Source organism: Eumetopias jubatus, unplaced genomic scaffold (assembly GCF_037043125.1).
Source record: "Eumetopias jubatus isolate StellerSeaLion01/CBP00866 unplaced genomic scaffold, mEumJub1_p1.0 scaffold_2, whole genome shotgun sequence".
Classification (NCBI taxonomy): Eukaryota; Metazoa; Chordata; class Mammalia; order Carnivora; family Otariidae; genus Eumetopias; species Eumetopias jubatus.
The window spans coordinates 96,516,061-96,660,239 of NW_028274808.1; the positions used below are offsets into that span (position 1 = coordinate 96,516,061).

A 144,179-nucleotide genomic window follows, 5' to 3' on the forward strand; every position below is an offset into this window, starting at 1 on the left:
TCACTCATCATCAGGGAAACACAAATCAAAACCATGATGAGATACCACCTCACACCTGTCAGAACGGCTAAAATTAATGACCCAAACAACAGGTGTTGGAGGGTGCAGAGAAAGGCGAACCCTCTTACACTGTTGGTGGGAATGCAAACTGGTGCAGCCACTCTGGAAAACAGTGTGGAGTTTCCTCAAAATGTTACAAATAAAACTACCCTCTGATTAGCAATTGCACTCCTAGGGATTTACCCATAGGATACAAAGATACTGATTTGAAGAGGTACATGCACCCTGATGTTTACAGTGGCATTATCAACAATAGCCAAACTGGAAAAAGCTCAAATGTCCATCAGCTGATGAATGGATAAAGAAGATGTGGTATGTATATACAATGGAATATTACTCAGTTATAAAAAAAATGAAATCTTGCCAATTTCAACAACATGGATGGAGCTAGAGCGTATTATGCTAAGTGAAATAAGTCAATCAGAGAAAGACAAATGCCATATGATTTCACTCATATGGGGAATTTAAGAAACAAAATAAATGAACATATGGGGGGGGCGGAGAGAGAGGGAAATAAACCATAAGAGACTCCTAATGATAGAGAACACACTAAGGGTTACTGGAGGGAGATGGTTGGGGGATGGGCTAGATGGGTGATGGGTATTAAGGACTGCACTTATTATGATGAGCTCTGGGTGTTGTATGTAAGTGATGAACCACTGAATTCTACTCCGGAAACCAATATTGCACTATATTTTTAACTAACTAGAATTTAAATAAAAATTTGGGGGAAAAAATTAGAAGAGAAGAATTTTCAAATACACAAGCTTCAAAACCTCCTATTACTCCCTTCTCAGGAAGCTACCAGAGGATGTGCTGCTTCTAAACTACGAAGAAAACCAAGAAAAAGGAAATCAGAGAAACCAGAAAACGGGAGATTCAACACAAGAGAAGAACTACTAGTACTAGAGGAAAGAAGGCTGGAGAGAATTGGGAGGGGTAGGTCACCAGGGTTAAAAGTGGAACTCATATGTTATTTGAAAATCCGGCAAAATCATTCTTACATTGCTTGGCTGATATCTTTACAGAATTTGGAAAAAAGTAAAGTTTTAAGTGCATAGGTAAACAAGCAAAGCAATTAACTACAGGAAAACAAAGTAGAATTGTAATAAAATATGCTTAGCTCAGCAGTGAACAGTATTTACTTAGTCATAGTCAAATATTATATATTCATTTAACCAAAAATTATGATATAATTTCATTCTGAAGGAAAAACTGCCATTTGTAGCTTACAAGGAATATATTCTCAAATACAGTAACAATATCAGTGTCTGCAACTGATGTCAAATGTAAGCACATTATTTAGAATTATGGAGGTAAATAGAAGAATCAGCTAAAATTATAGAAAGGCTCCATTTAATGAGGACTGGGAATAGGGACAGATGGTAAGGTAGAAGGAGCCTTATGGGACTTTTGATTAAAAAAAGTGAGTATGGCCCAGTGGGTGAGAGCATAGCCTGTGGAACTAGACTGCCTAGCTTTAAGCCCCCTTTAAAATTGTTTCTACCCCATAGGGATGGTTATGAAGAATAAATGTATAATGTTAAAAGTGTGCTGGATGCATGGCATGTTCTATATGTGGGCTAGTAGTTGTAGTAATAATAATTATTTAAATGTTGTGCAGATATTACATTATTAATTTTTTTTGTTTAAGTAGGCCCCATGCCCAGCGTGGAGCCCAATGCTTGACGCAAACTCATGACCGTGAGATCAAGACCTGAGCGGAGATCAAGAGTCAGACACCTAACTGATTGAGCCACCCAGGCGCCCCTTACATTGTTAACTTTTAAAAAATTGTTTTTGTAAAGGATATTGAAGTCACTCTGAGAAAAGATAACGAAATCCTGAACTAAGACTGTGGTAGTGGGTTTTGAAAGGAGCAGATTATTGACATATTTGGGAAATAATAAGACTGGGTCATTATGAGAGGAGAGTGTAAGGGTCAAGGATGTTCTTTTTGTTTGTTTAACTGGATAGATGGTGGCTACCAAAAACCAAAATTATGAATAACAAAGAATGGAGTGGGGGAAGCTTGGGAAATTCCTGGGTGACAGGGATAATGAGTTTGATTTTGGGCATTTTGAGTTTTCAGATACCTCTAAGTTGACTTTAGAGGTTATTGAATTAAGATATTGATGGAAGTTAAGTCAGCAAAGTTAACCTTAGAAGAAGATAAAGCGTAGCTCTCTGGTGTGCATCTCTGTTCTAAAAGTTGTAGTTAATGAGTGTTGAAGAAATTGAAGAATTTATTTAGTGATAGCAAATGTTAGGACTGACATGAATTCCAATAAAAGTTGGGATGAAGAACACATTGGGATGCTTAAAACACATGGGGGCATTGTGTCCGGTGGTAGAACTGAGAACAGTAACACTTTTCCATCAATTTCAAAGAACTGTTTAAAAATCAGTTTATGGGGGCACCTGGGTGGCTCAATTGGTTAAGCATCTGCCTTGGGCTCATGTCATGATCCCAGGGTCCTGGGATCGAGCCCTGCATCGGGCTCCTTGCTCAGCAGGGAGTCTGCTTCTCCCCCTGCTTATGCTCTCTTTCTGTCAAATAAATAAATAAAAATCTTTAAAAAATAAAAAATAAAAAAATAAAAATCAGTTTATGTAGGGGATGCCTGGGTGGCTCAGTTGGTTGAGTGTCCGACTCTTGATCTTGACTTAGGTCTTGATCTCAAGGTTGTGAGTTCAAGTCCCAAGTTTGGCTCTGTGCTAGGTGCAGAGGCTATTTAAAAAAAAAAAAAAAATCAGGGGCACCTGGGTGGCTCAGTTGGTGGCTCACTCAGTTAAGCGTCTGCCTTCAGCTCAGGTCATGATCCCAGAGTGCCAGGATCAAGCCCATCAGCCTCCCTGCTCAGTGGGGAGTCTGCTTCTCCCTCTGCCCCTCACCCTGCCTGTACTCTGCCTCTCTTCTTTCTCAAATAAATAAATAAAATCTTAAAAAAAAAATCAGTTTATGTAGGGTGTTAAAAAGTTTGAGAAATAGTGATGATGGTTGCACAACATTGTGAATGTGATGCCTCTGATTTGCTCATTTAAAAGTGGTTAAAATTGCAAGTTTTATGTTTTATAGTTTTACCACAATTTAAAAAATTAATAATGTAATATACCCAAAACTCTATCATATACTTTTTTTTTTTAAAGATTTTATTTATTTGACAGAGAGAGACACAGCGAGAGAGGGAACACAAGCAGGGGTAGTGGGAGAGAGGGAGAAGCAGGCTTCCCGCTGAACAGGGAGCCCAATGGGGGGCTCGATTCCAGGACCCTGGGATCATGACCTGAGCCGGAGGCAGACGCCTAATGACTGAGCCACCCAGGCGCCCCTAATATCATATGCTTTAAATCAATGAATTGTATGATGTCTAAATTATATTTTAATAAAGCTCTTAAAAAATCAATCTATGTATAGAGCTAAGCCAGAAATTTCTGTAGAAGTCAAGTTAAAGGGAACTGGTCTAGTCCCTTGAAAACTGTCTTAAGTATCCTATTGGACTGCTTTGTCTCTGGCACTCGGTAAATATTTTTTAAGTGAATCAATAAACAAATGAACAAATAAGTGGACTTAAATGCAATATATGTAAATCTGTCTATCTCTGGTGTCTGGCTACGAGGTTGCAAGTTTGGGTTTGCAAATGTGATAATCATTGTCGTCCCTGTCCTCTTAAAATAGAGTCATAACTCTCATATACGGTTCTTTGTTTTACAAATACTCTTAAAAAGAAATGTGCATTTGGTGAATCTTTTCCTTGTCTATTCTGATGAATTCAGTCCTAGGAGAGATGTGATTGCCTACCTTCTGATATGAAAACCTGAAGACCTGGTAGGTGTTACAACACAAAGAAAATTACTAGACTAGCCCCTAGAATCTCCATTCATTTTGGAGATACAAAAGAGTGAATTAAAGACATGACCCTAAAGCAGAAATAAAAGCAAACCCCAGAGAGTCCTGATGATCCAGTTCTGCAAGCGACAGCAAACCTCTCTCTTCTCAAGGTAGATTTAATTACTTATAAGGGCTTCCCATTACAGCTCTCAAATTACCAATTTATTTTCTCCTACTTTATAATCTAAGACAACATTGGTATAAAATGACATTTAGAAAGAAGCCAGTGAGGTAATATGTACAAACATATTTATAGTTCTAAGTAAAAAATAAATTTGCATTGCATATTATCACTGCCTATCAATTGGCCAATTGTTTTTTGAGGAGTTGTTGATGTGGGAAACAAAGGCAGAAAAAAAATTAGTAAATTTCCTTACTATCTACAGCCCCAATTGACAAGTTCTTAAAGCAGGCAGAGTGACATTCCTGTAGGGAATGGTTGAAGAAAATACAGGGAAGAGGTTAGCATTTCTTTGCTCATACTTGTCTCTGCTTTGGTTTGCCAAGATGAGTTAACGTTTAAGATTTAAAGAAGCTCCGCTGCACGTAAGTGCCCAAATCCACCCCCAGCTCATCCTACTCTTTCTAACACATGTGGACCCATAACGAAAGAGCAGAAGCAGAAGGAACACAGGCCCTCTTGGCTACCTGAATACTTCTGAGGTGCTGGTAACACCCAGAATATCAGGAATTCCTTTCCAAAATCTACGTTGATTTACCAACTTTACATCCATTCTTTCCTTCAACAGCTAGTCTTCTTCTCTTGAGTCCTTCAAAGTACGTTGAGTTGAGTTCTTAAACCTGGCTGCACAGTAGAATCGCCTACGGAGCTTTAAAAATACCAACTGCAAGCCAATTGAATCTGAATGTCTAGGGTAAGAGATTCAGCATAGGTAAGAACAGCCACTTACCTAGCTAAAACTCCTCAGGTGATTCTCATGTTCCAGGCCTGAGATCTGATTAGAGCCATGGCTCTTTGGGGTTCTTTAAGTATAACCCCTGGACAGAGAGCAAGAGCATCCTCTGAAACTTTTAGAAATACAAATTCACGAGCCCTGCCCCACTTAGTGAATCAGAAACTCAAGGTAGTGGGGTCTAGAAATCTGTGTTGTAACAAAATTCCAGGTGATTTCAATGCAAGTTAAAATATGAGTACCACTGATTCTAAATGGGTGTTTTTGAAAATTTAATGTGTAGCTGAATCATCTTATTCAAATGCAAATTATGACTCAGTAAGGTTGATGGTGCTTGAGATTCTAAATTTCTAACAAGATCTCAAGAGGATGCTGCCAGTCTGCTGACCACACTTTGAATAGCAAAGTGCTAGGATACAACTTTATTTCTATGGAATTATCCAGTACATTATATAGGAAAACAGTTACACCTCAGTTAGTCACCAGTTTGTATAAAGTAATAGACTTTTCATGGTAAGTTTACCTTTCTTTTTAAATTAACACAATCTGGTGAATCTGCACATTAGCTCCTTTGGTCCTGAGGAAAATCCTTCTGGGTTTTGGTCCAAAATTTTCTAAAATGTTTTCAAAGTTCTTCATGAAATCATTGGCTTCCTAGGATTCTGCCTATAAGAATATTCCTAGAATTAAGTTATTCTACTCCTGCAAAAACAGTCCAAATGTACCTCTATTCCCTTTGTCTCACTTGCCAAAATCTTTCATTTCCAAACCCAGTTTCTATAGTGGCCTCTATCCAGCATCCCCATTCTCAGTCCTAAAGTTATCTCTAGATTTTAATTGCTTATAACATTTACTAGCATAAATCTAATTATATCCAAGAATTATATCTAATTATACAACATTCAGATAAGTATGGTCTGTCAGAATGCTAGTTTCCCTGGGATCACACATATTTGGGGGAGAAATCTGGCTCTTCTTGCAGATACTGAATACTATTCTGCTAAAGCCTCCCTTCTTTCTGCCTACTTTGGTTTATAATAGAACTAAGGAAGAACACACACTCAATTCAAGTTTGGATACATTAATCAAATGTGACACATGTATTCTGTATTCAGAATAAATCTTCTTGAATATATGAAATAATTAACTTTTTATATAGACTTTTATTAAGTATAAAATATCTGGAAATGATTTAAAAACTTTTCAGTTACAGTGTTAATTCAGTAATCTTTACGAGAGAAAGCACCACATTAAAAAATTACATTCATAACAATCTAAAATTCATTCATATGTTAAAATAATTAATAATAATTATAACATTAGCAAATCATGAAATTCAGAAACTTTTGTAACCACAGATCTAAATCAGGGGTCTCAAACTCAGATGTGTTCAAGGCTAAGAAGGAAACACAAAGTAGTGAAGTAGCCTGATAAAAAAGGGAGTCTAGCAGACTGTGGCAAACTAGGGAATGCATGCCCAGTCAAAAGACTTTTCAAATTCAAACAATTTTGAAATATTATGCACACTGAATAAACAGCTGTGGGCCAAGCTGGCCTGTATTAACTGCCAGTTTGCACCTCTGGCCTAAATGAATTTTTAGCAGTTTATGTACACAATTCTCAAAATGGCAGACAGCACTTTTTAAAATACATATGTTGCCCCTTTATATATATAACTATTATATATATATAACACTTATATATATAACTATTAGTGTTATATATATAACGTATATACCTTACACATTATATATATATATATACATAACATTATATATATGTGTATATATACATATATATATAGAAAGTGTGAGTCACTATTTTGGGATAAGTGGATATAAAAACTTTAAGAAAAGGTATTTTGCACCTTGAATTAATCAATTTAGGAAGTTGCGTGGATAATATTCTTAAAAACATCTGGTTAAGAGATGAAATTTTTAAAATACTTCCTTTCACATTTGGAAAAAATGAGTTATGACTAAAAGTTAATTAAAATGAAATGAAATTTCATTCTTTTACCAACAGAAAGTCATACACCACAGTACATTATTGCTTAGTAAGAAATATTTAGGTAAAAAATAAATACTGGTTTTACTAAGGTATAATTCAGAAAACATTCAATCATATTGCCTCACTACATACTAAGAAAATACTTGTAATTCATTTGACAATAAATCTTACTTTATCTTTAAAGGGTATTTTGTTTAAGAATTTTAGTACATTTTATACTTTCAGTTAAAAGTAAAGTTCTAGTCTAAAGATATAAAATTGCTATAGGCCAAATGGCTGTAACCAAATAGGTATGGTTTGCTATGCCAAAGCAGTTTTACAGAATTTACAATTTTGTATACCATCAATGATTTCACATTAGTGACTTTGAAATAATTTTTAAAAAGTTAAAGTGATGGAGACATTAGAGTGATAAATAAAATCTTTTAAAAAGCTATGAAGGCACATAATTCAAATATCCTTGCTAGATCAGGAATACATATTTTTAAAATAATCCATAGACAACACAGATTTCAAACAAATAAAACTCAAATACATTTATTCCAAACCTTGATACAATTCCCAAAAATATTTTCTACTTTTTTCAAACATTTTAGATCTTAGCTTGAGAAGTTTAACATAAAAAGCACCAAATCTAACCATATAATCTTCCATTTAAAAAAGTTAGTAGTTATTATATCTTTTCTGTAAAATGAAGTTATATGGAACAAATCAATTTCATATTTAATTTCTGAAATTAAAAAGCCAAAGCTATTAAGTATATCTAACTAAAGTTAGATGTTTAGCAAACCCAGAGTAGGTATATAAGGAAATGTTAAGACACAGTATCAAGTAATGTAATAGGTCTTTCATTATTTCCATATTTCATGAATTGAAACTTCTTAAGTAGGGGAAATATGTTTGGCATCATTTTCTAACCTCGTATTTGGCAAAGTTTTAAAGTTCAGCCAAGTCATATGCATCTTATCTGCATTCCCACATTTGTTTTAATTATTAAAGCTACTTAAGTAGGAAGCAATCAGGATATTTTTAGAATTCAAACTTAACACTGATCTTACACATCATTAAGTACTGCCATGGCAGGGGCACCTGGGTGGCTCAGTCGTTAAGCGCCTGCCTTTGGCTCAGGTCATGATCCCAGGGTCCTGCGATCAAGCCCCACATCGGGCTCCCTGCTCAGCAGGAAGCCTCTCCCACTCCCCCTGCTCGTGTTCCCTCTCTCGCTGTGTCTCTCTCTGTCAAATAAATAAAATCTTAAAAAAAAAAAAGTATTGCCTTTGCAGAAATTCAAGTTGAAGATAAGAAAGAAACATGTTCTCAAATCAAGTCAATAGTAAAACTATCATACAAGGGTATACAATACATGCTGATGTATTACAAACTTAGCTTGATTTAGCAGTTCTTTAAAAACCAATAAGGTTTCTATGAATAAATGTATTTTAATTAATAAATTATTCACGATTAAAAATTTAGTTTTCATAAATAGTAACAACAGACTGGATATTGTGTATATGGGATTCCCACAAAACAATAACAAAATACTTCAACATTATTTCATCCAAATATTGGTTTAAAATTATTCACATGTATTTAAAGATCATTGTTGACTGATCATAACAATGAATTCCAGACTAAATTGATAGCAGTTAGTTATATATATAGTGCTGTCTGCTTGTTCTTCTTATCATCAAAGGATGAAAAACTCCTTTTGTAAGAAACATGATGGCCATACTGGTTACATACAGTGATCCAATTAGTTAGCGTATTTATGGAGGAAGCGTTCAAATGCATCATAGATGGCTTGTCTAAAATTAAAGATGAAAGAAGAACTGTAAGTAATGAGCAAAAAAGGAAGACAGTACTTTTATTATAAGTTACTTCCAAAGTTACCTGTGGCTTGCAACCTGACTTCTTCTTCAAAATAGCTTTCAAAGAGGCAGGTACCTGAGGGTGGGTGTTTGGATCCGTGTAACTTCACCACAGCTGCAGAAAACCTCAAATGTGCTTTCAACTGATGATGAATTCAGAAGTACCATCCTTTTCTGTGACGCACTTTTTTTGTGCCTTAGAACTTACATAATATATGCATTTATATAATATATATATGCAATATAAAATATATATGTATGTGACTTGTTGAAAATTAATTGGCTGTATAACTTTTCATAATGTAGTATTCAACCTATTTCATAAATTATGATAAGGATGCTCTTTGTCCAGAAGAACACATGTTCCTAGCAACTGAACTAAAAGCAAAAGCCTTAGTTTCCAATATTACCTTCACAGAGTGTTTTACTATATTAGTATTTAATATTAATATGTGTTTTAATATATTTATATTATTTAATATATATTTAATATATTAGTATTTAATATTTTAATTAGACGCTTAAAGGTGACATCTAAAAATTGGTTATTTAACTAAATGAACTAAATGAGTGATAATGTACAAAGAATTATTTCTTGGATTAAAAAGAGCTAAAACATGTGAGACATATAATACACACAATTCTTCTGTTATACAGAGATACAGCTGGCAGTTTTGAGACACATCATGCCCAGGGCACTGATCTAAGCACTTCATGTGAACGAATTTATTTAACCATTAATGATAAATATATCCCAATGACAGCTTTTGTCATCAAATTTGAAGAGGAAGTAGAAGTAATATAGGCTATCAAAAAACTAGAGTTATAGAATAAAGGTTTTTATAACTTCTAATAAGTACTGAAGTCATATAAGGTTATTAACATCCAATATTTCACTTCTCATTTAAGGTTCAGTATTCACTTGCTACTGAAAAACAGTGCTGGACTATTCCATAGATGCTCATGCCATCTGAGAGAAGACAGGAGTGAAAAAGCAAGTTTTACAAACCCTGGTATTCCTCCCTATACTCTAAAATACCTGGCTATTAATATTTGAAGAGGGTAAAAACACACAATAAAATGTGCCTATATATGCTACTTCCCTAGTTCTTTAAAAAAAAACAGAAGAGGATGGGATAGGAAAAAGTACCACAATGTGAGAATTGATGGAGGCAGGGAGGAAAAAAGAAGACTAAAACATAAAATAAAAATACCCTATCTTCTCTATTTTTTTGAGGCAAAAATATTCCAAAAAACAAGCAAGTAAATAGATACCTGTTTAGACCAATCATCTTACCTGAAGAGTCCTTGTTTAAAAAGATAAGCACTAATATGACCCCCTTCTAGATAACGGATTTCACAACCAGGCCAAATTTCTTGTAAACTTCGAACTCCTGTTCGTGGAATATAAGCATCTTCTTTGGCTTGAACCACTATAATGAGACTTGGGTCAACTGGAACTAGGGAAAGAATTTTAAAAGATACAACATATACACCTTTAAAAAAGCTCTAAGATTTTTATATAAATACTATTAATCGTATTAGAAAATAAAATACATTTGACAGTACATTAAGTGAAACATCTGTCAAAACTTTTTTTAAAAAAGATTTATTTATTTATTTATTTCAGAGAAAGACAGAGAGCACGGACTAGCAAGGAGCAGGGGGTGGCGGGGGGAGATGGGAGAGGGAGAAGCACACCCTCTGCTGAGCAGGGAGCCCGACCTGGGGCTCGATCCCAGGACCCTGAGATCATGACCTGAGCTGAAGGCAGCTGCTTAACCGACTGTGTCACCCAGGTGCCCCTAAAACTTTATGATTAAGTTAAAAATCAACAATAATATAGCATAATATCATAATATTCATCTCTAATACAATGAGATGAACATTCTAAAGAAGATACAAAATCCAATATATATTTTTAAATTTAAATTCAACTAATTAACATATAATGTATTATTTGTTTCAGGGGTACAGGTCTGTGCTTCACCAATCTTATATAATACTCAGTGCTTATTACAACACATGCCCTCCAAATGTCCATCACCCCGTTACCGCATCCCCCTGCCCCAAACAAAATCCAATATAGTTTTAACTAACTAATAAGATGGTTTTAGGTTTTCATGGATAAAATATGATACATTTATTTATTTATTTTTTAAGATTTTATTTATTTTTGACAGAGAGAGAGCACACGCAAGGGGAACAGCAGAGAGAGAGGGAGAAGCAGACTCCCCGCTGAGCAGAGAGCCTGATGCAGGACTCGATCCCAGGACCCTGAGATCATGACCTGAGCCAAAGACAGATGCTTAACTGTCTAAGCCACACAGGCGCCCCAATATGATACATTTAAATAACCAACTTATCCCGGAAAATACATTCTGGAGCAAACAATAAACATATTCTTGAAAATATGAAATTATTTTGTAAAGCATCTTTAAAAATATTTCACAAATATTTACACATCAGCAAACATTATTAATTTCACATAAAAATTGGTACCTGAGAAATTTGCCACATGAGTACATTCATCCATGACTCCTTTCATGAATATTAAAGACTCTTTCTGAAGATTGTTTCTTCTTTGTTCTTTACTGAGTAGGTGATATGACTGAGGATTGCAACTTGTATAATTACTTTTGTTGGTTGAAAGCGTTTGATTGAAACACTGCATCTTAGAGGTATCTTGCAACAACAGTCTTTCTGATGTGGCACTGATGGATGGTTTACTAGATTTATGGCACTCACTAGGTTTTTGGGATACAACTTGGCCTGTCATATCTAAATTTAAAGTTCTAGAAACCACATTAAGGTTAGTTAGCTTGTCTGCACTGATAGGGAAGCGTTTCACAAACTCTTGTCCCATTTTGAAAGAATCTGTCTGAGTATATAAAAGAAAACATCATTTAGTATAAAATACATTTTATTTAACAACCTTGTTAAAGACAAAACACAAACTCCATCAGTGAATAAACGAATAAATAAAATGTAGTACATACATACAATGGATTATCATTTAGTCTTAAAAGGGAATGAAATTCTGATACATACAACAGGGATGAACCCTGAAGACACTATGCTAAATGAATAAGCCAGACACAAACGGCAAATATTGTATGATTCCAACTTTTATGAGGTACCTAGAGTAGTCAGATTCATAGAGACAGACAATTGAGTGGGGATTGCCAGGTGCTGGAAGGAGGGGGAACGAAGAGTTACTGTTTAATGGGTACAGAGTTTTGGTTTAGTAAAATGAAAAAGTTCTGGAGATGGATGGTGGTGATGGACAGAGGTGACAGTTGCACAACAATGTGAATGCACTTAATAATACCATTGACCTGTACACCTAAACATGGCTGAAATAGTACATTTTATGTTGCATATATTTTACCACAACTTAAACAATAACGAAGAATAAAGAGATGTCAAAATTTATCTGAGGACTAAGATAAATAAAAGACTTATACTATATTGCTAAATGTCTCCTCTTAAATAGTAAAGGGTATCATTTAGTCTGCATCATGTTTTTATTGCCAAAGTTTTGAAATCATGATCTGCCTGAATCTTAGAACTTCCAAAAGCCTTATGAGTGTATCCTGGCAATAATACATCAGCCACCTCAAATCCCTTTCTCAGGTTGAACTAAGAAGAATGAAGAATTATCAAGGAAAAAATATTGCCTATTAAAATCTCAAAAGTATGTACTAAGTTTAAGGACTTGTAAGTACAATATAATTTAAGTAAAAATAAACTCTGTTAAATACTAAGGGTAGAGTGAAAAGAAAAAAAAATGACAGTCTGGGAAAATATATTTGTAACTTATATGACAAAGAGCTAATCCTTTAATTTATTAAGAGCTAGAAGTGAATACAAAGCCCAAAATGACAGTAGAAAAAGTGAGCAAAGGACATGCACATAAAGGTCACAATGAAACATATACAGCTCTTAAACTTAGAAATATATCCAATTTCACTTATAATTAAGTAAATTAAATAAAAACAATACCAATTTCACCATCAGGTTGACAAAAAACAAAGTAAAACCCTTAAGTTTGCTAAAACACTGAATTTGTGAAATTATTGGGAAACAGATACACATGTTCCTGCTGGTAGTATAAATCGACACAACTAGAATTAGACAAAATCTAATCACATTACAAATGCAACAACATTTCTAGGAATTTACACTTGTGAAATGACATATGTACAAATTTATTCATTGCAGCACTGTTTGTTACTAGGGAAAATGAGAAACAATATCAACAGGGTACTGGTACTGGTTAATAAATCATGGTACATCCACCCATATAGTCGATTATTATGCAGCAGTAAAAAAGAAAAAGAAACATTTGTGTATAGTCCATTAAAAAAGGTTAAGAAAAAAGTTCATATTTCTGTTGGTTTGAAAAATTCCTTGAAATATTAATAAATAGTGTGTTATTGAGGGAGAAAGGACTTAGGCAAATTGGGAATAAGGGTAGAACTTATTTCATTATGTGTCTTTTTATACTTCATGATGCTTGAACTATATGACCATACAATCTATTTAAGAAATTAAGGAAGGAAAAATTGGTTGAAGGCAAGGGTGAAAAAAAAAACAACAACCTGGCTAACAGAACAAATCACTGAAGTCATCCAGATCAAAGAAATATAAAAGGGAAAGGGAAAGGAAGTTTAGAAACATTGAGAAATGTAAGCTCAAGCACCCTAGAATTACTCAGAGTGGTACACCAACAACTTTAACTGCTTTTGATTGGAAAAAGTTTTTATAACAAAAAAGAAGGAAGCCATCTTGATATTGCTTGACTATGCATTACTACGAACTAGTTCTGAGACAAAAAAAACTTGTATATAACCGCCAAGAGTCAGAGGCACGAAGAAAGTGCTGGGTAAGATCACACTGCCATTTCAGACAACCAAAATTTTTGATTCTCCCTTCAAAAAATTTTCACATTGAGTTTTCTCATAAGCTCTCAAATATAGGCATCTTTTTGCTTATATGTACAGGGGAACACAAGGAACTAACTAGCAGGTAGAGGTATTTTGTAACAAAGTTCTTAGGCAAGTAATTATCCTTTAAGGTTATACAAGATAGACTTATTTTATAAGAGCGAGATTTTTAGTGGCATAATTATAAGAAGTCCTAATTGATAGCAGAGATTTTCATTTCCTTTCTGAGATTTCTTGAGATTCTCAGCAACTTCCAAACTCAATGTGTAAAATTAAAAATTCAGAAAAAGAAAAAAATTTATAAAAGGAACTGGTTACCTTAGGAGACTAAGAGGGAACCAATTTGTTATCCTGAAAACTGGTAGATTATGGTTGGTAAAGAATCAAGCATTTATCTTGCCTTTCCTGTATGAACTGAACTACTAGGTAACCAAATAATAGCTAGATAAGTGCCTTTTTATACAAGCATTCAAACAAATAAATAAAAAAGAAATGACAGAATTAGAATATCAGCGTTTTGCAGTCCTCCAACAATTAATAGACATAGGTATTAAACATCAGTGGAGGCTTACATCACAAAATAGAGACAACCAGACATTATGTGCTTCCTATACTCCTACCAAAGAAATAACAATTGAACTTAATTGAGACTCTAGACACAGCTGCCAACTTTCAGGCAATACAGAGCATGGGTGAACATGCTAAACTGTACCATGAGAATGCAATAAAAAAGTACCTACACTTGGGACGCCTAGGTGGCTCAAGCAGTTAAGCATCAGCCTTCAGCTCAGGTCATGATCCCAGGGTCCTGGGATCGAGTCCCACATCAGGCTCCTTGCTCGGTGGGGGGTCTGCTTCTCCCTCTCCCTCTGCCTGCTGCTCCCCCTGCTTGTGCTCTCTGACAAGTAAAAATCTTAAAAAAAAAATGGCTAGAATGTGAAAAATTCTACACAGAAATAGCCTAAGACTTCAATAAATTATAAAAAAAGGGAAAGGAATAGAAGAGAATTTACAGATTAAAAGATACTTAAAAGCACAAATAAAAGAATTGTGTCTAAGGATACACATTTGGACAATAAAATTATTTTAAAGAGAGAAGGAAGTAATTACTACAAAAATCAGGATAATGATTAATAGTGGGGGGAGAAGGGCTTTTTAATTAGGACACATGGAAGGGATTTCTGGGTTGGTTGGTCAATTTTTTGCTTTTCTTTTTAATTTCTTTACATTTTTAAAATTTTTCCTCTCTTCCCCTATGATCCTCTGTTTTGTTTCTTAAATTCCACGAGTGAGATCATATGATAACTGTCTTTCTCTGACCGACTTATTTCACTTAGCATGATACCCTCTAGTTCCATCTACATCGCTGCAAATGGCAAGACTTCATTTTTTTTGATGGCTGAGTAGTATTCCATTGTGTATATATACCACATCTTTATCCATTCATCTGTCGATGGACATCTGGGCTCTTTCCATAGTTTGGCTATTATGGACATTACTGCTATAAACACTAGGGTGCAGGTGCCCCTTCAGATTACTATATTTGTATCTTTGAGGTAAATACCCAGTACTGCAATTCCTGGATCTTAGGGTAGCTCTCTTTTTAACTTTTTGAGGAACCTCCATACTGTTTTCCAGAATGGCTGCACCAGCTTGCATTCCCACCAACAGTGCAGGAGGGTTCCCCTTTCTCCACATCCTCACCAACATCTGTCGTTTCCTGACTTGTTAATTTTAGCCATTCCGACTGATTTGGGGTGGTATCTCATTGTGGTTTTGATTTGGATTTGGATTTCCCTGCTGCCAAGCATTTTTTCATGTGTCTTGAAATGTCTTGGCCATTTGTATGTCTTCTTTGGAGAAATGTCTGTTCATGTCCTCTGCCCATTTCTTGACTGGATTATTCGTTCTTTGGTTGTTGAGCTTGATAAGTTCTTTATAAATTTTGGATACTAGCCCTTTATCTGATAAGACATTTGTAAATATCTTCTCCCATTCTGTCAGTTGTCTTTTGGTTTTGTGGACTGTTTCCTTTGCTGTGCAAAACCATTTTATCTTGATGAAGTCCCAGTAGTTCATTTTGGCCTTTTGTTTACCTTGCCTTTCGAGATATATCTAGCAAGATATATATATCTAGCAAGAAGTTGCTGCAGCCAAGGTCACAGAGGTAGCTGCCTGTGTTCTCTTCTAGGACTTTGATGGACTCCTGTCTCACATTTAGGTCTTTCATCCATTTTGAGTCTATTTTTGTGTATGGTGTAAGGAAATAGTCCAGTCTCACTCTTCTGCATGGGGCTGGCCAATTTTCCCAACACTATTTGTTGAAGAGACTTTTTCCCATTGGATATTCTTTCCTGCTTTGTCAAAGATTAGGTGACCACAGATTTGAAGGTCCATTTCTGAGTTTTCTATTCTGTTCCATTGATCTATGTGTCTGTTTTTGTACCAGTACCATACTGTCTTGATGATTATAGCTTTGTAATAGAGCTTGAAGTCTGGCATTGTGATGCCACCAGCTTTGGTTTTTTTTCAACATTCCTTTGGCTATTCGGGGTCTTTTCTGGTTCCATACAAGTTTTAGGATTATTGTTCCAGCTCCGTGAAAAAAGTTGACGGTATTTTGATAGGAACTGCACTGAATGTATAGATTGCTCTACGTAGCATAGACATTTTAACAATATTTGTTCTTCTAATCCACGAGCACGGAACGTTATTCCATTTCTTTGTGTCTTCCTCAATTTCTCTCATGAGTATTCTATAGTTTTCTGAGTACAAATCCTTTGCCTCTTTGGTTAGGTTTATTCCTAGGTATCTTATCGTTTTTGGTGCAATTGTAAATGGGATCAACTCCTTAATCTCTTTTTCTTCCATCTCATTTTTAGTGTATAGAAATGCAACTGATTTCTGTGCATTGATTTTATATCCTGCCACTTTCCTGAATTCCTGTATGAGTTCTAGCAATTTTGGGGTGAAGTCTTCTGGGTTTTCCACATACAGTATCACATCATCTGTGAAGAGTAAAAGTTTGACTTCTTCTTTGCCAATTCAGGTGCCTTTTATTTCTTTTTGTTGTCTGATTGCTGAGGCTAGGACTTCTAGTACTATGTTGAACAACAGTGGTGATAGGGGACATCCCTGTAGTTTTCCTGACCTTAGGAGAAAAGCTCTCAGTTCTTCCCCATTGAGAAGGATACTCACTGTGGGCTTTTCATAGATGACTTTTATGATATTGAGGTATGTTCCCTCTGTCCCTACATGGCAGAGAGTTTTTATCAAGAAAGAATGCTGTATTTTGCCAAATGCTTTTTCTACACTGAGAGGATCATATGGTTCATGTTCTTTCATTAATGTACTGTATCACATTGATTGATCTGCAGATGTTGAACCACACTTGCAGCCGAGGAATAAATCCCACTTGGTCATGGTGAATAATCCTTTTAATGTACTGCTGGACCCTACTGGCTAGTACCTTGGTGAGAATTTCTGCATCCATGTTCATTAGGGATATTGGTTTGTAATTCTTCCTTTTGATGGGGTCTTTGTCTGGTTTTGGGATCAAGGTAATGCTGGCCTCATAAAATGAGTTTGGAAGTTTTCCTTCCATTTCTATTTTCTGGAACAGTTTAAGAAGAATAGGTATTAATTCTTCTTTAAATGTTTGGTAGAATTCTCCTGGGAAGCCATCTGGCCCTGGGCTCTTGTTTGTTGAGAGATTTTTGATGACTGCTTCAATTTCCTTAGTGGTTATGGGTCTGTTCAGGTTTTCTATTTCTGCCTGGTTCAGTTTTGGTAGTTTAAAAGTCTCTAAGAATGCATCCATTTCTTCCAGATTGCCTAATCTTTTGGCATATAGTTGCTCATAATATGTTCTTATAATTGTTTCTATTTCTTTGGTGTTGGTTATGATCTCTCCCCTTTCATTCATGATTTTATTTATTTGGGTCCTTTCTCTTTTCTTTTTGATAAGTCTGGCCAGGGGTTTATGAATCTTATTAATTCTTTCAAAGAACCAGCTCCTAGTTTCATTGATCTGTTCTACTGTTCTTTTGGTTTCTAGTTCATTGATTTCTGCTCTAATCTTTATTCTCTTCTCCTGGTGTGTTTAGGCTTTATTTGCTGTTCTTTTTCCAGCTCCTTTAGGTATAAGGTTAGGTTGTATATTTAAGACCTTTCTTGTTTCTTGAGAAAGGCTTGTATTGCTATATACTTCCCTCTTAGGACTGCCTTTGCTGCATCCCAAAGGTTTTGAACAGATGTGTTTTCATTTTCATTTGTTTCCATGAATTTTTAAAATTCTTAATTTCCTGGTTGACCCATTCATTCTTACTAGGATGCTCTTTAGCCTTCATGTATTTGAGTTCTTTCCAAATTTCTTCTTATGAGTGAGTTCCAGTTTCAAAGCACTGTGGCCTGAAAATATGCAGGGAATGATCCCAATCTTTTGGTACCAGATGAGACCTGACTTGTGATACAGTATGTGATCTATTCTGGAGAATGTTCTATGTGCACTCGAGAAAAATATGTATTCTGTTGCTTTAGATGGAATGCTCTGAATGTATCTGTGAAGTCCATCCGGCCCAGTGTGTCATTCAAAGCCCTTGTTTCCTTGTTGAGTTTCTGTTTAGATGATCTGTCCATTGCAGTGAGTGGGGTGTTAAAAGTCCCCTACTATTATTGTAGTATTATTGATGTGTGTCTTTGATTTTGTTATTAATTGGCTTATGTAACAGGCTGTTCCCATGTTAGGGGCATAAATATTTACAATTGTTAGATCTTCCTGTTGGATAGACCCTTTAATTATGATACAGTGTCCTTCCTCATCTCTTATTACACTCTTTGGTTTAAAATCTAGTTTGTCTGAAAGAAGGATTGGCACCCCAGCTTTCCTTTGATGTCCATTAGCATGATAAATGGTTTTCCATCCCCTCACTTTAAATCTGGAGGTGTCTTTGGGTCTAAAATGAGTCTCTTGCAGACAGCGTATTGATGGGTCTTGCTTTTTTTAATCTAATCTGATACCTGTGTCTTTTGATTGGGGCATTTAGCCCATTTACATTCAGAGTAACTACTGAACGATATGAATTTAGTGCCATTGTTATACCTATAAAGCCACTGTTTCTATATATTGTCTTTGTTCCTTTCTGGTCTGTGTTACTTTTGGGCTCTTTTCATTTAAAGGATCCCTTTTAATATTTCTTGTAGGGCTGGTTTGGTGATCACCATTCTTTTAGTTTCTGTTTGTCCTGGAAGCTTTTTTACTCCTATTCTGAATGACATCCTAGCTGGATAAAGTATTCTTGGCTGCATATTTTCTCATTTAGCACCCTGAATACACCATGCCAGTCCTTTCTGGCCCGCCAGTTCTCTGTGGATAGGTCTTGCCTTTGTAGGTTACAGACCTCTTACTCTGAGCTGCTTTCAGGATTTTCTCTTTGTCTCTGAGATTTGCAAGTTTCACTATTATATGCTGGGGTGTTGAACTATTTTTATTGATAATAGGTGTTGACCTATTTTTATTGATTTTGAGGGGGTTCTCTCCGCCTCCTAGGTTTTGATGCCTGTTTCCTTCCCCAAATTGGGGAAGTTCTCCACTATAATTTGCTCCAATATATCTTCTGCACTCCCTCCTCTCTCTTTCCTCTTCTGGGATCCCAATTATTCTAAAATTGTTTCACTTTATGGTATCACTTATCTCTCAAATTCTCCCCTCATGATCCAGTAGTTTATCTTTTTCTCAGCTTCTATAGTCTCCATTGTTTGGTCTTATATGTCACTAATTCTCTCTTCTGCCTCATTTATCCTAGCAGTTAGAGCCTCCATTTTTTATTGCATCTCATTAACAGCCTTTTTTTATTTTGACTTGATTAGATTTTAGTTCTTTTAGTTCTCCAGAAAGGGATCCTTTAGTGTTTATTAAAGCCCAGCTAGTATCTTTATAATCAGTATTCTGTACTCTATTTCTGACATCTTACTTATATCTATTGATTAGGTCCCTGGCAGTCAGTACTGCCTCTTGTTCTCTTTTTGAGGTGAGTTTTTCCATTTTGTCATCCTTGCAGAAAGTGGTTGCTTTTCTATTTGTAGAATTGCAGCTATTCTTTTCTTAGATCACCAGTTGAGTTCACAGGTGTTCAAAACGATTTGATAGGTATCTAGCTGAATTCCTGGGACCAGACAAAACCAAGGTCTCCTATTCCCCTGCCATCCTGGACTATCTGGGTGGTCACTTTCTTTCTTTCTTTTTTTTAATCTTTTAAACATTTATTTATTTATTTTTTAATGGTTTTATTTATTTATTTGGTAGAGAGAAAGAGAGAGTGAGAGTGCACAAGCAGGGGGAGCGGCAGAGGCAGACGGAGAAGCAGGCTCCCTGATGAGCAGAGAGCCCGACACGGGGCTCAATCCCAGGACCCCGGGATCATGACCTGAGTCAAAGGCAGACACTTAACTGACTGAGCCATCCAGGTACCCCTAGGCGGTCAATTTCTGTTCAATTGGTATGAGCCATACATTTGCACTGCATGATTTTTTATACCTATGTTTTATTTTAAAATGAAGAATCTTAAAAACTAAAAAGTATGACTGCTTTTTAACAAATTTGTGATTCTTTTAAAAAATCTGAATCATTAAACACAATCAACTTTTCCCCCCAATGTTATGCAGAGATTAAAAATACTTACTCCACAGTATTCAAGCATGTGAATAATTTCTTCTTCATAAACTGTCTGTGTGTAATACTGCTTTTCTAGCTCCCTCCAATTAATCGATTTACTTAGCACACCCTGAAATAACAAACTATGTTAAGATCAAATCACTCCATAAAACATTTTGTCCAATAATTTTAATTATTAGTGTGCAGAAAAGAGTAAACATAGCAGGCTTGAAACTTCCTATCTTTGAAAGCCCTGCTTGCAATGTTGGCCCTTGATTAGAATCTGGGAACTTGACTAATAAACAGTTCCTAACCCCAATATACAATTTTCTAAATGACAAAGTGGGTCACTGCGCCCAAACTGCTTGTACAATGTAGTTTCTGCTGACTAGGTACTTTCCATCTGGAATTTTCGTACATGTGAGACAGAGGGTGCCTAAATGATTGACTCCTGATAAGCCTGGGCTGCCAGGCTCAACTGAGTTTCACTGATGGACATTTCACACATGCTATCACAACCCACTGCTGGACGAATTAAACACATCCTGTGAAATTCCAATGGAAGGTTGTGCCTGATTTCCTCTGGATTTTGCCCCATGTGCCTTTTCCCTTTGCTGATTCTGTATTGTATCCTTTTGATATCATAAGTCTTAGTCATGAATCAGACTATATGGTAAGTCCTGTGATACCTTCTAGAGAATCAGCAAACCTGGAGGTGGTTTTGGGAACCCCCAAAACAACTTTAATTATATATATATAGCTATCTAAAATTAATTGCAATTAAAATTACCGTAGTGAAGACCCCAGATGCTGTGGACCAAGACAGACATGGAATCAATGGCATGGGCTTAGGCCAGTTGGATACTGCTAAGGAAGCCATCTGCAATATGTTTAACAGTCAGTTAGAGAGCTTCTGTTTAAATTTCTATTCATTAAAATGAAAAGTATTTGATATTAAGAAGTAGTCTGGGTAGTAATTGGTGAGATAAGGTATGAACACAAAATCTCTAAATACTTGGGGTATCTGGCTGGCTCAGTCAGTAGAACACAGGACTCTTGACCTCGGGGTTGTAAGTTCGAGCCCCACGTTGGGTATAGAGATTACTTAAAAATAAAATCTTAAAAAAAAAAATCTCTAAATGCTCCTGAGAATGTCTAGCAACCTTCTGAAACTCCCCAAATCACAAATTCAACGACATATAACTTCCCCCTTAGAAAATAATTAAAGTACGTTGGAGAATTTTAAGTAATCTCAAGACCCTTCATAGAGAACTACTTTCTACTGGATAAATACAGAGCAAACAAGCTGAAATGTAGATGCTGGGCAGCAGGCTGATCATATTCATTACCTAAATGACTTGCTCAGGGACAGCAAAATCATAACTATAAAACCTCAGACCTTTGGGGCTGACTGAAAAATGCCAAGAATTTGGTGAACTACAAACAGATTATATAAGTGATATAAAGTAATGTAATATGTGTGTTTAGAAAAGGGAAAAGTTATTTTTGGTTAGAGGAATGAGAGAAGGCTTCATGAACTGGCTGTCTTTCAGGGGAAATGAAAGATGAGATCTTGTCTTCCATTTAAAGAAGACAGTATGATCAAAGGCAAGATGATGAAAAAGTGCAAAGGCAGGTAGGAAAACGGCCAATATACTTTAGTTTGTCTGGTCAATAGGGCATATGTAGCCAATGGGGTGGGAGAGATAGTTAGGTCTGGAAAGACTGGACAGTATCAGATTAGAGTTCCCTTTTGCTCTGTATATAATGGGGAATTAACAAAGCGGTCTGAGCAAAGGAGCAGCACTGTCAAAGAAGTAATTCAAGGAAGCTAAAATAATAGTTTATAGGACTGATCAGAAGCAGGTAAGACCTGCGGTGGGGAAACCAGTATAGGAAGTAATTCAGGTGAAAGTTATAAGACCCCGATCTAGGTCATAAAAATAGAAACACTAATAGGTAGGAAAAGAAATCCTTTCCACCCTTCAAGTTCACGGTGTAATAATTTTTTCGAATTTTAATCAGTTTTTGAACTTAATTTTACAATTCAAATGACTTACAAAAATCTTGTTTCTTTCGAAATGTCCTGAGTGGCTAATATGTCCAGGTAACAAACTAGAGCATATTTACGAGCCCTTACTGAACCAACTGCTTCATGGAGAGAACAAACTGCTAAACAAGTAATCACAGTGCAGTGAAATAAGCACTAATGAGAGATGAAGTACAGTCTGGGGTTAGGCTGGGAGTCAGGAAGAGCTCCTCATAGGAAGTAAGCTCTGGATTGGAACCAGGAGGGCAAACTGCTATTTTGGCTAGGAATGAGAGGGCCCGTGAGGGATGCTAGCACCTAGCATAGCTACAGCCCAGTGCAATAATAGCAAGCCTTTGGCAGGTTTTAAGTAGGAGAGAACACAGATGAGATTTAGGAAAAGCACTCTAGTTATGGTGTGGAGAAAAACTTAGAAGAAGATTAACTAGAGAAAAGATGAGACACAGAGAAACCAATTAGGAGGCTGTTTTAGTACACTCTAGAAGACAAAGTAAAATAGGTTGGGGACCCTGGCGATAGAGATAAGAGATAAATGAAAAGTATTTTCCAAATTCGTTATCTTTACCAATTTAACAGCATATTTATACTTGAGATATGAAAAGTTAAGTTTTATAAAAATCAACTTTTAATAAAATATTAAGTCTAATATCTGAGCTATACCTGTGAAATAAGTAGTACAATCAATGTCTACATAAATCATACCAAAAAAATCATTATAATTGGAATAAAAGTTTGAAACCTGTTTCTGCTTTTGCCAAAACTAAAATTCCATACCTAAAGTAAATTTTTAAAATAACTACATTCTCTAGATTTTATGAACATAATCACAATTAAATATCAGTTGAAATCAAAAGGCTTACATGTCCTCCCATGGATATTCCGGTCATTCCTAGAGGTCCATAACCCTCTCTCTCTAGCCAGTGCAAGAGAGCTGCAGATTCTAAAACAAGAGCTCCTCCCATCACAAAAAGGTCAGACACGTTTTTTAAGCTGGACCTTCTAGCCTCACAAGACAAAAGAGAAAATTATTTATGTATTTACATTTTAACATATGCAAATTTACAACAGGCAGCCAGACTTCATGTTTTTCTTTTAAAGGACGAGTTATCTAAGTAAAATAATGGAATAAATTGATGGAATTAGAGTGCTAACATTATTCTACAATTAATTAAAACTTATTTTTAAGAGCTACAAATGTTTATTGAATTTCAATTATTTAACTATTTTGAAGCCCAGGAAATAATATTTATTTGATAGCACTTAAAAAAACTGTTAAAGGGGCGCCTGGGTGGCTCAGTCGTTAAGCGTCTGCCTTCCACTCCAGTCATGGCCCCAGGGTTCTGGGACCGAGCCCCGCGTCAGGTTCCCTGTTTGGCGGGAAGCCTGCTTCTCCCTCTCCCACTCCCCCTGCTTGTGTTCCCTCTCTCGCTGTGCCTCTCTGTCAAATAAATAAATAAAAAATCTTAAAAAAAAAACTGTTAAAAAAAACAATTCATAGTTGTCCCTCCTATTATTACAATAGAACTTAAAGCATAAAAATTTTTAAAAAGCAATGTAAAAGAATTTAACCTAATACTCATGTATTTCCAAAATCTTAAATATGTTGCTTGTTTCCGCAAAATACACAATTTATGAATATAATCAACCAGAAAATTTTTTTTAAATTGTAGTATAATTAACATACATCATATTAGTTTCATACACACACACACTACTCAGTGCTCACCATGGTAATCGTAGTCACCATCTGTCACTATATAATGTTATTATAATATTCTTGACTATGTTCCCCATGTTGTACTTTTCATATCCATGACTTATTTATTTTATAATTAAAAGTTGGTTGGAAAAGTAATTTTTTATAAAAATACATGTTTTGATTAACTTAAAGACCAATTCAACTAGAATTTCCTGTCTTTAGAAATTAATTTTACATATAAATACATTTCCTTAGAAGTGTACTTAAATGATCTTTTTTTGGGGGGGTGCCTGGGTGGCTCAGTCGTTGGGTGTCTGCCTTCGGCTCAGGTCACGATCCCAGGGTCTTGGGATCAAGCCCCACATCAGGCTTCCTGCTCCGCGGGAAGCCTGCTTCTCCCTCCTCCACTCCCCCGCTTGTGTTCCCTCTCTTGCTGTGTCTCTGTCAAATAAATAAAAAATCTTAAAAAACAAACAAATAAATAATAGAAATCAAAAGCTAGAAGTGATCAAACTCAGTAAGGAAGGGATGTCAAAAACTGAGATAGGCCAAAAGCTAGGCCTCATGCAGCAAACAGTTAGCCAAGTTGTAAATGCAAAGGAAAAGTTCTTGAAGGAAATTAAAAGTACTACTCCAGTAAACCCACAAAATAGAAAGCAAAATAGTCTTCTTGCCGATGCAGAGAAAGTTTTACTGGTCTGGAGAGAAAATCGAAACAGCCATAACATTCCCTTAAGCCAAAGCCTATTCCAGAGGAAGGCCCTACCTCTCTTCAATTCTATGAAGGCTGAGGAGGAGGTGAGGAAGCTGCAGAACAGTTTGAAGCTAAAAGAGGTTGCTTCGGGTGCCTGCATGGCTCAGTTGGTTAAGCTGCTGCCTTGGGTTCAGGTCATGATCCCAGGGTCCTGGGATCAAGTCCTGCATCCGGGTCCCTGCTGCTCTGTGGGGAGTCTGCTTCTCCCTCTCCCTCTACCTATCACTCCCCCTGCCTGTGTGTGTTCTGTCAAATAAATAAATAAAATCTTAAAAAAAAAATAAGAGGTTGCTTCATGAGGTTTAAGAAAGGAAGGGATCAGAACACCTGGGTGGCTCCATTGGTTAAGCGACCAACTCTTGATTTCAGCTCAGGTCATGAATGCAGGGTCCCTAGATTAAGCCTCACTTCAGGCTCCACACTCAGCAGGGAGTCTACTTGAGATTCTCTCTCTCTCCCTCTGCTCCCTCCCCCACTCTCGCACACTCTCTATAAAATAAATCGTAAAAAAAAAAAAGAAAAGAAAGGAAGCCATCTCCATAACATAAAAGTGCAAGCTGAAGCAGTAAGTGCTGATGTGGAAGCTACAGCCAAGTTATCCAGAAGATCTAGCTAAGATAATTAATGAGGGGGGCTACACTTAAACAACAGATTTTATTTATTTATTTATTTATTTATCTATTTATTTATTTATTTAATTTGAGAGAGAGAGAGAGAGCAGGCAAGTGGAGGGAGGGGGAGAGGGAGGAGAGAATCCTTAAGCAGACTCCCCACAGCGTGCGGAGCCTGACGCAGGGCTCGATCCCATGACCCTGAGATCATGACCTGAGCCAAAATCAGAAGTCAGACGCTTAACCAATTGAGCCACCAAATCCAACAATAGATTTTTTCTTTTTTTTTAAGATTTTATTTATTCATTTGACAGAGAGAGAGAGAGGGAGGGAGATTGAGCACAAGCAGGGTGAGCAGCAGAGGGAGAGGGAGAAGCAGGCTCCCTGCTGAGCAGGGAGGCAGACGCGGGGCTCGATCCCAGGACCCTGGGAACATGACCCGAACAGAAGGCAGATACCCAACTGACCAAGCCACCAAGACGCCCCTCAACAACAGATTTTCAATATTGAAAAACAGCATTCTGTTGGAAGAAGATGCCATCTAGGGCTTTCATAGCTAGAGAGGAGATGTCAATGCCTGGCTTCAAAGCTTCAAAGGAGGGGCTGACTGTCTTGTTAGGGGCTAATGCAGCTGGTGTCTTTTAAGTTGAAGCCAGGACTCATTTACCATTTCAAAAATCCTAGAGCTCTTAAGAATTATGCTAAATCTACTATGCCTTCCTCTATAAATGGAACAAAGCTTAGATGACAGTGCATCTGTTGACAACATGGTAACAGAATATTTTAAGCCCACTGTTGAGATCTACTTGCTCAGAAAAAGACTCCTTCCAAAACATGACTGCACTGCACTGCACTGACTATGCACTTGGTCACCCAAGAGCTCTGATGGGATGTACAACAAGATTAATATTTTCAGGCCTGCTAACACAACATCCATTCTACAGTCCATGGGTAAAGGAATAATTTTTACTTTCAAGTCTTATTATTTAAGAACTGCATTTCATAAGGCTATAGCTACCATAGATAGTGACTCCTCTGATGGATCTGGACAAAGCCAATTGAAAATTTTCTGGAAAGGGGTCACCATTCTAGATACCAGTAAGATCACTTGTGATTCACAGGAAGAGGTCAAAATATCAACATTCACAGAAGTTTGGAAGAATTTGATTCCAACCCTCATGGATGACTTTGACTTTCAGTGGAGTAAGTAACAGCAGATGTGGTAGAAATAGCAAAGGAACTAGAATTAGAAGTAAAGCCTGAGGATGAGACTGAATTGTTGCAATCTCATGATAAACCTTTAATGGACGAGGAATTGCTTCTTACGGATGAGCAAAGAAAATGCTTTCTTGAGATGGAATCTAAACTTGGTGAAGATGCTGTGAAAATTGCTGAATGACAACAAAGGATTTAGAATATTACATAAACTTAGTTGATAAATCAGTGGCAGGGTTTGGGAGGATGGACTCCCAATTTTGGAAGTTCTATTGTGGGTAAAAATGCTATGAAACAGCATCACGTGCTTCAGAGAAATTGTGAAAGGAAGAGTAAATTGATGTGGCAAACTTCATTATTGTTTTAAGAAATTACCACAGCCACCCAACCTTCAGTAACCACCACCCTGATCAGTCAGCAGCCATAAACATTGAGGCAAGACCCTCCACCAGCAAAGATAATGCCTTGCTGAAAGCTCTGATAATGGTTAGCATTTTTTAGCAATAAAGCTTATTTTATTTTATTTTATTGAAGTATAGTTGATACACAATGTTACATTAGTTTCAGGTGTACAACATAGTGAGTTGACAAGCCCATATGTTATACTATGCACACAAGTGTAGCTACCATCTGTCACCATAGAGTGCTATTACAATACCACTGACTATATTCCCTATGCTGTACCTTTTATTCCTATGACTTATTCACTCCATAACTCGGAGTAATAAAATATATTTTTTTAAAGATCCATTTATTTATTTTACTGAGAGAGAGATGGGGGGCAGCAGGAGATGGAGAACGGCAGACTCCCTACTGAGCAGGGAGCCCAGATACAGGGCTTGATCCATGACCCTGAGATCATGACCCAAGCTGAAATCAAGAGTCGGATGCTCAACGACTGAGCCACCCAGGTGCCCCAGCAATAAAATATTTTTAAAGGTATGTACATTGGTTTTTTAGACATAATGCTATTGCACACTTAACAGACTACAGTATAGTGTAAACATAATTTTTATATGCACTGGAAACCAAAAAATTCATTTAAGTTGCTTTATTGCAATATTCCCTTTATTGTGGTGGTCTGCAACTGAACCCACAATATCTCCAAGGTATGCCTGTATAGTGATAAAAAATAATACTATCTTATTACTGAAGTGTCCAAATTAGAATCTATTTTCAAAATTTAGTTCATATAAAGACATACATGATTGGCTTCTGGATGAAACCTTGTCAAGGTTTTTCAACCTCAAAATTTCAAAATTTTCAACAAAAATTCATTTTATTAATGGTTGTTTATTATATGTATATGTAGAGTGATTATGCACAAACATCTAGGTGTCATAAGAATGCCAAGTTGCGAAAAACAGAATTCTGGCCCCCAAAGAGCTTATATCCACTGTTCTACCACATCCTCTCAGAGCTCTAAGTTCCATAAGGCAGAATTTATGGAAACTCTGTCAAAACAGATCATATATGTACTTCCTCATAAAAGAGCCCATGTATCCTTATATTTGTTTCTTATCATCATTCCAATTTTCTACTTATTATCACATAATTCCCCTGATTATTTATTTTGGCCTGGTATGGAAGTTTGAATTCTCAGGTACACCTCAGTTTGCTCTTTTATATAAAAGTTACTGATGTGGGGTTCTGGGACAGTAGTTATTTATAACAGTGGACCCAGTTTCAAAATGTTTAAGCACTGAAAATAGGCATAAGATGCCTTTTAAAAAGAGATAAAAAATAATTGTTCATTATTTAAATTGCAAGCCATTTCTTACAACGAATTATTTGAAAAAAATCAAATACTATATTTCTTGGATATATGATATGTGATAGAATATTTTATAAACATGATTCTCACATCAATTCTGTATGGAAGAAATTATATAGTATTTCCACTTCATAAATGAGGTAGGTAACAGATACTTAGACCAAGGTCATACAATTATTAAATGGCAAGTTACGATTGCAACCTATGTCTGTGTGACTCCAAAGTCAAAGACTTTCCATTAAACCCATGCTGCCTCTAACTACAACTCAATAAACTCTTTTGGGTTTTTAAGCACCAATAAACAGGGTAAAAATGACATACCTAGTTCTGAATTCAGAACTGGGTTCCAGGGTAAGAATTCTTTTTTTTTTTTTTTAAAGATTTTATTTACTTATTTGTGTGAGAGAGAGCACAAGCAGAGGGAGAAGCAGGCAGAGGGAGAAACAGGTTCCCTGCCAAGTAAGGAGCCTGATGTAGGACTTGATCCCAGGACCCTGGAATCACGACCTGAGCCAAAGGCAGACGCTTAACCAACTGAGCCACCCAGGCATCCCCAGAGTAAGAATTCTTTAACTATTTAGCTTGGACATTAATTTTCACATTTCACAAAGTTTATTCTTTTATATATGTATGTGTGTGTGTATAACTTATACATATATATGTATGCATATATATATATTTATTTATTAATTTATTTTTTAAGTAGGCTCCAAGCCCAGCATGGAGCCCAATGCAGGGCTTGAACTCAAACTCAGAACCCTGAGATCAAGACCTGAGCTGAGATCAGGATTCAGACACTTAACAGACTAAGCCACCCAGGTGCCCCTCACTAAGTTTATTCTAAACTATCCTTCATAGGATATAGGTTTGCTTCCAATGTACCCCACTTTCATCTATATCTCTTCCATGTCATAACCACATAGAACATGTGACTTCTAAATCTACCTCTCCAGAACTTTCCAACTCCCTACTTAACTTCACCTGCAGATCTAACAGACATCACTAATTTAACACATGCAAGTCAGAACTTTTGATTTCTTACCAACAATATTCATAATTTATCAACAAGTCTTATTTCAACTTCTAAATTATATCTCAAATCCATTAGAACTTCTTTCCATTTCCACTGCCACTATCTTAAAGTTGCTTTTTTTCCCCTGCATTATTGCAATAGCTTCCTATTTAATTTTTCTGCTGCTACTCTTGTCCCAGTAAGCCAAAATGAGCCTTTAAAAGCACAAATCAGATCATTCCTCTGCTTAAAGTCTTCCAAAGATTTCCAACTGCATTGACAGTAAAATTCAAAGCACATGGCTCTTCATAAATCTGGCCGTTGCCCTCATTTCTGCCCTCATCTTATAATACTCTCCCACCTCATGCTTATATCAGGCTTTTCATTTATTCGTCCTTCTCTGAGGCTTCCTCCAGGTCTTCACCTTGGTGGCTCCTTCCCAAGATGTCATGTCCTCATATCTAATACTTTTCCAACTCTGCACTTACCCTCTATTATTCTTTACTTGATTTCCCTGCTTTATTTTCTTCATGGCATTGGTAAATATCCAAAATCATCTTACTTATTTTTACCTATCTTCCATCCTAGAATATAAGCTCTATGACAGTAAGGACCTTGTCTTTTTGTTGCTATCTTCCCAGTGTCTTAGATCAGACATTTATTGAATGAATCAAAACCAAACACAATATATAGATTATGGAAATGCAAAAAAATCGCCTTCAAAGTTCATCATTTTGAAAGACCAAAAAGAGATTATCTTTAGATTACCCATACCATAAATTCTAAGAATAAAGAGTGGTGTTTAATTTTATGAAGTAAATGTACTTTAAGAAGGAAAATGTTTTAACATTTCTTCAGTTACTATTTTATAAATAAAACATATCTTCCATCAGTCTATTAAAAATTTCTTATTTATCTCTTTATCAAACATGTTAAGTGAAAAAGCTTAAAATAAAAATAAGTCAACATTCCTACTACAGTTTTATAACAGAATTTTTCCCCAAATAATATTTGCTTGTTAAATTTAGAAATGATTAACTGAAGACTAACAAAAATTTTAATTTAATTTGGTATAAAGACTACAAAAGTGAGGGTGATATATACTTACATTTGGTCCTTGGGCTTCCTGCAGCCATTTAAAAATGTGGGTCAAAGAGAAAGTTTTAAAATAATTAAATAATGTGTCTAAAAACACATGAACTTAAGCAAAATAGTTACATTTGAACACAATTTGATACTGAAATAACTATTTTCTAGTTATCTCAAATACGCTGTTGAGTCCTCAGGGTTTTCAACTTATTTTTTTTCTTTTTAAAAAACAGCTTTATTGATATCACATACCATACAATTCACCCATTTTAAGGGTACAGTTTAATATGTTTAGTATATCCAAAGGGTTGTGCAATCTTCAACTTAATTTTGTAAATGAAGTTTTTTTTTCATTTTTATATGTTGATTATAGAAAATCTAGAAAATACAGAAAAGCATATTAGAAGAAAAACTACTTCATCTACAGACAACCATATTAATATTTTGGTGTAGTTCCAGTATTTTTTCCTTATGCAGTTTTTTTTAATGGATTTTGTTTTTAGGTTTTTCTGTCATACCACAGAGTTTTGTTTCCTATTTTTGCACTGTACTTTTCATAAATTACTGTAAACCTAACCATTAAAATTTACCGAATGTTTGTTATTTACCAGGCACCATTCTAGACAGTATTAAGTACTTAATACTAGGAGTAACTTCAGAGATTATTCCCATTTACCAACAAAAAAATTGAAGTTTAAAGGTTAAGTAACACATCTGAGGTCATACAGATACTAAAGTGGTAGAGCCAAAAACATAACCAACTGCATAATATTCTAATATTATGAGCCACAATTTACTCAACTTTTTCTATTATTAGACATTTAAGCTATTCCTAATGTCTTACTATCATAAATAAAGCTATATAAATATCTTTTTTGTTTTCTATCACTTTCTCTTTTCTTAGTTTTCTTTTTTTTTTTAAGAGATGGGGGCAGGGGAGAGGGAGAGGGAGAGAGAGAATCTTAAGCAGGCTCCACGCCCAGCGCCTAAGCCCAATGCAGGACTCAACCTTACAACCGTGAGATCATGACCTAAGCCAAAATCCAGTCATCCACTTAACTGACTGAGCCACCCAGGCGCTGCTCTTTTCTTAGTATTTTATCCTTAGAATAAATTTCCAAGAATCAAAATCACTGTCAAGGGACATAAAATTTTTTAAGGCTCCTGTTACAGATGGTAAAAATGCTTTCCCAAAGGATTAAACTGGTTTTCACAGCCATTAATAATAAGAATGCCTATTTTTTTTTTTTTTTTACAATAGCCTCACAACTATTGTGTTTTATTTTTTAAATCTTTGGTAATGTTGCTTTAACTTTACATTTCTCTTATTACCAGCAACGCTGAACATTTCTTTATATCTGTGCATCACTTTCGTTTCTTCTTCTGGGAATAGTCTGACGTCATCTTGAAAGTTAAGTTAAGTACTGTTCTAAACCTCAACTGATGACTTAAATGTAAATGCATTTAAAACATGAGGGTTTCCTTAATAGCAAACATTTGACTTAATATTAAAATCCAGCATAAGTTTTATAAGAAAAAGATGTACAATTTATCTTTATTATACAGTAGAACCATAATCCCTATTGTTTTTTTAAAGGCATGAAACAATTTTTCACTCTTGCTTCTTAAATATTTTCTGAACTGACAACTAAATTTAACTGGTTTAGAAAAGCTGGTTACTATCATTCCTTTTGATGACTAAATCTATTAATCAATAAATGAAAGATTTCTAGGTATCACAAAAGGATATAATAAGGGTTTTCTAACAACAAAGAAGCCATTCGGGCTTCTTTAATCATAGGACGAGCCATTAGTGTTCGTCGTCTCCAGTAATGCTAAGGAAAGAAAAGATGGCATACTTAAAGAATATAATAACCACATCTGTGTTACACAATATGTTAACAAATTAGGGATTAAGGCATTATAATAAGAGTCTTACATGATCTCCTGTTCCAGCAAGATGAATGCATACAGGTTTATATTTGCTGTTCCATTCTTTAGGAACAATAAGTTGGAACCTATTTAAAATAAAACAGATCTGTGAAATTCTCTTTAAAAGGTTTTTTAACACAAACTTTCAAATTTGTAAAAGTTACATAATTAAATTATTTGGGAGAAAAGATCATTCAGAATTTTGACATAAAAATTATGATTAATTAATGTTTGCACAAAGGCAACTAAGATATAAATTTGCTTTGTGTTAGCATATTAAAACATTCAGTACAATATAAAACATAGAATTTATTGTAATCATTTTTACCTTGTTCAATACCACTTTATAAATGCATAATGAAGTATTCTTATTTTGCCGAGATATTAATATATATGAGTAAGTCTTAGAAAAAAACAACTCTTTAGATAGCTCTGCTTCTTCTCGTTGTAGGAATAATGCTTAGTTGTACAAGCTGTTAATGTATCAATAAAATAGTTTGTTATCAATTTTGTTTTTCAATTTGGAGTGTAAAAGCAATCCACGGCAGAAAAAAAGTTTTCTCTATTTGTCATCTTCGTACTATAGTATTTCGCCTTTCATTTAATATTTTTTTCCTATAGAACTTTTTAATTGTTATAAAATACATATAACAAAATTTTCCATTTTAACCTTTTTTAAGTTGTATGGTTCAGTGGCATTAAGTACATTTACGTTGTTGTGCAACAATCAACACCATTCATAACTTCATCATAAATGATAAAGTTCACCATTCAAGAACTTTATCTTCCCAAACTGACTTACTTGTCTTTTTAATTTCCTTAGCAGATGTTTTAGAATTATTATCATAGTATAATATTACACTTGGTCAGCTCAAAGTTTGACCTTAGGTAGCTGCATTCTCAGGCAACATAAACCTCAATTCTGAGCTTATTTTGCTTGGACAGGGGACAATATCCCTAGTTATCTGTTATCAATAAATTATTTAATACAGAACATAGACAAGTACATTTAGAAGGGTTCAATGGTTATTTCTGTTTTGTGCTCATGGCAACTAACTCTTAATTTTTATTCTCATAAAACTAGCAATGTTAACAACTCTGCTTTGTTTTGCATTCTCAGAACTATCCTGCTTCTTGATATTTTGGTGATTTGTGGGAAATGAAAACATTTAAAAATGTTTTCCATAGAATGCTGGATATCGCTGCTATTTTTTCTTCCTTCTGTCCCATAGCAGTGCATATAGAGGCTTCATTATGGAGAATAGCTTTAAATTAATAGAAATCTTTTATCACAGTAATAATGACCACTTGTTCAGCAGACGCTCATTAATTAGTCTGTCTGCTCTTATTATAGTATCTTCTCAGAGTATCTTCCAGTGCCCCATGATAAATGGGTATAGTTCATGTGAGCTTCTCTGCTAGAGTTGATTGGAAGCCTGGAGTAGGCCAAATTAGGGCAATAAGATTTGTTCTTTTGGTAATCTGGAAGTAAGACAGACTCTAGATTCTGTTGAGCTTTTGGACATGAAAGCTTTGCAGAGGTGTGGTAGCTATTTTTTGTCAGTTGCATGAGAAACAGAGAAAGCTAACCTACCCACAGAGAAATGACATGGGTCATAAAGCAGAGATAAGAGACCATGAAGCATGCAAGAAAAGGAAGTAGGTGAAGTATCTATATAGATCTTAATGGCTTCCCATTTTCAGCTTCTAAAATCTCTTTTTAAAAAATAACATAAACATATATTATTAGTTTAAGGTGTGTAACATAATGATTTGATATATGTATATATTGTGAAATGATCACAACAAGAAGTTTATTTAACATCCATCACCACACATAGTTACAAAATTCTTTTTATTTGTGATAACTTTTTTTAAGATCTTACTTTCATATGATCTCACTGATATGTGGAATTTAAGAAACAAGGCAGAGGATCATACGGGAAGAGAGGAAAAAATGAAACGAGACGAAACCAGAGAAGGAGACAAACCATAAGAGACTCTTATTAATCTTAGGAAACAGACGGTTGCTGGAGGGGACGGGGGTAGGGGGATGGGGTAGCAGGGTGATGGACACTGGGGAAGGTATGTGTTGTAATGAGCACTGGGTATTATATAAGATTGCTGAATCACAAACCTGTACTCCTGAAACAATACATTATATATTAATTAATTGAATTTAAATTAAAAAAAGAAAAAATATATATAAAATAAAATGAAATAAAAAAAGATCTACTCTCATAGCAATTTTCAAATATACAATATTTAGATTAACTATAGTCACCATGCTGTTATTACATCCTCAAGACTTATCTATTTTATAACTGGAAGTTTGTACCTTTTGACCACTTTCTCCCATTTCACCCACCACCCCCACCACCTCCAACTCTGGCAACTACCAGTCTGTTCTCTGTATCTATGAGTTCAAGGTTGTTGTTTTAGATTCTACATATAAGTGAGATCATATGGTATTCATCTTTCTCTGTCTGACTTATTTCACTTAGCATAATGGTCTCAAGGTCCATCCATGTAATTGCAAATGGGAGAATTTCCTTCTTTTTTTTGTCTGGATGATACTGCACTCTCTATATATATACCACTTCTTTATCCTTTTATCCACTGACGGACACTAAGGTTGTTTCCATGCTTTAGCTATTATAAATAATGCTGCAATGAACATAGGAGTACAGGTATCTTCCCAAGTTAACATTCTTATTTCCTTCAAATAAATATCCAGAAGTGGAATGGCTGGATCATATGGTAGTTCTACTTTAAATTTTGAGGAACTTCCATAGTGTTTCCCATAGTGGCTATAGCAATTTACATTCCCACCAACGGTACCCAAGGGTTCCCTTTTCTCCACATCCTCACCAATACTTGTTATCTCTTGTCTTTTAATAATAGCCATTCTAACAGGTGTGAGGTAATATCTCATTGTGGTTTTGCTTCTGGTATTTGGTATTTTGGGGTCTGTTTTTATGCCACACCATTTTCTTGATGGTTAGTGATGTTGAGCACCTTTTCAGGTATCTGTTGACCACATTTATGTCTTCTTTGGAAAATGTCTATTCAGTTCCTCTGCCCATTTTTTTTTAAAGATTCTATTTATTTATTTGACAGAGAGAGACACAGCAAGAGAGGGAACACAGCAGGGGGTGGGAGACGGAGAAGGAGGCTTTCCACTGAGCAGGGAGCCGGATGCGGCGCTCAATTCCAGGACCCCTGGATCATGACCTGAGGCGAAGGCAGACGCTTAATGACTGAGCCACCCAGGCACCCCCCTCTGCCCATTTTTTAATCATTTGTTTTTTGCTATTAAGTTGTATGAGTTTTTTTTAATTTTTTTATTTTTTTAAAGATTTTATTTATTTGACAGAGAGAGTGAGAGAGGGAACACAAGCAGGGGGAGTGGGAAAGGGAGAAGCAGGCCTCCTGCGGAGCAGGGAGCACGATGTGGGGATTGATCCCAGGATCCTGGGATCATGACCTGAGCCGAAGGCAGACACTTGACGACTGAGCCACCTAGGCGCCCCAAGTTGTATGAGTTTTTAAATATATTGGCTCATTTGGTCCTGGGATTGTCGGGCTCCCTGCTCAGTGGAGAGCCTGCTTCTCCCTCTCTCTCTGCCTGCTGCTCTGCCTACTTGTGCTTTCTCTGTGTGTCAAATAAATAAAGAAAAATCTTAAAAATATATATTTTAATATTAACCCCTTATCAGATAAAGGATTTGCCAATATTTTCTCCCATTTCACAGGCTGCCTTTTCATTTTGTTGATGGTCTCCTTCATTGTGCAGAAGCTTTTTAGTTTGATGTAGTTCCAAGTTGTTTATTTTTGCTTTTGTTGCCTTTGCTTTGGTGTCAGATCCATAAAATCAACTCCGAGACTGATGTCAAGGAGGTAACCACCCATATTTTCTTCTAGGAGTTTTATAGTTTCAACATTATGTTCAAGTCTTTACTCCATTTTGAGTTAATTTTCATTTGGTGCAAGATATTGGTCCAGTTTCATTCTTTTGCACGTGACTGTCCAGTCTTTCTAATACCATTTATTGAAGAGATTCTACCCATTGTACATTCTTGGTTCTTCTGTCATAAATTAATTGACCATATACGGTGGGTTTATTTCTGGGCTCTCCATTCTGTTTCATTGATCAATGTGTCTGTTTTTATGCCAATACCATATTCTTTTGACTACTATGGCTTTGTATTATAATAGTTTGAGGTCAGGAAGTGTGATGCCTCCAGATTTGTTCTTACTCAAGATTGCTTTGGCTAGTCAGGTTTTCTTGTGGTTCCATACAAAATTTAAGATCATTTCTTCTATTTCTTTGAAAAATACCATTGGAATTTTGATAGAGATAGCACTGCATCTGCAGATTGCAAACGTATGGACTTTGTAACAATATTAATTCTTCCAATCCATGAGCATGGAGTATCTTTCCATTTATTTGTGTCATCTTCAGTTTCTTTCATCAATGTCTTATAGTTTGCAGCGTACAGGTCCTTTCACCTCCTTGGTTAAACTTATTCTTAGGTATTTTATTCTTCTTCATGCAACTGTAAATAGGATTGTTTTCTAATTTTTCTGAAGGCTTATTAGTGTATAGAAATGCAACTGATTTTTGTATATTGCATTTGTATCTTACAACTTTAGTGAACTTGTTTATTAGTTCTAGCAGGTTTTTGGTGGAGCCTTCAGGCTTTTCTATACATAATATCATGTCATGTGTAAACAGAGTTTTATTTCTTCCTTTCTGATTTGGATGCCTTTCTTTTTCTTGCCTAATTGCTCTGGCTAGGACTTCCAATATTCTGTTGAATAAAAGTGGTAACAGTTTGCATAGTTGTCTTGTTCCTGATATTAGAGGAAAAGATTTTAATTTTTCGCCATTTAGTATGACATTAGCTATGAGCTTGTTAATACATAGCCTTTATTATATTGACATATGTTCCTTCTATAAAAGTTTGTTGAGAGTTTTTATCATAAATGGATGTTGAATTTTGTCAAATGCTTTTCCTATTTCCATTGAGATCAACATATGATTTTTATCCTTCATTTTGTCTATGTGGTATGCCACAGTGATTTGCAGATGTTGAACCATCTTTGTATCCCTGGGATAAATCCCACCTTTTTTTTTTTTTTAAGATTTTATTTATTTATTTGAGAGAGAGAATGAGAAAGAGAGAGCATGAGAGGGGGGAGGGTCAGAGGGAGAAGCAGACTCCCCCCTGAGCAGGGAGCCCAATGTGGGACTCGATTCCAGGACTCCAGGATCATGACCTGAGCCGAAGGCAGTTGCCCAACCAACTGAGCCATCCAGGTGCCCAAATCCCACTTAATCATAGTATATGATCCTTTTTGTGTATTGTTGAATTTGGATTGCTAGTATTTTGTTGGGGATTTTTACATCTATGTTCAGTAGGAATACTGGCTTGTAATTTTCTTTCCTTACGGCTTCCTTGTCTGGTTTTGGTAATAAAGTAATGTTGGCCTCGTAAAATGAATTTAGAAGGTTCCCTCCTCTTCAATTTTTTCAAAGAGTTTGAGAAGGATTATTATTAATTCTTCTTTAAATGTTTGGCAGAATTCACCAATGTAGTCATCTGGTCCTTGACTTGTCTTTTTTGGGAAATTTTTGATTACTGATTAAATCTCCTTATGGGTAATTGGTCTGTTCAGATTTTATATTTCTTCATGATTAAGTCTTGGTAGGTTGCACATTTCTAGGAATTTATCCATTTCTCCTAGGTTATCCAACTGATTGGTGTATAATTATTCACAGTAGTCTCATGATTTTTCCTATTTATGTGATATCAGCTGTAATGGCTCCTCTTTCATTTCTAATTTTACTTGAGACCTCTCTATTTCTTGGTAGCCTAGTTAAAAGTTTATTTTATCTTTTCAAAAACACAACTCTTAGTTTCATTGATCTTTTCTATTATCTTTAGAGTCACTATTTAATTTATTTCATCTCTGATCCATACTAATTCCTTCCTTCTACTAACTTTGGGCTTGGTTTGTTCTTTTTTTAGTTCCTGGTGTAACTCAGGTTGTTTATTTTTATAAAAGTTCTTTTTTTTTAATGTAGGTGTTTATCACTATGAACCTCCCTCTTAGAATTGCTTTTGCTGTACTCCATAAATTTGGGTATGTTGTACTTCCATTATCATTTATCCCAAGGTGTTTTTGATAGATTTTTTTTAATTTTATTTATTTGAGAGAATGAGAGAGAGAGAGAGAGCATGAGAGGGGGCTGGGTCAGAGGGAGAAGCAGACTCCCTGCCGAGCAGGGAGCCCGATGCGGGACTCAATCCTGGGACTCTAGGATCATGACTTGAGCCGAAGGCAGTTGCTTAACCAACTGAGCCACCCAGGCGCCCAATCCCAAGGTGTTTTTGATTTCTCTTTTGATTTCTTCTTTGACCCACTGGTGTTTCAATAGCATGCTGTTTAATCTACACGTATTTGTCAGTTTTCCAGTTTTCTTCTTGTTTCTAGTTTCATACCAATGTGGTTGGAAAAGATGCTAGATATGATTTCAATTTCTTAAATTTGGGGTGCCTGGGGGGCTCAGTCATTAAGCGTCTGCCTTCGGCTCAGGTCATGATCCCAGGGTCCCGTGATCGAGCCCTGCATCAGGCTCCCTGCTCCACAGGAGGCCTGCTTCTCCCTTTCCCACTCCCCCTGCTGTGCTCCCTCTCTTGCTGTCTCTCTCTCTGTCAAATAAATAAATAAAATCTTTAAAAAAATTCTTAAATTAAGATTTGTTTTGTGACTAATGTATGATCTATCCTGGTGAATGCTCCCTGTAAAAGATGCTGTTGGATACAATGTTTTGTGAATGTCTGTTAAGTCCATCTGGTCTAATGGATAGTTTGAGTTCAATGTTTTCTTACTGATTTTCTGTATGGATTAACTATCCATTGTTGCAAGTCAAGTATCAAAGCTTCCTATTGTTATTGTATTGCTGCCTTCAAGTTTGTTAATTTTTTTTTATGTATTTAGTTCCTATGTTGGGTGCATAAATATTTACAAATGTTATATCCTCTCATTAGATTGATCCCTTTATCATTATATAATGACCTTCCTTGTCCCTTACCAATCTTTCTCTTAAAGTCTATTTTGTATGGTATAATATAGCTACCTCTACTTTCTTTTGATTTTCATTTGCATGGAATATCTTTTCCATCCCTTCATTTTCAGTCTGTGTATGTCCTTACATCTGAAGTGAGTCTCTCTTTAGCAGAGAGAGAGAGTAAGCAAGCTCAGCGGGTTATATACTTACCTAAGTATTCTCTACACCCAACGTGGGGCTCAAACTCACGACCTTGAGATCAAGAGTCCCATACTCTTCCAACTGAGCCAGCGAGGTGCCCCTGAAGTGAATCTCTTATAGGCAGCATACAGTTGGGTCCTGTTTTTTAATCCATTCAGGCATTCTAAGTCTTTTGATTAGAGAATTTAGTTGATTTACATTTAAAGTGGTTATTGATAGATATGATTTACTATTGCCATTTTGTTTATTTTTTTCTGATTGTTTTATTATCCTTTTGTTCCTTCTTTTTGTCTCTGTGATTTCATGATTTTCTCTAAGGTACACCTAGATTTATTTCTTTTTTGTTTATCCAGTGGGTTTTAGCTTTGTGGTTCTATCAGGCTTATATAAATCATTTTATATTTATAAATCTATTTTAAGGTGATAACAACTTAAGTTTGAATACATACTATAAAGCTCTATATTTTTATTCTGCCCCAACCCACGTTTAATGGGAGTAATGCCAAATAATGATTGTAATTAATACTAGCAATTCAAAATAACATTGCATTGATTTTATTATAATTATAAATAAAAAAATAACTTACTTTAATTTTCTGATTAAAAATTCTTACCTTGCAATAACAGATTCAATTGGCATTATATCAGGCACATAGTGGGCCATGGGGGAAACAAAGTGCCCATCAAGGATCTTACAGTCTGATTGCTCTTCAATCTAAAAGAAAAGCAAAACCAAAATGTATACATGTAGACTAAGATATCTTGGTCTATCATACATGTTTTCCTATAAAAACAGTTCTATTCAATTAAAAACTTTTTTTCACTGATGACTACATATTCTTTTGTCCCAGTCAGCTTTCTTTCTTTCTTTCTTTAGGTTTATTTATTTTAGAGAGTAAGAGTGAGTAAGCTCAGCAGGTAGGGGCGGAGGGAGAGAGAGTCTCAAGCAGACTTCGTGTTGAGTGCAGAGTCCAACATGGGACTTCATCTCACGACCCTGGGATCATGACTGAGCCCAAACCAAGAGTCTGACACTTAACTGGCTGTGCCACCCAGGTGCCACCCCATTCCCAGTCAGCTTTTTAAAGACATGGCTTTTATACACATTTCCTTTCCTTTTACATCCTTTATTACAGGCCAGTTGGAAAAGTAAACTATAGGGTGCCTGAATGGCTCAGTCGGTTAAGCATCTGCCTTTGGCTCAGGTCATGATCCCAGGGGCCTGCTCTGCAAGGAGTCTGCTTTTCCCCTCTGCCCCTCCCCCCACTTGTTCTCTCTCTCTCAAATAAATAAAATTTAAAAAAAAAGGAAAAGTAGGGGCGCCTGGGTGGCTCAGTTGTTAAGCGTCTGCCTTTGGCTCAGGTCATGATCCCAGGGTCCTGAGATCGAGTCCTGCATCAGGCTCCCTGCTCTGCGGGAAGCCTGCTTCTCCCTCTCCCACTCCCCCTGCTTGTGTTCTCTCTCTCTCTCTGTCAAATAAATAAATAAAATCTTAAAAAAAAAAAGGAAAAGTAGACTATAAATAAACCTCATTTGTACAACAGCATGAAATAAGTCAAAATAAAATACTAGTTGGAAGAACTTAAAAATATAAAATAACCATAAGAACAATTTACAAAGAAACCGTAAAAATAATTTACCAAAATCAAATAAGAGTTGACTTGATGTTAAATATATTAGAATGGCTCATTTTAAGAAATCCATTGACACAATGAGTCATGTAAACACATTAAATAGGGAGAAATATATATTTACATACACAGCAAAGGCATTTGCTAATATTTAACACCTAAACTTTCCCCTCCTCAAATAGGTTTGTTCTTTTTTTAAAATTTATTTATTTATTTGAGAGAGAGAGAGAGCATGAGCATAAGGAGGAGCAGAGGGAAAGAATCTCAAATAGACTCCTGCTGAGCATGGAGCCTGACACAGGGCTTGATCCCACCACCCATGAAACCATGACCCAAGCCAAAACCAAGAGTCAGATGCTTAACTGACAGAGCCACCTAGGTGCCCCTCAAACAGTTATTTTTGTTTATATATTATTTTTAAAAAAGATTTTATTTATTTATTTTATTTATATGAGCAGGGGGAGGGGCAGAGGGAGAAGCAGACACCCTATTGAGCAGGGAGCCCTACACAGGGCTCAATTCCAGGACCCTGGGATCATGACCTGAGCCGAAGGTGGGAGCTTAACGACTGAGCCACCCAGGGGCCCCAGCCAAGTTATTATTATTTTTTTAAAGACTTTATTTATTTATTTGACAGAGAGAGAGATAGCAAGAGTGGGAACACAAACAGGGGGAGTGGGAGAGGGAGAAGCAGGATTCCCACAGAGCAGGGAGCCTGATGCGGGGCTCGATCCCAGGACCCTGGGATCATGACCTGAGCCGAAGGCAGACTTTTAATGACTGAACCACCCAGGCGCCCCACCAAATTATTATTTTTTAAATAAAAAATCTTTATCAGGTCAGTAGTCAAAATTAAATTAGCACCAAACACATTTTCATTAAAATTGGAAACAAAAAATTGTATCTGTAGATACTATATATATCCAGCTCATTTTAAAATACAAATTCTAATCAGTAGTGTCAGGATCTTACATTAAATAATCCACATTTTTTTAAAAGATTTTATTTATTTATTTGAGAGACAGAGAGAGAACACAAGCAGGGGGAGCTGCAGGCAGAGGGAGAGGGAGATGCAGGCTCCCCACCGAGCCCTAGGACCCTGAGATCATGACCTGAGCCAAACACAGACACTTAACCGACTGAACCAGTCAGGCGCCCCTCCACATTTTTTTTTTTTGCAAATGACTTAAATGCTACTTTATCATAAAGTAAGTTTTTTTTGTTTTTTGTTTTTAAAGATTTTATTTATTTATTTGACAGAGAGAGCATAAGCAGGCAGAGCAGCAGAGGGAGAGGGAGAAGCAGGCTCTCTGCTGAGCTGGGAGCCCATGCAGGGCTCAGTCCCAGGACCCTGGGATCATGACCTGAGCTGAAGGCAGATGCCTAATCAACTGAGCCACCCAGGCACCCCTGGCAAATTATTTTCAATTCTTTATTGGTTCTTATTAGCCTATCTTTTTTTCCCCCATTTTTTTTTTAAGTTTCCAAGTTTTAATTTAAATTCTAGCTGGTTAACATGCAGCGCAATACTAGTTTCAGATGTAGAATTTAGTGATTCATCATTTAACATACAACACCCAGTGCTTATCTCAGCAAGTGCCCTCCTTACTACCCATCACCTGTTTCACCCATTCCTCCATCTGCCTCCCCTCTGGTACCATCAACTTGTTCTCTATAGTTAAGAGTCTGTTTCTTTGCCTCCCTCTTTTTTCCCTTTGTTCATTTGTTTTGTTTCTTAAATTCCACATGAGTGAAATCATATGGTATTTGTCTTTCTCACTGACTTATTTTGCTTAGCATAATACCTTCTAGCTCCATCCATGTTGTTGCAAATGGCAAGACTTCATTCTTTTTTATGGTTGAGTAATATTCCATGATATATATATTCCATGATGTATATTTATATCCCCCACATCTTCTTTATCCATTCATCAGTCAATGGACACTTGGGCTGTTTCCACAATTTGGCCATTGTTTATAATGCTTATCAGCCTATCTTTTATTTGTACTAAATCTTGCTGTTTTGATCATGCTGCAGCTTAATAATACCTATTGGTAAATGACTGAACTAGGTTTTACTTAACACTCTTCTTTTTTAGGTATTCCTGATCTGTTCATACTCTCATGGTTCTTCCCAAAATACTTTTAGGATCCTTTTATAGACTTTAGTTCTAAACTGAATATTTTAACTAGGATTGCACTGCATTTTTTGAAAATGGTAAGGAGACCCAATGTGTATGATATGAAATTTCTAATCCAAGAAGTTTTTATATTTTAGTCTTTGTGCCTCCTAGTATGGTTTTAAAGTTTTCTTTTTGTATAATTTAGAAGAATAAATTATTTGATAAAGGAGGTAGCACAGATTAATGTGAAAGGGAGTAATAATTCAACAAATAATGTTGGGACAACTGGCAATTTGGTAAGAAAAAAAGGATATTTTAGAACCATAAGTAATACAGATTTAAAAATTAAGCTACAACTCAACAATAAAAAGATGAATAACCCAGTTAAAAATTAGGCAATGATTTGGGGCACCTGGGTGGCTCAGTCAGTTAAGTGTCCAACTCTTGATTTCAGCTCAGGTTATGATCTCAGGATGGCAAGATCAAGCCCCATGTTGGGTTCCACACTCGGTGGGGAGTGTGCTTGAAATTCTCTCCCTCCCCCTCCGTCCCTCTGTCCCCTGCCCTGTGCTCACTTGCTCTCTCTCTCTAAAATAAATAAATAAATCTTAAAAAAAAAAGGCAATGATTTCATAGGTATTTCTTCAAAGAAGATATGCAAATGGCCAATAAGCACATGAAAAGATGCTCAACATCACAGTCCTAAGGGAAAGGCATATCAAAAATCACAATAAAATACACTTCACACCCACTAGGATGGCTGTTTAATACAAATATTAGTGAGAATGTGGACAAACTGGAACCATTATACACTGCTGGTGGGAAAAGTAAAATGGCGCACTTTGGAAAACAGTTTTTAGTTTGTCAAAAAGTTAAACATAGAATTACCATATGACCCAGAAATTCCAGTCCTATATATATCTAAATAATTCAAAACACATATCCACAAAAACACTTACACATGAATGTTCATAGCATTGTTATTCATAATAGTCAAAAAGCAGAAACCTAAATGTCCATTAGCTGATAAATGGATAAACAAAATGTCACATATCTATACAATGGAATATTATTTAACAATAAAAAAGTGAGGTATTGTTAGATAACATGGATGAACCTTGAAAATTTGTTCAGTGAAATACACCAGACACAAAAGGCCTCATATTAAATGATTCCATTTATATGAAATGTCCAGAATCAGTGAATCCATACAGAATAGCAGACTAATGACTGCCAGCAGGGAGGAGGCTGTATGGAAGTAGGAAGTAACAGCTAATGGGTATATGGTTTCTTTTGGGGGAGATAAAAATATTCCAGAAGTAGGTAATGATAGTGGTGATGATTGCACATCTTGGGAATGTAGTAAAAAACAAAACACTGAACTGCACAGTTTAAAAGGGTGAATTCCATGGCAGGTGAATTATATCTTGGTTTTTAAAAACCAAGAGAGACGGTGATGGGGAGAATACCAGGAGAGGAAGGAACTCTGTAAGAATGCATTCCAAAATCTGAACAGTAACTCCTCCTTGGGAGAGAAATGGAATTAAGTGGTGGAAAGTGGCAGAAAGTTATAGAGTTTTGATTTTTTACTTGGTATAATTTTAATTTGTTTAAGCCTATGATTTTTAATAGAAAAAAACAGCGATAATAGAAATATTTAGCAAAATTTGAGGGAGAAGTGTTCTAAATCCAGAAGCTACGGAAAGAATAGCTATATGGTATAGAAAAGGGATTTCCAATTTATAAAATTTTGTTTTTAGCAGTGGAACTGTTTTGAAAAATGAAATCTCCTAAAGATATCCAATACATAAGAGATGAAAGTAGAGTTACTTCGGTTGAAGGACAATGAGGGATGTGAAGTCCATGCATTTGTACCCCCTCCCCAACAATACCTCAATTATCCAATTACATAAACCTAGAACTGCTTTACAGAAAAACATATGGTTGCTAAAAAACAAAGCTATTTCAAATATATTTTCTCATCATCTCTAATGTTACAGCATTTTCTTTCTACCCTTCTCCCATCAATTAACATAACATTTCCCTGATGTTATTTAGAAGCTGTTTTAATGGGGCGCCTGGGTGGCTCAGTCGGTTAAGCATCTGCCTTCAGTTCAAATCATGATCCCAGAGTCCTGGGATTGAGCCGCACATCTGGCTCCCTGCTCAGTGGGGAGTCTGCTTCTCCCTCTCCCTCTGCCCCTCCCCCTGCACTCTCTCTCTCTCTCTCAAATAAATAAATAAATAAATTAATTAATTAATTAAATTTAAGAAAAATAGAAGCTGTTTTGGCAACAACTTCTCATGTGCTGATTCTCCAACTAGAATACTTCCCCGTATTACTTATAGTTCTTCTGAGATGTTGAATAATTTATTTTAACCCTCCTGATCCTAAAGATACAAAACAAGTCTCAAAAAGATCGACACTTAAATATTTTCTTGTATTTAGGCAAGTACTAAATATATGCTCTCAAATATACATGAATGATAGTTATTATAATCATCCTCTTAGGACACATAGAGTATTTAATAATATTAAATGAAAAATCTATACTCATGTTTTAGTGTTTACTGTTATTATAGTCTAACATTCAACCTACTCTTTGTTTTTTTTTTTTTTTAAGATTTTTATTTATTCGATAGAGAGAGCCAGACAGCACAAGCTGGGGGGGGGGGTGCAGGGGGGGCAGCAACAGATGGAAGGGAGAAGCAGACTCCCTGCTGAGCAGGGAGCCTGATGTGGGACTCGATTCCAGGACCCTGAGATCATGCCCTGAGCCGAAGGCAGATGCTTAACCAACTGAACCACCCAGGCACTCTCAACCTACTCTTGACACATATTTATGTTAAACCAGAATTTCTGTAACTTCATTTCTTTTACTTAAATACCTTATCGATGTGTACTGGATAATCACTTGAAACCAGATTCTGACATCTTTCTCGATTTCCAATCATCTTTCTGAATTCAAAGAGTCTATTATGATAAGGGGGAAAAAGAAAAAATTCAGTATGCCCATTGTATTGAGAGTGTATAATGCTGAAAAATTTGCAAGTCCAATTTATAAGCTATGTCAAAATTTAATTTGAATCTTTAGAGAAAAAGATGAGGCTATTGGTTTTTATTCAAGCTGGACATTTTGTCTCATAAAATATGTGAGAAATATCATTGTTCAAAAAGCAGTTAACATATAGAAGACTCAAAATTAAAGGCATAAATCCTGAAAATTCATTTTCTTAAGTACAGATATTTCCATGAGCTACAGTATAGCTCAGCTTTATTGTCATTACAAATTCAAGTTACCCAAGGAAGTTCGGTCCCTGGAAACTCTAAGCAACTTAAAAATAATTAAAGTTAAAAATCTAGCTTGTATTTAAAGGCTCTTTATTTTTAACTTTAATTTTAAAATTACTTTTAAAATAGTTCACTTTATGATTATACGGTTTAAAACTTAAAAGAAATAATTAAAAAGACAAACGACAAAAGGAAATAATTACGTTTCACATACTTCAATGCTTAATTTGCCAGTCATTTGTATTTATAGTAAAGGATTTTTTCACTGAAAAAAAATTTTAAATGTTTACTAACAAATTTAGAATAAGCAAATTTGGAAAAAAAAATGTTTACCTTTTGAGATCTTCTGGCCTCCCCCATCCTCTGATAAAAAGTTTTGTGAGGAGAAGTCTCCGGTACAGAATATCTAACTTGCTCACACCCATTAGTAGCAAACAAACATCTATGAAACAAGATTTAAAATGACTTTAAAATATTTTATTTTAGATAGCAGGTCAATTTTCTAACCATCTCTTTAAATATCAGTTAAAAATTAAAGATTGATCTACTCTCTTTGCAACTTTCAAATATATAATATATATTTTTAACTATAGTTATCATGCTGTACATTACATCCCCAGAACTATTTATCTTATAGATCTTAGAAGTACTCATCACAAGAAAAAAATTTGTAATTCTGTTAGGTGATGGATGTTAAACTGATTGTGCTAATCATTTCACAATATATACATCTATCAAATCATTATGCTGTCAACTTTAAACTAATACAATGTTACATATTAACTATACGTCAATAACACTGGAGAAAAAATTAAAGACTGAGATTTAACTATGTACCTTGAATTTATTCTCCTGGATATAGATACAGAAAAAAAGAACTGGGATGAAAGTAGAGAAGATGAACTCTGTGTTCCTTTAGGGCAGGATCTTCCCATCCTCAGCACAGTGACTAACAGTAACACTCAGTATTTATTGGATAATAATTGTAGTGGCTATTATTTATGTAGTACTGTATTATCTGCCAAGCACCATTTTGTAAAACTACACACACTCTAACACACACACACACACTCTTGTTTAAAATTCCCAGCAACTTTATGAAAAAGGATCTATTACCCCAAGATGAGGAAACTAAGCCACAGAGAAAACAGGTGATTTATCTAAGGTCACACAGCTAGTGGTAGGCTGAGCTAGAACTGAATCCCTGGCATACAGCAAGATCTAACTACTATTCTACACTGCCTGTCTATCACACTAGAGTGCATGAAAAGTAATAATTAAGCAATGCTACTATGTTGTACCACTTTTCTATTTTTTCCAAATATTTCTAAATTTTTTTTTGTTTTTGATTTTTTTTTTTTTTTTAAATATCTGCCTCTGTCTTTTCAAATTGAATGGTGTAGTTCTGACTTGTGGGCAAAACCTGATTCAGTTTCAGGGTTTATTCTACTTAGAAAAATGGAAAATGGAAATGTTCATTTCCATTAGTGAGCTTTAGTAAGTACTTATCTATTATTTTGACTGTTCTCATGGAACCACCACTTATGTTTTATACTTTTGCTCTTTGATCTGTAACAAAATACAAATTTAACTTAATGCTCCTCTTTGTTTACATAGGTATACAATCTAACCCACCATCCAACTGGGCTGGTACTTTATTGTTTTTATGACTGGAGCAGCAAAACCAAATCCTTCATATTGCCTCTCACAACTCTCAGGACCAAGAACAAGCATTTACTAGATAAGGTACTTGTTAAGCAATATAATCTATAGTATTTAGTATTTTTTAATACCACCCAACTCTCTTTTTCCCAATTCCCATGTGTTACTCAATTTTTATTCTTGATAAAAGTTTGGTTTTGGCATAATCATGCTAAGGAAAATAACCCATAATGTATATCCAGCTTTCCTTAGACTACTTATATCACCATCATAAATAAACAAACTGGTATTCTGATTACTAGACGACAATGAATTATCATCAATTAGTTCCCCAAAGCTAAACCATTCTAGGATGGCCCAACACAAACTTAAGTTTCTGAACTTTTAAGAATATTTCTTTTTTTCATGTAAGCAAAAAGTATTTATTAAATGCTTACTATATGCCAAGAATTATTTTAGGCCCTGTGTTATAAGATGACCAAGGCACATTCTTCCTCTCACAGACCTTATATTTTAGTGGAGGAAAACAAATTACCAAAAAAAATTAAGCAAAGAATAGATAGATAATGACAACACTATAATGATAACAATAGAGTGTGATAAATACCAGAAGCCTCCTTTTTTTTTAATTTTTCTTAAAGATTTTATTTATTTATTTGACAGAGAAAGACACAGTGAGAGAGGGAACACAAGCAGGGAGAGTGGGAGAGGGACAAGTAGGCTTCCTGTGGAGCAGGGAGCCTGATACAGGCCTTGATCCCAGGACCCTGGGATCATGACCTGAGAGGAAGGCAGATGCTTAATGACTGAGCCACCCAGGCACTCCCAGAAGGCTCCTTTGATAGTTGAAAAAAGTCCCACTTAACCAAAGAGGTAACATTTAAGGCAAGACCTATATAACGCTGAGATGCTGGCCAACACTTTAAACTGTAAATCTCATTAAAATCTATACTTCCTGAAGTCTACTCATGGACAATGTTCCAATGAAATATGTAAAAACTATCTAGTCAATAGGTAAAGGTAAAGCACAGGAACAAATAATTAATGTAAGAGGAAATGCAAGAGAAAATGATCACATAAGTCTCTATTTGCTAATTCAAAGATGCTCACTGTAACATTTTAAAATTTAAACAATACAGAAGTAGGTATAGTAAAAAAGGGAAGAATAATCTTGTTTCCATTACCTCCAATTCTACTTTTCAGAGATATTTAGTACCAACAGTGTGGAATCTTTTCTTGTTGACATTATTTACTTACCTATACAAACTTTAAAAAAAACTTGCTAGTTACATTACACATTTTTGGCAGTATTTAACAACATAATAATATACAGTGTAGGAGCACCTGGGTGGTTCGGTTTGTTAAGCATCCAACTCTTGGTTTTAGCTCAGGTCATGATCTTGGGGTCGTGAGATTGAGCGCCACAACTGGATCCATGCTCAGCACACAGTCTGCTTAAGATTCTCTCTCTCCTTCTCCCCCTCCCCCCTGCTCCCACTCTTTCTCTTTCAAAAAAAAAAAATATATATATATACACAGTAAAGATGAGAAGTCTCTCTTCTTTACTTCTGCTAAGTTTCCTCTCTTTCTAAAAAGTAAACACTGTATTTAATGCTGTATACCTGTGACCTCTATATATTTATACATGTACACGTATTTTAGGAGTTTCTGATGTGTTTGTTTTTAAACACAAAAGAGACCAATTTCATTATTTGTCTTTTTCCAATGTTGTTCCATACCCTGCTGATTTATAGGACTGCCTTATTTTTTTCTATTAAGAGATGAGCTTAGGGGCACCTGGGTGGCTCAGTCATTTAGCGTCTGCCTTCGGCTCAGGTCATGATCCCGGGGTCCTGGGATCAAGCCCCGCATTGGGCTCCCCACTCTATGGGAAGCCTACTTCTCCCTCTCCCACTCCCCCTGCTTGTGTTCCCTCTCTCACTGTGTCTCTCTCTGTCAAATAAATAAATAAAATCTTTAAAAAAATAAAAAAGAGATGAGCTTAGCCCATTTATATTTACAACTATGGTATTTTTTGGGTTTAGTTCTTTTAGACTTTTGGTTTTGATTTTTCACTTTTAAAAAATTATTCACATTTAATTGTTTTACATTTTAGTGTATATAAATTTGAAAGAGATATATTTAAAGTTCAATATGTCATAATGGCTAAGAGCATACACTCTTCCCTGGGTTGAATCCTCTCCCATGTGACTTTGAGCAAGTCACTTATCCTTTCTGTGAGTCATCTGTAAAATGGGAATAATAACAGTACTTACCCCTTAGGATTGGTATGAGAAGTAAATGAGTTACCATTTATGAAGCATTTAAACAGTACTATGCAAATTTAAGTGCTATACCTATGACTAATAGCAACAATATTATTGATTATCCTTATTGTGGGGTCTCCCAATCAAATGGGGTGCCATCAAATGTGGGGTGATCCAATCAGGTAGAGGCTGGGGGTACAGGTGGTGAAAGAATTCACCCAAGGCAGAATAACAGAGATAAAAGTTTACAGAGTACACCACTAGGAAGTGGCCAGCAGGACAGCAAAGCGAAGACTGCCACAAGACAGTGGTGGGAGGCCACAGTTTGAGGGCAGAGGAGGGAGTACAGGGAAGTATGGAATTTTCCCTTTTTTTTTTTAAAGATTTTATTTATTTATTTGAGAGAGAGAGAATGAGAGATAGAGAGCACGAGAGGGAAGAGGGTCAGAGGGAGAAGCAGACTCCCCGCTGAGCAGGGAGCCCGATGCGGGACTTGATCCCGGGACTCCAGGATCATGACCTGAGCCGAAGGCAGTCGCTTAACGAACTGAGCCACCCAGGCACCCCTGGAATTTTCCCTTTTTTGGCAATCTTACTAAAGTAATCTTAGGTAATCAAGCGCGGGGTCTGGGGGAGCACGGTGGGCAGAGGGAGAGGAAGAGAGAGAATCTCAAGCAGACTCCCGCTGAGTGCAGAGCCCCAAGCAGGGCTTGATCCCAGGACCCTGAGATCATGACCTGAGCAGAAATCAAAAGTGGGATGCTCAACTGACTGGGCCACTCAGGCGCCCCAACTAATTCCTATTTTTTAAATCTAGAAATCTTTGGGGCACCTGGGTGGCTCAGTCGGTTAAGTGTCTGCCTTCGGCTCAGGTCATGATCTTTGGGTTTTGGGATGGGGCCCCACAGTCGGCTCCATGCTCAGCGGGGAGTTTGCTTCTCCCTCTCCCTCTGCGCCTACCCCCTGCTCGTGCACTCGCTCAAATAAATAAATAATCTTTAAAAAATCTAGAAATCTTCTATAAACTTAGATCTAGTTCTAAAACCTATATCCCATTTTTAAAACCCCTTTCAAGCAGCTCTTACAAGTGTTGTTTTAGTGTTTGAACGTCTATAATAAGTTTTCCATATACGTCCCATTTGTTTGTCATAACTTATAAAATATCCTTTTTGTAATGTAACCAATAGTATGTTCAATCCATATATTAACTTAGTAACACTGTTATTATTTTTTTAGTCTTTCCATCCAGAGTTTTATTTCCCCCATTAATATTTTATTCTACCCTTTAAGTATTTTTATGAAGCATGTTACATGACTAACAAAATATTTAGTATTTGTGATAACTACTATGAAAAGGAATCCTTTTTCCTTATACTTTCTCTTTAGATTAATAATACTATTTCCTAAGAAAACAGTTTATTCTAGATTTTTTCCTTTAATCCCACAACTTTTGTATTAGAATTGCATTCCAGGAATGAGTATATCAAATATTTAGGGGGAGATTTATTCCTCTGTGATGGGATATGCATCTCTCCACCATACCATGCTATTCCTCCAATTTCTTACAAGCTAAGCCATATCAGAAACCCAAGATCACAAGTTATAAAGCGAAAAAGTTCAATGCATGTTACGAACTTTCAGGATTACACTTCTTAATCTACTGTCCTAAGGATTTTTATAAGTCTGCCTTTAAAACAGATATCTGATTTTATCTGATTAATATTTTTCTAAGATATCTTTAATAATACACCTAGTTAGGAGAAAATAATGATTTGAAAATGAAAGAAAAAGCTAAAGAATATTTTTAAAAGGAATCTGTACTAACTATATCCAATTACAAAATGATACCTTGTAGAATTCTGCATGGAAAAATATTAAATAAATGACATAAACATAAAATCTTAGTGTCTGTTGTAACAAGTTTAAAAAATAGTATCTCAAAAGAACAATGTTATAAATAGAACAGAGGAGAGATCCTGCAAACTTTTCTATAAAAGGTTAGATAGTAAATATTATAAGTTTTGCAAGCCAAGAGGTGAAATCAAAGGTATTGTGTAGGTACATAAAAATCACAAAAAAAGAAAACTAATATTCACATAATTTTTGAGGAAATTCAAAATATAATAATAATAATAAGCAATCTTTCGTAATATAGGTCTAGAAATGAGAGGAGTAAAATTTTTTTCTTGGGATTTTGTGTAATGGGGGTTCAAAGTTAGTGCCCTTATCACCAAATTGAGTACTAATGTTCATGTGTAAAAACTGTTCTTAGTTTATGGCCCACACAAAAGCAGGCAGGTTGGCCCATAGGCCATAGTTTGCTGACCCGTGGGCTAGAAAAACCAAATGAATCATAGATATGTCACAAATGCCACAATAATGTCACAAATGCAAAAATACAACTATAAAACACTACATTAAAACGATAAATTATCCAATCCTATAAAATGGTATAGGTAAAATGTAAATATTGATTTTAAAAGAATTAAACATGTCACAAGGTAGACCTAAAATTAGTATTCTATCTAAAACAAACATTAGTTATTTAATTAGCTGTGTTTTGTCTGCCTTCTTAAAATTTGTAATTTGGTAGCTAAAAGGTGGAAAAAACTCACATGTCTGTCAATGGATGAATAGATAAGCAAAATGTGGAGTATACATACAATGGAATATTATTCAGCCTTAAAAAGGAATGAAATTCTAACATATGCTACAATGTGGAAGAACCTTGAGGACATTACACTAAGTGAAACAAGCCAGTCATAAAAAAACAAATATACGATTCTACTTATATGAGGTTCCTAGAGCAGCCAGATTCATAAACAGAAAGAAGAATGGTGGTTACCAGGGGCTGAGGGAACAGGAAAAGGGGTGGGTATTGTCTAATGTGTAGAGAGTTTTGGTTTTGCAAGATGAAGAGTTCTATAGATGAATGGTGGTTAATGTTTGCACAACAGTATGACTGAACTTAATACCACTGAACTGTACACTTAAAAATGGTTAAGATGGTAAATTTTATATGATGTGTATTTTACCACAATAAAAATAATGGAAAAATTTAGAAACTGGAGTTAATTTGATAGTCTCTCTACAAAACTCTTCAGAAGTTAATTGATACTTTCTTTCCCTCTTGGTAACTTTCTCAGTAAGTATAAGTAGTTCATTATCCTACTGATCTAAGAACAGAACTCAAAGCATGTATTATTCTCTTCAAAAAAATGCTACGGCATAATTTAAATACCTAAACACCTCACTAATGCCTTTAAATAGAAGAATTTGAAGAACAGATCTCTTTAATTGGTTTCCCCCATCTTCTCAATTCCCCTTTCTTGAGGATTAGTTTCCAAGAACCCAGCCTACATGGGTTTTCTGCTTTAGGGTCTCATCTAGCTTTAATCAAGGTGTCAGCTGGGCTGTATTCTCATCTGGAAGCTTGACTAGAGAAAAACTTGCTTACAAGCCCACTCAGCTTGTTAGCAGAATTCATTTCTTCACAGCTATAGGGCTGAGAGTTTCAATATTTTACTATTTGTCAGCCAGAGGCCAATCTGAGCTCTTAGGGGCTATCCATGGTTCCCTACCACGTGACTCTCTCCACATACGTTCACAAAAGGGCAGCTTACCTCTTCAAAGCCAACAGGAGAGTGAGACTGAGTGTTCTAGCAAGGCAGAGTCTAATATAACTTAATGTAACCATGGGAGTGTCATCCCATCAACTCTGCCACATAACATATCATCATGGGCCATTTATTTTCTCTATAGTGGCTGGAAAAGGATGGGGGTTAACGTCTTCCTTTGTAACATAAACAGCATCAATAGCAGATTCCATATTAGCATTAAAAAATCCCAAATTCTGGGGCACCTGGGTGGCTCAGTTGGTTAAGCCGCTGCCTTCGGCTCAGGTCAGGATCCCAAGGTCCTGGGATTGAGTCCTCCATTGGGCTCCTTGCTTAGCAGGGAGCCTGCTTCTCCCTCTCCCTCTGCCTGCTGCTCCCCCGCTTGTGCTCGCTCTGTGTCAAATATATAAATAAAATCTTTAAAATAAACAAATAACCCCAAAATTCCAACACTTGTATTTTACAGTAAGAAGAAAACTGTTCATGAAACATCCCATTTTTCTACCCAATATTCTTCTAAGATGGTAATCAAAGGCAAATATACAAAAGTAAAAAGTTCAAGAGAAGCAGGAAAGGACCTGAGAACAATGAACTCTTCGAATACTTTGTAAAGTAGCATTGTTTATTATATGTCTAAGTTGTTTAGTCATTTCTAATTTTCAACCCTATACCAGAAAAGCTTTCCAAATCACTTTAATTCCATATAATATGGGCCATAACAATCAACACCTCAAATCCAGAGCCAGCATATCCCTTGCTATATTTACCTGCAGTGAACCACTGACCAGTAAGTTATAGAATGTAAATCAAACACACACATAACCTGCTGTAAGTTTGGCTATAGAGTTGAGGATTACAAAGAACTTCTTAAATTCCATTTCAGTCCCAACAACAATATTAACGTCCAGGTTTTCTGGGACGTTCTAAACACATAAGTCTAGGTAGGGCTAACTGCTATCCCGTGCCACCATGAACAGATAATAATCCAAGTCCAGAGTAAAGATAACTCCAGTTCACCAAAAAGAGGCACTATTTAGAGCCACATCAGATACTTAAAGCACCTACATCAGGCTGGATTGACACCAGTGAGCTTCTGCAGAGACAGACCTATTTTTGAAGTATGTATCAAGCCAAACTGATAACTGTCATCTATCTATCTATCTATCTATCTATCTATATTTAAAGATTTTATTTATTTATTTGACAGAGAGAGACACAGCAAAAGAGGGACCACAAGCAGGGGGAGTGGGAGAGGGAGAAACAGGCTTCCCACCGAGCAGGGAGCCCAATGCGGGGCTTGATCCCAGGACCCTGGGATAATGACCTGAGCCGAAGGCAGACAATTAAGAGCTGAGCCACCCAGGCGCCCCTGTCATCTATATTTTTATATAGCCAATGCCAAATGAAAACTCAAAGTACTTCTACAAAAATAAGCTTCTACAAAAGGAGAAGTTCTATTACAGTGCCAAGGAATGAAGTCTTTCCTAGAAATGAGCTCTATTGCTGAAGTGGCACTCAGTGTCTGTATGCCATATAGTACTTTTATCTCCTATCACTCTAATACTTAAGCATTTACACAATGCAATCCTAATTTTTTTCTGGATTTTTATCCTCATAAAGTTGATACATAAATAGGAAGTTTATTTGTTCATTTGTTTTGAGGGGTGGACATCTATTCTAAGCAGTCATCTAAGGAAATTCAACAGGTGATTGTCTCATATCATCATGTGAAACATTCAGCAAATAATCTAATCTCTTTTCAAACTTAGTTCTTCTTTTCCATGGGCTTTAAAGAAAGTAATTATGATTTTTAAAAGATTTCTTAAATGTTTACTTTGTGTAGGTGCACTGTTCCTAAGAAATGATTTTTTTCTTTGTTTTTTTCCCTATGGTACAATACATAGAGCTTATTTAGATTTCACCGGTTTTACACACTCATTCCATGTACTTTCATGGTCTAAAGCCATCACTTGGAGGTAGCAATGGAAAATAGCAGTGTCAGAAGACCTGGGTTCCTTCACTAGCTATGTGACCTTGATGCCACCTTAATCTATAAAAGGCGAATAATAACCGGCCTATTATACACACAGTAGAAAATTATTCAATTTATATAAAAATTGATCACCTGTTTTAATATATTTTAAGAGATACAGGAAAAGATTCTTCTTAAAATTCTTTTCATAGTAAGGCTGCTGGTGAAAAAGCACTGGCTTTACATTCAGGAGTCCTGTGTTTCTTGGATTCTTGCTTTGCTACTTATTCGTGGTGTGACCCTAGGAAAATTATTCTCCATGCTTTCGCTTTCCTTGTATGCTTGACACAATCCCAGCTCAGAAGACTGTTGTAGGGATTAAGTGAGGCAAATGAATAAGCACTCACTCAACATATATTCATCTAGCAATTATTCTGCTTGGTGCAATCCCAGTTAAAAGTCCCTTTGTGAAATACACACACACACACACACACACACACACACACACACACAGGCACTCATGCTAGACTTCGGGGATTAGAAAAGAAGTCAATGACACATTAAAGCAACATTATGGCAAAAAAATAGATATTAATTTTTTTTTACCTATATACCTTCTAGGAACCAGTCATAGGAATCTGGTTAGTTTTTTGAGCTGTTACAAACAAATTTGCAAGACTGAATCCAAGCAGAAAATATCAGGTCTGGATTCAGAAAATAGTTCTGAACTAACAGAAAACACATTTCAAATTTAGCTGCTCACAAGTGGAATGTCCCTGACAGGATAAACACAAGAAGGTCACAAACAAGACAAAGGTTACAAGTGATGGCACATACTACACAACAAATAACTAATATAGGGTCTGGCATAGGTTAACTGCTTATAAATATTGGTTGAAAGAAGTGAATTGAGTCCCAACTCTGCCACTTTCAGTCCAAGTGACTCTGGGTAAGTTGTCAACTTCTCTGAATCTTAGTTCTCTATAAAATAGAAATGTGTCTGCTTTATCTAACTCATAGGAAAGTTGTAATCAAGTGAAATCACATGAGAATGTACTAGCACTAATAAAACAATGACACACATAATGACTACTGCTACCAACTACCTTACAAGCCTACTTGTAGAAAAGTAACATAATATGTAAGCACCAGGAAAGAGACAGCATCAAGATCTACTGAAACAAAACAAAACAAAACACAAGTTTTTTTCAAAAAATGGCATTTTCTTTATGATGAAAGGTGCTGGTCACTGCTAAATTGGTGCTGGGCCTTTTCTAAACCCTAGATTACAGCAGCAGGGTCTGCTAGTGGTATCTTGCAAGACTGAATCCCCCAGTAGGCGCAGGAGACAGTGAGAGGCCGATCTGAGGATCCCCAGATTAGAACAAGGCACTACAGGAAAGGTAGTTAGCCTTTGTAGTTAGCCGAGCGAGAAAACAACAGCGCCAAGACAGTTCCACTTTCCACAGGGATTAGAGACCGCCCGCCAGCCTAACTCACCCGGGTCGGCCAAAGCGCGCCCTAAAACCCCGCCTCGTCCAGCGCCCGGGACCTCCGCGTCTCCCGCCAAGCCCTGCGTCCCCTGTCCCTGCTTCCGGGCACGTACGCAGTGTGTCGAGAGGCTCGGGGAGCGCCACCTGGACCGGCTTCTTACTCACTGTCGGTTCTTAGGGCACCTGCTGTCCAGCCAGCCGAGCCTCCTGGCGCTGTCCTTCCCCTGGCTCCTAGGACTTGCCTTCCGTCGGAGCCACAAATGCAGTGACAGCAACCTCTCCAGGAACCCAAGAATTAGAGACCCAGACAGCCAAACCTAGGGAGAGGGACGAGCCCGGGGCGGGGCAGCCGTTTGGACACGCCCTGAACCCGCCCCGGTTGTCTCCCAAGCAGTCCCGGGTGGCCGAGAAACGCGGACCTGAGGAGGAGAGCCAGGACACAGGGCCCCACTCCTGATTTCTTCCCGCTCCACGCGGTCCGGACTCCCCCGTAACTCCCTCTCTGACCTCGGGGCGCTCCGCCCACTTCCAGCTGCCGGGCACGCACGCGCACTTGCTGACTTGCTTTGACAGCTTTGGCCAACTGGGATGGGAGGGAGCAGGAGGTGTCGCGAGAGTTGGCCTCACACCGCCTCGTTTGTGTAACTATGGCGAGCCTGGGAATCGAGGCAGAGCAGGAGCCACTCTTAGAGGACCGCACAGCCGGAAGCAGGTGAGCGGATGTTGGGGGAAGGCCCCCTCACCTTCCTGCACTATTGCCACTGGCCCCTTTCCCGGCGTCAGCCTCATGGGCCCGAACGTGGGATTCAGGGCGGCGGGAGGCTGTGGCCGGTCGCGCGAGACTGGATGATGTGCTCCTGCTGCTGAGGAAAGAAAATTCGTCGCGCGGCGCGATGAGCAGCGAGTTCTGGTGAAGGTGTTAGAGAAATTCACACTGCTCTTGGACCTTCACTCCCAACAGTGTCGCAGCCATTAAACCACCGCATTCTGCGTTCCTCTACGGAGCTCATCACTTACACGTTTCACAAAAGTTCCGAAATGATGGTTTTAATTGATACTTGAAGAAACCTCTCTTAGTATTGACTTAATTGCGTGATAACTTTTTGATACTTCGTTAGCAAGTAAAACCTGTACAAAACGAGCATACCTTTCTCCTATGCCAAACATGTAAAGACCAATTTCTTAGCGTTTAAGGATGAACTGTACTTCGACCCTTATATTTCTGGTTATTTTTGATCCTACTTTATGGACAGTAATTCAGAATTGTTCAGTTTGTCTCTTACTACTCAGTTAAGTAACTATTTTTGTCTTTAGGAAAACGGAATTAAATATTATTGTGTTTGAAACATAATTTATCAAGTAAATTAATACACAGTTAAGCTGTCAACGACCATGTTAATTTTTGTTAATTTTCGTTTGTCTCTCTTAAGCACCAGACTTTCATTTTAACCACTCTGTTTGAAACTCTTTGGGCAGTGTATTTCTCTGGTCCCCGCTTTACTACACGGATTATATGTATTGCAATTTTATCTACATTTTATCCTGAGATCAATACAATTATTATCAATTCCGAAATATTCCGTAATACAGGGTTGTACTCAGGGCCTATTGAGACATTTTGGACTATTTGCTTCTATACTAGTTTATTTTACACTTTTTTTTAAAGATTTTATTTATTTATTTGAGAGAGAGAGAGCATGAGCAGGGTGAAAGGCAGAGGGAGAAGCAGATTTCCCCAGTGAGCCCGGAGCCCATTCCTGGGATCATTACCTGAGCCTGAGGCAGATGCTTTAACCTACTGAGCCACCCAGGCGCCCTTTACTTTCTTTCACTTTCTTACTAATTTATTCTACACTGCTACACGCTTCATGTTTTATGTCTGCTTTTTAGCTTTTCTACCTAATCTGTTGCTGGCAGACTATTCCTCATCATGTTTTGTTATGTATTGACAATCCCTGTTTTTGTTGCTGTCAGCAGCCTCTCTTCTCCCAACTTTATTTTGAGATTTCTGGTTTGCTGCTGCTTTGAAAACCATTTCTAAACTTAATAGAATTATGTGCAGTTAGAACATGGAAGCTATGACTAAGGACTAACCATCTCTCTTAGGTGCATGTGCTTCAGTGCATAGACTTTGTGACATTTGGATTTCTCAAAGTTCATTTTGCTTCTACCTGTGTTCTTGACTATTTTTCAGATAAATTCAGGATCCTTGAGTTAATAGTTAGATGTGGTCTTACGGTATATATTGTGTCACCATGTCCAAATAAATCTACTTTAAATAAGCAATTCTTTTTCTTACTTTTTTTTTTTGAAGATTTTATTTATTTATTTACTAGAGAGAGAGACACAGCAAGAGAGGGAACACAAGAAGGGGGAGTGGGAGAGGGAGAAGCAGGCTTCCCACGGAGCAGGAAGCCGCATGCCGGGCTCGATCCCAGGACCCTGGAATCATGACCTAAGCCGAAGGCAGACGCCCAACAACAGCCACCCAGGCGCCCCTCTTTTTCTTACTTTTATGTACTCTTATGCTTCAGTTATGTCTGAGTGATTGTTTGAGGCTCATTAGGGTGCATCTAAATTCAGATGTTCTGTCCATAAACAATACTTGATTGAGGTTCTAGATTTAGCATTTTAAAAATAAAAGTGTATTTTTTAAATAAGGGTGCGCCTGGGTGCCTCAGTTGGTTAAGCGACTGCCTTCGGCTCAGGTCATGATCCTGGAGTCCTGGGATTGAGTCCCACATTGGGCTCTCTGCTCAGCGGGGAGTCTGCTTCTCCCTCTGACCCTCCCCCCTCTCATGCTCTCTCTTTGTCTCATTCTCTCTCTCTAATAAATAAATAAATAAAATCTTTAAATAAGGGTGTATTTTGGGGTGCCTGGTGGCTCAGCCGGTTAAGCATCTGCTTTCGGCTCAGGTCATGATCCCAGAATCCTGGGGTCGAGCCCCGCATCGGGCCCTCCCCCTCCCTCGCTGCTTGTGTTCCCTCTCTTGCTGTCAAATAAATAAATAAGATCTTAAAAAAATAAAAATAATAGGGTGTATTTTAAGAATAATACAATAAGCATACTGTGTTTTAAAACGTAGATTCCCGGGGTGCCTGGGTGCCTCAGATGGTTAAGTACCTGCCTTTGGCTCAGGTCATGATCTCTAGGTTCTAGGATTGAGTCCCACGTCAGGCTCCCTGCTCAGCAGGGAGTCTGCTTCTCCCTCTTCCTCTGCTTCTCCCCACTGCTCCTGCTCTCTCTGTATCTCTGTCTCAAATGAATAAATAAAAAAATTCTTTAGAAAAAAAACAGATTCCCTAGTAAAATGAACATATATCTAACTAATTGACAAGCTCTGTTTGCTTCGAGTAAATTGTAGAAACTACAGCCTAGTTCACCACCAACTTTTTCTCACTAAGGAGGTTAGTTTTAATTTACTGGTCTGGTGAGTCCTTAGTGGTCTCCACTGACCCCATCTGTAGTGTTTAAGAGAACAAAATATTGGCAAACTTTTTCTGTAAAGGCCCAAATGGTAAATATTTTAGGCTTTGCAGGACAAGAGGCAAAATCAAAGATATTATAGAGGTATTTAGATAACAAGAAAGAAAAATTCTCACAAAAAATTTTAGTAATGAAGTTTAAAATATAATAAATGAGTAAAATTTTTTGCAATACAAATCCATGAGAGGAATGGAATTTCTTTTTAGGAGTGGCATTTTTCTTAACTAGAGTTAAAAGTTGATGTTTTCTAACAAGTTGCTCACAAATATTCATCTGTAAAAACATTCTCCAGTAGAAACTAGTAATCTAGAAACAGGTGATAAGTTGGATTTGGACTAAAGACTATAGATTGCTGATCCCTCTTTTAGATTATCCTAAAATGTTAACAGGTACTTAAAATTTTCTTTGCAGCTCTAGTCCAATTTCTGTATTACAGATAATATCTGCAACTTCTGGTCTTATAGAGCATATCCTTATAGAACATTCTCAGTTTATTTTTGCCTTCTAAATTTTATACTGTATTACCATTACACTATTCTGTCAATGAGCACACACTTTTTTCTCTTATCTTCTTTGAATATGGGTTCTTTTTTGCTCTTCAGTAGTTCACAAATGCTCTCTCTGGTAAATAATAATTTTATTTTTCCCTCAGTAAATCCAGAGTCATTTTTTGCGTTTGTTTTTTTTTTAAATAAAGATTTTATTTATTTATTTTTCAGAGAGAGAGAGAACACAAGCAGGGGGAGCAGCAGGCAGAGAGAGAAGCAGGCTCCCCGCTGAGCAAGGAGCCCGATGCAGGACTCGATTCCAGGACCTTGGGATCATGACCTGAGCCGAAGGTAGATGCTTAACTGAGCCACCCAGCCATCTCCAGAGTCATTTTTTTAAAATAAAGTACTGCTGTTTACCCAAGGTCCTTGTATTAAATAATGATCTTTTGGACCTAAATTTGGCACTGTTTACTTATTTCTGTTACATTTTATTTAACTTATTTTGGTGATCAGTTCACTCCAGTATTTCATGTATTCTTCCCAGTTTTTAAGTTACAAGTTTGACAAATTGTCTTGGAAGTGCAGCATTCCTTCTTGTGCCTTTGTGATACAAGAAAGAAACCTTCAGATTACTTAATCTTAACCATGTGACATGGTTGATTGAATCATCACAATTAAGAAAATATAATAAGGGACGCCTGGGTGGCTCAGTTGGTTAAGTGTCTGCTTTTGGCTCAGGTCATGATTGGGATTGAGCCCAGCATCAGGCTCCCTGCTCAGTGAGGAACCTGCTTTTCCCTCTCGCTCTACTTGCTGTTCCTCCTGCTTGTGCTCTTTCTCTCTCTCTCACTCTCTCTCTCTCTCTCTCTGTAAAATAAAATATATATTTAAAAAGGGTGCCTGGGTGGCTCAGTTGTTTAAGTGACTGCTTTCCGCTCAGGTCATGATCCTGGAGTCCTGGGATCGAGTCCCATGTCGGGCTCCCGGCTCAGTGGGGAGCCTACTTTTCCCCCTGACCCTCTCCCCTCTTGTGCTCTTTCTCTCTTTTTCTCAAATAAATAAATAAAATCTTTAAGATATATATATATATAATAAAAATGGTAACGGGGCATCTGGGTGGCTGAGTCAGTTAGGCCTCCAACTCTTTTTTTAATTTTAATTTTATTTTAAAATTTAAATTTAGTTAATTAACATATACTGTATTATTAGTTTCAGAAGTAGAGGTCAGTGATTCATCAGTCTTATATAATACGCAGTGCTCATTCCATCACGTGCCCGCATTAATATCCATCACCCAGTTATCCCACCCCTCACCCCCTCCCCTCCAGCAACCCTCAGTTTGCTTCCTATGATTAAGAGTCTCTTATGGTTTGTCTCCCTCTGGTTTTGTCTTGTTTTATTTTTTCGCCTCTTCCCCTTTGATCCTCTGCTTTGTTTTCTTAAATTCCACATATGAATGAGATCATATAATAATTATCTTTCTCTGATTGACTTAGTTCACTTAGCATAACACCCTCTCTACTTCCATCCATGTCATTGCAAATGGCAAGATTTCACTTTTTTTTAAAGATTTTATTTATTCATTTGAGACACAGAGATAGAGAGAGCATGAGCAGGGGGAGAGGCAGAGGGAGAGGGAGAAGCAGGCTCCCCGCCGAGCCAGGAGCCCAATGTGGGGCTTGATCCCAGGACCCCGGGATCATGACCTGAGCCGAAGGCAGACGCCTAACCATCTGAGCCACCCAGGTGCCCCAGGATTTCATTTTTTTTGATGACTGAGTAATATTCCATTCTATATATGTATGCCACATCTTCTTTATCCATTCATTTGTTGATAGACATATGGGCTCTTTCTATAGTTTGGCTATTGTGGACATGACTGCTATAGACAGATCACTACAAGGACACCTGGGTGGCTCAGGTCATGATCCCAGGCTCCTTGCCCAGCAGGGAGCCAGCTTCTCCCTCTGCCTGCCATTCCCTCTGCTTGTGTGCACTCTCCTTCTCTTTCTGACAAATAAATAAATAAAATCTTTTGAAAAAAAATAAATCGATCACTACATTTGTATCTTTGGGGTAAATATCCAGTAGTGCAATTGCTGGTCCTAGGGTAGCTCTATTTTCAACTTTTTGAGGAACCTCCATACTGTTTTCCAGAGTGGCTGCACCAGCTTGCATTCCCACCAACAGTATAGTTCCCCCTTCTTTGCATCCTCGCCAGCGTCTGTCGTTTCCTGACTTGCTAATTTTAGCTATTCCAACCCATGTGAGGTGGTAACTTATTGTGGTTTTGATTTGTATTTCCTTGATGCCAAGTGATGTTGAGCATTTTTTCATGTGTCTGTTGGCCATTTGTATGTCTTTGGAGAAATATCTGTTCATGTCTTCTGCCTATTTTATGATTGGATTATTTGTCCTTTGGGTGTTGAGTTTGATAAGTTCTTTAAAGATTTTAGATACTAGCCCTTTATCTGATAAGACATTTGCAAATATCTTCTCCCATTCTGTGGTTGTCTTTTGGTTTTGTGGACTGTTTCCTTTGCTGAGCAAAAGCTTTTTATCTTGATGAAGTGCCAGTAGTTCATTTTAAGCCCCGACCCTTGATTTCAGTTCAGGTCATGATCTCAGAGTGGTGAGATCAAGCCCACCCGTCGGGTTCCATGCTCAGTGCAGAGTCTGCTTCTCTTTCTCTCTCCCTCTCCCTCAGCCACTCCCCCCACTCATGCGTTCTCTATTTCTAAAATAAATAAATCTTAAAAAAAAAAAAAGTGGTAACTTGTGTCACCGAATGGCTCCGTTGTTAAGCATCTGCCTTCAGCTCAGGTCATGATCCCAGAGTCCTGGGATTGAGCCCCACATCGGGTTGTCTGCTCGGCGGGAAGCCTGCTTCTCCCTCTCCTACTCCCCGTACTTGTGTTCCCTCTCTCACTCATTGTGTCTCTCTCTGTCAAATAAATAAATAAAATCTTTTAAAAAAAAATAATAAAATTTTAAAAATGGTAACTTGACTGAAGGACAGTTACATTCTCCTATGTTCCTACTCCCTCCAACAGAGTAGAAAGATGCACTTCTTCACCAAAATTATACTTTTGAATTAAAAAGAAGGAAGAAGTAAAATTCTTTATTTTGAAAAATTTCAAATCCAGAGAAAAGTTGAAAAAAGAGTACAATGAACACCTGTATACCCTGTCACTAACTATTAGCCTTTTCCACGCTGCTCGGATTTCTTTCTATATACCCACATACCCTTCTTTTGCTAAACTTCCCAAAAGCAGGTTGCAGATATCATGGTACTTTATCCCAGGTATTTCAGTCTGCAGCCTGCATCTTCTGTTTTTTCTTTTTTAAAGATTTATTTATTTATTTTTAGAGAGAAAGAGCACATGCATGCAATGGGAGGAGCAGAGGGAGAGGAAGAGAGAGAAGCACACTCTCCACTGAGTACAGAGCCTGACTTCACAACGCTGAGATCATGACCTGAGCCAAACCAAGAGTCGGCCACTTCACCAACTTAACCACCCACGTGCCCCTGCAGCCTGCATCTTCTCAAAACAAAAACATTCTTTTACACAACTACATCACTATTGGCATAGCTAAAAATACAATACTAATTCAAAATACCATGCAGTATACAGTCTATACTCAAGTTTTTTTCAGTTGTTCCAAAAATGTACTTTATGGCTATTAAAAACAACAACAACGGATCCAGGGGCACCTGGGTGGTCGGTTAAATGTCCAACTCTTGATTTTGGCTAAGATCATGATCTCAGGGTAATCAGCTCAGGTCATGATCTTGGGTGGTGGGATCGAGCCTCATGTCAGGCTCCATGCTCAGCGGGGAGTTGGCTCGAGATTCTCTCCCTTTCTTTCTGCCCCAACCCCCACTCATGCACTCGTGCTGTCTCCCCCTTTCAAATAAATCTTTAAAAAAGAAAAAAAACAGGATCCAGTTAATGGTCATGCATTGATTGTTGTATTTTTTTAGACTCTCTCAACTGATAACTGTCCCCTGATCTTTTCTCTCTGTTCTTTCCAACGTTGAATCTTTTGACAATTCTAGGTCTTTTTCTGTAGAACTTCTCACATTCTGGATTTTTGGCCTGTTTCTTTTTTAACAGATCCTGGTCAGTCATTTCTGGCAAGAACTTCCCATGGGTTATGTTGAGAATGTCCCAATATACTAATGTAAGGAGGCATCAGATGCCCAGCCATCCCACTATTGTGGTTGCCAAGCTTAACCACTTGGTTAAGAGGGTGACTGCTATATCTCTTGATTATAAAGCCTCATTTTCCATTTTGGGATTAGGAAGTAGCCAGTGGGCTGATACTTTGAGACCCTGTGACTATCCTGTCCTCAACAACTTTTCAACCAGTTGTTTTAGGATCCATCAATTATCCTTTCTCTCTTTTTTTTTTTTTTTTTAAGATTTTATTTATTTATCTGACAGAGAGAGCAAGAGAGTGCAAGCAGGGGGAGCTGCAGAGGGAGAGGCAGAAGCAGACTCCCCACTGAGCAAGGAGCCCTGGCTGGGGCTGGATCACAGCCCCAGGATCATGACCTGAGCCGAAGGAAGAAGCTTAACTGACTGAGCTACCCAGGCGCCCCTCAATTATCCTTTCTTTCATCCATTATTACATGGAGAGTGTTATTAAATAGGAATTTTCTAAATCTGTTATCCCTTCAATATTTAATAGCTGTCATTAAAAGAAGGAAATTTTTTTTAAAGATTTTATTTATTTATTTGACAGAGAGAGACACAGCGAGAGAGGGAACACAAGCAGGGGGAGTGGGAGAAGGAGAAGCAGGCTTCCCGGGGAGCAGGGAGCCCGATGTGGGGCTCCATCCCAGGACCCAGAGACCATGACCTGAGCTGAAGGCAGATGCTTAAAGACTGAGCCACCCAGGTGCCCCAATAATAAGATCTTTAAAAAAAAAAAAAAAGATCTGAGCCAAATAGTTACTTGAAATTTTCAGGCTTATTTTTTTTTTTCCCCAGTCAACTATGGTTTTATTGCTTCGTTTTCTTTTTTTTTTAATTTTTTATTGTTATGTTAATCACCATATATTACATAATTTGTTTTGGTGTAGTGTTCCATGATTCATTGTTTGTTCATAACACCCAGTGCTCCATGCAGAATGTGCCCTCCTCAATACCCATCACCAGGCTAACCCATCCCCCCACTCTCCTCCCCTCCAGAAACCTCAGTTTGTTTTTCAGAGTCCATCATCTCTCCTGGTTCGTCTCCCCCTCTGACTTACTCCCCTTCATTCTTCCTCTCCTGCTATCTTCTTCTTTTTCTTTTTTCTTAAAATATGTTGCGTTATTTGTTTCAGAAGTACAGATCTGTGATTCAACAGTCTTACTCAATTCACAGCTCTCACCGTAGCACATATCTTCCCCAATGTCTATCACCCAGCCACCCCATCCCTCCCACCCCCGACCACTCCAGCAACCCTCAGTTTGTTCCTGAGATTAAGAATTCCTCATATCAGTGAGGTCATATGATACATGTCTTTCTCTGATTGACTTATTTCACTCAGCATAACACCCTCCAGTTCCATCCACGTCGTTGCAAATGGCAAGATCTCATTCCTTTTGATGGCTGCATAATATTCCATTGTGTGTATATACCACATCTTCCTTATCCATTCATCTGTTGATGGACATCTTGGCTCTTTCCACAGTTTGGCTATTGTGGACATTGCTGCTATAAACATTGGGGTGCACGTACCCCTTCGGGTCCCTACATTTGTATCTTTGGGGTAAATACCCAGTAGTGCAATTGCTGGATCGAATGGTAGCTCTAATTTCAACTGTTTGAGGAACCTCCATACTGTTTTCCAGAGGGGTTGCACCAGTCAGGCTTATTTTAATGATAGTTCTTATTAGTGATGGTCATTTTAACTTCTTTTTTTTTAAAGATTTTATTTATTTATTTGACAGAGAGAGGGAACACAAGCAGGGGGAGTGGGAGAGGGAGAAGCAGACTCCCAGCTGAGCAGAGAGCCCAATGTGGGGCTTGATCCCAGGACCCCGAGATCATGACCTGAGTTGAAGGCAGACGCTTAACGACTGAGCCTCCCAGGTGCCCCGTCATTTTAATTTCTGATATCCAGGAAATAATAATGTGTTCATTGAAAATATAATACCCAATGCTGGAAAGTGATACCAGAATCCAGTGCTGTGGGAATGAATGGTGGATACCTTTTGCTGATCTGTAATTATCTGCATTATGTATTCCAAATTCCAGGACATTGATTTCCAAATAGATGGTCCCTGACTTATGATAGCTTAGCTTACGATTTTGCAACTATACAATGGTGCAAAAGTGATATGCTTTCAGTAGAAACCATACTCCAAATTTTGAATTTTGATCTTTTCCTGGCCTAGTGATACATGATAGGCTACTCTCTTGCAGTGCTAGACAGCGGCAGAGAGCCACTGTTCCCAGTCAGCCACTTGATCACCAGCATAACACACCCATGCACTTTCAACCATTCTGTACCCATACAGGCATTGTGTTTCTCACTTTTAGTACAGTATTTTATAAATTACATGAGATATTCAACACTTCGTTATAAAACAGGCTTTGTGTTAGATGATTTTTCTCAACCGTAGGCTAATGTCAGTGTTCTGAGCATGTTTAAGGTAGGCTGGGTTAAGCTATGGTGTTCAGTAGGTTAGGTATATTAAATGCATTTCCAACTTAATGTATTTCCAATTTACAATGGGTTTTTTGGGAGGTAACCCCATTGTAAGTCAAGAATGATCAATATGAGCATCTGGGGTTCTGGTTTTTAGACTGGGGAGAGGGCAGGAGGGGCAGAGGGAAAAGAAGAAAGAGAATCTTAAGCAGATTCCACACCCAGTGCAGAACCCAGTGAGGAGCCGCACATGAGGCTCAACCTCACAATCCTGACATCATGACCTGAGCTGAAATCAAGAGTTAGTTGCTTAACCAACTGAGCCACCCAGGTGCCCCTGGGGTTCTGCTATTTTTCAGGTATGCTACATTATGGTGAAAAGTCTATTTTTATGGAATGGCATATACAGTATTAAGAACTTCATATATATTATATCAGCAACTAATATACCTGGCACATAGTAAATCTAATTAATATTATCTGTCTTCCTTCACTCTACCACTCCCAATCACATCACTTTTGAAAAAAAAAAAAGTTTCTTTTTTGAAAAGTTTCTCTTTGAAGACAACTTTGACAGCTCTAAGGTCTATTTTAGAAAATAACTTTAGAACATAAGAAGGCATTTGGCTGTTATGTTTGTCTTAATTATTTTAAAACATAAAGCTCGTATTAAGATAAATTTGTTAACTCTTTCCATATGTGAATGTGAGAATGTAATGAAACCATACACACCCTCATGTATCACCTGACTGAAGTAAGATGTACACTTAATATACTTGCCTTTACTCCAGGTCATAGGCTTATATGAAAGATCAACCCAGTCTAGAAGGACCTTGGACTCTCTTTAGTCCACTGGTAGAACTTGTCTGGTAACCCATGTTGGAGCAAAGGCAAGTGTTCTAGAGGTCCCAGGCCTAGGAATGTCACATCAAACTTTTCTGGTGTCACTTCTATATTAATTTTGCTGAAAGTACCTAGCCAAAATAGCTTCCTGCAGCAAAGTCAATTTACTGTTATCAAATAGAACATGTCATAATGATGATAGTAATTATTTTTTAAAATACGTAATAGTTGTATATCCCATCCATAGGAGATCTAGTTGTTGTAGCTAGTTTGATTTATTTTGATAGCTTTATTTATTTTGTCAGTTTAACAAATTCCAACACTTGATTTGTAGCAGGTCAATGATAGCAAAATAATTAGTTGACAAAATGTTATGCCTTTTTAAGCTACCTGATGTCTCCCAAGTTTGTGTATAATGATGCATTAATATAACCTATTGAAATTCAAAGAAATAATGCTTATTCATAGATAATTAGCACAACAAGAACCAATATTAGTAAATTATACCTCTGTCATATCTTTTTAATTACTTTAAGAGAGAGAAAATAAAGTTGTACTTTAGGAGAGAGAAAATAAAATTGCACATAATGAGATAACATTATACTACTTTTTTCTTCTTTAATCCTAGAGAATGGGATATTACAGAAACTGAAGAACATTATAAGAGCCGATGGATATCTATTAGGATTCTATATCTTACCATGTTTCTCAGCAGTGTAGGTAAGTATTAGAAATTATATATAATTTCAAAAATTCGGAAAGTATCTTATTTTAATGTCACTTAATTTTTAAAAATTATTATTTTGGTAAAAATCACATAATACAAAATTTCCCATCTTAACTATTTCTAAGATCAGAAGTGTTACATTTGTCTACATGATTATGTAACCAATCTCCAGAGCTTTTTCATCTTGCTAAACTAAAATTCTGTACCCATTAAACAACTCCTCATTTCCCCCTACTCCTACGTCCTGGCAACCACCATTCTTTCTGTTTTCTATGAATTGGACTACTCTAGATACTTCATATAAATGGAATCATACAGTATTTTTCTTTTTGTGACTATTTTATTTAGCATAATGTTCTTAAGGTTCATCCATGTTATAATATGAGTCAGAATTTCCTTTTTTTTTTTAAGGCTCAATAATAGTCCATTGTATATGTGGTGGGGAGGAAAATCTTTTCCTCTACTTTCTTAGGTTCTATAGCTGGCCCCTGCAAATTAAAGCAATGGAAGACAGATCAACAGAATGAAATCTTGCCATTTGCAACTACAGGCTACATGGGTAGAGCTAGAGAATATGCTAAGCGAAATAAGTCAGGTAGAGAAAGACCAAAACCATATGATTTCATTCATATGTGGAATTTAAGAAACAACAAAAAGCAAAGGGTAAAAAAAAAGAGAGAGAGAGACAAACCAAGAAACAGACTCTTAACTAACTATAAAGAACAAACTGATGGCCAGTCAGAGGGGAGGAGGGAGGGGGGTGATGGGTGAAATAGGGGATTGGGGATTAAGGAGTGCACTTGTCATGATGAACACTGGGTAATATATGGAACTCTTGAATCAGTATATTGTACACCTAGAACTAATATAACACTGTATGTTTACTGGAATTAAAATAAAATACTTCTAATTTTTAGTAATTATCTAAAATTATAAGTAATAATTTTAATTTTAATAGCAAAAAAGAAAATTATTTTAACTTTAGATTTTAATTAGTATGTTAAACATTTTACCTGTTTGTAAGTTTCTTGATTGTGAAATTGTAACCTTGATTTCAAATATTAGTTTACTCTTCTAGTCCTCTTTTCCTCAAAATCAATATGTCAATTCAAAATACACTAAAATGAAACTAATAACTAAATTATTTATTTATTTATTTATTTATTTGTCAGAGAGAGAGAGCACAAGCAGGGGGAACAGCAGAGGGATAGGGAAAAGCCAGCTCCCCACTGAGAGGAAATTATTTTTTAAAATAGGCTTTCTAAAAAGAATGAAGTATTGGGTGCCTGGGTGGCTCAGTTGGTTAAGTGTCTGCCTTCAGCTCAGGTCATGATCCCGGGGTTCTGGGCTCAAGCCCCGCATCGGGCTCCCTACTCAGCGGGGAGCCTGCTGCTCCCGCTCTCCCTGTGTGCTCTCTCTGTCAGATTAATAAATAAAATCTTGAAATAAATAAATAAATAAGGTCCATGTTATAGTTCCAAAAATTCTATCTATAGTGATGAAATCATTTTAAGTATAAATAACACATTTTGCCTCTTTACAGGATTTTCTATTGTGATAATGTCAATATGGCCATATCTCCAAAAGGTTTGTACACTTTATTATTCTCTTAAGTACCTATAGTAATAATAACTCTTATATAGTTAAGAGTTTTCTTAAGAGTCTCTTTGGTATTTTATTGATTTAGTCCTTGCTAGAGTAACTTGAGATAATAATTCCTCAAAAGAGGCTTACAGGTAAGGTGATCAAATGCTTTATTGTGCAAACCAGAACACTCTTGAAGTGAAGGGAGTACTATATCAGGAAAACAAGATTATACCTGGACAGTCCCAGGCAAATGTAGATGTATGGTCACCTACTTATTAGCCACTTTCACATCCCATCAATACCCTCTCCCTGATAAAAAAGAAACTAAACTACACATAGTCTGAATTCCCAAAATGTACAAATGACATTTATATGGAATAATTTTGTGCTTTCTTATAGAATTAATTTGGGTTGTCAGGTGACCTGTAAAAAGAATAGATAATATATGTATTTTGATTCTTTGGTTACTAGATGGGAAGGAGAGGGTCAAGAAGATTCAAGTTTAGTGGGTACCCTGCCATCAGTTAATCATCAAGTCCTGCCAATTCTATCTTTAAAAAAAATTATATATATATATGTATATACATATTTGACATATAACATAATGTAGATATATGTCAATTCTATCTTAAATCTCCAGAAATGAACTTAATGAAAATCAGTATATAAGTTGCAGACATAATTCATCTATAACAGTATTTCATTTAAGGTTCTTGTTGGAGCTCCTCTGTACTCTCCAGCCTCCTGTTCACTCCTTAAACTGCTACAATCTGATTAACTCTGCTACCCTGAAACTGTTCTCCTTAAAGTCATCAGTGACTTAATTGCTGACCAAATAGATACTTTTCAGTCCTTTAGGTGATATTTGGGTAGCATTTGACATTGTCCTCTCCCTGCTTCTGAAAACCCTCTCTTAGCTTCTGTACATTTCTTTCTCCTGGCTTTGCTCTTTAAATATTTGTTCTTAAATTCTTTTGTGAGATTTATCAACTTGCTCCTTATATGTTGGCTTTCCCAGAGGTTGGGCCGTGTGTGTGTGTGTGTGTGTGTGTGTGTGTGTGTGTGTGTGTGTGTGTGTGTTGTAGCCTAAATCCTAAGCTTTGGTCCATGTTAGATCTTTTTTTTTTTAAATATTTATTTATTTTTTTTAAAAAAAGATTTTATTTATTTATTTGACAGAGAGAGGCACAGCAAGAGAAGGAACACAAGCAGGGGGAGTGGGAGAGGGAGAAGCAGGCCTCCTGCAGAGCGGGAAGCCCGATGTGGGGCTCGATCCCAGGACCCTGGGATCATGACCTGAGCCAAAGGCAGATGGTTAATGACTGAGCCACCCAGGCGCCCCTGGTCCATGTTAGATCTGTAGCCAACAATTTGTTAGATATATCTACTTGAATGAACCTAGCTTCCTAGAGTCTTCATACATTTTTTTCCCTTTTTTTCTGGAATGCTTTCCCTGCCTTCATCTCTCCTTTTCTCTGTCCTTCCCTTCCACCCTACTTTCCTGTTATCTTTTATTCATTCTTCAAGGCTTTGTTCCAATGTAACCTCCTCCAAAAAGCCTTCTCTGATTGTCCCCCAGCCCAGTTTGAGTTAAAAGGTTTTCCTATGTACCTCCATACCCGGTTATCATTAACACTTATCACTGAGTGCCATAACAGTGTGTTTACAGAGAATTAACTTCCCTACTAGATTGTTAAGATGGTCAGATAGCTTCAACAAAAATACTAGACATATTTGATGAATACTTAGAGATTAAAAATAATGCCTATGATACAAGAAGTTTATTGACATTTAATATTTCATTTTAGATTTTTTAGTTTTTATGAATTTTTAACTTTTTGAAAATGCTGACTCTTAAAATATCTGATATTTTAAAAGGAATATAAGGACAAATACAAATGTCATTTTTGTTGATTTGGCGCCACATTTTCATTGCTATTTTGGAATTTATTTGAAAATTAATCAAAAAATTATATTACATGCAATTGTTACCCATGACGCTAAAAATTCTTTCCTTACTGGCATAGTTACTGCGATTAAAGCAGAATATTTAACAATTCTAGAGCAGTTCTTTGCCAAAAATATATTTCCATGTGTCAAAACTCTTTTTATTTCTGTAATAATTTCTGTAAACCCAGTCCTTATACTCAGTCTGTTTAACCTCAAAATTATCAAAAGAAAGGTATTTACAATAATTAGATCTCTTTACAATATGTTGAATTTTGAGAAGGTACACTCCTTTCTCCAAATATTTGAAAGCCCTTCAAAGGTCAATTTTGTGAGTACATGAACTTGTAACTAATTATTTGGCAATACAACTATAACAGTTTCCCTAAAAAACTTATCAACTAATTTTCTCAACTTGTTTCATAACAATAATATGTGCTAGGTACACTGGTAAACCTTTCACCTTTCGATAATTCATAACAACCTGTGAAATGATTATTATCACTCCTGTTTGGCAGGTGGAAAAACTCACACTCAGAAAGTTAGGTAGCTTGCCCAAGGTCACACCGCTAGAAAATGGCAGAGCCAAAACCTATCTGAAACCAAAATCTGACTCTTAACCACAGTGCTGTGTTACCTACTATCTTAAACTTTTTAATTCTTAATTTAAGGCTACCATCTCTTTTATGATAATATGTTGACAAATATTAGCTTAAAAGCCATCTGTAAGAAAGATAAAAAGCTAGACCCCCCCCCCCAAAAAACCCAGAAAACAAAACAAAACAGTAAATTATTTGTCTGAAAGGAATTTGGCACTGGTGTGAACCTCTGAATTGTACTTCTTTCTGGCTCTGGCTGATAGATAGCCATCAGCCAAGTGATTCCTTGGGTTTTGTTGCCCAAAAGTGGGATAAATTTCCAGGAAGATTTATATTCTTAAACCTAGACTTTGAATTGGAAGAATAGGTTATTTTACAGGGCCAGGAAGATAGTGGGAATACTCATGCATGAATTATATTAAAATAATAAAATCGACATATTATATGTAAAACAAAGTACTAAGAAATGTTAGTTTTTATACAGTATAGGTAACATTCATTGAGTGCATATATATGCCGACATTGCCCTAAGCACTACACGGGTATTGGCTCAAATAATTCTTATGACAACTCTGTGAAGTTATCCTTATTTGACAGATAAGAAATTGAAACATGTGATTTCCACCCCCCACCCCCCCACCCCCCACCGCCAGCAACTCAAATACCAGAAAAGTAAAGCCTGGTTTGGAAACTCCTTGATGATGAAACCCGGTTTGGAAACTCTGTATTAACTCATCTTTCTATCCCTATTGCCTAGCACAGGTTTTGTCACAGAGAGGGACTAAGTGACTATTAATTGAATTAATAAGCAGTAATCTATACATAAAGAGGCTTGGAACACCCATATTCATGTCTTAATTCCTGCAGCAAAGCATGAAGATTTCTAGAACTTTGACTTTGTCAATGTAATTACATGTTTAGAGAATGATGTTTTAAAATTCAATACCATGTACTTTGGCGTTTGGGGAGGGTTTTGGTTAGAGAAGATATAGATCCAGCTTTCACTGAAGTGTACAAAACCAAACAAGTTAATTACAGATGATTACCGTATACTATACATCCATAAAAGTCTAAAAGTCTAAAAGTATGGGTATGGTGTGTCTGGCTGGCTCAGTTGGTTAAGTAACCGGCTCTTGATTTCATCTCAGGTCATGATCAGGGTCATGGGGTCAAGCCCTGTGTGGGGCTTTGTGCTCAGTGCGGAGTCACCTTGAGATTCTCTCTCTCCCTCTCCCTCTACTGCTCCCCCTGCTCTCTTGCTCTCTCTAAATAATAAATAAATAAAATCTTTTTTTAAAAAAGTATGGGTGTGTTTGTGAGAGAGAAGGAGGGAGAGAAAGGAGAGAGAGAGGCAGACAGACGTGGGCTGTTAGGGGGATGTTTCTAATCCAAACTTAAATTCTGGAAGACTTTCCAAAATCAGTTACACTGGAGCTGAGTTTCGAAGGTCTGCAGAGTTAGTTTCCTGAAGAAAAGGTGGGGGCCAGGGAGTTGGAGGTTGGGGAGGCATTGCTGGTAGAAGGGGGCAGTAAAAACCGGTGCAAAGGCCTGGAGGCAAAGAACTTGGCTCATTTTGGAAACTTCATACAGTTCTGTGTAGCTGGAAGTTAGAACTGGGGGAAGGGTACATGCAGAGAGAGGAGTTTAGAGAGGAGAGACAGTGGCCAACTTGTGAGCGAGTTTTTCATAATAAGCAGTTTGGATTTTATTTTGAAAACAGTATGATAGAGATCACCGGAGGTGGCCAGAGGACCAGAAATAAGATGCTGCTTTACTGTAAGAGAGAGAGCACAGATAACAGTTCAATTACTGAAGTGACACCTTCTGTTATAGTGTAGAACCTATATCTCCCAAACCATTTTATTTCCTGTTGAAATTCTAACAGAATTCTAGCAGATTCCAGTTTTCCAGTCACTGTAAATAGTAGCCAACTAAAATAAAAGTTTCCGGGCACCTGGGTGGCTCAGTCATTAAGTGTCTGCCTTCAGCTCAGGTCATGATCCTGGGGTCCTGGATCAAGCCCCACATCGGCTTCCTGCTTGGCAGAAAGACTGCTTCTCCCTCTCCCACTCTCCCTGCTTGTGTTCCCTCTCTCACTGTGTTGCTCTCTGTCAAATGAATAAATAAAATCTTTAAAAAATAAATAAATAAATAAAAGTTTCCATTGGTCTCAAGCAAATATTATTCATATTGTTAGAGCCATCCCCGAGAGTCAGCTTCTGTCCATGAGATGGATACTTGACTATAATCAGATGATATCCTGAGAAGACACTTGCATCCTTTTGCTTTCAAACCACATTTATCATTAAATTGAGTTTTTATTGCTTTTTTGAAAATTAATTTAAATTTTTTTATGACATGGTTATTTTATATTTTAATAGATCAAAGGCACTAAAGGTAATGTGGGTAGAAAATAAAAACCAGAGTGTCTAAAATAGGAGATATTTTTAAGGCTAGAACTTTAATATTGTGTATCATTATATGTATTCACTCTTTTTTCTCATCCCCCACAAGAAAATGTACCCAAATATTTCGGTTTTAAATTATTTAAAAATATCTTTAGAAAAGACATAGCCATGGTTTTCCTTAAGTTCTGTCACTTAACCTGAGTATGTTTAATCTTATTTCCTAATGGTTCTGATTTTTCCAAATTGTTGTATAGTCTAGCATATATTTTTTTAAAAATCTGTTAATTTTTTCCATAGTCCCTTTTGTGAGCTAAAATTTTCTATTTTTTAAAGTATTTCATTTTCTGAATTTAATCATTTGGTTCTTTCCACAATATTTATCATGATATATAAACCCTCTTTCAGTGGTAGAATCCTAAGTTGTCTGTGTTGAATGGAAGAATTAGTAATAGGTTTAATGAGAGAATTCTCTTTCAACTTTTGTGTTTTTATTCTCTTCTTTAAGCATTTGACTATTGTGCCCAGTTTTTTAAAAAATACATTTACGGTGCTAATGACTTTTTAATCCATAAGCTATTTAGCTTATGGATTAGCATAAGTCTAAACAATTATATTTACATTATTTTTTTAAAAGATTTTATTTATTTATTCAAGAGAGAGAGAGACAGAGAGAGAGCATGAGCAGGAGGGAGGGGCAGAGGGAGGGGGAGAAGCAGACTCCCTGCTGAGCAGGGAGCCTGATGCTGGGCTCAATCCCAGGACCTGGAGATCATGACCTGAGCTGAAGGCAGACGCTTAACTAGCTGAGCCACCCAGGTGCCACCAATTATATTTACATTATACTAATTAAAGAATGGCATATTATTTTTATGATGTTATTGTTTTATATATATATAATGTGATTATTTTTAACAAGATTTTTATGAACCAGAAATTCCCATAAGCATTCTAAAAGATGAAGCTTCCCAAGCATTTTTCCTAGTGTGTAGTGAATTGGTAGCACATTTAATTGTAATGTCAGAAGTTTGAATCCTTTACTATAAGTAATTGTGTTACAAAACTTGTATGTTAGAATTATTGCTTTTATTTCTTTAAATAGGAAATGTTACATGGTCTGAAAAATTTATTTAAGTTTTAAACTTTATTTTTCTTGGATAACAATTCTTAAAGCATTGTACTTTTTTCTGCAGATTGATCAGACAGCTGATGCAAGTTTTTTGGGCTGGGTTATTGCTTCATTTAGTCTTGGCCAAATGGTAGCTTCACCTATATTTGGTTTGTGGTCTAATTATAGACCAAGAAAAGAACCTCTTATTGTCTCCATCTTCATTTCGGTCGCGGCTAACTGCCTCTATGCATATGTCCACGTTCCAGCTTCTCATAATAAATACTACATGTTGGTTGCTCGTGGATTGGTGGGATTTGGAGCAGGTAATATTTATGTATATGTTTGGCTGTGTCAGATTCATTCACCCTGACATTTATGGCCCTTTCTCACCTGGTGTCACCTCCTCATAATCTCATATCTTACATATAGATCTCTTATTGCAAATAGACAAATATCTTTCCTATCATTTTGCCTTTCCTCATAATGTTCCCATTACCTATAGTTTCTTGATTCTGTTCCCATCATTCTTCATCCTTCAAGATTCATTTCAAGTTCCACATCTTCCATAAAGCTTTCTTAGGTAACTACCCCTTAACAGATCTTTCCTTTCTCTAGCTTGTCTGTGGCACTTGCTTATATCCTGTTTTGCACTGTTTTCACCTTTATCACCAACCAGATAGTAAACTTTTTATAATTAGAGACAATTTATGACTTCCTAAAATATTCTGTGGCCCCTTACAGAGTCTCTTGCCATAATAAGAACTCAAGAAATTTTTTTTCAATAAATTTGTTTTCAGTCAAATTCATAGTGGATTTCTTTTTCTGTTTCTTATATTATGGGTCCTAAGCATGCAGAGTTTGTGACATCTTTTAAAAATAGTTGTAGCAATCACTAGTATGCCATTCACTCCATATTTAATGTGCTTTCTCCATATTTAATGAAGAAAAAAATTTAACATTTCTGTAATGCCTTTTTTCATTCATTCAGATCTTTAAATGTGTTTTCATGTTACTGAAAGCAATATTTTCCATTAATTGATACATTTTCTCAATGTACGTGCTTTGTATGATCATAAAGAGGAAGCAGTGATTTTTGTTCTATATAAAGCCTAATTAAGTTGAATTTTATAAACTGAAGGATATTTTCTTTTACTTTGAATTATTGTATCTTTTTTTAGGAAATGTGGCAGTTATTAGATCATATATTGCCGGTGCTACTTCCCTCCAGGAAAGAACAAGTTCCATGGCAAACACTAGCGCATGTCAAGCATTAGGTTTTATTCTAGGTCCAGGTAGGTATTTTTCACTTGTCATTACTTAAACTGGGAAAACTTTTGAGGTTCAAATGTTAAATGGAATCCAAGTGTAAAACCTCATAGCTGAAAGGAAACTAGTATTTTTTGATCCAACAGGAGGCTAGGCTCTTTATATGTGTTAACAAATGTCCTCTAAAGTAAATGGTATTAGCCCCATTTTACAGATTAGGACGCCAAGGCATAGAGAATCTAAGTAAATTATTCAAGGTCAGCCAGATAGCAAATGGGAAATATGAGGTTTAAACCAAACTCTGACTCCTGAGTATATGTTCTGTGAAATAATCATTTAGCTTGACATCTCCATAATAGTTTGCTTTTTTCCCCATTTATTAGAAACAAAATTCTTTTGACTGAGGATTTGAGGAAAGTTATAGGAGGTTCTTAACTCTTTTGCTCTCTGCCCATGCCTTTCAGACTTTTCTAAGGTTGAAGAAAATGAAAGAATGTTTAAAAGACTGTTTAAAGACCATTTTTCTTCCAAAACTTCATTTGAACTTTGAGTGTAAAACATTGTTAATGAGATTTAATACTTCCCCAAGGCAAGTAACTTTTTGCTGATTAGATAAATTAGTAATTTTTATGCTTAGAAAAATATTAAAAAACCATATAATTGGCTCATGCTTTGAATACTGCAGTTACGAATATCATCACTTTGAGTCCAACTCAGTTTACTTCATCATTAATATCCCACCCTCACCCCTGTTTCCATTACTTCCTTTTAGATAGCCAAGAAAAAGCTGTAAAAAAGAGAATCTAATTTATCTTTCACCAAAATCTAATGTTTCAGTTTAGTTTTCTGGAGTAAAATATAATAAGCACAAATGTAGAATAATTGGGCCAACTGCATTTTATAAAATATATGAGGACATAGTCTGGGTCTTTTTCATTTACCACTCTTCCTCAGTATCTAGCACAGTACCTGGTATAGACTTAGGTTCTCAGTAAATATTTTGACCACTTAAGAAGTATTTTAAGGATTAAATAATGATAAAACAAAATAAAATAAATGAGGTAAAAGCATGCAATAAATCTCATAGCATTTTAGAACCAAGAAAACTGAGGTTCAGAGACAGTACCAGCTAGTATAAAGGCAGACAGGACATTAGAAAAAAAAAGATTGGCACTAAAATTTATATCACCTTGTTCATTGATTTGCCACATTTTCAACCTTAGAATAAAAGAAATAATCAAAAAGAAAAAGAAAAAAAAGTATTTTAAAGATTAGCTCATTTAAATATTTTATATTATATATAGATGCATAAATATAGGCCTGAAAAAGATTAGATGACCTTTCCTGTAGTAGCCACATTAACAGCACTAGCATTTTTTGAATGCTTACTATGTGCCAGAGACTGTTCTAAGTGTTTTATAGTGTCTTACTTCATCCTTACCTTAAGGTTACATGTAAATTATTGGAAGAGCCAGATATAGAATCTACATCAGGAAAGCAAACCAGTACTCTTCGAATCTGATTTTTGCCATAGATCCAAATTTTAAAAAAACATATAATTTAAATACCATATACACAGTGATAATTTGAAATATTGACTTAAAATGTGACATTCTGTTTCTTAAATTAAATCATGATTTATTTATAGAAGAAACTGGATAATTTAGATTTCCTGTGGAGATATTTTTTAAAAAGGAAGATACTGACAAGTTACTTTAAATATAATACTTTGTGAGTATATATACATCAGTGTTTCTCAAACTTTTCTCATTACTGTCCCCCTAAGGAGCCTTTTTAGACATTTTTTCCTAATACCACAGGTCAGTTGTGTTTCTTTTATGTACTGTACGAATATCTATGCTTTATACAGAAAAAGTAACATTTTGCCCCCTTCCCTTGAACTAACTTTCTTGCCTCTATTGAGATGCATGATGTAAATGGATGATTCCATAATGTTGCTTCCAATCTCATGGTAAATGTCTTTCACATTTTTTTAGCTTGTGCCTCCCACTTAATTCATCTGTATACATTTTATTTCATTAAGTTTTCCAGACTTGTTTTGCTCTCATTGGAGAAAAAGGTGTGACATGGGATACCATTAAACTACAGATAAACATGTACACAGCACCAGTTTTACTTGGCGCGTTCCTGGGAGTTTTAAATATTATTCTGATCCTTATTCTCTTAAGGTAATTAGATAGAAATGATGAAACTACCTTTGTAGATTGTGAAATTAAATAAGCATTATCATTATTGGAAGATAATTATTCCTATAAAGGCCTTATTTGGCTTTTGATGTCTATAGTTGTGTTCATGTTTTTTTGATCAGCTAATGAATATAATACTCATAACTGAAATAATGGATAATCCAATAAATGAGAATAAAGTCTTTGAAGACTCAAGGTTTGATCTTGATTTACTAACTATAGGTTTCTAAGTAGGGGAACAGCATGAAAGCAACATTTTAAGTAGATTAATGATTGGTATCAATCTTAAATACAAAAGTTACTTATATCTCTCATATCTTTTATTTATTAGAAGAAATTTTATAAAACTACAAAAGTTTTATTACTTTATATTTCTTTAGAGTACTTTATCCAAAGGCCCAAAAACATTTACAACAAATGTTTAAAATCACTGGAAAATGTCAAATATTTATTAAGGTAGATCATATGTGCTTTTGAATGAATTGAATATTATTTTTCATTTTATAGGATAATATAAGAATTGTAATTTGTATCTTTTAAATTTTGTTGGTTATATCTCACTGGTAATAATTTCATTACTCAAAAGTCAGTAAAATAAACCATATCAGAATGTGCAAAAATAGAAGGCTAGTAATAAATTTAAGTCATTTATCTATTATACTAAGTTTTTCATGGACACAATACTTATGTTTTTCTATTTAAGAGAACATCGTGTGGATGACTCAGGACGACAGTGTAAAAATGTTAATTTTGAAGAAGGTACTATTTAACCTGTTTGACTAAATTACTAGAACATTATCAAAGTGTTTCTGATGATTCTGTCTGTCTGATATTTACTTGATTTTACTTCTGAGGACAGTACAGTGGGTGACTGGGGAGGATCTTCAAAATTGAAAGTTATCTAAATTGACTATAATTTTTTAAGATTTTATTTATTTGAGAGAGAGAGAGCAGAAGCAGGGGGAGCAGCAGAGGGAGAGGGAGAAGCAGGCTCCCCCTGAGGAGGGAGCCCAATGTGGGGCTTGACCCCAGGACCTTGGGATCATGACCTGAGCTGAAGGCAGACGCTCAACTGGCTGAGCCACCCAGGCGCTCCTAAATTGATTATTTTTTAAAAAGGCATGCCCAGGATCTCCTGGGTGGCCCAGTCGGGTAAGCGTCTGCCTTCGGTTTGGGTCATGATCCCAAGGTCCTGGGATCGAGTCCTGAGTAGGGATCCCTGCTCCAAGGGGAGTCTGCTTCTCCATCTGCCGCTCCTCCCACTCGTTCTCTCAATCTCTTTTTCTCCCTCTCAAATAAGTAAATAAAATCTTAAAAAAAAATTTTTTTAATTTTTAAAAATTAAAAAAAAAAATTAAAAAGGCATGCCCAGATCAGTTATTTGGTGCTCATGATTGGCAAGGCTAAAACCATTGCTAAAAATCACTTCATCTTGTTTGTAAAGAGCCAATATCCTAAAACCCTCCAGTTCTTTGGAATGATTTCAGTAACTTTCCTACCAAATGTGTCTTTCTGTCTCAAGCATTTCTTTACTCCCTTAATCATGGGAATAGGTTTCTCTTGTGTATTTTTATTCTTTTGGTATACTCTACAAACATACATTTTCATCCCTTAGATCTTTCTCTGACTCAGAAGTAGGTACCCAATCTGGTCAATAGGTATATTTTACTAAATAAACCACTATTTAAGTACTAATTATTTCCTCCTTGTGGAGTGTCCCCCTCTGTGCAAAAGATTGCAACTCAGTTCTTGCCTTTAATGAGTTTGTAAAATTGTGAAAAAGACATAGTGTTATTTTACCAAGCACTTTTATAGCCATTTTATTTAATTTTCACAACAAAACTAGTGGAAGGTAAAGTTAAAAGTAGTAGGGTGGAGAGCAGAGTGGTGAGGAGCATTAGTAAGTTTTTGAAAGAAGGAGAAGTGTAACAATAGAGTCCATGTGAGACTAATCCAGATGTGTGAAGGCCTGAACTAGGGCAGCAGCTAAGAATGGAGAAGGGATAGATGTGAGTTTTTGGAGGAAAAAAAAAAATCAAGATTCTTGACAGATTGAATAGGGCATATTAAGGAATAGAGGGAGTTGTTGAAGATGTCTGTCAGGTTTTGAGTCTAGATAAATGAAAGAATGGGAGAGAACAAGAATTTAGGAAGGGACATTGGCTGAACAGAGAAAATGATTTCAGTTTGGATCAAGCTAAATATAGTGCTACACTAGAAAAACTCAAAAAATGCTGGAGGCATTTGTAATTGTGGCAGCCAAGATCAAAGCTAGAGATAGAAATTTCAGAATAAGCCAGTGAAAAACACTACAGCAACAAAGAGAGAGTGAGAGAAAAAAGGAAAGGAAGGGGTAGATGACTTAAGTGTGGGAATATAGGGGCTAAAAATATATCTGAAAGTTTTCAAAATAAAAAAGGAAAGGAAAGAAAGAATGGTGAGGAAGTGCCAGCAGAGGGTATAAGCCACTTTGCTTAAAACGTGAAAAATAGGGCGCTAACTTGAAGGACCTATCAGGTAAAAGGAATGAACAATTTGAAGAGGGTGAGTATAAGGTGCTGAGAAAAGGAAGATACACCAAAGGGAAATCTTTGAGAAGTTAGAAGGGGATAACAGTATGGATCAGTGCTTCACTGACTTTAACATGCTTCGAAAGCACCTGGAAACCTTGTTAAAATGCCAGTTCTGAATCAGTAGTCCTGGGGAGAGGTCTAATTAGGGTTGCCAGATAAAACACAGGATGCCCAGTTGAATTTGAATAATTTTTTAGTGTAAATATGTCCCAGCCAGTTAAATTTAGATTTCAGATAGCAACAAATCATCTTTTATTTTATTTACTATTTATTATTTTTACAAATAATCTTTTAGTATAAATATGCCTCAAATATTTCACGGAACATTCTTATACTTAATTTTTTTTAAAGATTTTATTTTTTATTTATTTGACAGAGACACAGCGAGAGAGGGAGCACAAGAAGGGGGAGTGGGAGAGGGAGAAGCAGGCTTCCTGCTGAGTGGGGAGCCTGACGTGGGGCTCGATCCCAGGACCCCAGGATCATGACCTGAGCTGAAGGCAGACACTTAACGACTGAGCCACCCAGGCGCCCCTCTTATACTTAAATTTCAAATATTGCAGAGAAAATACTTAAAGTTATTGTTTATCACAAATTCAAGCTTAACTGGGTATCCTGTATTTTTATTTACTAAATCTAGCAAACCTAGTGATATTCTGAGAATCTACAATTTTAATAAGCTGTCACAGGAGCTGATGCTGCTGGTCTATGAACCACACTGTCCAATATGGTAGCCACCAGCCACATTTGGCTATTTAAATTTAAATTAAATTACATTTAAGAAATTCCTCAGGCACACTAGCAACATTTCAAGTGTTTAATTATGGGTGCATGTGGCTAGTGGCTAACTGTATTAGACAACACAGGGAAAGGACATTTCCATCATGTCAGAGTTCTGTTGCACAGCACTGCCCTAAAGCACAAATGGGAGTTTAGAAAGACCAGATTTATTTTCTTTCTCAAGAATTCTCGGTACTTCAAAATGATTTCCAAAACAAAAGTCCTTTTTAAATTTCAGTAAATATTTAAATAAAATGTGTCTGCTTTTTCCCTATTATTAAAAATATTATCATTGGATAGATGATAATTTCTAATTACATAGTCTTTGAATCAATATATGAATGTATTCTTTTCTTAAAAATTCTGATAATTTGGATACCCAGTCAAGCCTCACAGTCTAGAATGCAACATTTCTGAGCTTTCCCACTGAAGCCAGTAGTGGGTGGAGGCCACAGGAAACTAACCACGTATGAAGCAAACTCCAGTCTGACTTGGGGCAGTGCTGCTTTTTGATTCGAAGGCATAAAGACTGGCTTCTAGATGGTGATTGAAAATCAGGGAGGTCTATCCAAAATAATACAAGGCCCACAAGGACCAGCATCCAGAATCCTAAGATACAGAGGCGAGCACTATGATGAAAACAGTTACGAGAAACTTACTGTATCCGAGGGAAGTTCCCCCCCCGCCCCGCCACTGCTATGCATACGCTTAAAGACAGCATAAAATGAACACGTTCTTAAATTACTTGCCTGGTTTACTCTGAATAAGTGGGTAAATTATAAAATAGCATGACAAATGTATATAAGTAGATTATATGGCTTCACACTTCTCAGTTATATCAGGAATAGCTAATATTGAGTGTGCGGCTTAACTACATAGTTCAAGATAAGTCAGTACACTCACTTTGCCCAACTAATTTATAAAACCACCATCAAAACTTGGTGGATATTTGCAAAATATATTTCTTTATAATATAAATATATAAATAATAACATAAGGACTTTAAAAAATTGTGATAATAACAAGGATATTTACTAATACTAATTTCACATAGCATTGAAAATCAAAATATATATCCATTGAAGTGAATCACAGAACTAACTGATTTAATAAACTATTTGAGTCTTCATTGAAATCCTCGTAAATTTAAGATTTAGGTGAAATAGGGAAAAAACTTGCAATGGAAATTTATTTTTTTTAAAGATTTTATTCATTTATTCAGAGCAAGAAAGAGAGAGTGCACGAGCAGGGAGAGAGGCAGAGGGAGCGGGATAACAGAATTAAAGTATAGCTCCTGGGAAGAAAATTCACTTTATTTTTAAATGCCATTTAAAAATTATTTCTATTGGGGCGCCTGGGTGGCTCAGTCAGTTAAGCGTCTGCCTTTGGCTCAGATCATGATCCCGGGGTCATGGGTCAAGCCCCACGTCGGGCTCCCTACTCAGCAGGGAGTTGGCTTCTCCCTCTGCAGCTCCTCCTGTTTGTTCTCTCTCTCAAATAAATTAATAAAAATCTTCAAAAAAATAAAAATTAAAAATTATTTCTGTCATATAAATCATTATTTTTAAACTGCTTTGAGCCTAAAAGTGATTTCAAATGTTTACTCTTAGAATTTGCTACATATAATTTCTACATTATTTTAGTGTCATAAGAAAAATTAGATGTTTAAGTAATATAATTTTTCTCTTGTTTATTATAGCAAGTACAGATGAAGTTCAGGTTCCCCAAGGAAATATTGATCAAGTTGCTGTTGTGGCCACCAATATTCTGTTTTTTGTGGTTCTATTTATCTTTGCCCTTTTTGAAACGTAAGTTTTATTGTCTTCATCAAATCATATTATGTAAATAACCTGTATTTCTTAATGTAACATTAATCAGTTATATCGATGTTCTCAAAAACTTTATGTAAGGCATATTTTTTGACATGATATAGAAAGTATATATAAATTATGCTTTTAACCTGAATATAGTTAATTCTCTGTAATCTTACTACTTTATCTTACTTCCTTTTAAAGGAATCTGTTTCACTAGTCTTTCTTTTCTTTTTCTGAGTGTTATATATATATTTAATATAGTTCTAAAACTTTAGTGCCATGATTTAAATTAACTTTAAGCTCTATAACTCTCTTTTTACGTGTATGGGGTTCAGCCTGGCAATGTTAACTCTATTTAAGCTCTGATCCTGAAGAAAACTAGCATATTATGAAATCTCTGCCTTGTATAGGTTGTGGTGACCTTTAGCTATCATACGGCTTTTTTATTTTTAAAATGCCTTTCCATTATATTATAAAAATAGTACATTCTTGGTATAAATATTCTAAAGACTACAACTATATCTCCACATCCTTTTCTTTCCCTGGAAGTAACCACTGCTAATACTTCAGTATTGATTTTTCAAATTTTTTTTTTATACAACTGCAAGTAGTGGGGGGTATGTGTGTATGTGTGTGTGTGTGTGTGTGTGTGTGTGTGTGTGTGTGTGTAGTGTGTATATTAAATCAACATAGAATATGGACATCATTTGAAAATTTGGTTTATTCCTTTGTCAATAATTGTAACATTTTTATGCCAGTACATGTAGATTTGCTTGACTTTTTTATTTTTAAAATTATTGAGGTATGTGAAATTTTCAGTTCGTCTGATTTGGGGCATTTTTAAAAACTGTGGTAAAATATATGTAACATAAAATGTACCATTTTAATTATTTTTAATTGTACAGTTCAGCGGCATTAAGTATATTCACATATGTTGTACAACCATAACCCCTATCCATTTCCAGAATCTTTTCATCATTCTAAACAGAAGTTCTACACCCATTAAACAGTAAGTCCCCGTTCCCCTCACCTAGCCCCTGGTATAGCCTTTATTATACTTTCTCTATGAGTTTGCCCAATCTAGGTACCACAAATAAATGGAATCATACAACAAATTTCCTTTTGTCCTTTTGTGTCTTGCTTATTTTCACTTAGCAAGATGTTTTTAAGGTTCATCCATGTTATAGCATGTATCTGAATTTCATACCTTTATGGCTAAATAATATTTCATTGTGTGTATATACCAGTTTCATTTATCCATTCATCTATCAGTGGACATTTGGGTTACTTTTGGCACTTGTGAATAATGCTATGTTGCTATGATGAACGTTGGTATACAGGTATCTGTTTGAGTCCCTGCTTTCAGTTCTTTTGGTTATATACCCAGAGGTGGATTTGCTGAATGATATGGAATTCTATGTTTAACTTACTGAGAAACTACCAAACCATTTTCCTCATCAGTTCCTCTGATTTTAAAATTAAAAATGGTGATGTTCTTTTTTTTTTTTTTTTTTTTAAGAATGAATATCTTAGGGACGCCTGGGTGGCTCTGTTGTTAAGTGTCTGCCTTCGGCTCCGGTCATGGTCCCAGGGTCCTGGGATCAGGCCCTGCATTGGGCTCCCTGCTCAGCGGGAGGCCTGCTTCTCCCTCTCCCACTCCCTCTGCTTGTGTTCCCTCTCTCGCTGTGTCTTCCTTGGTCAAATAAATAAAATCTTTAAAAAAAAATGAATATTTTAAATGTATTTCAATTCCATTTTGTAACCAGTTAATAGAGGAGATAGCAGGAAAAGAAGCTTGGCAAGGAAGGAGACAGTCATATAAAAGAAGAACAACATTCAGAAGTAGGGAAAGAGGGGCACCTGGGTGGCTCAGTCAGTTAAGCGTCTGCCTTCGGCTCAGGTCATGATCCTGGAGTCTGGGGATCAAGCCCCATGTCAAGGCTCCCTGCTCAGAGAGGAGTCTGCTTCTTCCTCTCCCTCTGCCCCTCCCCCTGCTCCTTCTCTCTCACTCGCTCCTCTCTCTTAAATAAATAAAATCTTAAAAAAAAAAAAGTAGGGAAAGAAATATATTCAGAAAGAGGGATGAAAGAGACTGAGGAAGAAACAAAATCCAACAAGTTTCTCATCACTTAATAGTAACATTATTACTATTATGTTATTACTTATTTCAATGAAATTAAAAAGAAACTAATTTAAACCAGTTTAACCATGACTAGTTAGTTAGAATGGTAAGAATTACAGTTGGTTTGTTTCTTTTCCTGTCCTTCAGACTTTTTGCAATGTGGATATATTATATAATTAAAAATAAATATTAGTAAATAAAAATACGGTCAAACTTAGTAGCTTGTGCGTGTGACAACAAAATGTGCTTAAAATGTGTTAATTTTTTTTATGTAGAGCTGGTGTCCTTGCTAAAAGGGATGCAAATTCTTGAATGTATCAATATCGTTATTAAAGCTTCTATTTCATATTTATAATCACTATGATTTAAATAAAATAAGAATAATTTTTTTGTTTTTCTTAGAATCGTTACTCCATTAACAATGGATATGTATGCCTGGACTAGAGAACAAGCTGTATTATATGGTGGAATAATACTTGCTGCTCTTGGAGTTGAGGCGGTTATTATTTTCATGGGGATTAAATTACTTTCCAAGAAGTAAGTTATGTGTCTTTGGTTTTGTTTCAGTGCATTTTAAAGTAGACTTTTAAAAAAGTCTTTTTTTTAAAGTGAAACATGAAACAGAGCTAACAACATACACAAGTGTGTTAGTAAAATAACTTAAAGTTTTTCTCTAATTATGTATTACTTTTAGTCCTTGAATGTTTGCAAACAGATTTAAAGTTTATTAAGGGAGCATGATATTTCTATACCATACATTACATTCTTCGGTAAAGCAAGATATTTTACAAAGTGAATTAATTTCTTCTTTTTTTTATTTTAAAGATATTTATTTATTTGAGAGAGAGAGAGTGAGCAAGAGAGAGCACAAGCAGAGTGAAGGGCAGAGAGAGAAGCAGACTCCCCACTGAGCAGGGAGCCCCATGCGGAGCCCAATCCCAGGACCCTGGGATCATGACCTGAGCTGAAGGCAGACGCTTAACAGGCTGAGCCACCCAGGTGCCCCATTTTTTTTTTTTTAAAGATTTTCATTTATTTATTTGAGAGAGAGAGAGCACAAGAATTAATTTCTTCTAACATATCTTTTGTATATTATGGGTTTTACTAAGTATTTCTAAAAGTGTATTTTATAAAACTTTATTCTGCTGTATGGTAATATATGTTGTGCAACAGAAAAGAATTAATGGTTAAGTCTGGAAAATTCTGGTTAAAATTACCAAACTTCTTTACTCTAAAACTTCCAAATCTTCAGGACATATATATAATATCACCATAATGACAAAGACATTATGTAGCATTTCTCAAAGTTACTTGTAACTTTAACTTTGACCACAGAACATTGTTTTCTTTTTTTTTAATTTTTTAAAAGATTTTATTTATTTGTGAGAGAGAGAGAGCAGGAGCACAGGGAGGGGGAGAAGCAGACCCCCTGATGAGTAGGGAGCCTGCTACTGGGATGATCCCAGGATCCCAGGATCTCAACCTGAGCCGAAGGCAGACACTTAACCAACTGAGCCACCCAGACTCCCCAAGAACATTGTTTTAAAGAAGCATTTTGTAAAACTACACTGTAATGAACATACTTTGGGGAAAGCGCTTGTATAAAATTAAGTTCATTCATATAGTCTGAGATGGGACTTTAGTTGATGAGTTTAGACAATTCTAACAATTTAATTATTCCTAAAATGCTTTAATAATACTTAAGAACTTTAGGGACACCTGGGCTGGCTCAGTCGGTTAAGCATCTGCCTTCTCCTCAGGTCATGATCCTGGGGTCCTGGGATGGAGACTGCTTCTCCCTCTCCTGCCCCCTGCTCATGCTCTCTCTCTCACTCTCTCTCTCAAATAAATAAATTTTAAAAATCTTTAAAAAAAATAATACTTTAGGGTGCCTGGGGTGGCTCAGATGGTTAAGCGTCTGCCTTCAGCTCAGGTCATGATCCCAGGGTCCTGGGATCAAGTCCCGCATCGGGCTCCCTGCTCCTTGGGAGCCTGCTTCTCCCTCTGCTCTTTCTTTCTCTCTCTCTCCCCCTCTCTCTCTCCCTCTGTCTCTCATGAATAAATAAATAAAATCTTTAAAAAAAAATCTGTTGAAAAAAATAATACTTTAGAAAACTTTATAAAGTTCTAAAACCAATTAACAAATCATGAGTCAGTGTGTAGGGTTAGGTGCAATGGGAGATACTATGAAGAAAGATTCCTATGCTTATGGAGCTAAATACAGGAGCCAAGATATAGATACAAACATAAACATAGATTTATATTAAAAATTAAATAATAATAAATGCATCATAGAGTAGAGCAGTCCTGCTGATAGGCATTCTTACAGATTGTCCAATTCCATACCTTCACAGAGCTTGTATTCTATTGGGTGGGAAAACCAATAAACAAATATATGAAGTAAGGTAGTGTAAGTACTATGAAGAAAAACGGAGAAAGGAAGAGAATAAAGAGTAGCAAGGGCAGGGTTGGGAGAGAGTGGCAGTGTTAGAAAGAAGCAGGAAGGCAAGTTTGGCCAGAGCAGAAGGAAAGAAATGGCAAATGGGAGAACATCTGGTCAGAAAGATGTGAGACCTTATAGGTATTCTGAGGGTGATGTGAAGTGTTTGGGTTTTTTTCTTTTGTTTTAGGAAGTCTTTGGTCTTGTTTGTATATTTCACCTTTTATTATGGAAAATTTCAAACATATACAAGGGAATAGAGAGCATCACATACTGAATTTCTAATATCCATTACCCAACTCCAGCAATTACCAATCCTTGGATAATTGTGATTCATCTATACCTCTACCTACTCCACACTCCTATCCCCTATACCTGGATTATTTTGAGGCCAATAGCAGATATCATTTCATGTCTTCCATAATATTTCAGTATGTATCTCTAAAAGTTAACGTTCTCACATCTAAAAAAATTAACCGTGGGGGTGCCTGGGTGGCTTGGTCGGTTAGGAAACTGACTCTTGATTTCGGCTCAGGTCATGATCTCAGAGTTGTGAAATAGAGCCCTGCCTCAGCTGCAGGCTCAGTAGGGAGCCTGCTTGAGTTTCTCTTCCTCTGCCCCTCCCCCCAGTGCATGCACATGTGCGGTCTCTTTCTCTCTCTCTCCCAAATAAATAAATAAATCTTTAAAAAGTAAATAACAAAAATAAATTTAAAAATTAAGTGATTTATAAATATCCAGGCAGTATTCAGATTTTCTCTACTGTTGCAATATTTTTAAAATTTGTTTTGTTTCACAACTTACTTGATCAGGCTCTTAAGTTTCTTAAGTCTCAATCTATACATTTTCCATCTTTCTCTCTTTTTTTCCCTTCCAAGTTGAAGAAACCAGGATGTATGCTTTAATAGTTTCTCACATTTTGGATCTCGCTGATTGAATCCCTGTGGTGTTTTTTTGTTTTTTTAACATTTTCCTGTGTTTACTATATTTCTCAAAAATTGGTCCTTAGATCTAGAAGCTTGATGAAATTTGAGTTCAATTTTTGGCAAGAATATACTTTATAGGTGGTATTATGTGCTTACATCACAAGAAATACATTTTGTTTATATCTTTTTATACTGTTAGTGACTATTGAGCATTCCTAGATTCAATAATTTATTAATAGATTATTGCACAGTGCTGGTTTTTAATTCTATCATGTCTTTATTTAACTTTTTGGAATATTTTCTTTAAAGAGAACCTTCTCATCACCAATTATTTGGTTATCTTGAGGTACAGTTTATATAAGAAAGACAAGATGACTATTTCCATTTATTAACTGATTTTTTAAATAATGAGTTGGCTTCCTAACATCCCGTGAAAGTAACCAAGAGTATTTTATTTTATTTTATTTTTTAGAGCATTTTTTTTTAAGATTTTATTTATTTGACAGAGACACAGCAAGAGAGGGAACACAAACGGGCAGTGGGAGAGGGAGAAGCAGGCTTCCCGCTGAGCAGGGAGCCCAATGCGGGGCTCGATCCCAGGACCCTGGGATCATGACCTGAGCCGAAGGCAAACGCTTAACGACTGAGCCACCCAGGTGCCCCAAGAGTACTTCATTTTAATATAATATGAATTCATAGATTATAACAATTTTATGTGTTTTAAACCATTGTCATTACTATTATTTTTGGTGTTCACACTGTTGTGTTTTTGGCCAGCATCTTCAAATTCATTCAGAGTACCTTTATCTAGGTACTAGGAGTACCTAGTAGTCACTGCTAGCATCTATACTCTCTGGTATGAAAAAATATCCAGACTCATCTTTTTTTTTTTTTTTTAAGATTTATTTATTTATTTATTTGAGAGAGAGAGAGCAGGAGCAGGGAAGGGGCAGAGGGAGAAGCAGATTCCCTGTAGAGCTGGGAGCCCATCTTGGGGCTTGATTCCAGAACCCTGAGATCCTGGACCTGATCTGAAGGCAGACGCTTAACTGACTGAGCCACCCAGGCACCCCTCCAGGCTCATCTTATACATTTTCTGTTCTAGATCTGAAATCAGTTGGTTCTTTTTGTGGAAAATTATGTCTAACATTCATATTAGTTGGTATATGACTAAAAGGATCAAGATATTATATCATAATTTTTAAAATATAGAAGTAATGAAACTGTAATACTGTTTTATTTTTAAATTACAGAGTTTCTGTTCTTTAACAGGATTGGCGAGCGTGCTATTCTACTGGGAGGATTCATCGTTGTATGGGTTGGCTTCTTTATCTTGTTACCTTGGGGAAATCAGTTTCCCAAAATACAGTGGGAAGGTATAGCCATACACAATTCTATAACGTTAGCCCCTGTTATTCATCTAAAATGAGCAAGTAATGCACTGTACTAATTTTGTTTCAACAGATTTACATAATAATTCAATTCCTAATACCACATTTGGGGAAATTATTATTACTCTTTGGAAATCTCCAAGAGAAGATCACAGTGAAGGACCAACTGGTTGCCCAATTGAACAAGCCTGGTGCTTCCACACCCCCGTGATCTGTCTGGCCCAGTTCCTCACATCAGCTGTGCTAATTGGAATAGGCTATCCGTCCTGTAATGTTATGTCCTATACATTATATTCAAAAATTCTAGGACCAAAACCTCAGGTGAGTTAATTACCCTGATATTGCTATTGCAATTATATGAAATATAGTTGTAAGCACTCACATTTTTTGCTACCATTCTCTGTTTTTATACAAGCTGACTTGGTAGATTTTTATCATATTCAGCCCTTTTTTTATGATTTTATTTATTTTATTTTAGAGAGAGAGAGAGAGCACCAGAGTGAGGGGAGGGGTGGAGGGGGAGGGAGAGAATCTCAGGCTGACTCTGTGCTGAGCATGGAGCCTGGCACAGAGTTCAATCTCACAACCCACAGGGCGCCTGGGTGGCTCAGTCGTTAAGCGTCTGCCTTCGGCTCTGGTTATGATCCCAGGGTCCTGGGATCAAGTCCCACATCGGGCTCCCTGCTCAGCGGGAAGCCTACTTCTCCCTCTCCCACTCCCCCTCCTTGTGTTGCTGCTCTCGCTGTCTCTCTCTGTCAAATAAATAAATAAAATCTTTAAAAAAAAAAAACAACAACCCAGAGATCATGATCTGAGCCAAAACCAAGAGTTGGACACTTAACTGACTGAGCCACCCAGGTGTCCCCCAAATTTTATTTCTGACTCGTCTTTTTAGTAGAAATTGTTTAAATGGTCACAAAGTGAAAACATTAATTTCTTCCTTAAAAATTACACTGATAGTTTTATATTTTCAGGGCAGAAATTAGTGTTTCTACTGAAATAAGGCAAAGAGAAAAGAAAATTTTTAATACTATGTTTTTAAACTATAATAATAGGTAAAACATTTCTGAGTTTTTTAACGTATAAAATTGTATTTTCAAATTTTCAAAATCAAGAATAAAAGCAAATTACAAAAGCAACGTATGATAGTTGTAACAAAATTCAAATGGTTTGAAGTATGTATAGCAGAAAATGAAGGCTCCCTTTAGCCTCAACACACTAAAGTTACTCCTGTTCACTTCATTTGCATTTTTCAATACCTACTCAAGTATATGCACACTCATGCCTTTTTAGAAAAAGATCTCATGTACATAAATTTTTTTCCGTCTTGAATTTTTTTACAATAGCCATAGCCTTCTTTCCATGTCAGTGCATATAGATGTTCTCATTATAAGATCTTACTCCATGTAAGACCTTATTCTTTTAAGCAACTGATTAGCATTCCATTCATTAAATATACCATAATTTATTTACTTAATCTACCATAGGTTGTTTTCAATTTGAGGATATTGAAAGTATTGCTGCACTGTACATTCTTGGGTAGATTATTGGAAGAGTGACATTGTGGTATAGTGGAAAGTGGTACAGTGGAGTCAGCCAACCATGCCTTCAAATAGTTTGGACAAGTTACTTGAATTTTCTGAGCTTCAGCTTCCACATTTGTTAAATGGGGATAATGCCAATTGTAGAAATTTGTGAATGTTGGAAACAATATATGTAGAGTACCTAGCACAGTGTAAGTACAAAATAAATGTTAGCTGTAAAAGGTAACTAATAAATTATATTGTTTCCAGGGCTTCAACAGATACTGTTTGTCCCTTTATAGTACTATATTTTTCTTAAAGTGACAAATCAAATAAGTTTACTGTTCATTATTTGCTGTATTTATATAGAAGCATTTTATATTTAATTTAAAAAATAAAAGATGGAGAAAGTGATTCTTATGAGTTTATCATAGTTTGGTAATAGTAGTATCATCCTTATTTTTTAAAATAACTAAACCTGAATATCAGTCTGCTTCTCCTCCTCCCCTCCCTGCCATAGGGTGTGTACATGGGCTGGTTAACAGCTTCTGGAAGTGCAGCACGGATTCTTGGACCCGTGTTCATCAGCCAACTGTACACTTCGTTGGGCCCGCGATGGGCATTCAGCCTTGTGTGTGGAATAGTGGTACTTACCATCCTGCTCCTGGTTGTGGTTTACAAAAGACTTATTGCTTTTTCTGTAAGGCATGGAAGGATTCAAGAGTAACATAACTAACCCTGTGATGGAAAGTACTTGTTGTGTGGGACTTCCTCTTCCAAGGCTCTCCTAGGTCGTTGCCATGAGTCAGTTTCCAAAAGTCAGGCTGCTAATATTGTATATTTTGAATAACAAGAACATATATTGAATAATACAGGGAATTGAATGTGTAATTGTGAATAGTTAATATAAAAACATTCTGGTTCATAATTTCCTTATTTCAAAAAATATTCTATTATAACATCTCTTTTGGGGTTGCATGAACCCATGAGTGAATGGACAATGGTTTATAAATATGAAGTTGTACTCTTAGACTGCAGAGGTGTCATTAAAATAATGAGAAAATATGCAATGAAACCATAAGGAAAGTTCTGTATGAATTACCTGTGACAAAAAAAATGAAATTATAGAAATTACCTAAATATAGAAGTACCTCTCTCTTTGAAGATACCTACTTTTTATTTATTAAAAAATACAGTTTCTATTATCAAATTTCCTATGAAATAAAAATCATGACTCTTAAATTTTCTATCTACATGGCCTGCCATTCTACCTGACATTCTATAAGTCATTATTTTTAATACTACACCTTTTGTCCTATTTTAGTTCAGGATCTCACTAAGTAACCCCTCAGTTAATAGGTAAGACAAATAATGCTAATATTTGAGCAATAAAGAAGATTAAGAGATCAAGATGAATTACACTACCTTTAATAGGACTAATTACGGTTTTCTTTCAAGTACTAATAATAACTCACTTTAGAAATGTAAGCCAAGTGTGTTACTATATACATATACTGAATAGCGAACTGTTTATTAAGATTATTGGCATTTTTCAATTCTCTTAAATTCTGGAGAAAAACTATCATCACTTTAATTATTTACTTTTCCCATCTCTCGGTAGTGACAGGGAAGACACAACAGTTTTCAAACTGTGTAGCTATTCAGAACTGCAGAATTTTAAATTTGCATGGGCCATGACAGCCCCAACCTTGTTAGGCTAATAAATAAATATTTGAGGTAAAATTGCTTTACTCTTAACAGTTTACCGAGTTTACTTGAAGTTGGCTAAATCACACTCTCTATGTATACATTTCTACCTCTACATATGTTGAATGCTGATAAGAACTAGTATAGAATTATGTATGTGGATAATCAATATTACCAAAAAAAATCCAAAAATAGTTCTAAATATTTTTCCAGATGTTTCCTATGCTAAGTTTTATTTTCAAATCTCAAAGTAAGGGGCACCTGGGTGGCTCAGTCATTAAGCGTCTGCCTTCAGCTCAGGTCATGATCCCAGGGTGCTGGGATCGAGCCCCACACCGGGCTCCCTGCTCGGCAGGAAGCCTGCTTTTCCCTCTCCCACTCCCCCTGCCTGTGTTCCCTCTCTCGCTGTGTCTCTCTCTCTCTGTCAAATAAATAAATAAAATAAAAAATCTTAAAAAAAAAATCTCAAAGTAAATAAGTAAACTCTATAATCTGCACTTTATACTGTTTGCTGTATTCTTGTTTTTTGTTTGTTTGGTTTTTTTGGCTTGAACAACAAAAATTTATTTCTCACAGTTCTGGAGGCTAGAAGTCTAAGATCAAGGTTGTCAGCAGGGTTGGTTTCTTCTGAGGTCTCTCTCCTTGGCCTGTAGAGGGATATCTTCTCCCTGTACCTTTTGTTTGTTTTTCCAGCTTTATTGGGATATAATTGACATATAACATTGTGTAAGTTTAAGGTGTACAATGCATTGACTTGATGAACTTATACATAGCAAAATGATTACCACCATAGCATTAGCTAAACCTCTGTCCTATCACATAATTATCATTTCTTTTTTGTGGTGAGAACATTTAAGATCTACTCTCTTAGCAACTTTTAAGTATATAATACAGTATTATTAATTGTGATCACCATGCTGTACAGTAAATCCACAGAACTTATTTATCTTAAAATACGAAGTTCTCTGACAGACATCTCTCCGTTTCATCCACACCCCAGCCCCTGTCAGCCACCATCCCATTCTCACATATAAGTGATATCATATAGTATTTGTCCCTCTCTGTCTGACTTATTTAACTTAGCATTAATGACCTCAAGGTCCATCTATGTTGCCACAAATGGAAGGATCTCCCTTCTCATGGCTAAATAATATTCCACTACATACACACACCTTCCTTATCCATTCCTCCATTGATGGACATCTAGGTTGTTTCCCTATTTTGTCTTTTGGGAATAATGCTGCAATGAACATGGGAGTGCAGATATCTCTGAAATCCTGCCTTCATCTCCTTTGGATATATACCCAGAAGAGGGATTGCCACATCATATGGTAGTACCTGATTTTTTGAGGAACCTCCATTCTGTGTTCCACAGTGGCTGCACCAATTTACATTTCTACCAACAGTGCACAAGGGTTCCCTTTTCTCCACATCCTCACCCATACTTGTTATTTCTTGTTTTCTTCATACTAGCCATTGTCACTGGTGTTAGGTGATACCTCATTGTGGTTTTCATTTGCATTTCCCTGAGGATTAGTGATGTGGAACAGCCTTTCATGTACCTGCTGGCCATAAATATGTCCTTTGGAAAAATGTCCTTTCAGATCCTCTGCCCATTTTTTTTAATTTTTTTTTTTTTTAAGTAAGCTCTACACTCAGTGTAGGACTTGAACTCACAATCCTGAGATCAAGAATCGCATGCTCCATGGACTGAGCCAGCCAGGCACTCCACCTCTGCCCATTTTTAAATCAGACTATTTGGCTTTTTTGTTTTTGAAATTTGCATACTCTCATATCCAACTTCTTTAGCACTACTAGAAAGCTTAATCTGACAGAAATCATCCTGATTAAATTTTAGAGATTGTTTTTACTCATCTCCACCTCTCATTGCCAGACTCTGCTTCAGTTAGACTTATCAGAGCTATAGCCAGGTTTCTGGCTGTTTGGTCAAGTCCGGGGCTGTCTCTTCCCTGATATTCTGCAGCTCTTTCCTCAGTGTTACATTTTTTAGGTAACTCTAATCCTAAAGAGTAAACTCCACCCTTGGTTTAGATAGTGTGTGTGATAGAAATAACAATAATGGTGATGATGAAAATAATAGCAAACATTTATAGAATTCTTTCCATATTGCAGGTAATGTGTAACATACAGTTTAATTTTCACAGCTGTCTTATAAAGCAAAGGTACTGTTATTCCCATTTTACAAAAAAAGGAACAGAGGTACAGACAAGACACTTGTCTGAGTAACAGTCTGTCTTTAGACTCCACACTCTAAACAACTAAATCTGTTATAGTGGGGGAAATAGCCCAGAAAGTTGCAAGACCAGTTAATTGCACATTTTAGAGGTAAATTAAGTTATGTATACCAGTGACTCCTATTAGCAGAAATATTTGAAAAAATGTAATTTGAAGCCCACTCACTGGAGCTATTACCTTAACAAAGTAAACTGTTTCCATGCAAGAATATGACATAGAAAATTTCCCAACTTCCCAAGGTTTATAATGTCAGGTAAAATTCAGATAAACTATAACCTTGCAAAAATGACTTCTTATTAAGAGTGCTTTCTTTTCTGGGGGATTATACCACACACATCTTGGCACAAAAGAAGATAAGGAAATGACATGGCGTTAAGGACAGGGCAGGGAGATAAAGTTGGAGGAGAAAATTCCTAGTTAAGGTCTTGAGTGGGACAAGTGGACTATAAATTGAAAAAGATGATAGGAGACCTTAAGATATAAAAAACTGAAAATAGTTTGTATTTCAGAAAAGAAAAGTTTCTGAAAACCTAAAGTGATTTTTTATATTTGAAGGGATTTATAACTTCACAAAGCATCTCCATGTTACCTTGCTAAGCTTGCCTACATTTAAACTCCTCCAGTTATCTTGCATAAAGTGAAATAGATCTGTATGTAATCTTTGGTGGGGGCGGGGGGAGTATAAACTATCTGCATCTGCTCAAGAATAGAGTAACTTATTGTTGAGAGGATATTTTCGGGACTGTTTTTGACTACTGCAAATTTATTTGTAATTTATTTTACATTGTGAATGTACATTTTCTAATAAAATTATGTATATGTATCTTAAGCCTTAAAATTATTTACTCATACTTTCAATACATGTTCAAGGGGTACCTACTATGTACCAATCACCATGTCATTATTGGGAATAAAGCAGTGAACAAAATACAGAGCCCCTACCCTCATGGGACTTACATTAATTAGTGAAGTGATTATACAAATGATTATGCCTGAGGGAAGGGTGACGCGAGAGAAGTATAGGGAGCTATGAGGGTGACTAACGGGGGATCCCACCTGAACAGGAAAGTTAGGGACTTCCCTAAGAAATTAACTAAGGCTTGGTGGAGAGAATGGTTTGGGCTGGTGAAGAGTGGGACAAGTGCATATCAGGCCAAAGGCATGGCAGGTACAAAGCCCTGGAGATGGTAAGATATTGGGGCTTTCACCGGACTACAAATAGGTCTGAGGTGGCTGGAGTACAGTGACAGAAAAAGTCATTAGTTGAGGCCATAGAGGGACAATGCAAGGCCTTGTAGACCTCAGGCAGCAGGTCTCCTCCAGTGGTAAGAAGTATTCTAACTAGGCGTGGTTAGAATTAGGAGCCCAAAGAATATCAACAGGACTCTCTTTTTCTTTTAGTTCTACATGCTTGACTGTATTTTCAGGTACTCTCCATTCTGTGGCGAGATGGGCACTGGCAGCCCCAAGCTTGCAACATTTTTTGTAACTCACAATTCCAGAGAAAAATGGCTCAGGCAGAAGTATCAGAAACGGCTCCAAGTAGCCAACTTTAACTTTGCATACCCATTTGTGAACTGACCAGATGGGCAGGGAAGGGAATCCTCTACTAACCCAGGCGTGGATCATGCTTCCATTCTGGGAATGCATTCGTCTGTATGTGGAAGAGACAGGAGGGGAAGAACCCTGTCAGGCTCATCTTAATTACACAGACTACACAGATTTAAAGCTGAATGGAGAAGAGGAGTTTCCACCAAAGAAAAGTCTGTTGAGCTGACAAATATATATGTTTATCTACTATGCCTACAGCTCCCAACTGTTCTCACATCATTACAGTCATAGAAACTGTTGTATGCACCATTGTGGAATGTAGATGAAGTTGCTTGTACCCAGCTTCTTCAGACAACGTAGGCCCTACCAATCAACTCAGAGCTCTGAAGGGATCAATTTTCCATTTACAGACATACCCATTTGTGATATACCAATGTTAGGAAGCATAGTACTATACCATATTAGGTATTTTGGACTTTTAAGAGAAATGGGAAGGCACTTAGGGTAACATGATCTCTAAAAAGAAACTTGTGCTCCTTGTAGAAATGGCTGATTCAGGTGTGGGGCAAATTGAACCTAAGACATCTTGCACCAGAAAGCAAGAGAGTTATCAAAGACTACAAAAGACTTGCCAAAAGGACACGGGAGTCAAATAGAGACTACTACTGGCCCCAAATGGGGCAATTAAAACATTGAAAAGAATATCTATAGCTGATTTAAACATAAGAAATATGTGAAAATCTATGAATTCAAAATGATATTAAAAATAAGAAAGGGGTTATATGAAAACAATGAATCGTGGATCACCACATCAAAAACTAATGATGTATGGTGACTGACATACATAATAAAATAAAGTTAAAAAAAAAATAAGAAAGGGGCTCCTGGGTGGCTCAGTTGACTGAGCGACCAACTCTTGGTTTTCGGCTCAGGTCATGATCTCAGGGTTGCGGGATCGAGCCCTGCATTGGGCTCTGCGCTCAGCAGAGAATCTGCCTGAGTTCTCTCCCTCTCCCTCTGCCCTTCCCTCCACTTGCACATGCTCTCTCTCTTTCAAAGAAAATATTTTTCAAAAAAAATAAGAAACCCATTGGTCACCTTTGGAGGTTGCTAGGCCTTTAGCTCTTAATTCTGAAAACCAAAAAATAGACTTAAGCATCTCTTCTGCCTTTTGCATATCTGAACTTCAGGGTAATCAAATATTGATGAGGAAAAGTTCTTTTCTTTTTTTTTAATATTTTTTATTTTTTGACAGAGAGACAGCAAGAGAGGGAACACAAGCAGAGGGGAGTTGGAAAGGGAGAAGCAGGCTTCCTGGGGAGCAGGGAGCCCGATGTGGGGCTCAGTCCCACGACCCTGGGATCATGACTTGAGCTGAAATCAGATGCTTAATGACAGAGCCACCCAGGCGCCCCTAGGAAAAGTTATTTTCTGTAGATGAACCCAAGTTAGGGGTGCCTGGGTAGCTCAGTTGTTTGAGCATCCAACTCTTGATTTTGGCTCAGGTCATGATCTCAGGGTCATGGGATCAAGCCCCGTGACAGGCTCAGCAGGGAGTCTGCCTGAGGTTTCTCTCCCTCTCCTTTGCCCCTCTCCCCACTCACACACTCCCTCTCTCTCTCTAAAATAAATACATCCTAAAAAAAAAAAAAAAAAGAATCCAAGTTAACAAATACAAAGTGAATAATAGAAAAATCTCCATTTAGCAACCTCTAGTGAAATAATAGATATGGGCAACAATCATCAATGAAGGCTAAAACTAAGTGAAAGAGTTAATGAGGAACTTTCTAAAGGATGAATGAGGCTGACAACACCTGAAGCCACTGATTATTTTTAACATCATTGAAAGTGGGTAAGCATTATGTGTCTCATGATTTGATGTAGCAGGAAGTACACAGCACCACTTACAAAAGTGTTCCTGCCCCCGCCAAAATTAAACCAGAATCTAACCAAGCCTATAGGTATAAGCTACCAGTTTACAGGAAATACAGAGAATAAGTAAATTAAATGCTACCTCTAGGTAGTAATCACCTAAACCCAGAAGGCAATATATTCTATAGATCCAGTTTCTTTTAAAAAAAAAAAAAGCATGAAAAAAATAAAAATAAAGAGATCAAAAGTCAGAGATGGAAAGAAACTTAAGAGATCTTTTCCGGATCCTGTTTCAAATAAAACAAATGTAAATGGATACATTTGAGGCAATTGAAGAAATTTGAAACTAGACACAATATTAGACAATATTAAGGAATTATTGCTAATTCTGAGGTGTGTGATACTATTATGGTTATGCCTGTAAAAGGTTCTTATCCGTTACAAGATAGATACTGAAAAATTTGATAGAAATTACATGGTGTCTGGGATTTGTTTCAAAATACTTTAAAGGGGAAACAGCATCAGAATAGACGAAACAAGATTGGCAAAATATTTGTTGAAATTGGGTGGGAGATACATGGAGGTTCCTTATACACTTACATATGTACTTTTGCATTTTTAAATTTCCACAATTAGTTTAAACTTAAGAACAAGATTAGCTTTGTATTTTAGAATGATCTGGCTGCAGTGTGAAGTGTGCACTGGAATGGGACGTAGAGGACATTTTTCATGTTTGTGGCCACTCTTCATTTCCTGACAGCTCTTCTACATTTGGAGAATTTTTCACACTGAGCCTCTCTTCTTAGAAGCCAAAACTCTCATCTACCCTTGCAGCTAAGGCATGAGACTGTGTTTCTGGCTCATGTGAGATGTCATAAGGAATTGAGCAAAAAGAGGAAGTGGGCAACATGAGAAAAATTGACTTTGGTCAAGGAGCAAGGTCTGTGGTTAAATTTTGGAAAAAAAAGCACTGGCAGAGCTTCTGGAACCTAGTTCCCTAGCTTCATCAGCAGGGCTGTGGGATCTGTGTTGAGCAGGGGTGGCAGGGTGTCTTTTCTGGGGCAGCTCCTACATTCAGTGATTCAGGCGTTGGTCCTAACTGCAAAGCTTGAATCTCTGTCCCTCCTAGAGAGTCTATGTACTAACACCCTTTAATAAATATATTCTCTGCTTAACCTAACTGGGTTAGATTCTAATGTTTGCAACTAAAAACCCTGACTGATACAGGAGGCAAGAGTAGATGTTTGGAGACAAGCAAGTTACTGCAGTAATTCAGATGAGTAATGCTGGACTTGGAACTAGGGAATTGGCAAAGGAACTAGGAGTTGAAACTAGGAGTTGCACAGCATGCAAAATACATTTCAGAAGTAGAGTTGACAGGATTCGTTGATTAGGTAAGGTAAAAGAAGGTGTTAAGAATGACTTTCAGGGGGTGCCTGGGTGGCTCAGTCAGTTAAGCCTTCTGCTCAGGTCATGATCCCAGGGTCCCGGGATCGAGTATGCATCTGCTCCTCCCACTCGTTATCTCAATCTCTCTCTCTCAAATAATAAATAAGTAAAATCTTTAAAAAAAATTAAGAATGAGGGCGCCTGAGTGGCTCAGTCGGTTAAGTGTCTGCCTTTGGCTTGGTCATGATCCCAGGGTCTTGGGCTCCCTGCTCGGGGGGGTGGGGAGGTGGTTCTCCCTCTGCGTCTGGCCCTTCCCGCCCCCCCCCCGACTTGTGCACGCTCGTGAGCTCTCTCTCTCAAATAAATAAAATCTTTAAAAAAAAAAATTAAGAATGACTTCCAGGATTCTGACATGAACAGCTGGAAATACAAGTGCCATTTACTGGAATAAATACTGAGGAGGAACAAGAAAATAGTACAGTTGAATTAAATGATATTCTTGTAGACAACAAAGGCACACCAGATAGATCGACCCATAAAACACAGAAAAACTAAATATAAAATGAGCAGAAAGAAGTTATGAAATAATGGAAACTTGAAAAAAATGACATAAATCATAATTAGAAATGAGACAATTCCTCAGTGAAATTGAGAAATAAGAGAATAAGAAGATATGAAAATATTGCTGGCAAAGCTCAGGAAAGAATAAGAAATTTAAAAAATAATCTCAACATGAAGACCAAATTAGAAGGAACACAAGAGTAAATAAGACACCACAGATAACTCCATAAGGGAAATAAAAGACAAAGGACAATTAAAATAACAAATAGAGATTAAAATGATTCAGGACACAGAGATGGATGTAGAAACTAAGCACAGATAACTTAACATATATAGTCAAAGTCTTTGAAGACAACCAAAGCAATGAAACAGAACAAATTCTACAATTATACAAGAAAAATTTGCTAAAATAAAACTCAAACATACATATGAAAAGGACATACCAAATACCTGAAAAATTGACTCAGAGTGGTCTACTGTTACATATTCCATTAAAAATATTGGATTATTCTGCTTAGCATAATACCCTCTAGTTCCAACCACATTGTTGCAAATGGCAAGATTTCTTTTTTTTTGATGGCTGAGTAATATTCCATTGTGTGTGTATGTGTGTGTGTATATATATACACACACACACCACATCTTCTTTATCCATTCATCTGTCGATGGACTCTTTCCATAATTTGGCTACTCCGGATATTGCTACTATAAACATTGGGGTGCAGGTGCCCCTTCAGATCACTACATTTGTATCTTTGGGGTGAACACCTAGTAGTGCAATTCTTGGGTCCTAGGGTAGCTCTATTTTCAACTTTTTGAGGAACCTCCGTACTGTTTTCCAGAGTGGCTGCACCAGCTTGCATTCCCACCAACAGCGTAAGAGGGTTCCCCTTTCTCCGCATCCTCGCCAACATCTGTCATTTCCTGACTTGTTCATCTTAGCCATTCTGACTGGTGTGAGGTGGTACCTCATTATGGTATTGATTTGTATTTCCTTGATGCCAAGCGATGTTGAGCATTTTTTCATGTGTCTATTGGCCATTTGTATGTCTTCTTTGGAGAAATGTCTGTTCGTGTCTTCTGCCTGTTTTATGATTGGATTATTTGTCCTTTGGGTGTTGAGTTTGATAAGTTCTTTAAAGATTTTAGATACTAGCCCTTTATCTGATAAGACATTTGCAAATATCTTCTCCTATTCTGTCATTGTCTTTTGTTTTTGTGGACTGTTTTCTTTGCTGTGCAAAAGCTTTTTTAAGTGAGGGTTGCTGGGGGGGAGGTAGACGGGGGGATGGGTAACCGGTGATGGGTATTAAGGGGGCCACATGATGTAATGAGAACTGGATGCTATATACAACTGATGAATCACTGAACTCTACCTCTGAAACTAATAATATACTATATATTAATTGAATTTAAATTAAATAAAATAAATTTTTTTAAAGATTTATTTATTTGACAGAGAGAGACACAGTGAGAGGGAACACAAGCAGCGGGAGTGGGAGAGGGAGAAGCAAGCTTCCCGCTGAGCAGGGAGCCCGATGCGGGGATCGATCCCAGGACCCTGGGATCATGACCTGAGCTGAAGGCAGACGCTTAATGACTGAGCCACCCAGTCGCCCCTAAAATAAAATAAATTTTAAAAATACTGGATTAAAGAAAAGTCGGCATGCCTGGGAGGCTCCATCGGTTAAGTGTCCGCCTTCGGCTCAGGTCATGATCTCAGGGATCCCTGGGATCGATCCCCGCTTCGGGCTCCCTGCTCAGCGGGAAGCTTGCTTCTCCCTCTCCCTCTGCCCTTCTGTCCCACTCCCTGCTTGTGCTCTTTGCTCTCTCTCATGATCTCTCAAATAAATAAATAAATAAAATATTTAAAAAGAAAAGTGGGGACAAGTCAAAATGGTTAAGTCACGTAGAAAGAAAAGAAAGTCATATTGCAATCAGACTTTGTGATGATACTTTATGCCAGAAGTCAGTGGATTAGCATATCTAAGATACTTTTAAAAAGGCAGTGTGAGTCACATATTTTATATTCAGTCAAGCTGAACTTGTCCATAAATTGTTATCATGAAGAACCCAGGGAATATTGTTTTCATGAGCTGTGAACAAATTTCAAACAACCAAGATGACAAGAGACAATTCAGTAAAAGGACTGGTGGTGAGCATTTTATATATCACCTCTCGAACTAAGACTAAATGATAGAAATAAGGGTGACAGAATTATACATAATGGTTATGGGCCCTGATGATATAGATGTAGTAAAGTTATCCAAAGAGTAGGGAAGAACAGAGAGAGAAGAATAAGCTTGCTGTTAGCTATATTGGTTATTTATTGGAAATGGAAGGATATTATATTTAATGTTAGAGGGAAAGAGGGATGGGGAAGAATTTATGAGATAATTTCAGTATTGTTCATGTTAGAGAACTAATATAGGCAGTATGTAAAATTAAGGAAATGAAGGATATTATGAAAAGGTAGCAGTAGAAGTAACCAATAGAATAAGAAGACAAATTCCCTAAATACCAGACATACAACAATGAAAGAGCTTATAAAAGAGACCCCCAAATGAAAAATTATACAATATATAGAAACATATGAAAATATATATAAAACATGACAGAACAGCAAACAAATCAGTCATATCAATAAATGCAAATAGGTGGGGTGTCTGGGTGGCTTAGTTGGTTAAGCATCTGCCTTCGGCTCAGGTCATGATCCCAGGGTCCTGGGATGGAGCCCCGTGTTGGCCCTGCTTCTCCCTCTCCTACTCCTGCTGCTTGTGCTCTCCCTCTCTCTCTGTTAAGTAAATGAATAAATGAATAAACAAATACAAATAGGATGAACTCATCTTTTACAAGAAAAAAGATTTTCATCTTTTTTGCTAATAAATTCAACACTAAGCTGTGTACAAGAGACATTCCTCAAACAGACACAGAAAGGTTAAAAATAAAATGCTAAGTACAGAAATTCCAGGCCAAGCAAATTAAAAGACAGCAGGGGTCAACATCTTGATCTCACAAGGTGGAATTCAAGGGAAAAAAAATTAAAAGGCACCAAAGGATACTTTAATTATGCTCAGTGTTACAAACCCAAAGAAAATGTTATTACTATTTGTGCAATCAGTAAGACATCAGTAACTTTTATAAAGCAGAAACTATAAGAAATGCTGTTTTGTCACAATAAAAAATTAAAAAAAAAATCTATGAGTTCACAGATATACCAAAAACAAACACCTTATTCATTACCTTTGGTGGTTTCTAGAGTACAACCTCTTTTATTCTGAGAACTAGTAAATAAAGGAAAAAATGAAGCATTAAGCCAGCTTTTTCTGTATCTTCTTTATTTCTGGTTAACCTGATAATCAAAGATAGAAAACTCAAAAGGAATGATAGAATTAGAAATGTCACCATTTTGTAATTCCCAATGAAATTATGAATCTAGGTAACAATCATCATTAAGAGTGGAAAACTCATAGAGAATTTTACAATGCATAGATCACACTGACACCTCCTGAATCTACTAATCAATCTTAGTATTGCAAAAAGAGGCAACAAGTTATTATACATTCCTAGTAGTGAAAACAGTACCAGCTAAGAACTATTCTTGTCCCTTTCCCTCTCCATCTAACCTCCACCCCAATCAAACTTAAATCTAATCATGTTTCTAGATCTTTTGGAAATTTCAGAAGATACATCGTAAATGGTACCATTGGGATGCAATCAGTTGATTCTAGAACTTAAGAAATGCCAAGAACAAATGACTTTCTTTAACAAATATATGGCAGAAAACATGGTAGAGGTAGGAGTACATTAAAAGACTAAAATGCTAAATGAAGTAAGTCAGAAAGAGAAAGACAAATACTGTATGATCTCACTTATGTATGGAATTAAAAAAAAAATACTGAACTCATAGAAACAGAACAGACTGGTGGTTACCAGAGGCAGGAGATGATGGGGGTGGGGGGCAGGGGTTGAAGATGGAGGGTATGGGTGAAGGTGGTCAAAGGGTAAAAACTTCCAGTTATAAGTAAGTCCTGGGGATGTAATATACAGCATGGTGACTGTAGTCAACAATATTGTATATTTGAAAGTTGCTAAGAGAGATCTTAAAAATTCTCATCACAATTAGCTTCACTTGTGAGCATAGCATAATGTGTAGAGTAGAATCACTACCATTGTACACCCTGAAACAAATGTTAACATTATGTGTCAACTATACTAAAAAAAAATGTTTTTAAATAAATACTCCCGCACATACCCCAAAGTTCTCATCACAAGAAAAAAAAATTGTAACTCTGTGAGGTGATTACTGTTAACTGAACTTGTGATAATCATTTCTGTGGACAACCTTTACCTACAACCTTTCAGGGAGATAAATACTAGGGGCGGAGTTAAGATGGCGAAGTCGTAGGGGGACCCTGAATTTGCCTCCTTGAAACACAGCTAGATCAACATCCAACTATTTTGAACAACTAGGAATACAATCTGAGGATTAAGAAAACAATCTCCACGGTTGGAGGGAAAGAACCTGGCAGACGTGAGGTTCAGAGCTGTGATTGGGGGGAGAGGAAAGCGGAGCAGCTACAAAGGGAGGGAACCCTTTTCGTGGAGCAAAATCAGGGAAAGGGAGAAAATGGGAGAGCGCGCAGTGGGTTGGGATCGCACAATAAGCCTTGGCGAAGAGATCCCCTGGGTCACACAGGGAGAGAGCACTCCCCTTACGAAGTGCATTTGGAAGGGCGCATTTTGCCTCTCCCAGGACAGAAGGCCAGGCGGGAGCCAATGAGTCAGCAGGGACACAGGTGTGAGCAGAAGGCAGAAAACCTCTTAACTTTTTACTGTGAGCCGCAATAGGCTTCCCTGCTGAGTGTGCACAGAGCGGCGGCTTTTCTGAGGCAGAACTGAGGAGAAAACAGACAAGAGTAGATTGCTGATAACCTGGCGGCTGATTTTCGCTGTCTGCCACAAGAGATTCAAGACTCTGCTTTCCTGGGACAGAAGGGAGTACGGGACTGGGGTGCCTGAAGACGGCTGATAATCTCGTTCCAGCTTTTCGCTGAGTGTCACAATAAGCACTAGTCTCTGAGCGTGCACTGTGCAACTGCTTTTCAGGGACAGGATGGTGCTGGGCACGCCCCAATACTCTCCACTGGGGGACGGGAGTGGGCGCACGTCCTACCAGGCTTCTAAAACTTGGGAGTTTTGAATCCCAGTCACCAACCAGAGATAAAATACAAGAGATCTGTGGCTCTGGGTGTGCCGATGGCCTGGGCACAGACAGGTTAAGGGCAGGGAAATGACGAAAGCGTGGGACACAGGAGATTGTTCGCTTTTCTAAGAGGACCTTTTGAACAGCAGTGGCCATGAGTTCCCCTCCCCGGGGACAAGAGGGCGGGGTGATGCCGTATTCTTACTCCTCCACCCGCCACCCCCCCACCCCCCGCCACCCCCCCACCCTCCGCCGCCCCCAGCACAGTCGGACTTCAGACAGAAACGCAGCGCCTCCAGTGGGCACTTGAGTCCCCTACGCTAAACCTCAACCCCCTGCATCCGCCAGGGGCATCTTTACAACGCAAGTCAGCTGGCAAGCCGGCCCAGCTCCCTCAGGAGACCAACACAGGCCCCTGCATCTACCAAGTCTGAATAAAGAATGCTCCAAAACATCAGCTAGTGGTGAAAATAGGACCAGCCTTACTTTTTTTCTCTTTTCTTAATTTTTCTATTTATTTTCTATTCTTTATCATATATATATATATTTTTTTCGCTTCCTCTTTTTTTGGTATCAGGTTTATAATTCTTTATTCATTTGTTTGTTTCCTTCTTTTATTTTTCAGATCAGACTGCTTCTTTTTTTTCCTCCTCTTTTCTTCCTTCCCTCTTTTTCCCTTCTTTCTTTTTTTTTTTAAAGTCAGGCTTATGATTTTTTGTTTCTTTGTTCTCATTTTTATTCCTTTTCCTTTTCTCTTGTCTTGAATCAGGTTCTTGTTTTTTTGTTTTTCTTTTTTATTCTTATTTTTTCTTTTACAGGCTTATTTTGACAAACCAATCAAAGCATACCTACTTAAAGGTCCAAACACTCTCCACTACAAGCAAGGAAGAACTCTGTAGAGGAAGGACCAGTGGGAAAGAGCAGTCAAAACACAATAGCAGAGTGTACAGCATATACCAGAAACACTTCCTGAAGTTTTTGTTGTTGTTATTATTATTGTTTTGTTTTTGTTTTTCTTTCATCCTTTCTTTTCTGGACAAAATGACAAGACAGAGAAATTCACCCCAAAAGAAAGGAGATAGTACTCAGTGCCAGGGACTCAATCAACACAGATGTAAGATGTCAACTAGAATTTAAAACAATGATTATTGAGATACTAACTGGCTTGAAAAAAAGCATAAAGGACTCTACAGGATCCTTACTGCAGAGCTAAAAGAACTAAAATCTAGTCTGGCTGAAATTAAAAATGCTATTAATGAGATGCAATCCCAGATGGAGGCTTTGACAACAAGGATGAACAAGGCAGAAGAGTCAACATGATGGAAAATAAGGAAGCGGAAAAGAAGGAGAAAGAAAACTACTGGGTCACGACAGGGGACTGACGGAACTCAGCGAGTCCCTAAAATGCAATATCCAGATAATAGGGGTCCCAGAAGATGAGAGAGAGAGGGGGGCAGAAGGTTTATTTGAACACATTAGGGCTGAGAACTTCCCTAATCTGGGTAAGGAAACAGGCATTTAAGTCCAAGAGGCACAGAGAACCCCCCTGAAAATCAATAAAAATAGGTCAACACCTCAATATATAATAGTGAAGCTTGCAAATTTCAAAGAGAGAGAAAATTCTGAAAGCAGCCTGGGGCAAGAGGTCCTTAACTTAAAGGGTAGACAGAGATGCAGAATGTTGGCAGCAGACCTGTCCACCGGGACCTGGCAGTCCAGAAAGGACTGGCATGATATATTCAGGGTGCTAAATGGGAAAAATATGCAGCCAAGAATACTTGATCCAGCAAGGCCGTCATTCAGAATAGAAGAAGAGAGAAAGAATTTCCAGGATAAATAAAACTAAAGGAATTTGTGAACACCAAACCAGCCCTGCAAGAAATATTAAAGGGGACCCTTTGAGATGGAAACAGAGACCAAAAGTAACAATCTACAGGAACTGCGACTTTACAGGTGATACAATGGCACGAAATTCATATCCTTCTATCATTACTCTGAAGGTAAATGGACTAAATGCTCCAATCAAAAGACACAGGGTATCAGACTGTATAAAAAAAACAAGACCCATCTATAGCCTCCACATTTAAAGTGAGGGAGTGGAAAACCATTTATCATGCCAATGGACATCAAAAGAAAGCTGGACTATCCATCCTTATATCAGAAAAATTAGATTTTATTATTTTTAACATGATTTTTTTTTAAGATTTTATTTATTCATTTGACAGAGAGAGAGAACAAGCAGGGGGAGCAGCAGAGAGAGAGGGAGAAGCAGGCCCCCTGCTGAGCAAGGAGCCCGACGTGGGGCTCAATCCCAGGATCCCGGAATCACGACCAAAGGCAGATGCCCAAACGACTGAGCCACCCAGGAGCCCCAGAAAAATTAGATTTTAAACCAAAGGCTGTAATAAGAGATGAAGAAGGACACTGTATCATAATAAAATGGTCTCTCCAACAAGATCTAACAATTGTAAATATTTATGCCCCTAACTTGGGAACAGCCAAATATATAAGCCAATTAATAACAAAATTAAAGAAAATCATTGATAATAATACAATAATTTGTATTATTGGACTTTAACACCCCACTCACAGTAAGGGACAGATCTAAGCAGAAGATCAACAAGGAAACACGGGCTTTGAATGACACACTGGACCAGACAGATTTCACAGATATATTCAGAGCATTTCATTCTAACGCAGCAGAATACACATTCTTCTCAAGTGCACATGGAACATTCTCCAGAATAGATCACATACTGGGTCACAAATCAGGTCTCAACAAATACAAAAATATTGCGATGCATATTTTCAGACCACAATGCTTTAAAACCTAAAGTCAAGTTTTTCCCCATAAATTCAACCACAAGAAAAAATGTGGAAGGAACACAAATACATGGAGGTTAAAAAACATCCTACTAAAGAATGAATGGGTCAACCAGGAAATTACAGACTAATTTACAAAATACATGGAAGCAAATGAAAATGAAAACACTACAGTTCAGAACCTCTGGGATGCAGCAAAGATGGTACTAAGAGGAAAGTATACAGCAATACAGGCCTTCCTCAAAAAACAAAAGTCTCAAATACACAACCTAACCTTACACCTAAAGGAGCTGGAAAAAGAGTATCAAAGAAAGCCTAAATCCAGCAGGAAAAAAGAAATAATAAAGACAAGAGCAGGGTGGCCTTGGTGGCTCAGTCGGTTAAGCGTCTGCCTTCAGCTCAGGTAATGATCCCAGGGTCCTGGGATTGAGCCCCACATCAGGCTCCCTGCTCGGCCGGAAGCCTGCTTCTCCCTCTCCCTCTGCCCACGCCCCTCCCCCCCGCTTGTGATCTCTCTCTCTGTGTCAAATAAATAAAATCTTAAAAAAAAAAAAAGACTGGAACAGAAATCAATTATATAGAAATAAAATAAAAAACAGAACAGACGACAAAACCAGGAGCTGGTTCTTTGAAAGAATTAATAAGATCAATGTACCCCAAGCCAGACTTACCAAAAAGGAAAGAGGACACAAATAAATAAAATCATGAATGAAAGAAAACACAACCAACACCAAAGAAATACAATTATAAGAGAATATTATGAAAAATTATATGCCAACAAATGGGGCAATCTGGAAGAAATGGATAAATTCTTAAAAACATATAAACTATGAAAATTCAAACAGGAAGAAATAGAAAATTTGAACAGACCCATAACCAGCAAAGAAATTGAATCAGTAATCAAAAACCTCCCAACAAACAAAAGTCCAGGGCCAGATGGCTTCCCAGGGGAATTCTACCAAACATTTAAAGAATTAATACCTATTCTTCTGAAACTGTTCCAAAAAAATAGAAAGGGAAGGAAAACTTCCAAATCACTCCTATGAGGCCAGTATTACCTTGATTCCAAAACCAGACAAAGACTCCACAAAAAGAATTACAGACCAATATCCCTGATGAACATGGATGCAAAAATTCTCACCAGGATACTAGCCAAGAGGATCCAACAGTACATTAAAAGGATTATTCACCACAACCAAGTAGGATTTATCCCTGGGCTTGCAAGGTTGGTTCAACATCCGCAGATCAATCAATACGATACAATACATTAACAAAAGAAAGGACAAGAACCATATGATCCTCTCAATAGATGCAGAAAAAGCATCTGACAAAGTACAGCATCCTTCCTTGATAAAAACTCTCTGCTGTGAAGGCATAGAGGGAACATACCTCAATATCATAAAAGCCATCTATGAAAAGCCCACAGTATCACTCTCAATGGGGAAAAACTGATAAAGTCAGGAACACAACAGGGATGTCCACTATCACCACTGTTGTTCAACAAATTATTGGATGTCCTAGCCTCAGCAATCAGACAACAAAAAGAAATAAAAGGCATCCGAATTGGCAAAGAAGTCAAATTCTCACTCTTCACAGATGACGTGATACTCTATGTGGAAAACCCAAAGACTCCACCCCAAAATTGCCAGAACTCGTACAGGAATTCAGCAAAGTGGCAGGATATAAAATCAATGCACAGAAATCAGTTGCATTTCTATACACTAACAATGAGATGGAAGAAAGAGAGATTAAGGAGTCAATCGCATTTACAATTGCACTAAAAACCATATGATACCTAGGAATAAACCTAACCAAAGAGGCAAAGGATTTGTACTCAGAAAACTATAGAACACTCATGAAAGAAATTGAGGAAGACACAAAGAAATGGAAAAACATTTCATGCTCATGGATTGGAAGAACAAATATTGTTAAAATGTCTATGCTACCTAGAGCAATCTATACACTCAGTGCAATCTCTTTCAAAATACCATCAACTTTTTTCACAGAGCTGGAACAAATAATCCTAAAACTTGTATGGAACCGGAAAAGACCCCGAATAGCCAAAGGAATGTTGAAAAAGAAAACCAAAGCTGGTGGTATCACAATTCCGGGCTTCAAGCTCTATTACAAAGCTATAATCATCAAGACACTATGGTACTGGCACAAAAACAGACACATAGATCAATGGAACAGAATAGAAAACCCAGAAATGGACCTTCAACTCTATGGTCAACTAATCTTCAATAAAGCAGGAAAGAATATCCAATGGAAAAAAAGACAGTCTCTTCAACAAATGGTGTTAGGAAAATTGGCCAGCCCCATGCAGAAGAATGAGACTGGACAATTTCCTTACACCATACACAAAAATAAAATGAATGAAAGACCTAAATGTGAGACAGGAATCCATCAAAATTCTTTTTTTTTTTTTTAAGATTTTATTTATTTATTTTGACAGAGAGAGACAGCGAGAGAGGGAACACAAGCAGGGGGAGTGGGAGAGGAAGCAGGTTTCCTGCTGAGCAGCGAGCCCAACGTGGGGCTCAATCCCAGCACCCTGGAATCATGACCTGAGCTGAAGGCAGACGCTTAACGACTGAACCACCCAGGTGCCCCCAGGAATCCATCAAAATCCTTGAGGAGAACACAGGAAGCAACCTCTTTCGCCTCAGCCACAGCAACTTCTTGCTAGACATGTCTCCAAAGGCAAGAGAAACAAAAGCAAAAATGAACTATTGGGACTTTGTCAAGATAAAAAGCTTTTGCACAGCAAAGGAAACGGTCAACAAAACTAAAAGGCAACCTACAGAATGGCAGAAGGTATTTACAAATGTCTTATCAGATAAAGGGCTAGTATCCACAATGTATAAAGAATTTATCAAGCTCGGGGCGCCTGGCTGGCTCAGTCGTTAAGCGTCTGTCTTTGGCTCAGGTCATGATCCCAGGGTCCTGGGATCGAGCCCCACATTGGGCTCCCTGCTCAGCGGGAAGGCTGCTTCTCCCTCTCCCACCCCCCCGCTTGTGTTCCCTCTCTCACTATGTCTCTGTCAAATAAATAAATAAAATTTAAAAAAAAAAACTTATCAAGCTCAACCCCCCAAAAAACAAATAATGCAGTCAAGAAATAGGCAAAGCATACAATTGACCAACAGACACATTGAAAAATGCTCAATATCACTTGGCATCAGAGAAATCCAAATCAAAATTACAATGAGATACCACCTCACACTGGTCAGAATGGCTAAAATGAACAACTCAGGAAACAACAAATGTTGGCGAGGATGCGGAGAAAGGGGAACCCTCCTACACTGTCGGTGGGAATGCAAGCTGGTGCAGCCACTCTGGAAAACAGTATGGAGTTTCCTTAAAATGTTAAAATAGAGCTACACTACAACCCAGCAATTGCACTACTAGCTATTTATCCAAAGGATACAAACATAGTGATCCAAAGGGACACCTGCACCCCAATGTTTATAGCAGCAATGTCTACAAGAACCAAACTATGGAAAGCGCACAGATGTCTACCAACAGATAAATGGATAAAGATGTGATATATATATATGTGTGTGTGTGTGTGTGTGTGTGCACGTGCGCACACACACACACACACACACACACACACTGGGATATTACTCAGCCATCAAAAAGAATGAAATCTTGCTATTTGCAATGACGTGGATGGAACTAGCAGGTATTATGCTAAGCGAAATAAGTCAGTCAGAGAAAGACAAATACCGTGAGTTCAGTCATATGTGGAATTTAAGAAACAAAACAGATGAACATAGGGGAAGGGAAGGAAAAATAAGATAGAGATGGAGATAAACCATAAGAGATGCTGAACTCTAGGAAAGAAACTGAGGGTTGCTGGAGGGAAAGTGGGTGGAGGGAAGCGGTGACTGGGTAATGGGCATTAAGGAGGGCACTTGATGCCATGAGCACTGGGTGTTATATGCAACTGATGAATCACTAAATTCTACCCTGGTAAATAATAATACAGTATATGTTAACTAAATTGAATTTAAATAAAGAATTTTTTTTAAATACTGTCCAAAATTTAAAGAGCAGTATCCGTAAAGGAAATCTGTAAAATTAGACTACATTAAAGTTAAGAATTTCTGTTTATCAAGACATTACTAAGAGAGTGGGAACCTAGACTGGGAGAAGACGTTTGCCACATATGTCAATAGACAAAGGATATTCAGAACTCTTCATAATCACCAAGAAAAAGCCAGACAACCCAAGAGAAAAAATAGGCAGAAGAAGGCACTTCACAAGAGGAAAGATGAGTATCTAATAAATAAGATTTCAACCTCTTCAGTAATTAGGGAAATGCAAATTAAAACCACAATGATAACTATTCTACACTTGTCAATCTGGCAAAAATTTTAATAGATCACAACACCAAGTACTGATGAGGGTGTGGAACAATATAAACTCTCATATGTTGCAGGTGGAAATGTAAAAAAATTAGGCATTATCTCCTAACATTTGAGATACACCAATATTAAGATACAGCAAATTCAGTTTTAAGTAAAACTCCAGAGAAACTTGCGTGCATATTCACCAAAACACTGTCATAGCAGTATGGTTTTCAAAGCCAAAATCTGGAAACAACCCAAATGTTCATCAGCATTATAATGTATAAACAAATTACAATGTATTTTATTTACACACTTGAAATGCTATATACGTAGCAACCACTCCAGATAGAAAAAGGAAATCAGAGGGCTCAAGAGAGCTGTCTTCAAAAGGAGAGAAAGGAACCAACAAAAAAACTACAGATAGATTATCAGATGTGTTTGAGCAAGCAAAGTAACTCCGGAAAAACACAAAGTTGTTCAAGCAATGTAATTCTAGTGTGATACATAGCTCAGCTATGAATATTTTCAGTCATGATAATGTAAAGTGAATATTAATAAACCACTGCTGTACCCTCTCAAAGAAAATCAGTACAAAAAGTAAAAGAGATTACAGGAAATTCAACCTCGAAGAAGGCAGGAAAAGAAAAAAAGCAAAGCAAAGAACTATGCAGATACAAAGCACAAAAGAAACTGGTAGACACAGAGACAATAGAACTGTAATGACAAACAGTAAACATATCAAATGATCATAAACGTGAACGCAGTAGACTACAGAGGTTATCAGATTGGATTAAAAAACAAAATTCAGCTATATGATATGTGTAAGAGAAGTACCTGAAACAGCGACACATTAAGACTGAAAGAGATGACAAAAAATACACCTAGTTAAAGTATGTCAAAGCAAAATGTATTTATTAGCCTCCAAATTAAGTTAGAAATTCCTTAGCTACTTCCATTTTTAGAGGGTAACTCTTTATTTCTCATCATAGTTTTTCCCTAAGGATGGGCTTACATAATTTTCCTCCTGAAAATTGATTACCAATGTACTAAAATGTGTTAATTCTAACAGAGATTGCCAAATTACTTTTACACTAATTAATCAACACATGAGAATGCCCTGTTCCTCTTAGCAAGCACTATTTTTATTATTTTTTGCCAATCTCTTTGATAAAAGGAAATGATTTTGTTTTAATTTTGCATTTCTCCAACTATAAATGTGGTGAGCATGTATTTCCTCTTTTCTGTCTTTGTGAATTATCTGCTCATATCTTTTGTCCATACTTCTATCAGGTTGTCTTTTCCTTATTAACTCTGCAAATTATGTTGCAAATTAATATTCTTCTCATTGCCTTAGGCAAAAACATCCAAAACAATGTTGAATAATTGTGGCATTAGGTATTCCTGTCTACTAAATGGAATTAGCTCAAATATTTCTAATTCTAATAAACAGCAGGAAATATTAGGTTAAAAAGACTTTATCATATTTATATAGTTTTATTTCATTCCCATTTTACCTTGAGTAAAAGGTAATGGCTGTCCACTATCAAATATTCTTTTTCTTCATCTTAACTATTGCATTAAGTTTACAGTGTTAAAATGTTTATCATTAAAATATACAGATATTTTCAAAAAAAGGTAGAGAAACAATGTATTTACCATGTGCAAAATTAATTTAAAAAATTTAACTGGCTCCTAAACAGGCAACATAATTTAAAAATGAGCTTACTAGTAACTTACTTTAAAATAAGTGTTTAATTAAATAAATCAAAAGATAAAGCAACTTATCTCTGTATTTATTTTTTTTATAAAATACATTTTCAAAGATGTTTCATTAGAAACTGGTGCTACAAAAATAAATATAAAACAAATATACATGTTTACATATGTTACTTACAACATAAATACACATTATTTACATGGTCAAAACCTCAAAGACTCCAGCATGCTTTTTCCATGATTCTCAACATGTCTGAGAAGTAGGGAAAACAATCAAAAAAGCATAAATATGCCACACACCATTTATATTTTTGCTTTTAAAAGACTGTTCAATACAAATATATGAACACAAAATTTGGGGGTATATGTTCTAAGAGCAAAGTCCGGTGTACTATTTTAATCTATGACCAGTACATTTTAGAAGTTTCATTCTGCTTTGTTCTCTCATTAGAATACATTCATTATGGTATAGATTAAAACTGTCTTTTATAGAAAGGCTTTCTGAGGAAGTTAGATTAAATAAAAAAAGTCACTTTACTTGAAAGCCAACAAAGTTATTTATTAGACTTATGTATCTAAAAGGAGCTCTAATTATTCAAAACTAGGAGCTGGATTAGAAAACATCAAAAGGATGGAAGAAAGACATTGTAATTTCTGTTTGATGTAATCTGGCAATTTTTCATTTTCTCCATACCTAAGTGAAGCAAAAGAAAAAAAAAAAAAGACAAAAACATAACTTAATTAATTGGTTTGTATGAGAGTACCAAAAGGCATATTCTATTTTTCAGTAGTTCTTCAATGAGAGGCACCTCAGAAAAATTACACAAAATTATTTAAATAGATACCTAAATCAAGTTAAGCATATCCAGTTTGTTTCTTTTTAAAATAGGCCACTTTCTAAATGTATTTAAGTAATAAAAAGAAAATTAGGTCAAAAACTTGAGCTGACTTGAAAATTGGATTCTTCACTAAATTGAAGGCCCTAATCTAAAGAACATACAAAACCTTATTAAATCATTTATTTCAACATATAGAGAAAACAAAATTATATAGCAAAGGGCTAAATCTCAACCATTATTTTAAGAACTTACCTAGTTGTTTGACCATTTGGTGATGTATAACTGAAAGAAGACACTCCTGCCTGCACGACCAACTGGGACCCATCATTGAACTGCACCCACACAGCTCCAGTAGTTAACTAGAAAAATAATTAAGTGTGCAAAATTACTACACAGTAGAAGATTTAAAGTTCTTAAAAGGTACTCATGTTTAATAGGTCTTTCACACAGTTAAAAAAAACAATGTTCGGAGCTCTTGGATGGCTCAGTCAGTTAAGCATCTGACTCTTGATTCTGGCTCAGGTCATGACCTCAGGGTCCTAGTATCAAGCCCCGTATAGGGCTCTCCGTTAAGCAGGGAGTCTGCTTGCCTCCCTCTGCACCCCCACTGCTCGTGCTCGAACGAGTGTGCACCCTCCCTCTCTTAAATTTTTTTTTTTAAATATTTTATTTATTTGACACAGAGAGAGAGAGAGATAGTGAGAGCAGGAACATGAGAAGGGGGAGTGGGAGAGGGAGAAGCAGGCTTCCCACCGACCAGGGAGCCCAATGTGGGGCTCGATCCCAGGACCCTGGGATCATGACCTGAGTTGAGGGCAGATGCTTAATGACTGAGCCACCCAGGCACCACTCCAATAGCATTTCTAACCAAGAAGATATTTAGGAAATAACAAAAGTAACATTTTCTTAAATTAGGATTTCCCTCTATTTGTTCTTGGGCTACAGAATTTCTCTTCTGCCTGAGAACATTACACCTTAGCCTTTGCAAATTATTCCTTTAGTCACTGATATTTGATATAGTCACTAATATACAATGTGGCACTCCACAAACAGCAGAGAGAACACATGCTCACTGGAATCAAACAGACCTGGGTTTACAACCAGACTCTGCCAACTACCCAGTAAGACTGTAAGTCAATCAACAGTTATAAGCCATAATTTTACTATCTATAAAAGGAAGTAACACCAACTTTATATATGACAATATATGTGAGAAACATGGTACCACATAGCAGGTACTCAACAAATGCTGAGTTCCTTTCATTTATTTCCTACCCTCATAAAGGTCTAAGATGCATTTTTCTTCACTGGTAAGTAAAAATTACATGTACTATGCTCAAGTCTCCAATCTTCAAGCTTTCAGATGATACATACATATAGGCTCAGACCTACATATAATTCTGTAAGTATGAAACTCAATGTGGACTTAATTTTTATTTATTTATTTATTTTTAAAAGATTTTATTTATTTATTTGACAGAGAGAGACACAGTGAGAGAGGGAACACAAGCAAGGGGAGTGGAAGAGGGAAAAAGCAGGCTTCCTGTGGAGCAGGGAGCCCGATGCAGGGGCTCGATCCCAGGACCCTGGCATCATGACCTGAGCCGAAGGAAGACGCTTAATGACTGAGCCACCCAGGCGCCCCTGGACTTAATTTTTAAATGCAAAAATCCTTGTCTGCCAAATGAGAGTTACTCTAGTAATAGATTAAAAATAGTTTGTTAAAACTTAAATGTCATGAACATCACTCTCAATTCCCAACAAGTAGCCATTACGAGACACCTCTATTCTGTTTGTTTTTTACGATTTTATTTATTTGAGAGTGAGAGACAGAGAGAGAGAGAGAGCATGAGCAGGATGGAAAGGCAGAAGGAGAGGGAGAAGCAGGCTTCCCACCGAGCAGGGAGCCCGACATGGGGCTTGACCCCAGGACCCTGAGATCATGACCTGAGCTGAAGGCAGACACTTAACTAACCACTCAGGTGCCCCTCAGGTGCCACTCAGGTGCCCCTCTATTCTGTTTTTCTTAATTTATTTTTTAAATTGAAGCATAGTTGACATACAATGTTATGTTAGTTTCAGGTATATAACATAGTGATTCAACAATTCTATACAGCACTCAATGCTCACAATCTGTCACAACATTATCACAGTATTATTGACTATATTCCCTATGCTGTACTTTTCATTTCTGTGACTTATTTATTTTACAGCTGGAAGTGTGTACCTCTTAATCCCCTTTAACAAGTTTGCCAATCCTCCTCCCCTCTGGCAATGACCAGTTTGTTTTCTGTATGGATGAGCTTCTTTCTGTTTTGTTTTGTTTTTTAGCTTCCACATGTAAGTGAAATCATATATTTGTTTTTCTCTGACTTATTTTACTTGGCATAATACCCTCTAGGCCCACCCATGTTGTCAAAAATGGCAAGATTTTATTCTTTTTTCTTATGGCTGAGTAACATTCCATTGTGTATATATACATAATTTTTTTAATGTATGTATGTATGTATAGTTATTAATTTTTAAGTGGGCTCCATGCCCAACGTGGGGCTTGAACTCACAGCCCTGAGATCGAGTCACATGCTCTATGGACTGAGTCAGCCAGGCACCCCTACACATACATCTTCTTCATCCATCTATCAGTGGACATTTGGGTTTAAAACACTTGTTTTTAAAACTGTAAAAACAAATGACAAAAACAAATCACTTATGCCTTACTAATCTATTAACAATACCTAGAGTTCTCCACGTGTGTACAAGTAAAAGATGTCTAAAATTTTAATATAACCAATGTAAAAAAAGGTGTAAAATCTTTCTTGCAAAGAGAAATTTTTAAAATTATTTATTTTTTTTAATAATTGTCTAATGACCGCAAACTAAAGAAATTCATACTGAGAAAATTCACTTTACTATAAAAACTTCTCACCTGTGTAGCCCAACCAATATTTTTCACAAAAACAGATTTCAAAAGTTGTGCTGATTTAGGAAGACAATCTTTTAGACTACTAGAAGAGATGTTTGTTCCAGAAGCTGCAGCTGTAAAGCCATGTCCTTCATTTGTAACCATCTACAAACAAGTAAAAGACAAGAAGATATTATTCCTTAGCATTTTTATAAGCCAACTTCAGCAAAACTGAAAAATGACTAGATTTTCATTAGCTGAAAATAATTTTTAATAACAAAGTTAAAAAATTAAAATATAACCACATAATAAACTTCAGATTTAAATTAAAATATTAACAAAAAAATGCAACTATATAACTGCATTACAGAAAATTAGAGAAATACAGAAGAAAAATCACACGGTTGCTGTTTTCATTTAGATTTCTTTTCTTTTTTTCCCCAAGGTATAATTTTTCATAACTGCAATTACAGTATATATGTATATGTGTATGAGTATACACACACAGATCTATTTCTTTAATGTTGCATTTTTCTATATTGCTATATAGAATTTATAGGCATGACAGTTCACTGAATAAAAATTTAATAAGTTTATGTAACCAGTGATCTATCATGGATATTAAGGCAGTCAATGATATTTTATTAGTAAAAATAAAATGATACATGTAGTAACATATTTCACTTTTTCCCAGACGGGACAGGTTAGGCCTCACAGGGGTAACATTTAAACTGAGACCTGGGGGGCGCCTGGGTGGCTCAGTCGTTAAGCGTCTGCCTTCAGCTCAGGTCATGATCTCAGGGTCCTGGGATTGAGCCCCACGTTGGGCTCCCTGCTCAGCAGAGAGCCTGCTTCTCCTCTCTCCCTCTGCCTGCCGCTCTGCCTACTTGTACTATCTCTCTGTCAAATAAATAAAATCTTTAAAAAAATAAAAATAAAAAAAAATAAACTGAGACCTAAAGGATGAGAAAGAATTAGCCATTAAGAGGTTAGAGAAAAGTTCCAGGTCAAGTGAATAGCAGGTGAAAAGGCCCTGAAAGTCTGATTTACTCGAAGAACTAAAGAAGGCATACAGGGTAAAGTAGGCAGGGGAGAAGTAGAGAGATGATAGTAAGGCCATAGTAAGGAATTTAAATTTTATATGAAGGGCATGAGGCAATGACTGAAGAGTTTATAAAGTATAGAAGTGACATATATTTACTTACAGAAGGATTAAGTATTGGTGCCGGTTTTGGAAAAGCAGCACTATTCATCATTTTATTCAAAGATGCTCTATCACTCATCAGGTAGTTTGAATCCACAGAAGTAGGAGGTGATAAGGCCTTAGGTGAACTAGTATTACCAGGTTTTCTGAAGGGGAAAGAAATGTCCGAATATATTCCCTTAAAGCTTTCAAATTACAGAAAACTAAAAAATGTCCATAATGTAAACACCAAACTATTTTTTTTAACATTTCCGATACATCTTAGCCATATTTAAAAATTTTTCAAACATTTACCTTCCTACAATTATTGGGAAAAAGGGAGCACTTCCACTTTTCTTTTCCTCTTCTGAAATTATGGATTCCAGTGCTAAGCAAATACGATGGCCCTATTTCAAAAGAATAGTGCTGTCATTATTTCACCTGTCACTTGGAATCACTATTAATTGGTAGGAAAAACCTACCACAACTAGGTACATACCTCATTTGCATGATCCATATACATTTGTATTTCCCCTTTCAAGCTATTAATTTCACTTTCACCTTTTAAGGTATAAGATTTTCCAGTCTTTTCAATCACCTGAATTAAATCTTCGGTTTTGTGTATCTTTGCTCCTTAAAGAATAAGAAGAAAACTACTCTTTTATCATTTCTTTAAATATTCCTGTGTTTATACTCATTATCATACTAGTGCATAAAGATCAAGGTATTATTTATATTCACTCAATGATCATTAATAAAATGAGGCTCTGAATGTATTCAATAAATATAGGCCATCCATTTTTTTCTGCATATATCTGGCTTAAGTCTGATACTTTTACGATATCTTAAAAAATCACTGATCTCATACAAAAACATAACTGAAGGATAGCTATAATTATATGTGTACTGTGTGAGTGTATGTGCTAGGTGTCCCTTAAAGGGAGTTTTACAGATTAAAAAGTAAATCATCTTTATGGAATAGATTCAGAAAATAATATCCTCTAGTTCAACACTATCCTTTTGCCACATTTATAGTTTTCATCATTTGGTATATGTCCATTTGAGTTTCTATTAAGAAAAAGGATATTTATTTCAGGTGATTCTGTACTATCAACCTGAATGTTGTTAAATCTGAGCTATTTAGGGAAAGACGACTAATATACGTATTGGAGAATAAGCGGTTTACATGAAAGTATATATAAATAAATTTGGTTAACATATTTAACATATAGTACCTGTGCTGTGTAATTAACTTGTATGAATATATAGCTTATAAACTTGTGGTGCTGAATTAAAAAAAAAAAAACACAACTACTACATTATAAACTAAAGGGAAAAAAATTACCATTACCAATTCTAAATGGTACTTACCATCATAAAACCAAACCTCAAAATCAGCATCAGGGGAATTCTCCATCAAAATGCATTTAGCATATCTTGTAAAATAAGTGATTTTGGGTGACTTAGATCTTACAAGGTGTACAAATCTGGAAGCATATTGATATTTTCGCCAGTACTTCTCTAGGGAAGAAAAGAAAAAAATTACCAATAGTAGGAAATAAAGTGTTGATTTGACATATAAATTCCGTAAGTTTAATACTGATCTCTACTCTTCCTCAAAAATTCAAGTTGATAGGTTAGAAACCTCATTTCCAAAATAAAGATATTTTAGTCATGCAAGTCTATTATTTTAATGAAAACTAAAGACAATATAATACAATTCCCAAGAAGTATATAACAAAATCTGATGAATAGTACCATGATTATTTAAAAAATCTCTTTCTTTGACTCATTGACTCCTTATTATAAGTAATGATTCCAGAAAAGTTTTAATAATTGAAATGAAAAAATTTCTACCTGAGAAATCAGAATCAGACTATCAGGAAAAGATGTAGTTCTTTTTATGTTAGTAAAGCATGGAGTTTTGTGGTCCTACTACTCAAAATTAGTTTTTACAATTCCCTGTAACTATAGTCACTTACAGTATTTAGTCTTGTCTATCTGTTCTGATTTCTAATAGGGTTAGGTTAGATAGGTTTTCTTGTTTGATTCTAAAAGTCACTTCAGTGAAGTCTTACTATTCAATATTTAATTCCCCCATCCATAATACCCAGAAGCTGAACAAGGAGTCAAATTTGGTTAGCCATAACTATAGGTGATCATTTATGGAGCATAATAATGCTTTCAAAAGTCAAAAATTGATACTTTATGTTGAATTTTAAACAAGATTCTAGACAAATTAGTAACTAAACAAGTGTACGTATTGTATTTGTGTGATATATGACTAATATTCCATAGTTTTTACTTAAATACGTGGTAACACAGATTATGAATAAACATTGGATTAGTAAGGTACACCACATCTCACCATATATAAAGTATGAGAACATGAGCTACAGCCTGGCTGAAGCAAGACCTTTACAATCAATGATATCCACACATATGGAGTTTACATATATATAAATCCATTATCTAAATTTATTCCCTGGTAAATTTACATACCTGGTAAATTGTCAAAGCTGTACCTACTGATGTTGTCAGTAGGGGGTGGTGGTCTATCAGCAAGAGGAAAACCTCTTCCATCATTGGGATAATAAATAGTGATCTGCCAAAAAGTTTTTTTAAGAACTCTAATTATATGCCCTTAAGTTAGAGTGCTATATTTTGTTAATAAAATTATGAAAAGAGCTCACATGTAAAATTAAATATTATTTTATTGAAAATGTTAACTATTCCCCAGAAGTAATTATTTTGCCTTTTTTTTTTTTAAGATTTTATTTATTTGACAGAGAGAGACAAAGTGAGAGAGGGAGCACAAGCAGGGGGAGTGGGAGAGGGAGAAGCAGGCTCCCCGCTGAGCAGGGAGCCCGATATGGGGCTCAATCCCAGGACCCTGGGATCACGACCTGGGCCGAAGGCAGATGCTTAATGACTGAGCCACCCAGGTGCCCCAGTTTTTGTTTTGCTTTTCAAACTTAAGCTTAAAGTTTAGATTTTGCTACAAGCTATAATTATTTTTAAAACCACATTAATTAAATATATGTAATATGCTATTTTAGTTTTTGAATTTCAGAGATACTATCACATTAAGAAAACCAATTTTTAAATATTTTAACGATATCCTTGTAGAATGAATTGGAATGCTAAATGCTTAATGATGATTTAAAGTTGCAAAATAAAGTAAAGCCACATTACCATATTTCCGTCACTAGATATTTGAAGAACTTCTTTCACATATTCTTGAGATGTATGCTCCTTTAGAAGCTCCACACATACCTCCTCTGAATCAAGTATGCTAACCTAAAAAACAAGAAACTAACATTAGTAACAATTCTCTTGTTTACTATAATAGCTCTGACATATATAACACTTAAAAGTACTTAACCATAGCAGAAACAAAAATTCAAGTCAAAATCAAATGGCTGCTTCTCTGCAATAGTCTACACCACAGGTGTATTTGAGCACAATTGTGAAACATAAGAAGCAAAGTAAAAAGGCATAATTAAGTGTGAAATGACATCCAGTGAGCAGAATGAAAGCAGAAGGTAGGGGTGGAGAATAAGGACTTTGAAAAGACAAAAGCAAGCCAAACAAAGGCAAGACTGGGTGAAACAGAAAGCAAGGTACAAACAGGAGGAAGATGAAATTAAAAAATTAAAATCGCTATTCCCAATTCATACATCAATTTAAACTCTAAACTTGATTTTGTGTATACTCTTTTTCTTTAAATAATTCCAGATGTTAAAAGAAATTTTTATTTTTTAGTTTACCTTTTTCATTTGAGACTAGATTAAATACCAGGTCAAAAGCAAAAAGCAGTATTAAATATTAATTTAGTAATTGGAATTGTGAATAAAATAATATTTAACACAGTATTTAGCCTCTGTTATTTTTAAATGTTTCTCATTATCAATAATTTAAAATTCAAAACTTATCAATATCAATTCACATTCTTAAAGTAGCCAGAGGAAAACACTAGCTATTTTTCCATAAACTCCCGGTCTCTTTACTTCTAAATGAGTTTATTATGTAAATATCAAAAGTACAGGAACTAAAAGAAACATATTTGATACAAGAAACCACATACTCAAGAAAATACCACATAGTAATTTAGAAAAATGACAGACATACCACAGCCTTTTTGGTTTTCTGTCTAATCGGTTTTAACCTGTAAGCAGTCAAAGGAGATGTAATGCCTCGTAGTGTACGTTTCTGATAACCCAATGGTGGCTCCATACCCCTAGTCTTGCTTTGTTCAGAAAGAGGATCTGAGCCAAAAATAGATTCTTGTTGAATTATCTCCGGTTTACTTTGAAATGCAGTCATATATTTCATGGTATTCAGCTGTTTTGCAGGATGCACACTATCAGAAGCATCAGGGCTCTTTCTGGCTCGCGTCTCAGTCCAAGCATTTCTTGATGTGTCCTGCCAATCTGGATGGCCTTGGAAATCTCTGTTTGGGCTAATGCTGTTGTGTTCAGTACTTTCTCTTAAATGAGCTGCATTATACACAGAATGAGGCAATTTAGTGAAAAATGAAAAAAACAAGTCTACACAACACAATGTCATGCTAGTATAATTTCGTTTTGAGGTACAAAAGAAATCTAGTAAAAAAATGTTTATATTTCTAACAAATAAGTAGTTTTAAGATATGACATAATATAAGAATGACTTTAAAGATTTTATTTCTTTATTTGAGAGAGAGAGAGAGATAGAGCATGAGCATAAGCAGGTGGGAGGAGGCAGAGGAAGAGGGAGAAGCAGACTCCCCATTGAGCAGGCAGACCGATATGGGGCTCGATCCCAGGACCCTTGGATCATGACTTGAGCAGAAGGTAGACACTTAACCAACTGAGCCACTCAGGCTCCCCAAGAATGACTTTAAAAGAACATTTTAATCCAGATTGCAAAGATATACCTTTATACTCCTAAAACTAAGAAAAAAAGATATTAGTAAGAAATTCATTTTTCAATCAAGGCAAAATCTAGGGTCACTTACTAACTCTAAAACAAGTAACTGCCGGTGTTCCAACAAGTACAGATTTGAGGAGCTCCCAGGTAATCATTCTATGTAATATGTAAATGTATCCTCTTTAAGCTGAGGACTGTCACCATCTTTACTTATAAAATATGCAAATAAAAGCAAAAACAGTGTATGAAATAGTTTTCATATTATGATTAATATTTAATATTACAAGGGTATTTGCACCACATTTTTTAAGAGTTCTTGTTGAATTTTACCCATTTATATTTTATATGGTTTTAGAGTTCACACAGGAATATTTTTTTAAAGCCCCCTAAATGATTAGACTATATAGATCTGATTAAGGCAATTTTTCAAATGCTAAACTATGAAAATATATATTGCATTTTTTTCTCTAAATGACTTGTTAGTGCTTTCCTTCCTCCTACTTCCATTATGATAGAAATATTTTGTACCAAATAATATTCTTTAAAATTGCAGCAGCACTACTAGATTATAAACAAGCTTATTTCTCCACCTCAGATATATCCATATTACCAAATAAAAGTATCTATCAACACAACAGAAGGTTAAGTGCAAGATTAAGTACATGGCAATTTTATAGTTTAAAAACCATAAACTTGAATTATCATCAACAAGTACACATAAAAAGATTAATTCCCTTTTGGGCTCTTGAAAATAATATATTTTTTAAAAAGAAAAAAGAATAGATGCTTGTGGTAACATAACAACTCTGCTTGAATTATAGTCATATTATGTACTTTGAAGTAATATAATACTTAGTACGAAATGATCTCCTCCTCCCCATATGTTTTCTTTTTTATTCTCCCTTTTTTCCATGGTTATTTCCAACCCACCTTCTGTGAGTCTGTCATATTCATTAATAAGAAATGTTGAACTGTCAAACTCTGAATCTAAAATAATGACCTGGATGACAGCTGTTTAAAAATGTTTAGGTTTTGGGGTGCCTGGCTGGCTCAGCCAGTAGAGTATGTAACACTTTTGTTTGTTTGTTTGTTTGTTTAGAGATTTTATTTGAGAGAGAGAGAGAGAGAAAGGAAGCACAAGCAGGGGGAGATGGAGGGAGAAGCAGGCTTCCCGCTGAGCAGGGAGCCCGATGCGGGGCCCGATCCCGGGACCCAGGATCATGACCTGAGCCAAAGGCAGACGCTTAACTGACTGAACCACCCAGGCGCCCCAAGTATGTAACTTTTTTTTAAATTTTTTATTGCTATGTTAATCACCATACATTACATCATTAGTTTTTAATGTAGTGTTCCATGATTCATTGTTTGTGCATAATACCCAGTGCTCCACGCAGAACATGCCCTCTTTAATACCCATCCCCAGGCTAACCCATCCCCCCACCTACCAAGTATGTAACTCTTGATCTCAAGTTTGTGAGTTCAAGCCCATGTTGGCCTGGAGCTCACTTAAAAAAACAAAACAAAACAAAACAAAAAAACCCATTAAATTTTTAGTAGCTGTGTTTTAGTGTATGTAAAGTCCCACTGGTAAACCATGACATCCACATCAGCTTCTACTTAAAAATAAGGTCAACCATCTTTTGATTATTTTATAGGCACTGATAGTAGGTGCTTCTTACAGATAGGCTGCAAGAACAGAGAGATAGAGTAAAGTCTATGAGCCAGACTGCTTGTATTGGAATCCTGGCTCCTCTGCTTATAGGCAGTAGTGTAGCTTGGCAAATTAAGCTCTCTGCAACACAAAAAAGATAGGGCTAATTATATTCTCTTCATATTTTTCTTTAAAGACTTTATTTATTTATTTGAGAGAAAGAGAACAAGCAGTGGGGTGGGGCAGAGGGAGAGAGAGAGCAGACTCCCCGCTGAGCAGGAAGCCGGACGCAGGGCTCCATCCCAGCACCTGGAGATCATGCATGACCTGAGCTAAAGGCAGACGCTCATCCGACTGAGCCACCCAGGCACCCCTAGCTCCGTATTTTTTTGTGTGTGAGAATTTAATAAGTTAATATTTGCTAAGCATTAAGGACAGTAACCGATATAGCAAATACTCAAAATGAGTAAAGTTATTATTACTGTTATTGCAATATAGTTTATTGAAAATGTATTATTATTATTTTTTTAACGTATTATTTTCTTTAGAAAACCCAAACAGAAAACTCACCCTTTATTTGCAGATTCTCAAACCACTGTTGCACCATTTCAGTCTGAGATGTTTGGTCTGGAAATGGAAAAGGAGTTTTTCCTGGACAAAGATGACTGGAGCTAAACAGAGAAAAAAATTCCGATAAACTAATAAAAAAATTATCAGGTAATAAATTTTGAAGATAAAAATATTTAAAAAGGTAGTTATCTTTTGATCTGAATACCTAAAAATTTTGGAGTAACTATAGAAACCAATATTTGCATAATTAAATTGTCTCTAAGAAGCTAAACTTCCAGATCAAAATGCCCATGGTACTGTGACAATGTTTTTATATGGCTACTGCCCTCTTGTAACTTAAGCATAAAAATCAAAGATCAGAAAAAGGAAAAAATAAACACTACAGTCATTAAAAAATTAGCCTTCATGTGAGAAGCAGTCAATAATATGATTACTCATCACTTGCTCAGCTTGTGTGTATGAGAGGGATAGAGAAAGAGAGAGAACAGTCACTATCAGTACTTTAGGGATCAGACACGTTTAATATGATACTTTGTACTGGAGACCTGCTTCCTATAAAACAAAAAACGAAACAAAATTCTCAAGTATTAAACACATTCATGAGCACATACACTTATTATGAAGTTTTTTTTTTCTTTTTTTAAAGATTTTATTTATTTGACAGAGAGAGACACAGCAGGAGAGGGAACACCAGCAGGGGGAGTGGGAGAGGGAGAAGCAGGCTCCCCGCTGAGCAGGGAGCCCAACCCCAGGGCCCTGAGATCATGACCTGAGCCGAAGGCAGACATCCAACGACTGAGCCACCCAGGCGCGCCTATGAAAGAGGTTCTTAACTACAATTAAAAATCATCATTCTGATTCTCTAATAAGAAATAGAAATCATAGCTAAGAAGTACCTCAGGAACATCTGACAATATTAGAAAAAATTAACCCTCCTTAGTTAGCTGCAGCTTCCTATTTGCGCTAATATAACATTTATAGAAAAATAAAATGCTTTTGATAGAATTCTTCTTACCATGCTTGATCATTATCAGGTCTTTCAAAAGATCCAGAACTATTGGATGTTTTTTCTTTAAAGAAGTGAAAAATATTGGTATTGTTGTTTGTAGGTGAGTATCTTTCTTCATTTTCATCTACTCCTGATCTTTTGGATTTTGAAAGCATTTCTGCTGAGCGACATCGTTCCATTGTAAATGTTTTTGCTCGAGACTGACTATTAGAAGTGCCAGATCTATCAGAGGAATGGGCTCTACGAAGGTATCGAGAATGTGGCCTTTCTTCTATATCCTGGGTCACTCTTCCCCTTCCACTATTACTGGTTTCTTGTTCTTGATTTCCCCACTGAGTATAAAGACTGCTTCCATTTCCTGAAGAAGAAAAATCACTTGAATTTTTATTCTTTGGAAATATCATCACTTTATTTGGGAGTGGCTGACCAATCAAAAGTCTTCTTCTGTCAAAGAAACTACCACTTACACTGGTACTGGAAGAAGCTGTAATTGCAGTAGAAATTGTGGCATGTCCACTATCAATTGAGTCTTCTACAGTTCCTAAATCTTTATTTTTTGTTGAAGAATCTCGGGACATAAAAGGATGGTCTAATACTGAAGACAGACTTAAACGATCTGCTGGATTTCTACGAAGTAACTGGTGAATAAGGTCCTTGGCCTCTCTTGTCAAAAAAGTTGGCATTTCATAATCTGCCAATACTACTTTATTTAATGTGTTCTTGACTGTGTCAGTGTCAAAAGGTGGTCTCCCAATAAGCAACGTATAAAACATACAGCCCAAGGACCAAACATCAGATTCAAGTCCATGTGCACTTCGAGTTGCAATTTCTGGTGAAATGTAATTAGGAGTTCCACATAATGTATAGTGCTTCTCATGCGGCATTTTCAATTGAGTTGCCAGCCCAAAATCAGCAATCTTGATGTTCATATTACGAGTAAGTAAGAGGTTAGAAAGTGTGAGGTCCCGGTGTAATATACCATGAGAATGGAGATACAACATTCCTGTGATGATCTGGTGCATAAAGTGTCGAGCTGTTGGAATGAAAAAAATAAAATTTATAACTTAGAAAATCTGATTCAGTATTTAGAATCTTAGAATTTAGTTTTTAGAAACCCAAGTACATGTGCCACAGTATTACATTAGAACACCAGCTTGCAGCTTAGTTTTACCAACCAAAATACTATTATGATAATTTTATAATATCCTTTAAGTCCCTTTAAGACAACTGGGCAGTTGAGTAAAATTTAAATACACAAAAGAAAAAAAGCAGCCACCTACCTTCATTTTCTGAGAATGGTTTCCTTCTGTTCTTTAGATACCTGTTCATTTCTCCATTATGGCACATTTCTAATACTAGATACACATAATTGTTATCTTCAAAATAGTTATACAGCTGAAATGTAAAAGGTTATAGTAAATGATAATATACAAAAATTCAATGTCCTCGGTCACTTTTATAAAATTTGTATTACCTCCAAGATAGAAGGATGTTTCAACTGGCAATGTATTTTCACCTCATTTTGGACTCTCTGCACCATTCCAGCTTTGTACATGGCTTTCTTATCTATCTAAAAATAACATGAGACATTTAAATGTTGATGATGAACTTCCAAATGTGAAGTTTTCAGAAGTTAACTCTGGAGAGAAAGCATACTTTAAAATATTCTTAAGTCCTTTTATCTACTTCTTTATGAGGTCAATTTACTCTGTTGTCTGTTTCCCCATGCACCTAACAGAGTGCTTGGCAGAATGGACATTCAGTAAAAGTTTACGCAATGCATTCTAATATCCTTTCCCAACTTAAAGACTTTAATAGCACAACTATCATATCTATATCAACAACAACAAAAATCTAGCCACACTAGATTTAAATAATCTGTTCCTCTTTTTCTACTAGACAAGCTTTTAAAATACAACTTCCCTCTCCCTACTGGTTTGGATAAGTGATTCTTAATTTGTTTACGATACTCCTATTAGACTGACCCCCTAACAATCAAAATAGAGTATTTTAAGAGTGTTACAGTGTAATATAGAAGTAGCACAAGTCCCACTCATTATTATAAACAAATTATTTGTTCTTTGATTTCTATCAATTACTACAAGTTTGCATAATAACAAGTACTAGGTCTACTGAACATGAATGAAAATAAAACACTTATTTAAGCACAGTCAAGGATCTCCTAACACATCTATAAAGTCAATCGCTGGACTTGGCACTATTGTCTTCTGCATAAGAAATGGGTTCTCTCCACCCTTAATCAAAAAAAAAAAAAACCTCATAGGTAAGGAGTTTCTTACATTTTAAGTCACCTTTCTAATTACCTGCAAAGTAGAGGTGAAAAGTTGATTAATATATTCTTACCATTTTGATTGCAACTTCCAAACCAGTGTGAATGGACTCAGCTCTGTAGACACCAGCAAATGATCCTTTACCAAGGAGATTCCCAACTTTAAAATCCTTAAAAGTTAAAATTAAAGATACGTGTGATGACTCACAGGAGTAAAAAAGAAGACAGGAAGAGATTGGAAAAAGATAAAATGGATCAAGAGGGGAATATGAATTCAAAATTCAAGCAGGTATTACACCTCGATACAGCAGGTGTTTGGGGTGGAAAGCATGTTGACGCCTTGTGGGGATCCCTGAAAGTCCAGGCTGGGCTTCAGATACAGCACGCTAATGAACTGCTTCCTCAACCTCAGTGCAACTTCAGCACCTTGCTCCCACCTCCAGCCAACCCCTGGGAGCAGAGGGCACAGCTGGAATCCCGCCGCAGCTCCCGCCGGAGGTAACCGCCATCCCCTCGGAGAAGGGGGTGGCAGCTTTGCTCTGTTCTAGCGCGGCAGACCCGGCGGGATAGCCTTGGTGTCCGGAGACGGACGGGCGGGGCCGCGAGCGACTCGCCTTTCCCCCAACACCCCAGCCTGAGGGGCGGGGCGCTCCGCCCAAGACAGCCTGGCCGGCGGTTGGGACTCTCCCAAATCATCTCGGCGCCCGCCCCGCAGCCCTTAGATTCGCCTGGTCCCCCTTTCCGCCGCAGTCTCGAGTCCTGCCACCCCAACTACCCCACCCCCACCCTGCCCTGCAGACGCTTGCCAAGACTTTTCACCTCGATCTTCTCCCCAATGCAAGTCGCCATATTTCCAGGCTCAGGCCTGTGCTCCCCAAATTAGTTTCCTTCACGCAGTCCCTTCGAGGTAGCGCTCCAAGCAGCCGGCCGGTCTTGGCGCCCATCAGGCTTGGCTCTCTAGGCCGCCGCTCCGGGCGACGGCTGCACAGCCACTGAAAGGCCTCCCCGGCACCTTCCGAGACCTAGGCGGCGCGTCCGCGCTCCCATTTTGAAAAACTCCCGCCGGTTGCCGTCCCAGCCAGGCTAGCCGTGACGTAAAGAGACCGGGCGCGCATGCGTGGCAGGCTCTCCTGCACGGCCGAAGGAGCGTAGAACCGGAAATGCTCCGGCGGCCCTGCCTTTGCTAGGGAATGTTGGCCGTCAAGCTTGCAGAAGGCCGGGTTTACTGTGGATAAAAGAGCTAGCCTGAAAGATGAGACAACTGGTAGGCTACTCACTTGACTGTCCGGAAAACTATCTCCATTTCTATAAGGATTTTAAAAAAGTTCAAATGTTTAAATTTGACAAAACAGCACAGGGGAAAAAAAAATCATTACCTAGTTTAAACACCCTTTGTACCTCTGCGTTTACTCCATAGATTTTCCTAACTGTAATGAATGAGTATGGTGCTTTAAGAAAATGAACTCCATTCTTTATTTTGGTAAATTGCTGTTATATAATTTGTATAGCAACTTACATTTAAGAGATCTCACACACTTTATGCAATGTATTGATTAAAGGAGACTTCTGTAAGGTTGGAATGATCCACTTTTTGCAGATGAGAAAACTGATATTTATTAAAGATTTAAAACGAATGACACCACAAGCAGATATTGTTTGTTTTTTTTAAGATTTTATTTATTTATTTGAGAGAGTGGGGAGTAGTGGTGCAGAGGGAGAGAGGGAACCTCAGGTGAACTCCCCACTGAGTGGGGAGCCCCATGTGGGGCTCATCTCAGGATCCTAAGATCATGACCTGAGCTGAAATCAAGAGTTGGATGCTTAACCCAATGAGCCACCCAGGCACCCCTAGATCCTCTGTTTCTAAAAGGAAGACTCTTTTCTTCTACGTTAATGGATAATGTTAAGTTTACTTAAGTTTGCCTACCTGCAAGCTATAAAAAACTATTAGAGAAAAGTCAAATTTTCTTCATTTCTAGAAATCCTTCCTTAAAGATTATATGTGATAATGCTTGAGCAGTGGTTCCAGGGTCCAGTCTTCCAATTAGATTTGCTTTTGCTGTTGAATTTTAAGAAATTCATATAATTCACAATCAATTGTGGGGCTTTTTTTGGGGGGTATCATTTATTCCATTAATATCAGGTAATACATTGACTTGTTAAAAAACTCTATTTTTCTTCTTTTGTTGTTTTTATTTATTTTAATTCCACTATAGTTAACATACAGTGTTATATTAATTTCAGGTGTACAATATAGTGATTGAACAATTCCATACATCACTCAGTGCTCAACATGACAACACCTATTTCACCCATAACCCCCACCCTCCTCTCTTCTGGTTACCATCAGTTTATTCTTTATAGTTAAGAGTCTGTTTCTTGGTTTATCTCTCTTTTTTTCCTTTGATCATTTGTTTTGTTTCTTAAACTCCACATATGAGTGAAATCATATAACTTATTTCATTCAGCATTATACTCTCTAGCTCCATCATGTTGCAAATGGCAAGATTTCATTCTTTTTTATGGCTGAATAATATTCCATTCTATATATACCATAGCTTGTTTATCCATTCATCAATTAGTGGACACTTGGGCTCCTTCCATAGTTTGGCTATTGTAGATAATGCTGCTATAAACATCCTGGTGCATGTATCACTTTAAATTAGTGTCTTTGTATTTTTGGGGAGGGTGCAATTGCTAGATCATAGGGTAGATCTATTTTTAACTTTTTGAGGAACCTCCATACAGTTCTCCAGAGTGGCTGCACCACCTTGCATTCCCACCAACTGCAAGGGGGTTCCTTTTTCTCCACATTCTTGCTAACACGTTGTTTCTTGTATTGTTGATTTTAGCCATTCTGACAGGTGTGAGATGATATCTCATTGTAGTTTTGATTTGCATTTCCCTGATGGTAAGTGATGTTGAGCACCTTTTTATGTGTCTGTTGGCCATTTGTATGGCTTCTTTAGAGAAATGTCTGTTCATGTCTCGGCCCATTTTTTTAATTGGATTATTCATTTTTGGGTTGTTGAGATTTATCAGTTCTTTATATATTTTGGATACTAATGCTTTGTCAGATATGTCATTTACAAATACCTTCTCCTATTCCATAGGTTGCCTTTTAGTTTTGCTGATTGTTTCCTTTGCTGTGCAGAAGCTTTTAATTTTGATGTAGTCTCAGTAGTTTATTCTTGCTTTTGTTTCCCTTGCCTCAGAAAACATATCTAGAAAGAAGTTGTTGCAGCCATTGTCAAAGAAGTTACTGCCTATGTTCTCTTCTAGGATTTTTTGGCTTCAAGTCTCATATTTAGGTCTTTCATCCATTTTGAAATGACTTTTGTGTATGGTGTAAGAAAGTGGTCCAGTTTCATGCTTTTGCATGTAGTTGACCAGTTTTCCCAACGTTTGATGAAGAGACTTTTTCCCATTGGATATTCTTTCCTGCTCTCTCATAGATTAATTGACCATAAATTGTGGGTTTATTTCTGAGTTTTTTATTCTGTTCCATTGATCTATCTGTCTATATTTGTGGCAGTATGATACTGTTTTGATCATTACAGCTTTGTGATATAAATTGAAGTCTGGAATTGTGATGCCTCTAGCTTTTTTTTTTTTTTTCTTCAAGATTCCTTTCGCTATTTGGGGTCTTCTGTAGATCCTTACAAATTTTAGGATTGCTTATTCTAGATCTGTGAAAAATACTGGTGGTCTTTTGATAGGGTTTGCTTTAAATATGTAGATTGTTTGGGTAGTATAGACATATTAATAGGATTTGTTCTTCCAACTCATGAGCATAGAATGGTTTTTCATTTCTTTGTGTCATCTTCAATTTCTTTCATCAGTGTATTATAGTTTTCAGAGTACAGGTCTTTCACCTCTTTAATTAGGTTCATTCTTAAGTGTCTTATTATTTTTGGTGCAGTTGTAAATGGGATCAATTCTCTTTCTGCTGCTTCATTATTGGTGTATGGAAATGCCACAGATTTCTGTACATTGATTTTGTATCCTGACACTTCACTGAATTTGTTTATCGGTTCTAGCAGTTTTTGGTGTAGTCTTTCTCATTTTCTATATATAGTATCATGTCATCTGCAAATAGTGAAAGTTTTACTTCTTCCTTACCAATATGGATGCCTTACATTTCTTTGTGTTGTCTCTTTGCTGTGGCTAGGACTTCAAGTACTATATTGAATAAAAGTGGTAAGAGTGGACATCCTTGTCTTGTTCCTAACCTTGGGGGAAAGGCTCTCAGTTTTTCCCCATTGAGGATGATGTTACCTGTGGGTTTTTCATATATGGCCTTAATTATGTTGAGGTATGTTCCCTCTAAACCTACTTTGTTGAGGGTTTTTATTATGAATGGCTGTTGTACTTTATTAAATGCTTTTTGTGCATCTATTGAGAAGATTAAATGGCTCTTCTTTCTCTCATTGATGAGATGTATCATGTTGATTGATTTGTGAATACTGAACCACCCTTGCACCCAGGAATAAATCCCACTTGATTGTGCTGAATGATTTTTTTAATGTATTGTTGGATTTGGTTTGCTAGTATTTTCTTGAGGATTTTGCATCTAAGTTCATCAGAGATATTGGCCTGTAGTTCTGTTTTTTTGTGGTGTCTTTATCTAGTTTTGGTATCAGGGTGATGGGAACCTCCTAGAATAAATTTGGAAGTTTTCCTTCCTTTTCTATTTTTTGGAATAGTTTGAGAAGATTAGGTATTAACTCTTTTTTTAAATGTTTGGAAGAGGGGTGTCTGGGTGGCTCAGTTGTTTGGGTGACTGCCTTCGGCTTAGGTCATGATCCTGGAGTCCCCGGATCGAGTCCCGCTTCGGGCTCCCTGCTCTGTGGGGAGTCTACTTCTCCCTCTGGCCCTCCCCCCTCTCATGTGCTCTCTCTCTCTCATTCTTTCTCTCTCAAATAAATAAATAAAATCTTTCAAAAAAAATAAATGTTTGGAAGAATCCACTTATGAAGCCATCTGATCCTGGACTTCTATTTGTTGGGATTTTTTAGTTACTGATTTAATTTCTTTGCTGATTATCACCACATTCAAATTTTCTATTTCTTCCTGTGTCAGTTTTGGTAATTCATGTTTCTAGGAATTTATCCATTTCTTATAAATTGTCCAATTTTTTGGCACATAGTTTTTTTATAATATTCTCTTATAATTGTATTTCTGTGCTATTGGTTGTTATTTCTCCTTTCTCATTTGTGATTTTATTTATTTGGGTCTTTTCTCTTTCCTGAAAATTAATTTTTAAAATGGCAGTAAGTACATATCTATCAATAATTACTTTAAATATAAATGTAAAAGTGCTTCAATCAAGACATAGAGAGGCAGAATGGATAAAAAAGAACACCCATCTATATTCTGCCTACAAGAGACTCACCTCAGACCTAAAGATGAATACAGAGACTGAAAGTGAAGGGATGGAAATACATTCACTATGCAAATGGAAGGCAAAAAAAGCCAGGGTAACAATACTTATATTAAGACAAAAGAGACCTTAAAAATACAATGTAACAAGACACAAAGAAGGGCATTATATAATGTTAAAATGATCAATCCAGTGAAAGGATATAGCAATCGTAAGTATCTATGCACCCAACACTGGAGTACATAAATACATAAAGAAAATATTAATGACATAAAGGGAGAAATTGATAGTAATACAATAATAGTTGGGGACTTTAAAAATCCACTTACATCAATGGATAGGTCATCCAGGCAGAAAATGAATAAGGAAACAATGTCTTTGAATAACACATTGGACCGGATGGACATAACAGACATATAAAGAACATTCTATACAAAAAGAACTCATTCTTTTCAAGTGCACATGGAACATTCTACAGGATAGATCGCATGTTAGGCCACAAAACAAATCTCAATAAACTTAAGAAGACTGAAATCATATCATGCATCTTTTCCAACCACAACGATATGAAACAAAAAATGAATCACAAGAAAAAAACTGGAAAAAAACACAAACACGTGCAGACTAAACAACATGATACTAAACAACCAATGGGTCAATGAAGAAACCAAAGAAGAAATAAAAAAATACATAAATATGCAAATGAAAACACAATGGTCCAAAATCTCGTTCTTGTTCTTAGAATCTCTGGTTCTAAGAAAGCAGTTCTAAGAGGGTAGTATATAGCAAACAAACCTAACTCAAGAAACAAGATAAAACTCAATCTAACCTTACACCTAAATGAACTCGAAAAAGAAGAACAAACAAAGCCCAAGGTCTGTAGAAGAAAGGAAATAATAAAGACTTCAGAGCTTGGGGTGCCTGGGTGGCTCAGTCGTTAAGTGTCTGCCTTCAGCTCAGGTCATGATTCCAGAGTCCTGGGATCCAGCCCCACATCGGGCTCCCTGCTTCGCGGGAAGACTGCTTTCCCTCTGCCACTCCCCCTGCTTGTGTTCCCTCTCTCGCTGTGTCTCTCTGTCAAATAAATAAATAAAATCTAAAAAAAAAAAAAAAAGACAAGAGCAGAAATAAATTACATAGAGATTAAAAAACAAAAAACAATGAAACCAAAGATAGTTCTTTTTTTAAAACTTTTTTAAAAAAGATTTTATTTATTTGACAGAGAGACAGAGAGGGAACACAAGCAGGAGGAGTGGGAGAGGGAGAAGCAGGCTTCCCGCCAAGCAGGGAGCCTGTTGAGGGGCTTGATCCTGGGACCCTGGGATCATAACCTGAGCCGAAGGCAGACACTTAACGACTGAGCCACCCAGGTGCCCCTAAAACTTTTTTTAAAAAGATTTTTATTTACTTACTCGACAGAGAGACACAGCAAGAGAGGGAACACAAGCAGGGGGCGTGGGAGAGGGAGAAGAAGGCTTCCCACCAAGCAGGGAGCCCGATGCAGGACTCGATCCCAGGAACCGGGGATCATGACCTGAGCCAAAGGCAGATGCTGAAAAACTGAGGCACTCAGGTGCCTCTCAAAGAGAGTTCTTTAAAAAGATAAACAAAATTGACAAACCAATAGCCAGACTCATCAAGAAAAGAAAAAAAGAGGAAGGACAAAAATAAATAAAATCAGAAATGGAGGTAAGAAGTAACAACTGACACCACAGGAATACAAAGGATTATAAGAGAATATTATAAAAAATAATATGCCAACAAACTGAACAATTTAGGAGAAATGGATAAATTTCTAGAAACATACAATCTTCCAAAACTGAACCAGGAAGAAATAGAAAATCTGAATAGACCAATTACAAGTAACGACATTGAAGTAGTAATCAAACTCTACCAAAAAATAAAGGGACCAGATGGATTCACAAATGAATTCTACCAAACACTTAAAGAAGACTCAATGACAGAATGCCTGGGTGGTTCTGTCGGTTAAGTGTCTGCCTTCGGCTCAGGTCATGATCCCAGGGTCCTGGGATAGAGTCCTGCATCGGGCTCCCTGCTCAGTGGGGAGCCTGCTTCTCCCTCTCCCTCTGCCATTCCCTCTGCTTGTGTGCTCTCCCTCTCTCTCTGATAAATAAAATCTTGAAGAAGAAGAAGAAGAGGGAGGAGGAGGAGGAGGAGGAGGAGAAGGAAGGAGGAGAAGAAAGAAGAAGAAGAGGAAGGAGGAGAAGAAGAAGAAGGAGGAGGAGGAGGAGAAGAAGAAGAAGACGAAGAAAGAAGGAGGAGAAAGGAGAAGGAGGAGAGGGGAGAGGGGGAGGGGGGAGGGGGAGGAGGAGGAGATTCAATGCCTACTCTCCTCAAACAATTCCAAAAAATAAAAGAGGAAGAAAAGGTTCCAAATACATTCTGTGTGGCTAGCATTACCCTGATAACAAAACCAGACAAAACACCACAAAAAAAGAAAACCACAGGCCAATGTCCCTGATAAACAAAGATGTAAAAATCCTCAACAAAATGTTACCAAACCATATTCAACAATACATTAAAAGGATCAGTCACAATGTTCATGTGGGATTTATTCCTCGGCTATAACGATGGTTCAATATTCACAAATCAATCAATGTGATACACATTAACAAAATGAAGATTAAAAAAATCATGTTATCATCTCAATAGATGCAGGAAAAGCATCTGACCAAAATTCAACATCTGTACATTATAAAGATTCTCAGCAAAATGAAAAACCCACAGGTAACATCATACTCAATGGTAAAAAACTGAAAGATTTTCCTCTAAGATCGGGAATAAGACAAGGATGTGCATTCTCTTCACTTTCATTCTCTGTAGTACTGAAAGTCCTAGCCATAGCAATAGACAAGGAAAAGAAGAGACATTTGTATTGGTAAGGAAGAATTTAAATTGCCACTATTTGCAGATGACAGGATACTTTATGTAGAAAACCCTAAAGACTACTACACAATTATTAGAATAAGTGAATTCAGTAAATTTGCAGGGTAAAAAATTAAAACCCAGAAATCAGTTGCATTTCTATACACTAATAACAGAGAAGCAGAGAAATTAAGAAAACAGTTTCATTTACATTTGCACTGAAAAGAATAAATTACCTAGGAATACACTTAACCAAGGAGGTGGAAGACTTACACTCTGAAAATTGTAAAATATTGATGAAACAAATTGAAGATGGCACAAATAAATGGAAAGATATTCTATGCTCATAGATTGGAAAACTAATGTTAAAATGTCCATATACCCAAAGCAATCTACAGAATAATGCAATCCTTACCAAAATACCAATAGATTTTTCACAGAAGTAGAGCAAATAATACTAAAATTTGTGTGGAACCACCAATGACCCCAAGTAGCCAAAGCAATCCTGAGAAAGAAAAAAAAAAAGCTACAGACATCACAGTTCTAGATTTAAGAGACATTACAAAGATGTCATAAGCAAAACAATATGGTACTGGCACAAAAATAGACAAATACATCAATGAAAGAGACAGGGAAACCAGAAATAACCCCACATTTATATGATCAATTGATCTATGACAAAGGAGGCAAAAAATATCCAATGGGGAGAAAACAGAGTCTTCAATAAATGGTGCTGGGAAACTGGACAGCCACATACAAAAGAATGAAACTGGACTGTTTTCTCAAACCATACACAAAAATAAACTCAAAGTGGATTAAAGACCTAAATGTGAGACCTGAAACCATAAAATTCCTGGAAGAAATTATAGACAGTAATTTTTCTGACATCAGCCATAGAAACATTTTTCTGGATCTCTCTCCTGAGGCAAGGGAAGCAAAAGCAAAAATAAACTATTGGGACTACACCAAACTAAAAAGCTTTTGCATAGCAAAGGAAACCATCAACAAAACAAAAAAGGAACCTACTGAATGGGAGAAGATATTTGCCAATGATATATCTGATAATGGGTTAATATCCAAAATATAAGAGGAACATATACAACTCAACACAAAAAAAGCAAATAATCCAATTAAAAATGGACAGAGGACCTGAAGAGACATTTTTGTAAAGAAGACATCCAGGGTGTCTTCTGGGTGGCCTGAGTGGCTCAGTCGGTTAAGCATCTGCTCAGGTCATGATCCCAGGGTCATGGGGTCAAGCCTTTTGTCGGGGTCCCTGCTCAGCAGGGAGTATGCTTCTCTATCTGACCCCCATGCTCTCTTTCTCAATTAAATAAATAAATAAAATCACTTAAAAAAAAAAAAGACATCCAGATGGCCAACAGACTCATGAAAAGAGGCTCAACATTACTAATCATCAGGGATATGCAAATCAATGAGATATCACTTACACCTGTCACAATGGTAGAATGAAAAAGACAAGAAATAACAAATGTTGGCAAGAATAACAAATGTTGGCAAGAGAAAAAGCACTGGCACACTGTTGGTAGGAATGTAAATTGGTACAACAACTGTGGAGAACAGCATAGAGGTTCCTCAAAAAATTAATAATAGAAATAGCATATAATCCAGAGGTGCCTGTGTAGCTCAGTTGGTTAAACATCCAACTTTTGGTTTCAGCTCAGAGCATCATCTCAGTGTCATGAGATCAAGTTGTGTGTCAGCATGGAGCCTGCTTAGGATTCTCTCTCTCTCTCTCCCTCTCCCTCTCCCCCTTCCCCCACTAACACGCGCACTCTCTCTCTCAAATAAATAAATAAATCTTAAAAAAAAAGATATAGTATATGATCCAATAATTCCTCTACTGGGTATTTACCTAAAGAAAACAAAACACTAATTTGAAAAGATGTATGCACCCCTATGTTTACTACAGCGTTATTTACAATAGCCAAGATATGAAAGCAACCCAATGTCCATCGATAGATGAATAAAGAATACACACACACACACTGGAATATTATGTAATCAAAAAAAGGATGAGATCTTGCCAGTTGCAATAACATAAATAGACATAGAAAGTATTATGCTAAGTGAAATCAGAGAAAGATAAATAGCATATGATTTCACTTAAATGTGGAATCTAAAAAGCAAAATGAATAAACAAACCAAAAGCAGAATCAGATATATAAATATAGAAAACAAACTGATGGTAGCTAGAAGGGAGAGGGCTGGGAGATGTCAAAAAGAGTGAAAGGGAATGGAAGATACAGGATTCCAATTATGGAAGTCATGGAATAAAAGGTATAGCACAGGGAATATGTCAATAATATAACAGCATTGTATGGTGACAGGAGGCAGCTACACTTCTGGTGATAGCATAATATATAGAGTTGTTGAATCACTATGTTATATAC

At 36.6% G+C, this 144,179-nt stretch overlaps 3 protein-coding genes across 7 annotated transcripts; 1 reads left to right on the forward strand and 2 right to left on the reverse strand.

The window, feature by feature from the left end:
- Positions 1-6,679: 6,679 nt before the first annotated feature.
- On the reverse strand, positions 6,680-58,329 carry ABHD18 (abhydrolase domain containing 18). Of its 5 annotated transcripts, none has more exons than XM_088021043.1 (13): positions 57,931-58,329; positions 47,140-47,248; positions 46,404-46,488; positions 40,375-40,475; positions 32,489-32,567; positions 32,298-32,384; positions 30,569-30,594; positions 23,256-23,394; positions 21,136-21,225; positions 20,374-20,475; positions 11,247-11,625; positions 10,042-10,204; positions 6,680-8,681 (listed from the first exon to the last, which is right to left on the reverse strand). In XM_088021043.1, exons 2-13 carry the CDS (start codon positions 47,229-47,231, stop codon positions 8,630-8,632), a joined length of 1,395 nt encoding a protein of 464 aa, XP_087877169.1. In that variant the 5' UTR covers positions 47,232-47,248; positions 57,931-58,329; the 3' UTR covers positions 6,680-8,629. The 5 variants fall into 5 exon arrangements, with proteins under 5 accessions (XP_087877169.1, XP_087877170.1, XP_087877171.1 ...); XM_088021044.1 differs by having other exon boundaries at positions 58,237-58,306; XM_088021045.1 differs by having other exon boundaries at positions 57,983-58,036.
- A 110-nt stretch (positions 58,330-58,439) lies between these two features.
- Positions 58,440-99,419, forward strand: MFSD8 (major facilitator superfamily domain containing 8). The gene is made up of 12 exons (XM_028102363.2): positions 58,440-58,529; positions 69,913-70,004; positions 71,555-71,598; positions 77,743-77,983; positions 78,839-78,952; positions 80,971-81,115; positions 81,837-81,892; positions 86,186-86,294; positions 88,825-88,959; positions 93,061-93,164; positions 93,253-93,500; positions 95,223-99,419. Exons 1-12 carry the CDS (start codon positions 58,465-58,467, stop codon positions 95,427-95,429), a joined length of 1,560 nt encoding a protein of 519 aa, XP_027958164.2. The 5' UTR covers positions 58,440-58,464; the 3' UTR covers positions 95,430-99,419.
- An 18,852-nt stretch (positions 99,420-118,271) lies between these two features.
- On the reverse strand, positions 118,272-134,547 carry PLK4 (polo like kinase 4). Its single transcript, XM_028102264.2, has 16 exons — positions 134,316-134,547; positions 133,571-133,666; positions 132,681-132,776; positions 132,487-132,601; positions 131,213-132,239; positions 130,198-130,298; positions 127,197-127,564; positions 126,261-126,365; positions 125,568-125,670; positions 124,437-124,586; positions 123,565-123,698; positions 123,381-123,472; positions 123,088-123,232; positions 121,907-122,047; positions 119,233-119,339; positions 118,272-118,835 (listed from the first exon to the last, which is right to left on the reverse strand). The coding sequence occupies exons 1-16, from the start codon at positions 134,343-134,345 to the stop codon at positions 118,733-118,735; spliced, it is 2,913 nt and encodes a 970-aa protein (XP_027958065.1). The 5' UTR covers positions 134,346-134,547; the 3' UTR covers positions 118,272-118,732.
- Positions 134,548-144,179: the final 9,632 nt, after the last annotated feature.

Excerpts from the sequence above, each read along its gene's own strand:
- ABHD18 (XM_088021043.1), bottom strand. The coding sequence starts at position 47,231 with ATGGGTGTGAGCAAGTTAGATATTCTGTACCGGAGACTTCTCCTCACA. Across the intron at positions 32,385-32,488 it reads TTGCTGGAACAGGAGATCAT|CATTACTGGAGACGACGAAC; the intron begins GTAAGACTCTTA and ends TTCTTTCCTTAG. Across the intron at positions 10,205-11,246 it reads TCATGTGGCAAATTTCTCAG|TTCCAGTTGACCCAAGTCTC; the intron begins GTACCAATTTTT and ends TTCTTTCCCTAG.
- MFSD8 (XM_028102363.2), top strand. The coding sequence starts at position 58,465 with ATGGCGAGCCTGGGAATCGAGGCAGAGCAGGAGCCACTCTTAGAGGAC. Across the intron at positions 78,953-80,970 it reads AGGTTTTATTCTAGGTCCAG|TTTTCCAGACTTGTTTTGCT; the intron begins GTAGGTATTTTT and ends TATTTCATTAAG. Across the intron at positions 93,501-95,222 it reads TTCTAGGACCAAAACCTCAG|GGTGTGTACATGGGCTGGTT; the intron begins GTGAGTTAATTA and ends TCCCTGCCATAG.
- PLK4 (XM_028102264.2), bottom strand. The coding sequence starts at position 134,345 with ATGGCGACTTGCATTGGGGAGAAGATCGAG. Across the intron at positions 127,565-130,197 it reads TGAGAATCTGCAAATAAAGG|CTCATTTAAGAGAAAGTACT; the intron begins GTGAGTTTTCTG and ends TGTATAATGCAG. Across the intron at positions 123,233-123,380 it reads TTCCCAATAATTGTAGGAAG|AAAACCTGGTAATACTAGTT; the intron begins GTAAATGTTTGA and ends TTTCCCCTTCAG.